The following is a 111,168-nucleotide window of genomic DNA, read 5'->3' as shown; positions in this document are numbered from 1 at the left end:
AAAGTGGTGTTTCAGGTTAAGAACAGTTTCAGGTTAAGAATGGACCTCAGGAACGAATTAAGTACTTAACCCGAGGTACCACTGTAAATGGAACACCCATGCCCAGAGGCCGTCTATCACAGAGTACCAGATACCTGGAGGAATGGTGGAGCAGTTTGGCCAAAGGGTTTTGCTCATGTGTTATTCTCAGAAGCATCTGAATGGACACTGTTTGGAAGTTGAATACCAGACTAGACAGACCTGCTCCAGCATAGCTCTGGATCAAACATTATTCACAAATGACCGCTGGATGGGAGCACCAGAAAATGCTCAACTGTTCATGTGTCCATTTGCACATGACAAAAACATGAATCTGTGACCACACATGTTCAGTAGGCAAGCAAGTGGAAGGGGCAATGAGAGAGATAACTCAAGCTGGTTCTCAGTCACAGTCTCACTTGCTGAGCACACAGACAGATTATTGTCTTGAGGATGAGGGACTCTAGTTCTAAACAATGGTTTCCTGTTTCAGATAGTATCTTGCGGCTTTCAGCTAAATGCCTTCCACATGTTGTCAGGCTCCATCTCCCAATGGCCAGTTGTCAGAGGTGATGTGAGCTGTGATCCAACAATATCTGGAGGTCATGCCAGTTCCACAGCGCTGGGGATGAGGGTTGGGGAATCTGTTGAACTCAGATTCCAAAGTGGGCTCATTTGATGCAATCTGGTCAGATCAAGCCCCTGGATTGGATCCTGAGTTTACTTCAGAATCCACAGTCTGGTGGATTCCTTGACAGAGTGGCCCAAGGACTGCATCGCTGCAGGAAGTTGCATTCTTGCCCTTGCAAACCCAGTAACGGACGTTGCAGCTTTGGTGTCTGTGAAGGAAACAAAAGAGGAGACTGCAATGTCAAGGAAACCAAGAGAGACAGAAGCCCAAGTCCTGCTTTGAGGGCTTGAAGAGGAGAACAGAGGGCAGAGTTCCTGATTGTATGCACATTTCTAAGCACACACACACACCTATGGAAATTGCTGAATGCACAAAGAAGTATACATTTCTTACAAAACTTTTGATTCCTGAGGATGCTAAAGGTATCCAATATCTAGGGGTTGGTGAAACCAGCCTCGCCAGGGGTGCAAACTCAGGTGTGTATGCAAAAATCACCCAGAAAGCTGTCTCCAGTTATTTGTGTAAGGCCATGAGTTTACACGTTGGGAGCTGAGCAGTAGAAGAAATGTCAAGGTGGTATGAAGGCAGACCGCTGGAGCCTATGGAGCCTATGACATATATATGTGTGTGGATCTGCACCACGAAGAAATCAAACGTCCAGTCCTTCTTGCACCATGGCACAAAGGCATGCAGGTTTTCTTTCATCCTTCCTCCTCGCCTTGCCCTCACTCTGGAGGCTTTGAAGCAGTTGGGTCTCACAAAATGTAGTAATTTCTAATGTGGCTATTGCGGTAAAGTGATTTTTTTCAGGGTGATGTCTATACAGCTCCTTGCCAAGGGCACAAGGGACTCTAAGGTGCGTTCAGCTGAACATAGCCAGAGTCCACCTGAAATATACTCGGAGTCGAGTGTGGATTTCATGCTCTTTATTCAGCTCATAGTAGTGAGGAATGGAAGTTACCCCGAAATGTCTGCTTTATATACGGTACATTATTTACACAATGGGCCCCACGTGATTGGCTAATTCTGGGATTCTCCTGTAGGCCAATCAGGTTGCGGATTCACTTCTACCTGGAGTTGGATTGGGTGGCTCCTGCAGACCAATCAGACTGCTGCATTCTTTGAAGGTGACCCGGAAACTACAACTAATCCAGAATGCGGCAGCTAGACTGGTGACTGGGAGTGGCCGCCGAGACCACATCACACCGGTCTTAAAAGACCTACATTGGCTCCCAGTACGTTTCCGAGCACAATTCAAAGTGTTGGTGCTGACCTTTAAAGCCCTAAATGGCCTCGGCCCAGTATACCTAAAGGAGCGTCTCCACCCCCATCGTTCTACCCGGACACTGAGATCCAGCGCCGAGGGCCTTCTGGCGGTTCCCTCACTGCGAGAAGTCAAGTTACAGGGAACCAGGCAGAGGGCCTTCTCGGTAGTGGCGCCCTCCCTGTGGAACGCCCTCCCACCAGATGTCAAAGAGAACAACAACTATCAGACTTTTAGAAGACATCTGAAGGCAGCCCTATTTAGGGAAGCTTTTAATGTTTGATGTATTAGAGGATTTTAATATTTTTTTGGAAGCCGCCCAGAGTGGCTGGGGAAGCCCAGCCAGATGGGCGGGGTACAAATAATAAATTATGATGATGATGATGATGATGATGATGATGATGATGATGTTCTGTAATGGGGAAGCCTGTTTCTCTGAATGACACGCTGTGTGGAGTGCTGAGTTAAACACAACAGACCCTCCAAGTGTCCTTCTTTTCCAGGAACAGCCCCGGATTTACAGAAGAACCTGTCCCAGGTTCTTATTTGATCCTGGAATGTCCCACTTTTCCTTAGGATGTGCCTATTTTCATGGGAGAAATGTTGGAGGGTACGGAGTTATGCAACCCCCGACCTTTAGGTGACATCTGAAGGCAGCCCTGTATAGGAATATTTTTTAATGTTTAATGGATGGTATATAAATAATAAAATTATTATTATTACTACTGCTGCTGCTGCTACTACTACTATGGAATAGGACATCCCTATTTTCATTGGAGAAGTGTTGGAAGGAGTGTACCGTAATTTACTCTGACCATAGAGCGTCCCCATCCCTCAGTATTATTGCACGACAAAACTACATGCAAATGCCGCTTGTGGGTTTTCATTTCTGTTGATGCTTTAAGAGCTTCTTGCCTGATGGATGAATGCCAGGCTTAGCAAAGCACTACTCCCACGCAGGAGCAGATATTAAAGAAAAACAAATTGCGGAAGCCATAGTTTCAGATCCACGTCTGTGTTCAGTCTAGAAGGGGTACCATAAACACTTTTATTGTGCTAGCACAAATTGCGCTTCCAGGAACTCATCAGGACAGGGGGCCTCAGCCCAGGGGATTCTGGCCTCTGGATGCTTCACAAAGAAAAATATTATGCTATGAATCTGGCAGCTCAACACCCCTCCAGATCCAATTCAGCTCCCCCTAGCGCTGCAGATGAAAACCACATGGCAACCACGGTCCCCGTTGCTTAGCTCAGCTCTTCTCCACCAAGGAGGAGCCACCACTTCTGTCCACCCAAGTTGCAAAGATGGGCAAAGCGAGGACACCATCTCCTGACAACAGCCAAGCAGGGCTTCCCCTGTGCGACACGTCCTCGTTGCAGCTCAGCTCCTGGATCCGTCTTCAGTGTCAGCCTTGAGCACTGTGGCACAGAGGTCAAGGAAGAAGAGAGCACCTCTGTGGATGTGCAGAGTGCCTTTCACTCCCTGCCAGGGGCATTGCAGGGCATTTAAATGGCACACCTTTCCCTGTGCTAATTTTTTAAGTGTAGATACTGTTATGTACTGAAGTTCTCACCCTGGGCTACTGTAGGGGGATACTGTAGATAGTTTTCACTCAGGTCCACATATGCAAATAAGGAATTGAAAGTGACGTTCAGTGATTGAATAGTTACAGAAAGTTGTTACTGTTGCTTTGTAGTTGAGCTCTATATAAGCAGGCTGGCTGAACCCTTCAGCTCAGTTCTGTTCTGGCCTGTGAATAAACAAGAGCTGTTTGAAGAATCGCTGTGTCCTCTGATATGTTCACCCACAACTTAACAGATACAGGTTTAGGCCTCTGAGTGAGTGAAGGTCAGTGGGTAGGAGTCCCAATGACAGACACAAAGTTTTGCAGCAAGCCCAGCTATTGGTAAGCCAAGTTTGGCTTAAAAAACAAAACAAAAAAAACTTTTTCAAGTTTGGGGCCCGGTGCAAAAGATGGTGTGTGGACACCATGGGTACTTATGAACATTGATTTCATTGATTTGACCACTTTAGGTCAGGGAACCCTGGGGCCCTCTAAACCCTGGATCACCAACCCAGCACCCATGAGTGCCATGGCATCTGTAAAGGCTTTCAGTGGTACCCCAGGAAAGGTGACCCAGCTTCTGAGCTTTCTTTTCTTGGAAGGATGTTATGGGGCTAAATGTGCAGGTACCTTCTAGGCAATTTCTGTGAAATGAGTTCGATGTAGCCAGCATGTATATTTTTCCTGGTACTGTTATTGATGAACAGCAATGACATCAATGTGTGGGTGGGGAGGGAGAGAGAGGGAGATAATTGTTGTGTGATCTCCACAAATGGGATCCTCATAACAGAGGGTCCTGGTTGCGCTTGGGACCCAAGAGCTCACCTGACAGAGTTAAAATGGTGGTGCGGGGGGGGGGGGAGAGAAGCAGGAAGTCCTGGCCACTCCCCTGGGATCATGCCAGGCTGTTTTAGCCAATTGCCAGTAGGTGGTGTGATCCCAGGGGCTTTAAAAGCAGCAGTGTGATGCAAGTGGGGCACTTGCATTTGCACGGCTGAACACCCTCCCACCCTCCCTAGTTTAGGTAGAGTCGCTTGGCCTTGCTTTGGTTTGGGTCCACTGTTTTGGAACAGGGGCTGGGTAGGAATTTTTTCCATTTGGCAGATTGGCTTTTAGCCATTTGGTTTTCGCCTACCCCTTAGCAAATAGTCACAACTTGTAAGGTGGCAGTTAGGCATTGGTTCAGTTGGATTGTGGGGAGGGGAGGTGCGGCCATCACCTGCCTCTCCAGGAACTGGGTATTGCATTAAAGGAATCTGGGGGTCCTGGATCTCGTCCAAAGTCCGCTTGAGGGGCTAGGGCCTTGCCAGGACCACAGGAACCCCGGGGTGAGCTTAGGTTGGTCCTCATCGACCTTGCTCCCTCGTTTGGTTTACCCCATTGGACGATCACCCTGAGAGGTGGAGTCAGTTATAGTGGGGAGTCAATGCCTAAGCCAATACCGCTCACGTGATTGTATTTCAATAAAGTTGTGGCCAAAATTTGCCCCAAAACTTAAACTAATATAAGTGTCTGTGTGTATTTATTTTGGGGGTGGGTCTTGGGGCCTTGAGACGCAATCAGGACTGGCACAACATAGCTAACTTCCCACAGTAAGCATAAAGTTGTCGGCTCTAAATTTTTTGCTGTGCCACACCCCCACATGGTAGCCATTTTGTGACTAGTACCCCCAGCACTCCCTAAGAATGTGATATATACCCATTGGTTCCAAAATTTTGGCTACCGCTGCTCTAGATGGTGCTGGACTACAACTCCCACAAGCCCTGACCTTTGGTCATGCTGGTTGATGGGCCTGATGGGAACTGTAGTCCAACAAAATCTGAATGGGGAGCCACAGGTTCTCCATCCCTGCTTTGGCTTGTAAGCCATTGGCTTCTAATTCCTGTGCTGGGCCGGGTGACTTTCTTTTCCTTTTTTTAACATACAATTTTTTATTATTATTTTCAAACATTTTTACAATAACCTTGAAATCAAATAATTACATTATTTCATAAGCTGACGTCCGTCTCTCAGCTCCTCAGTGTTTTTACTCAAACCTTTTCTACTGCGTTATATCTTTACCTATTACAAAAGGTTTCTCTATTACAATTATTTGTCATTTTTATTCCGCTGATTTTATCTTGCATCCTGCCCACGATTTCATTTGACTGTAATATTTTTTTTTCTCTAAATAGTCCATGAAAGGCTTCCATTCTTCTATAAAAAGTTCATCATTTTGATCTCTCAATTTCCCTTTCGGCATTGCCATTTCTGCTAGGGTTGCCATATTTCCCCCCAAAAATGGCCATTTCTGAGCTATTTATAAGGGGGAAAGGGCACTGCCAAGATGGGCAGCCATATGTCCAGATTTTCCCAGACATTTCTCCAATTTCTGCCCAGGCACTATTTCTGACTGTAGTATTCCAGATATGTCTGGGAAATTCTGGATGTATGGCAACTCTAATTTCTGCATAGTCCATTAATTTTAAAAGTCACTCCTCCTTCAGTAGAACCTTCTCTTCTTTCCATTTCTGTGCATGTAATATTCTAGATGCTGTTATCACATACATAGACTTTCTACAGAAATAACTAATCTCCAGAACAAAATATACCCCCCCCAAAAAAAAACCACACACTCCTGCTTCACCATGTTATTCCTTCAGTGGTCTTCCCTTCAGCTCTGGCATTTTTGAGCCACCACAATGCCGAATGCCTTTGCATCTGTCTCAGATAGTGGCAAATCGATCTTGGTCTCCTTGAGCCACTTGACAGCAAAGCCTGCCTCCTTGAGGGCTTCCTCCGCAGATGCCCATTCCAAGTAGAGGCCGGAGAAGGGCCGCTGGCCCACCTTGTAGTAGGTTTCTTCTAGGACGGAGCCTAAGATGAGGTGCCCCCCTGGTTTGACAAGGGAGCTGATGTTCTTCAAAGCGGAGCGGTAGGAGGGCAGGTCTTTGCAGGCCCCTTCCAGGCACAGGGAGGACATCAAGCAGTCCGCTGGAGGCAGAGCCACAGGGCCCAATGGGTTGGCCTGGGTCACGTCGCATTTCAGTACCTGCTTAATGGCTCTTCGGACCTTTTCTTCCTTTTCTTCCCACTTTTCCCTGGGAAAGAATGAAAGATGAACATGACAAGATCCTTGCACCCCACAATGCCCAACCCCTGTCCTCAGTCGTTCCTAATTCCAGCCAGGCACATCTCAGGATCGCTCCACATCCTCAGCTGAATGTGTGAATAATTCCAGGTTGCTGTGGATCTCAAAGGGTGAGCCAGTGTCCTACAAGTTACAAGCGAGGTGCAATTTACTGCTTTTCTGCTTTGCAGATGTTATTTTCCTATTAGACGTTGGATCAGTAAAGGTGCTGTGCTGCTGTGCTCACGTAAACCAACTGGGGAAACTAAACTACAGTACCTGATTTCTGTTTGTTTCATTTGCGGTCTACAAGAACCTGTGATGGCTGTACCAACCTTCCTTCCAGAGGGCATCTGAGTGCACAGGAGTCTTAAAATTCCACCTTCAATGTCCCATGCCAGAAAATTCTCCATACCTGTTACCCTCCAGCTCACACACATATTTCACCACCGGGCTCCAGTCGAAAGCTCCTGGCTCCTTCCTTAGCCATCGTTGCATCTCCTCCCAGTTCTGTTCACAATAATCTGTGGCGACGATTTCTCGAAAGGACTCACAAGCCGAGAGGAACTGGTAGATGGTCGGTCCACTTCCAATATCAATCAGGGTGTCCCCTTTTATGGCATCTGTATGGCATCAACCCAATAACACATATGTTCCAATGTCAGCCATGATGCTTAGACAACAACAGCCTCACTTGGTCATTTCACATTTAGTCAACAACTTTATATGTGAATATTAGCAGGGAAAGTTTTTCACAGTGTTTCAAAATTGCTGCTGAATCACTCATAGATCAAGGGTGGTTAACCTGTGCTAATGGGGGAAGAGAGAAAATCAATTCTATTTGCATTTGTAATAAACAAAATCTTCCCTTATTCCCTTATGGGGGACACAAGAGTCCTTACAGAGTCCTTTGTAGGTTCTCCATTGGTAGGAGAAAATGACAGAGGCCAGCCAGAGAATATTGAGAAGCAAAGCAGCTAGTAAGCCTGATCTTTATTGAACTGTTGCAACAGGGTGCTCCCCTCACACACAGAAAAAGAGGAGAACCCAGAACCAAGTGTAATAGGAATTTTATGCTCTTAAATATATGATAATGTTCATAAGTGTACCAACCAAGCACATACATAGATCAGCACAGGAAGGCCAACCTGGAACCATTTTGATTCCTACACTGAGCAAATGTTTTCTCTGCAAGGTCAAACTGGAAAAGCCTAACCATTGTATTTTCCTTCACAAATCCTGTCTTAAGGCTATGTCTGTGTATGAATAGGGTGAGCCTGTGACTTGGCTCAGGAACTAAGTATTTATCATTACAAAACACTGGCCAGGCTCCCCAGGGTATCAGTCCAGTAAGCATTAACAGGTAACTTGCCAGACAGAAGGTCAACAACCCACTCCTGTCATTCCCCTGAGCATTGACGCATGCTGGCTGGGGCTAACGGGAGCTGGAAAGCTACCACTGCTATAGATCCAACTGGTATTAAAGGTCTCTCCCACCACGGGCCACCTTAGAGGCTGGCAACTGTGGACATAATCAAATTGATCATTCTTATCCCTTTCAGGGATCTCTTTCCAGGCAACCCAGTTTTGTGACAGCCCTGAAAGCCCATGAAATACACCAGCACTTACCTAAAGTGAATGCCTGGTGGAGATTTTTCAGAAAGAAAAACAAAAAGGCATTCTTGTTTTCTTTTCCAGAGCTGAAGTTGTAAAAGGTGTCCAAATATTCTTTTGGATTGAAATGTGCAGCATAGAAGTCTTTGTCGGTGAAAGCCATTTGCACGATCCTTGGAAACCTGCTGAATGCTCGGTTTTTGGAGTGTTTATACGGAGTTTTGTTTACTGGCTCCACCTTTGCATTCCTATTATGCTATCTAGGGTTGTTAGGGGGTTTTTCTTCTTCTTCTTCTTCTTCTTCTTCTTCTTCTTCTTCTTCTTCTTCTTCTTCTTCTTCTTCTTCTTCTTCTTTAATGAAGTCACCAGAATTCCAGCCTATCAGGTCTTTCCTGTCCCTCTAAAAACCAAGCAAACAAGCAAATACCTTTTAAATATCTTCTAGGTTTACCTCTGGGACATCTTTCGTAAGCTAACCTTTTCTCCCCTTTGTCTGAGAAATTATCTGTTGCAAACAATTATTATCTTGGAAACGGAGAGAGAAAATCCCAATGTCCCTTTGAGTAAAAACCGTTAAACTTTGGGATCACAATACCTGGAAATAATTAACTTATTTGCCTAATGTTATACTGTCCCTGCTTCTTTGAGCTGTGTGGCAATTCCAGGGTCTGTTTTGGTTCAGAAGCAGCTCACAGCAAGCATAGTTCTAGATATAGCTTAACTTGTGGTGGATTTCTTCAATAAACACAACATTGTGATATTTGATGTGACTTTACTTGGTGAAACAGAACAGCTGCTGCTGCTGGGGAACCCACAAAATCAGACCCTCCAACTATCCCTATTTTCCAGAGACGTCCCTGATTTAGAGAATTTGTCCTAGTTTCTGATTTCATCCCAGAATGTCCCACTTTTCCTTAGGATGTCCCTATTTTCACTGGAGAAATGTTGCCATCTGAAGGCAATTCTGTACAGTCGTACCTCCATTTACGTAACCCTCTGGTTACGTAAACTTTGGGGTGCGTGTGCGGCAGTCCTCAGGTTGCAGAAACCTCGGGATCTGACCGGACCTCTGGAATGGATCCCATCCACAACCGGAGGTACCACTGTATAGGGAAGTTTTTAAAAAAATGTTTAATATTTTATTATGTTTCTATATATGTTGGTAGCTACCCAGAGTGGCTGTGTCAGCCCAGTAAGATGTATGGGGTATAAATAGTAAAATTCTCATTATGCAATTGGACGTCCCTATTTTCATTGGAGAAATGTTGGAGGGCATGCAAAACGGAGTCCACAGGCCGATAAATTACACAGGTCTAATCAGAGGCATTTCCTCCCCTTAGTTTTACATATGTGTAGAAATTTGGGGCTTGTCCACATTTCCACTTATTCTCTGCTTTTCTAAGCATGTGCTCTAAGAGGTTTTCCACTTGACTTGCCACTTTCCTTGCTGTTTACTACTGAATCAGAACAAACACCAATCTGCAGGAGAAGCAATGATCTAATTCAGCAGTAAACAGCAAATTTTCCTGGGGGGGGGGGAGACAGGAAAAGTGGAAGTGTAGATTGTTACCGGAAAAATCTGAGGGCTCCCTTGGACAAAAACAAAGACACCAACCAGAGTAAATTGGAGCAAATCAGCAGCCTGTAGGCTTGGCCTTTATTGACTGTTGCAACAGGGTGCTCCCCTCACTTGCAGGTGAGAGGAAAGACCCAGAAAAATGGTGTGCAAGGTCTTATAAAAACTTTTGAAATTCACACGCTGTAGATCAAGCCCACCCCCAGAAACATCATGCATACATTACAGAAAGGAGGGGTTGAGGGAGGAGTTGTGGTGGTAACCTGAGTGTCCTGTCACCTGGCTGGTTCCCTTCTCCCCCTCCCCATGAGTCATTTTCAGAAGGCAAAAGGTAGTCTCAGTTTCCTGCCCCCTGAGGGGGAATCCAATCACTGTTCTTTTGTTATAGTCCGTGTTGAATCCACTCGTGTATGCAGTCCGTTGTGTTGTTGATGGTCTTCTGTCTGAGACCATCAGGGTTGGCATAGCAACTGGGCAGGGCTCCTGAGTACATGCTCTCACGTTTAAGGGATTATGGCTGACCAGAACCAAGCCACCCCCCTTTCATAGTCCTTGTCATATGGAGTAAAATAAAGTGGAACAGTGCAAATCCAGTGTATGGTTGATTTTTCTATAAATTCATAACAGAAGCGTAGTGTATGTAGTGTGTGAGTGTGAGTGTGTGTGAAGTTTGTACAAACTGAATGATTGGGAGGGGGGTTTCCTGCTACAGGATGAACCCTAATTCATGTTCTCGGAGGAAAAAAATGTCTGCATGATCAGAATTAGATGCCTGATTTAGCAGGAAGAACAGGGTGCCTACTGGCTGCCAGGCAAACTCAAAGCTGAGTTCTTCCTGTGCAAACATTCTTGACACTTACAATCTGAGTAAACATATTCTCCCAACAAGGTCTTTTCACACTCTGTTTTACTGTTTTTACAACTCCTGACATGTAGACTCTCTATCAAAGCATATACCATAATATATTTAATCTCAAATCCTGCCCGCAATTTCATTTGAGTGTAATCTTTTTCTAAATAGTCCACAAAAGGCTTCCATTCTTCTATAAAAAGTTCATCACCTTGATCTCTTAATTTTACTGTCAGCATTGCCATTTCTGCATAGTCCATTAAATTTAAAAGCCACTCCTCCTTCGGTGGAACCTTCTCTTCTTTCCATTTCTGTACATATAATATTTTAGCTGCTGTTGTCGCATACATAAAAGTTCTAAAGAAATAACTAATACTTTTTTACAAATTCCACCACAAAATATTTCCTGCTTTGCCCTGCTTTTCTTTCAGTGTTCTATCCTTCAATTCTGGCATTTCTGGGCCACTGCAACGCAGACTGCCTTCGCGTCTGTCACAGAGAGCGGCAAGTTGATCTTGGTCTCCTTGAGCCACTTGATAGCAAAGCCTGCCTCCTTGAGGGCTTCCTCCACAGATGCCCGCTCCAAGTAGAGGCAGGAGAAGGGCCGCTGGCCCACCTTATAGTAGGTTTCTTCTAGGATGGAGCATAAGACGAGGTGCCCCCCTGGTTTGACAAGGGAGCTGATGTTCTTGAGAGCAGAGCGGAAGGTGGGCAGGTCTTTGCAGGCCCCTTCCAGGCACAAGGAGGACAGCAAGCAGTCTGCGGGAGGCAGAGACACAGGGCCCAATGGGCTTGGCTGGGTCACATCACATTTCAGTATCTGCTTGATGGCTCTTTGGACCTTCTCTTCCTTCTCTTCCCACTTTTCCCTAAGGGAGAACGCAAGATGAATGTGAAAAGATTCCCGTGCCCCACAATGCTGGACCCCCCCCCCAAGTGTCCTTAGCTTCCAGGGACAGTCCCAGATTTACAGAAGCCATCCCAGTTTTTGATTTGATCCCAGAATGTCCCGCTTTTCCTGAGGATGTCCCTATTTTCTTTGGAAAAATGTTGGAGGGTATGGAGTTATGCAACCCCTGAGCCAAGGAGATAAGTAACTGTATAACCTTTAGAAGACTTCTGAAGGCAGTCTTGTATTGGGAAGTTTTTGAAATGTTTAATGTTTTATTATGTTTTTATCTATGTTGGAAGCAACCCATCAAATTCTCCATACCTGTTACCCTCCAGCTCGCACACATATTTCACCACCGGGCTCCAGTCGAAAGCTCCTGGCTCCTTCCTTAGCCATCGTTGCATCTCCTCCCAGTTCTGTTCACAATAATCTGTGGCGACGATTTCTCGAAAGGACTCACAAGCCGAGAGGAACTGGTAGATGGTCGGTCCACTTCCAATATCAATCAGGGTGTCCCCTTTTATGGCATCTGTATGGCATCAACCCAATAACACATATGTTCCAATGTCAGCCATGATGCTTAGACAACAACAGCCTGCCCTGGTCATTTCACATTTAGTCAACAATGTTAGATGTGAATTTCAGCAGGGAAAGTTTTTCACGGTGTTTCAAAATTGCTGCTGAACCCTATAGATCAAGGGTGACCAACCTGTGCTAATGGGGGAAGGGAGAAATTCAATTCTATTTGCATTGGTAGGCAAACCTGCCTAATCTGCTCTTTTCAAAACAATATATGAATTGACGCACAGCTAGCTTTCAAAATTCACACATCTCTGAATTTTGCAGTGTAGTTCTAGAAATGGGATCGGAAGTACATATAGCAGGGTAAAATGTGCATACAAGTTTATATCTTAGCTAAAACAATATTTTTTGAAATGCATTGTATTAGCAAAGACTGCTTTGCAAAAAATCTGTGTCTTATGCAAAAATTGCACACAGAATTATGCGGTTAAATCAGTACTAAAATGCTGATGCATTTCTGTGCGGATGTAATTATTCCCCCTACAGAAAATGGAAAATGGAAAATGGAAATGTGGGGAAGAATGAGAAACAACAGATGACAGGCTTGCCCATTCCAACCTGCAGCCCTCTAAATGTTGCTGAACCACAACTCCTATCATTGCCCTGAGCATTGACACATGCTGGCCAGGGCTAACGGGAGCTGGAAAGCTACCACTGCTATAGATCCAACTGGTATTAAAGGTCTCCCCCACCATGGGCCACCTTAGAGGCTGACATAATCAAATGGATCATTCATATCCCTTTTGGGGATCTCTTTCCAGGCAACCCAGTGTGGCGACAGCTCTGGAACCCATGAAATACACCAGCACTTACCTAAAATGAATGCCTGGTGGAGATTTTTCAGATAGAAAATCAAAAAGCCATTCTCATCTTCTTTTCCAGAGCTGAAGGTGTAATAGGTGTCCAAATAGTCTTTTGGACTGAAATGTGCAGCATAGAAGTCTTTCTCGGTGAAAGCCATTTGCACGATCCTTGGAAATGCTCTGCTGAGAGGTTTTTGGAGTTTCTTTTTGGAGTTCTGGCTCCACCTCTGCATTTCTGTTATGTAACCAAGGGTTGTTGTGATGTTTCCATTCTTAAAAAATGAAGCCTTGCTGGTTCCAATATGTTGTGATATCCTTATTAGCTTCTCTTCCCACCTGTCTAAAAAGCAAGCAAACAAGCAAAATAACCACCTTGCAAAGTTCTTCTAGGTTTACCTCTCTGGCACTCTTCCATATATTTTTGAAATTACAACAGATAATTTCGAAAATATATGGAAGAGTGCCAGAGAGGTAAACCTAGAAGAACTTTGCAAGGTGGTTATTTTGCTTGTTTGCTTGCTTTTTAGACAGGTGGGAAGAGAAGCTAATAAGGATATTAGTATTTTATAAAGAGAGAGAGAGAAAATCCCATAATCCCTTTATGTAATAAAGGTTAAGCTTTGGTATCACAATACCAGGAAATAATTAACCTCTTGGCACAATGGAAAGCTACCACTCACAATGCTTCTTTGAGCAGTGTGGACATTCCTGGGTGCAGCATTTATGTAACTTATGGATAGATCAATAGATAGTATTTACAAATATATAGTTCCACTTTTGGTGGATTACTTCAATAAGCACACTATTGTGATGTTTGATGAGACTTTACTTGCTGAAACAGAACAGAAGTGGCTGCTGGGAAACCCACAAAAATATAGTCCACAGGCCTATGAAGTACACAGGACTGTACAGAGGCATTCCTCACCTTGGCTTTACAAATGCGCAGAAATTCAGAACTTGTCCACATTTCTAGTCATGTGTCCAAGGGGCTTTCTGCCTACCTTGCCGGTTTCCTAGCTGTTTACCACTAAATTGGAAGAAATGTCAATCTGCCAATTCCTTAAATTATTTCAATTGATACTCTCCTCCTTCTTGTTTTAATAAATTTCAATAAATTGCCTACCCTTCTATCATATTATTTTTCTTTACCGCTATAGCTTCCAACAGTGAGAGCCTAAGTGGTGTTTTTACCTCTAATAGATTTTGGTATTTATCCCATACTCTATACAATTTTTTCCAATTTATATGATTTTTAAATCTTTATGTACTTTCACCTTTTTATACCATAAATGAGCATGCCAACCAAAAATATTGCCATGACCTTCTAAGTCTAGAATATCTGAATTCTCCATGTCATCCATTCCTTCGGCCAACAAAGACCAGATGCTTCATAGTATAATCTCATATCTGGCAGGGAGAAACCTCCTCTCTCTTTTGCATCTATCAATATTTTATATTTTATTCTCGGTTTTTTCCCTTGCCAAATATTTTTTTGCCATACGTTGAAACAATCTGTCTTGCCAATCACCGGAATTGTTTGAAACAAAAATAACATTCTAGGTAATACATTCATTTTTATAGTTGACACAGCCCAATAGTTAAAGATTCATTATGTTCCATATTTGCAAATTTATTTTAATATCTTCCCAAGTTGAGGAATGTGCCAATTCAGCAGTAAACAGCAAGTTTTCCATGGGGAAAGTAGGCTGGATGCTGAGACCCTCTTAATCCCTGGATCCATCAAGTGCTAGCATCTAAGCAAGGATTCAAATTCCTGGTGAGGTAATAGCCTAAGTATGGGTTGTTAGAAGACAGGAGTGCCTGGCGTGCTCTGGTCCATAGGGTCACGAAGAGTCGGACACGACTAAACAACAACATGGGTTGTTAAGGCAACAAAGGAAGTGACTCTTTGTCAGTACTTAGAAAGACAAAGGCCAGAGTTCAGAGTTGATCTAGAGACTGTGATCTAGAGTATGATCTAGAGACTTGCATTTGGAAGCTAGAAGGAGGCAGAAGCCAGAGAGTCAGAGACATGCCTGATTTCTGCTGGAGTTCAAGGCCATGGCCATGAGAGAAACAAGACCTTCTTGGTGTGTTAATGCTGTGAACCCCTCCGTCATAGGCTTGGGTTGTATATGTGTGTAAATAAACCATATATCCTAAAGGCACCACAGTCTCCACTGTCCCTCATTCTGAGGAAACGGGCCCCTGGGCCCCCTGGAATCTTGCACTGCATGGAGATTGTGGTGGCGTGCAACAATATGTTGTATTTAATCAGAATGTTGTATAGTGCTATGGGGATCTTCTACATTTTAAAATGTTGCTGTCAGATGCCGTTGCGGTTGCTCGAGAGCAACCATGCAGGACTCCGACCTGTCTTTTACAGGCTTTATTTTGGTGCAAACTATTTACAGTGAAGAGCGTCATAAGTTCATGTCTGGCTCAATCGCTAGCAGAATCCGGGAGTGGTCTGTTTTTGTACCTCCCCCAACATAAAAGTGTCGTCACCCCGAGCCTTTTCCAGCCCTCCCTGCACCTCAAGCTACTGTGCATGACCAGGGATGGCAGGGGTGTGCTTCCCTCCTCTCCGGCTTGCTCATGCGCTGTGTTAAGGCTCTCTCTTGCATCCTCTGGTCCTTGCACCTCTTCTCCACTGGAGGTGGGGCTTTCCTCCTCAACGGAAGAGGAACTGCTTCTCAAGATTTTTGGAGGCTCCCTGTAACACAACTCCCCCTCTATCTCTCGCCTCTGAGCCAATGGCAGTTCCCTGACAGTTACAAACATCAGCAATAACAACTGTCATTCAGTAATAGAACCAGATGCAAATTCATAGTTTTGTCGAGTTGTAAGGGACCACGAGGATCATCTAGTCCAACTTCCCGCAGTGCAACAATGAGGGGCTTGAACCCTGAGATTTAAGACTCTCATGCTCTACCAACTGAGCTATTGCCTCTGATGCCTTGCAAATTTTCCATATTAGAACCAACTCGTTCGGGATCTCTAAAACACCATTTCCTTTGCAGCGTACTGTAAGTTTTATCATTTCACAACTTTGACACTCTCTTGGGCAATCCTTGCTCAACTTCTGGGAAGGAATGCTGTGGCTTCTCAGTTTGTTTGGCAACACATTTTTATTGTTGCCCAGATGTAAGTTTTAAGGCTGATGATGGGAAACAAGATTTCAAGTGCACCTCTGTATGTGAAGTGTCATTTCTTCCCAAGCCATGCACTGCCACGTGCCTATAAAGTTCATCTCCTACACTTGATTCGGTCGCGTTGATTGTATTCTTCACCTGCTGGTCAGTATTATGGCACACACACGCGTTGCCATTTTGTGCACATAGCTGGGGAGGTCTAGCTGCAGAGACCAAAATACTGTCATAGGTGTGGTCAGACCAGCATCTTTGTAAGACAATGGATTTTGCTGGCCAGTTAAGTACTTCCATTCATATGTCCAAAGAGTACCCTGTTGCCATGGAGACAAAGGAATGGGTCTTTCCCCCCATCTTTTCTGGCTGGATATGACATCATTCTAGGAGGGAGAACAATAGTCCAAGGGGGGCAATATGTGTGAACGAAAGAGAGTTTTGCTTCAGGCTGGAAGCTGGAAGAACAGAGGTTTGTCTTGCTTTGTGCTGGACCTAGAGTTGTGGCTTGGGGATCTCCCTGGGAATCTAATGGGGGAGGCAAGATCTGCTAGAGCAGTGGCTTTCAACCAGTGTGCTGTGGCACCCTGGGGTGCCTTGAATGATGGTCAGGGGTACCGTGGGCGACACTGGCCTCTGTCCCTCTTTCCTCCCCTCCTTGCTCTGATGCCCTTTTGTTTCTCTGTCTCCCAAAGGCTTGCACAACTGTTTATTGCAGCAGCTCTGGCTATAAGCTCGGCAGATGAATGGTGCCTCTGGAAGGCATCTCTCTTTGCAGTATGTGTGTGGGAGACAGCTCATAGACTAGGGATGGCAGCAGCAGCTGCCTGGAGGACTCCCAAGGAGAATAAGAAGAAGAGTTTGGATTTGATATCCTGCTTTATCAGTTCCTGAAGGAGTCTCAGAGAGGCTAACATTCTCCTTTCCCTTCCTCCCCCACAACAAACACTCTGTGAGGTGAGTGGGGCTGAGAGACTTCAAAGAAGTGTGACTAGTCCAAGGTCACCCAGCAGCTGCATGTGGAGGAGCGGAGACGCAAACCTGGTTCACCAGATTACCAGTCTACCGCTCTTAACCACTACAACACACAGAGGGGAGGGGAGAGGAGACTGAGGGAACACTACACAAGGAAGGGTGTTTAATAATAATAATAATAATAATAATAATAATAATAATAATAATAATAATATTTATACCCCGCCCTTGGGGTCAGGGAGCCTAACACCAAATATATAATACAGTGGTACCTCAGGTTACATACGCTTCAGGTTATAGACTCCGCTAACCCAGGAATAGTACCTCGGGTTAAGAACTTTGCTTCAGGATGAGAACAGAAATCGTGCTCCGGCGGTGCAGCGGCAGCTGGAGGCCCCATTAGCTAAAGCGGTGCTTCAGGTTAAGAACAGTTTCAGGTTAAGAACGGACCTCAGGAACGAATTAAGTACTTAAACCGAGGTACCACTGGACATTAAAAACACAAAATCAAACAACTGATTAAAACATAGCTTGAAATCACAGTAAAATCAAAATAAAATTAAGTGGCCAACCCACAAATCACAGCCATGAAGGTAGGAATATTAAATATTCGCCAGGCCCGGTCACCCGTGCTGGTCCCATATGGGCCGATAGAAAGTGCCAAGGGGGCCACTTACATACAGGGTTTCATGGAAAGAAGGGGGTCAGAATGGGCCTGGACCAAAGGCCTGGTGGAACAGCTCCGTCTTGCAGGCCCTGTGGAAAGATGTCAAATCCCACAAAGGTGAGAGGCTGCCAGCTCTGCAGGCAAGGGGTCACATAACGGGGCTCCTGAGCCCCACAGGGGAATTGCAGAAAGAATGTAGTTGGTTAAAAGAGCTGTGGACTCAAAAAGGTTGAAAACCTCTGTGCTAGAGTGTTAGTGCTGTGAGCCCTTCCATCCTAGGCTCAGGTTGTATATATGTGTGACTAAAACCATACTCTTGAGAGTATGAGACTCTTGAGAGTCCCATGGACTGTAAGAAGATCAAACCTATCCATTCTGAAGGAAATCAGCCCTGAGTGCTCACTGGAAGGACAGATCCTGAAGCTGAGGCGCCAATACTTTGGCCACCTCATGAGAAGAGAAGACCCCCTGGAAAAGACCCTGATGTTGGGAAAGATGGAGGGCGCAAGGAGAAGGGGACAACAGAGGACGAGATGGTTGGACAGTGTTCTCGAAGCTACCAGCATGAGTTTGACCAAACTGCGGGAGGCAGTGGAAGACAGGAGTGCCTGGCGTGCTCTTGTCCATGGGGTCACAAAGAGTCGGACAGGACTAAACGACTAAACAACAACAACAAAACCATACATCCTAAAGACACCACAGTCTGCACTGCCCTTCATTCCAAGGAAACAAAACCCTTTGGCAGCCCTCATTGCTGCCAAATCTCATTGCTTGGAGACTGAGGTGTGCACAACAATACTTTAAATCATCTCCTTTTGGTGTAGACATGGCTGAATAGGGCCCAACACTGGAGGAATTACATGTGACTACTGCTGCAGCTGGTGGGTAGCAGAGAGAGAGTGCAGAGATCTAACACTGGCCTTTGTTTGCTTTGAGAGGGGCACACCGGTCCACTCTGTGCATGCAGTCGTTGCTGCAGTTGGCATAAGTATGCTAACAAAGTTTGAATGGCTCTTTGAGCGCAAGTCACATCAGTTTAGTGGAACCACAAGTGTAGGGCAAAATCCGTATCCTGGCAAAAGCTCTTTGCAGTAATTAATCAAAATGGGTTTCCCCCTTCCGGGATGGGAGAGCAGATGATTTAAAAGGTAGATGATTAAAAAGGAAGGCTGGGATTGTAAATTAATTAGTCTGATCAATATATCTGCTAAACTTTATGCCTGGTTCCATCTGAGAATACAAGAATCTGCTAAGCAGATGAAAACTCTGTTACAGTTGAAAAACAATCTGGTTCTGGAAAAAGTGACTCAACAATTGGCTACGTTTTGATTTCTATAATCTGAACCAGAGAGGGGAAGAAACAAACACATTTCTTGCCAGTTTTACTTACAGGCAGAAGGGATGGTGGTTCAACAGCTCAGTTCAGCATGGATCACAGAGGGCTTTGGTTAGCTCAGGGTTTACCTCTGCAGAACCTTCAGGCCCAAGGGCAGAATGTGAACCCCCCACCATATATTTCTAGCTGGCCCTCAGGAGCCTGCTCAGGGTACACGACACCCTTGCTGGCTGTTCTCCACACAAACCCTTGAATGCTTGAGCCTGGCTTGAATGTGCCCTGAGTTTTGATAATGCTTTTTTGTTTGCCTGGATAGAGATGGGGCATGGGTTTACAGGTGAGGACCTCGGTCTTTCAAATTTCAGCGGCACCCTGTGCAAGGCCAAATTTCAGCACCCCCTTGCCTTCTGTTCTGCTCAGTGCTCTACGGCTACGTCTTAGTTGTGATGCCCTGAGGCGCACCCTAGGCTTGGCGCCCAGCGTGGTGGAACCATTCACCTTGGCCTAAAACTGCCTTTGGTGTGTAGAAACCTCAGACTTGGAACATAGCCCATGGTACAAATGCAGAAGTCACAGCTGTAGTCCAGCCTACTTTTTCGCCACTGGCCATGCCTGTGATAAGTTTCATGGAGATGTTGTGGAGTGTACGAGGCATTGGGTGACAGGGAGGAGTGGGATCAGAGAGCTGGGGAAAGGTCCTGTCATGCTGTGGAGCTGGGAGTCTGTGATCCCAAGAGCAATGTGTCCCAGTGGAGGGCCCCTGGATCTTGGGAGATGGAGATCTGGATCCCCAGTAAGGGCCGAGTGGGTTGTCAGGAGAATGGCCCACACTTGTGCTACCAGATACCCCAAGTGTATTATGGCTCTGTCTCAGGTGCTTCCCTCCCCACACCAGCAAAGAGCTAATCCCTTCCAGGGAGGCATCCGGAGATAAGTCCAATGGTGAGCCAACTCTGTTGACTCCATCTCCATCTCCAAGGACGTGGAAGCAATAGTGCAGGCAAAAACAAACCTTGCGCTCCCAACCTCTGTGGAGATGTTTCTGCTTGCCCATTCCCAAGCTTTTGGACATCAATCTATGTGAAGGGCTGCAACATCTTAGCTAATGCCCAGATCTCTGCCATGCCTTACGAACTTTGTAACCTTCTGTCAAGTATGGGAGTTCCCCTCTCCCTTCTGGTAGCTCACCAATAAGAATTAACAAGCATTTGGTAGATTTATAGTCCTTTTATTACTGTGATGGCCTGGGACTCGGGCTCGGACTTGGAACCAGAGGAGTCTCAGTCCACACCGGACCCTTTGCCTCAGGCGGCATCTGGACCTAGTCTGGGGCCTGATTCTGAAGAGCCCCAGTCTGCACAGGTTCCCCTGCTGGGCCGAGTCAGGGGCCTGAGCCTTCCCTGGCTCCAGATGTGGGGATTACCTCATTGCCCTTTGCTGGGCAATCACGTGCAGCTGCTCCACTACCAGTTGGGTCAGGAGAGGCTGAGTTGGCCTCTGGGTCTAGTAACCCACCGACATCTCCCAAGCTGCAGAGACTAAGGTCTGAGAGAAGGAGAGAGAGAGAAGGAGAGACCTGAGTACTCACCTTCGGGCGAGACAGGGAGGTGAGTCACTGGGGGATCAGGACCAGCCGTTACCCCAACAAAGATAAAAGGCTGTCAGACCCCGCCCCAGGTTGTGGGAGCAACATTGTTGTTTGCTAGAACCTGCCTGAGACCCAGTGCCTGACCTTGCCTGGCTTCCTGCCTCGTGTCCTGCTTTGGCCCTGTTGGACTGACTCTTCGCGGAACCCTTGGATTTGGGACCGGACCTGGACCGCGTTGCTTGGGTTACCCCCGGGCCCAGCACAATTACAGCATTATGTTACAAGCACAAACAGGCAACCCTCCACAAGGATATCAGTTAGTTACTCTGACTCCTCCCCACTTCCTCAGCAAGAAGCATGCCAACGGGAAGTCCCTCCCCCCTGAGTCTCCTTTGTTCTCTGACACCTCAGAGACCTCTGAGTTCAGGGGGAGGGAGGGGGATCCCCCCACTCTCGATTGATGTATCGCCCAGCTGTTCCCTCTCTTGCAGTTGCTTAGCTACTATCTCATAGCTGGGTAGCTCCTCTCTCAACTGTGCAGCTTCTGTGTCTGAAAGCGGAAGCGGGAAGGGGCAAATATTTCCCCTCCTCTTCTGTTAGGAGCTAATCTCTCTGTGATTGCTTTCCCCAATCTTCTGATACTGACCAGCCCCTGACACCTGCAGTCCCATGTTGAATTGTCATGCTGACTTCTTAAAGAAAACTTGAAAAACTCCAGCTGTGACAAAAGTTTGAGTTCCAAGTTGGATCGAGGGGGTGGAGGAGCCAGCTCAAAGCTCATTTCCCCCCTACCTGCTACTGGATTGCAGCCTCTGAAAGATTGTGTATGAGGGGATCAGGAGCTTAGAATGAAAATGTCCCCCTCCAGGGGAACACCTGAAGGGTTTGTTCAACATTAAAAACCAACTGAAGATACATCTCTTCACCCAGGCTACTGACACCAGAGATATTTTTATGACCCACCTCATTTCTGTAAGTTGTTTTTAATATTGTGTTTTAATTGTTGTAACTGCCCTGGGAGCTGAGGGGGGAAAGGTGGGTTTATCCTCACGCTCATCATCTGACTAATCGTGTCCTTGTTGTCAGCAATGCTTGACAACTGAATTCTCATGGTCTTGAAATTATTATTTTTTGTTTTTAAAAATACAGCTTGCCTAAATGGTAAACATAACCATCATCGGAAAATGCTCTCTTGTCTGGTTTTTGATTTTTTTTATTCATATATTTGGTCATATTACATATGATTGACAACGTTCAGAATTACAGAAAACATACTGTATACATTTGACAAAAGAAAAGAAGTGATTATATTATATAGCATTCCTGACATGCCAGAATGAACCAATTCCATGTATTGTTTTTAATATTCTATTGGGAGCTGCCCAGAGTGGCTGAGGAAACTCAGCTAGATGGGCGGGGTAATAATAATAATAATAATAATAATAATAATAATAATAATACTAATAATAATAATAAATATTCCAGATAGTAATTCTGCAAGTACTGCAGTAGCTCATTATTATGCATATTGCTGCAGGATATCAAACTTATGCCTACTGCCAAGAATTTCACATTAGAATTTGCAAAGCTGTGAACATAATGAAGCAGATCCACTCCCAACCAGCGTAGGATACTCAGCTGCTGCTTGAGGGTTTCCCCCAGGGATCAGGGGGGCCACAGTGAGAACTGGATGCTGGACTAGATGGGCCATTGGCCTGATCCTGCAGGGCACTTCTTAAGTTCTTAAGCTGTAGTTTGGATGACTGTGTCATGAGAGGTAGGCCTATGTGGTGATCAGGTAGCGGAATTCCCAAGGTTATTTGTTTGTGTGTGTGTGTGTGTGAGAGAGAGAGAGAGACTCCGTATGCCTATTTTCCAGGGACAGTCCTGGATTTACAGAAGCCGCCCTAGTTTCTGATTTGATACTGGAAAGTACAGCAGTATCTTGGTTTTTGAACACAATCCATTCCGGAAGACCATTAGACTTCTGAAACATTCGAAAACAAAGGTGCAAAGGGAGGTCTGCAAATTCAGGGGAGAAAATTGAAAAAACCCGCAGCAGAAGCCGTTTGACTTCTGAGGCACATTCAAAAATGGAAGCATTTATATCCGGGTTTTCAGCGTTCAAAAACCGAAACGTTTGGCTTCCAAGATGTTCAAAAACCGAGGTACCACTGCACCACTTTTCCTTAGAACATCCTTATTTCCACTGGAAAAATGTTGGGGTGTGTATGTCTGTCTCTCTCTCTCTCTGTGTAGATCTATATCTATATCTATATCTATATCTATATCTATATCTATACCTATACCTATACCTATACCTATACCTATACCTATATCTATATCTATATCTATATCTATATCTATACCTATATCTATACCTATATCTATATCTATATAGCTGCCCTCACTCACACTGACCTGCATGTGTGGCTACGTCTGGACATTGATTAATACATTCCTTTGGCCTCCTGTCATTTCCCACAAGCACCTACACCTTGGTACGTTTCTGGGCAACCAGGAAATAGACAGTCTTACAATCACAATGTATTGATGAATAGCTATTTTTGGCCTCTTCAGACCATAAGATATCAAAGCCTGCCTCTGTCACTGCACTGTCTACAGTTTCCTTCTCAAGGTAAAGGCAGAAAAATGGGTGCTGGCCAACCATGTAGAAGCTTCCTTCGAGAGCTACCAGGAGCACAAGGTGCCCCCCGGGCTTTACAAGGGAGCCAACGTTCTTCAAGGCGGCACGGTAGGCAGTCACGTCTTTGCAGGCACAGTCCAGGCAAAATGCGGAAGTCACACAGCTAGCTTGGGCCACCACCAGCGGAGCCAAAGGGTTGACTTGGGTCACGTCACATTTCAGCACTCGCCGGACGGTGCTTCGTACCTTCTCTCCCTTTTCTACCCATTTCTCCCTGGGGAAGAGCAAAGGTGGGGAAGAGCAGGAAACAGTGAGCATGCAAACCTCCTTTTCTGGCAAGCCAGCAACCTTGTCCCCCTGCAGGAGCATGTGAAATAAAGCAACTTGTTTATTAAAACATTCAGCTACCGCTTCCCCAGTTGCTCATAGTGGATTACGGAGCTGGAAGGGGTGTGAAAAGTGCTTTGCTTCTGGTGGCGGAGGGCACATGCCTTAATTTTGTTGCACTGGTCAAATTGGCTTGGCAGGCTTTTGCAGCAGTAGGAAACCTGCCAGCCTTGTTTAGAGGTGAAATGAGGATGGGTGTGTACAGGCCAGCTGCCACATTCTGGTCCCATCCTAGGTCGTGGCCATATTTCTGTTATAAGGAATATGCGTTCTAAAAACAGCGGCAGAAGGTTCTTGCAGCACCTTTAACACAATCCTAATCAGGCCTACTCTGAAATAAATCCTATTGAATTTAGCAGCGCTTACTGCTAGGTTATTGTTGCATCCTAAGAAACTTAAGAAACTAAGTCCAGTTCATCAGATGCATGGAGATTATGTGTTTGTTAGGACAAGCTATTTAAAGCAATACACAATTACCTCCCTTTCTGTAGTATTCCCAAGTGTAGGTCCCTGAATGGTCACTCTGATCAGAAACCAGAATGTTGTGCTGTGCCCCTCTATAAATGTTGTTACTTAGTATAAATTTGTGGAGAAACTATAGATTAAATGTTCAAATCTACCAAGTATGCTGCAAAAGAGAGTTCCCAGCATTGGCAAGAGGTTGCACTAGATTGAAGTACTAGGGTTCCATGAGTTTATTAATGAATGGAAGTTAAAAGCCCAGTACCTGTCTCCCTCCAGCTCACACACGTATTTCAGAGCCTGGCTCCAATCAAAAGCCTCTGGGTCCTTCTTCAACCACCTCTTAATCTCCTCCCTGTTCTGGTCAGTGTAATCTGTGGCAATGATCTCTCTGAAGGACCCGCAGGAAGAGAGATATTGGTGGATAGTGGGTCCGCTTCCAATATCAATCAGTGTGTCTCCTTTAATGCCATCTGCATTTGAAAATGATAATGAGGTTACTGTTACACCCACGCCCACACAGCCGCACGATTCCTTATCTTGGCCACATTTTGTCTGCCCTCATTGGGATGATGATGGCATCTTTTGCACAAGGTGACAAATTGAAGTGGCTGTAGACTTATTTGCTCATGGGGTCCGAATCATAAGACACATGCTCTTCCCTGATGCAAAGTTCCTGGATAATAATAAAAAAAGCTTGGTATGCCTATATGTCCAACTGCATGCACTAAAATATCCTCTTTCTCCTCATTAACAATACTAATTAATTTATATAGCACTACCTCTGTGCATGGGGCATGATAGAATGCAACAGGGAGCTTACAGGGTCAAGAGGGAAAATGTATACCATTCCATTATTTCTCCTTTCCCATCAAGGCAGCTGACTGATTCAGAGGCACTAGCGGAGGAAGAGGAGCGTGGGGGAACGCGCCGCCCCTGGCAGCGCGATCCCAGTGGGGTGACATCGTGGCTGCCCCCCGCACCTGTCCTGGGTTCCCAGCCCCCGCAGGCGGAGCGCCCCGCCCGTGGGACGCGCACCAGCCCCGCCTGCTCTCTGCCCCCCCAGTGCTGGAGTATGAAACTCTGCCACTGCTCAGAGGCCATTGTCCTTCACAATATGCAGGGTTCAATGGGTACTTATCCCACCTAACAGTTATGCTGCTCTGATTTCAATTTGCTTGCTGTACACTTATTCATACAAAACATCAATTTGGAAGCATTCTCTCCATCATGAACGACAAATTGACAAAGCTCAGCCAGCCCACCAGTGCCAGAAAGCAGTCTATGGGGTACTCACCCACGGTGAAAGTTTTGTGGAATTTTTGCACATAAAAAATTAGGAGAGCATCTTCTTGAGAGCCGTCTTCCTTGCTGAAGGAATAGTACATTTTTAAATAATCTTTTGGAGCAAAATGCTTCCCGTAAACATCTTTCCCAGTGAAGTCCCCTTCCATCCTTCCTCCAAGTCTGCAATGCGCACAAATGTTCCTTTCCATTCTCATTTATCCAACCTCCCACCCCACCCCAAAACATATCCCTGCCTAGTCCTGGAATGAAATCTCTGTCCAGTTGTGGACGTCATCTGGGCAACACTTGGAATTATTAACTAGTGCTGCTACTGATGGGGTAAACCTCTTGCAGGATGGGTAGGTTTGGTTTGTCCAATATTATCTCAATAGATAATGCTTAGGAAATCTCGGAAATTTGCAAAAGTTGTTTACTTCTAAAGGAGAAACCTCACTTTCTTACAACTTAACTCTTATTTATTTATCCCCTATAAAAACAGATCATTTGTATTCAAATAATAAATTAATCAATTCATCAGCCTAGATATTCAATCAGTATATTATTATCAGTTCAGCAATTCATTAATTCATCAATTATTCTGGCCTCCATCAGTTGAATCTATCAGTTCATCCATAAAATAGATAGTATCAAATAGGAAATACTGCAGGGATAAGCCGTTTGCAGGATGGGTAGGTTTGGTTTGTCAAATATTATCTCAATAGCTAATGCTTAAGGAACTGGGTGCCTCTTAAATATCCACATAATATAGTTGCCAACTTTTCAGCTGCCTCTACTCCCCTCTCTTTAACAGCAGCCCAGCCCAAAGCTGTTAATGAAAAAGGAACTGTCTCTAGTGGTATTCCAGCTTGTGGATAAGCTTAGCTATTTCGTTTCTGTTTAGGGAATGCTCTTAAACAGGGGTCAGCAAACTTTTTCAGCAGGGGGCCGGTCCACTGTCCCTCAGACCTTGTGGGGGGCAGGACTGTATTTTGAAGAAGAAGAAAAAAGAACGAATTCCTATGCCCCACAAATAACCCAGAGATGCATTTTAAATAAAAGCACACATTCTACTCCTGTAAAAACACCAGGCAGGCCCCACAAATATCCCAGAGATGCGTTTTAAATAAAAGGGCACATTCTACTCATGTAAAAACACGCTGATTCCCAGACTGTCTGCGGGCCCGATTGAGAAGGCAATTGGGTCAGGTCTGGCCCCTGCGCCTTAGGTTGCCTACGCATGCTCTTAAAGGTACAGAAGCAAGACAAGAGTTGGGGGAGGTGCCTCCTCTGTCAGAATATGGCAGTTCCATTCTTCTTGCCTCCTCTTTTAAAAAAAAAAAAGGATATAGGGGTGGGGAAGTGTTTTGTATAATAGAAAAGTCTTGGGCCTCTGCATCTGCCAAGTTTTCTCAAACAGTTACACAACCAAGAACTGGGGAGGAACAGAGAGAAGCAGGGAGACAGAGTCCATTTCCACCTGGGAATTACCATTTTATCTCTGTTGAACATGGAGGCTGACATTCAGTTTGCTGGTATACACACCTGCTGTTCCATCAGTTGTGAAGGTGGACTCAGGGTACCTCCTGCAAGGGCCAAATTAAATGTGATGCTTGTATTTATTATGCAAGTCTTTACAAAAAACACAAATAGTACCAGCTGGGAGACGTGGTATTTATTGGGATTGTGGCAGGCATGGGTGGGGAGTGACCCATTCCTCCTGTACTATGACCCTCAGGAAAATCCCATCCATTTTGCACAAGAGGGGTATCTCCCATTGGCACCAATGGGGTATATTCCTCGAAAGAAATGCAAGCTCCAGTAAAAAGGGGGGTGCCTCAAAACCACCCCCTTGCATCAGTGTGGTCAAATTCCCAGTTCTGAATGTTTTCTTCCACTCTGTAAGGTAAAGGTAAAGGGACCCCCGACCATTAGGTCCAGTCGTGACCGACTCTGGGGTTGTGGCGCTCATCTCGCTTTATTGGCTGAGGGAGCCGGCGTACAGCTTCCGGGTCATGTGGCCAGCATGACTAAGCCGCTTCTGGCAAACCAGAGCAGCGCACGGAAACACCATTTACCTTCCCACCGAAGCGGTACCTATTTATCTACTTGCACTTTGACGTGCTTTCGAACTGCTAGGTTGGCAGGAGCAGGGACCGAGCAACGGGAGCTCACCCGGTTGCGGGGATTCGAACCACCGACCTTCTGATCGGCAAGTCCTAGGCTCTGTGGTTTAACCCACAGCGCCACGCAATGTGACTCGTCTAAGCATGTAGGCACACGCAAGGAAAATGCACGAATGTTCCGTAGTGCTTTGTGCACAAATTATAATCACATACCACTGGGCAGTTCTGTGTTTTCCCCTTTAAAAGTCCTGGCATGGTTCATGGAAGCTTTGTGAAATCTCTGCCCAGAAGGAGCCTCTAGTAAGGGCTCATAGCCAAAAAAATGAGGGGAAGCTCTTGCACAATCGAACATTTAACTTTAGCCTTTGGACTGAGTCTTGAACTTCTGTTCCGAAATTCCTGTGTGATTTGAACTGTGGATTCAGGCATGCTGATGTGCCAGACAATTTGAAATTGAACAAAGCTGGCATTCAAAAGCACACCAAAGCTCTTGGAAACTAGAGCGGGAAACGAAGATGTCAAAAGGGCATAGATACATGTTTAGGGTTCCCAGATCGCCGACTGGAGACTGGAGATGCACCCTTCCTAACAACAGCTACATATGAAGTGGCTTCTAGGTGGTGTCACGTATCTCTAGGGTTAGAATTTTTATTTCCTTTTATTTCCTGTATTTTAATGCCAGAGAAATCTCCGCATGGTTTACAAAAATATAACATTTTTAAAATATTCCAAACAATAAAACTTGAAAAAAAAACTATGATGCTGTGAATTTCAAAGCATGAACACGGGTGCAGCAAAGAATAGGGTGTTGCCTGAATGCCTTGGGCTAATGTACCAAAGCATTCTCTCAATAAAAGTCAACTGGAGAACGTCAACAAGAGTCTTGGCTCAATTCCAGGTGGGCAGGACACTGGCTGACTTCCCCCTCCCCTCCTGATGGAAGGGCCTGGCTTGGAGAAGCTACACCAGGACTCTTTGAAGGCCCAGAGGAATGGCAGGGCCTTGGAGGAGAAAGGGCACATGGCTTCACAGGCAACCTGTTGCTCTTCCTCTTCTACCTCCCTTAGCCCCCTCCATGGGCTCACCCGCATCAGCATGGAGCCCCAGGGAAGGTGGCTAAGGCAAATGTCTCGGTTTTGTCTCTGCTGACTGACTGGCAGCTGCTCCCCCTGGGATTCGGGGAGTTTGCAGTCCTACCTGGAGTTGCCATTGGGGATCGAACCCACGGCCTTCTGCATGCACAAAAGTCTGCTGTTTCAACACCACATTTAATTTGGCCCTTGCAGGAGGTATCTTGTTAATAATTCCAAATGTTCCTCAGATGAAGTCCACAACTGGACAGAGATTTCATTCCAGGAATAGGCAGGGATATGTTTTGGGGTGGAGTGGGAGGTTGGATCAATGAGAATGGAAAGGAACAAATGTCATTTGTGTGTATTGCAGACTTGGAGGAAGGATGGAGGGGGACTTCACTGGGAAAGATGTTTACGGGAAGCATTTTGCTCCAAAAGATTATTTAAAAATGTACTACTCCTTCAGCAAGGAAGATGGCTCCCAAGAAGATGCTCTCCTAAATTTTTATCTGCAAAAATTCCACAAAACTTTCACCGTGGGTGAGTACCCCATAGATTGCTTTCTGGCACTGGTGGGCTGGCTGAGCTTTGTCAATTTGTCGTTCATGATGGAGAGAATGCTTCCAAATTAATATTCTTTTTTTTACAAGCGTGTCCACCTTTTGCAAAATTTGCAGGGGTCATCCTGTTCCCACAAGAATCGTGGTGGGAGGCAGAAGTGGGATCAACCACCCTTTATCCCTGGAGCATTTGTTGTTGGGGCCAAGGACAATGGGCCAGTGGGTCACTTCTCAGACCAATTAGTTATTTCACTGGGCAAGAGGCCAAGAGGGCTCACTGCCCCTTTGCCAGGTCCCCAAGCCGCTATTCAGCCGGGTCAGGAATTTTGTTTTGATCCAAACAATCACTTCCTTGATCAAATTTTCCACAGCCAGCTGGAATAGTTCAGTTCATGTCCAGCTTTGCAAAGGGCAGCCCTCACATGAAAGCGTGCCAGAGGAACGATCCTCTATCTGGACATCCTCTGTCCCGTTCAGTTTTTCCTTAAAGATGCAAAACCCTAAGAAAAGAGAGCAGGAGGATTGCCTTAAAATTGCCCCTCAGCGCTGAGCTTCTAGACAGCAGACTGAGCTGGTCATCCGGCCACATCAGTTCCACTGCAGTGAAATGGACTGTGATTCTGTTCAAATTATAGTATAATGATTTCAAAAAAGAAGAGATGAGGAAGAAAAGCATGTAGCATTTTTTAAAAACAAACCAGCTTAATCTAAGCATGCATAAAAATCCATGTGTTGGTAAAGATGCATTCTATTTGGGGAAATTGCTTGGAAAACATGCATGAAATGGATGCACCTTGCTCAACCTTCTGCATGAGAAGCTGCCCTAAAAAATCCCAATTGTTCTTTCGTGTCTGATCACTGTTGGCCATTGCTGGGCAACCTGTAGCCTCCATGGTTGTGCACTCCTCTCAGCCAGCATTGTTAATAGGCAGGGGCGATGGAAGTTGCCAGCCGGTAACATCTGGAAGGCAAAGGCTTCTCCTTCCAGGGAAAACTGTATTGGCCACTGACCCTAAAAGGTGTGACATTAGATGTTTTGCATGAATAAATGTATGGCAAGCAAGATCATATCAGAGCAGTCATTCCAGCATGCAGTAGGATATTCCATAGCATTGGAAAAACTACAATTGTCTTCCTGCCCACAGCATAACTGCTGGGTTATGCTGGGAGTACCCTTTTGGAGTATACATTGTCTCCTTTGAGCCTGTAAGCTCCCTGTGGCATTCTATAATGCCCTATGCACAATGGTGGTGCTATATACATTACAGTGGTACCTCAGGTTACATACGCTTCAGGTTACATACTCCGCTAACCCAGAAATAGTGCTTCAGGTTAAGAACTTTGCTTCAGGATGAGAACAGAAATCGTCCTCTGGCGGCACGGCGGCAGCAGGAGGCCCCATTAACTAAAGTGGTGCTTCAGGTTAAGAACAGTTTCAGGTTAAGTACAGACCTCCGGAACGAATTAAGTACTTAACCTGAGGTACCACTGTAATTAATATTGTTAATGAGGAGGAAGAGGATATTTTAGTGCATGCAGTTGGAAATATAGGCATACCAAGCTTTTTTTATTATTATCCAGGAACTTTGCATCATGAAAGAGCATGCGTCTTTTTTTATTATTTTATAATAATATTTTATTAAGTTTAACAGTAAAAAGATACAACCAAACATAGAACAGTAAAAACACAGGAAAAATATAAGACACAACAATACAAGCTTTCACAATACATAAAATACAAACATTTAACCTAACAAGGGGGGGGGGAATCAGTCAACACACAAAAAATAGAATAGGAAAAAACACAAATCACTCTTTTCTAATTGTTCATCTTTTGTTAACTTATTTTCCTGACTTCCTCATGCCTCCCTTTTTTATATCCCTTTTTAACAGTTAGTTCAGCAAATTCGTATCCTACTACTTTGTCCTTATATATTTTACCTCCCAAATTTATAATTTCAAATTTTTATCTCTTGTTACTAGAACCCCTTCATTTTATTTCAATGTCATCAGCATTCATACATTTTACAGTACTTCTGTAAATAAATTTTAAATTTCCTCCAATCTTCTTCCACCAACTCTTCTCCCTGATTTCGGATTCTGCCAGTCATCTCAGCCATTTCCATATAGTCAATTACTTGCATCTGCCATTCTTCCAAGGTGGGTAATTCTTGTGTCTTCCAATGCTTTGCGATGAGTATTCTTGCTGCTGCTGTAGCATACATAAAGAAAGTTCTATCCTTCTTTGGCACCAATTGGCCAACTATGCCCAGGAGAAAGGCCTCTGGTTTCTTCACAAAAGTGTATTTAAGTACCTTTTTTATTTCATTATAAATCGTCTCCCAGAAAGCCTTAATCCTCGGGCACGTCCACCAAAGGTGAAAGAATGTACCTTCAATTTCTTTACATTTCTGTCAGAGGCTCAGGAGCAGAAGAGCAGGGGAGAGAGCAAATAGAGAGCGGAGGAGAGGAATCAGAGGGGAGCGTAGGGGAATATGACAGTGACCCGAGAGATTCCATGAGCTTCTCCAGCGAATCAGAAGATTCCCAGAAGGGGGCGCCTATGGTAAGGACGAGGGGGGTCCCAGGGGGGACGCTCCATAAACAAGGGACCAGAGGGGACTCCCAAGGGAGCAGCGGAGGATCAGGACCAGTTCCCCCACCAGAGCACAGTGGGGGGGAAGAGTCACATGAGTCAGGACCAGCTTCTCCTCCAGCGGGGAGAGAAGATGAGTCAGGGGTAACCACGCCCCCATCGGGAAGTGGGGAAACGGAGGGAAGGCCAGGTCCAGCTAGCCTCCCCGAAAGAGGGAGCAGTGACACAAGTGTAACGGTCAGAAGGAAAGTGGGAGGCTGCGCGCGCGCGCCAAGTTCAAATGTGGAGAAGCTGAACACCCGGATTGGGAGCCAGGTCCGAAAGCCCGAAGGAGGGAGGGGGAAGAGTCAGGGGACTCAGCGTCAGAGGAGTCTAGGAGGGCTGAGACTCCGACTAGCAGGAGGACCCAGAGTAGGAAGGAACAGAGGAAGAGGTGGAGTAAGGCTAGAATCTTAAACTTGTCTCAGGGGGGAGGAGATTCAGATGGAACTTCGACGGTCTAAGGTATAGACGTAGCGTTGCGCGCTGCGCGTCTGGAAATGAAACTGAACTTCAATAAAGACTTTTTTACTTGAGGAAGAAGCAGCGTTGGTCTTGTGTGAGCTGGGACCTTGGGCAGCGCTGACAGTTTCCAACATTTATTATCGGGCAAGTGGTATATTTTTGCAAGCTTGACTGGGGTCATGTACCACCTATACATCATTTTCATAATATTCTCTCTTAGGGCATTACATGCCGTAAATTTAATCCCAGTGGTCCACAACTGCTCCCAGTCAGCAAACATGATATTGTGTCTTATATCTTGTGCCCATTTAATCATAGCAGATTTTACCATTTCTTCCTCAGTACTCCATTTCAACAGCAAATTATACATTCTTGATAATACCTTAGCATTGGGTTCTAACAATTCTGTTTCCAACTTTGATTTTTCCACCTGAAAACCAATTTTTTTATCTTGATTATAAACGTCTCTTATTTGAAAATAATGTAACCAGTCTCGCACCTTCCCTTTGAGCTTCTCATAACTCTGCAATTTCAGCTTGTCACCTTCCTGTTCCAAAATTTCACAATACTTTGGCCATTTTGCCTCCATATTAAGTTTTTTCATAGCTTTTGCTTCCATAGGTGATAACCACCTTGGGGTTTTGTTCTCTAAAAAATCTTTATCTCTTGTCCAGACATTAAATAGTGCTTTCCTGACAATATGGTTTTTGAATGCTTTATGCGCTTTAACCTTGCCATACCACAAATATGCATGCCACCCAAGTACATTGTCATAACCTTCAAGATCTAGGATGTCAGTGTTCTCAAGAAGTAGCCATTCCTTCAACCAGCAAAAAGCTGCTGATTCATAATAAAGTTTAAAGTCCGGCAGGGCAAACCCCCCTCTGTCTTTAGCATCAGTAAGTATCTTAAATTTTATTCTGGGCTTTTTGCCCTGCCAGACAAATCTAGAGATATCTCTTTGCCACCTCTTGAAACAGTCCATCTTGTCAATGATTTGTAATGATTGAAACAAAAACAACATTCTCGGCAGTACATTCATCTTAATGACAGCAATCCGACCCAGCAAGGAAAGCTTCAAATTCGACCAAATCTCTAAATCTTTCTTCACTTCTGACCAACATTTCTCATAATTATCTTTAAATAAATTTGCGTTCTTAGCAGTCATATTCACCCCCAAGTATTTTACCTTCTTTACTAATGTCAGATCTGTCTCTTTCTGAAACCTCTCTCTCTCCATCGGCGTCAAGTTTTTCTCCAAAACTTTAGTTTTTAACTTGTTTAACTTAAAGCCTGCCACATGACCAAACTCCTGGATTAATTCTAAAGCCCTCTTGGTACTAGGTACTGGCTCTTGTAATGTCAATACAAGATCATCTGCAAAGGCTTTAAGTTTATATTGTTTTGCTCCGACCTGAATACCATGAATCAGCTGGTCCCTTCTTATCATATTTAGCAAAACCTCCAGGACCGACATAAAGAGCAGTGGGGAAATTGGGCAGCCTTGTCATGTCCCTTTCTCAATTTTAAATTCTTCTGTCACTATGTTATTAACTATAAGTTTAGCCTTTTGTTCAGAATAAATCGCACCTATACCATTTTCAAAATTTTGTCCAACCCCCATCCCCTGCAGATTTTTCTTCATAAAAATCCAAGAGATGTTGTCAAAGGCTTTCTCTGCATCTACGAATATCAAAACCGCTTTTGTATTAATATTCACTTGTAACTTTTCCAAAATGTTAATTACATTTCTCATATTATCAGATAAATGTCTACCAGGGAGAAAGCCAGCCTGGTCTTTATGTATCATTTCTGCTAAAACTTTTTTAAGTCTTTTAGCCAAAATATCAGCAAAAATTTTGTAATCCACATTAAGCAGGGAGAGCATGCGTCTTATGATTCAGACCCATGAGCAAATAAGTCTACCACCACTTCAATTTGCACTCTGTGCAAAAGATGCCATCATCATCCCAATGAGGGCAGACAAAATGTGGCCAAGATAAGGAATCGTGCGGCTGTGTGGGCGTGGGTGTAACAGTAACCTCATTATCATTTTCAAATGCAGATGGAGTTAAAGGAGACACACTGATTGATATTGGAAGCGGACCCACTATCTACCAATTTCTCTCTTCCTGCGGGTCCTTCCGAGAGATCATTGCCACAGATTACACTGACCAGAACAGGGAGGAGATTAAGAGGTGGTTGAAGAAGGACCCAGAGGCTTTCAATTGGAGCCAGGCTCTGAAATACGTGTGTGAGCTGGAGGGAGACAGGTACTGGGCTTTTAACTTCCATTCATTAATAAAATCATGGAATCCTACAGATTGAAGTAATCTAGTGCAACCTCTTGCCAATGCTGGGAACTCTCTTTTGCAGGATACTTGGTAGATTTGGACATTTAATCTATAGTTTCTCCACAAGTTTATACTAAGTAACGACATTTATAGAGGGACACAGCACAACATTCTGGTTTCTGATCAGAGTGACCATTCAGGGACCTACACTTGGGAATACTACAGAAAGGGAGGTGAATTGCTTTAAATAGCTTGTCCTAACAAACACATAATCTCCATGCATCTGATGAACTGGACTTAGTTTCTTAAGTTTCTTAGGATGCAACAATAACCTAGCGGTAAGCGCTGCTAAATTCAATAGGATTTACTGCAGAGTAGGCCTGATTAGGATTGTGTTAAAGGTGCTGCAAGAACCTTCTGCCACTGTTTTTAGAACGCATATTCCTTATAACAGAAATATGGCCACGACCTAGGATGGGACCAGAATGTGGCAGCTGGCCTGTACACACCCATTTCACCTCTAAACAAGGCTGGTAGGTTTCATACTGCTGCAAAAGCCTGCCAAGCCAATTTGACCGGTGCAACAAAATTAAGGCATGTGCCCTCCGCCACCAGAAGCAAAGCACTTTTCACACCCCTTCCAGCTCCGTAATCCACTATGAGCAACTGGGGAAGCGGTAGCTGAATGTTTTAATAGACAAGTTGCTTTATTTCACATGCTCCTGCAGGGGAGGTTGCTGGCTTGCCAGAAAAGGAGGTTTGCATGCTCACTGTTTCCTGCTCTTTCCCACCTTTGCTCTTCCCCAGGGAGAAATGGGTAGAAAAGGGAGAGAAGGTACGAAGCACCGTCCGGCGAGTGCTGAAATGTGACGTGACCCAAGTCAACCCTTTGGCTCCGCTGGTGGTGGCCCAAGCTAGCTGTGTGACTTCTGCATTTTGCCTGGAGGCTGCGTGCAAAGACCTCACTGCCTATCGTGCCGCCTTGAGGAACATCGGCTCCCTTGTAAAGCCCGGGGGGCACCTTGTGCTCCTGGCCTCTTTCGGAGGAAACTTCTACATGGCTGGCGAGCAAATGTTCTTCTGCCTTTACCTTGAGAAGGAAACTGTAGACAGTGCAGTGACAGAGGCAGGCTTTGATATCTTATGGTCTGAAGAGGCCAAAAATAGCTATTCACCAACATATAGTGATTGTAAGACTGTCTATTTCCTGGTTGCCCAGAAACGTACCAAGGTGTAGGTGCTTCTAGGAAATGACAGGAGGCCAAAGGAAAGTATTAATCAATGTCCAGACGTAGCCACACATGCAGGTCAGTGTGAGTGAGGGCAGCTCTATATCTATATCTATATCTATATCTATATCTATATCTATACACACAAACACGTGTCAAACCCTCCAATATTTGTCCAGTGAAAATAAGGATGTTCTAAAGAAAAGCGGTACAGTGGTACCTTGGTTTTTGAACATCTTGGAAGCCGAATGTTTTGGTTTTCGAATGTCAAAAATCTGGAAGTAAATGCTTCCATTTTTGAATGCACCTCAGAAGTCAAATGGCTTCCATTGAGTTTTTCTTCTTCATTTTTCTCCATTGAATTTGCAGACCTCCCTTTGCACCTCGGTTTTCAAATGTTCAGAAGTCTAATGGTCTTCCGGAATGGATTACGTTCGAAAACCAAGGTACCGCTGTACTTTCCAGTATCAAATCAGAAACTAGGGCGGCTTCTGTAAATCCAGGACTGTCCCTGGAAAATAGGCATACGGAGTCAGTCTCTCTCTCTCTCTCTCTCTCTCTCTCTCTCTCTCTCTCTCTCTCTCTCTCTCACACACACACACACACACACACACACACAAACAAATAACCTTGGGAATTCTACTACCTGATCACCACATAGGCCTGCATCGCATGATACAGTCATCCAAACTACAGCTTAAGAACATAAGAAGAGCCCTGCAGGATCAGGCCAATGGCCCATCTAGTCCAGCATCCTGTTCTCACCGTGGCCCCCCTGATACCTGGGGAAAACCCTCAAGCAGCAGCTGAGTATCCTACGCTTGTTGGGAGCGGATCTTCTTCATTATGTTCACAGCTTTGCAAATTCTAATGTGGAATTCTTGGTAGTAGGCATAAGTTTGATATCCTGCAGCAATACACATAATAATGAGTCAGTGTATTACCTGCAGAATTATAATCAGTGTATTACCTGCAGAATTATATACATGGCATTGGTTCATTCCGGCATGTAACGCTATAATCACTTCTTTCCTTTTGGCTAATGTATACAGTACGTTTTCTGTAATTCTGAACATTGTCAATCATATGCAATGTGACCAAATATATGAATAAAAAAATCTGAAACCAGACAAGAGAGCATTTTCAGATGATGGCAATGTTTACCATTTAGGCAAGCTGTTTGCATTTTTTAAAACAAAAAATAATTTCAAGACCATGAGAATTCAGTTGTCAAGCATTGCTGACAACAAGGACATGATTAGTCAGATGATGAGGGTAAGGATGAACCCACCTTTCCCCCTCAGATCCCAGGACAACAATTAAAACACAATATTAAAAACAACTTACAGAAATGAGGTGGGTCATAAAAAATATCTCAGGTGTTAGAAGCCAGAGTTTTTAGGGAAAATAGAGAGGCATAAGCCAGAAAGCCACTATGTTCCTAGTACTCCAGGAGGGAAATGTGACCAAAATTGCTCAAATCTGCTTTTCACACCATTGGCATATTAGAACACCATCCCTGAAATCAATAGAGGTGAATGAGAATAATGCCAGATGAAAGGATTCTGCTTAAACCTCGTCTGTTCTATTTGTGTTACATGCAACAAGCAAAAGGTAACAGCTGAAAATTGCCTGTTGAGTAAACTGCAACAGAACCTTTGCAGGGAGTCACTGCTGATGTGTATAAAAGCCACCAGGTCTAGTTTACGACAGCTTCTGCCATTGCAGAGAAGCTTTGCCTTATTTTGACATTGCTAGAAATATTATTTCCAGGCCACTCCTGACATCACCTTATTTGACCCAAACAGACACACACACACACACACACAGAGAGAGAGAGAGAGAGAGAGAGAGAGAGAGAGAGAGAGAAGAGAGAGAGAGAGAGAGAGAGAGAGAGAGAGAGAGAGCGCCAGCCAGTGAGAGAGAGCTAAGAGTTCAATCTGGGACAATATAAAACTGCCTCCCATTCAATATCAATTAACACCTCATTTATTCCAGTGGTTTCTGCAAGAAGAAGAAAAATTATCCAATGCACATTTAGAGGGGGAGAAATTGTCTAGCAAGTTCTCATCTAAATTGTAGAAAGGTTGACTGACCACATAGCCAATCATGAATATGGTTGCTTTGGAGAATTTCCTATTCGCTTCAAACAAGGAGTATCTGATTTTAATACTAGGTTTTTACACTGTTGTGACCTGCATTGGGACTTTGTGGTGAAGGATAGGCAGGACAACTAATCATTATTATTTATTCATCATCATTATTAGTAGTAGGCTGTCTCTCCCATTCACAAGCACAGAGGTGAATTTCAGGACTCCTTCACTTGTCTCACTGCTTCCTCCTGGGAAAACTCACTGTTTACCTCTCAGTTGGTTTTCCTGCAGATTGACGTTTGTTCGGGTTTCCCCAGGGAAAGCAGCGGGGCAAATGAAAAATCAGGAAAGCACAGGGCAAGTGGCAAACCTCTTGGACCTGAGCTTTCTGGGCACGAGACAAGCAGAAGTGTGGCTGAGCCTGTAATGTTGCACAAACACTGTGGCAATAGAGGAATTCAGTGCAATAGCTGCACTTATGAAAATTCGTTGTGAAAGAGATTGCACATTTATTCTGCAACGAAGTTACCAGCAAGCTGCTTGTGCATTCTCTTCTGGAACAATATTCTGTTGCATGCTCAGGCTCTGCACTCCCTCTGCCCCCCACCTCTTTGATGGCAAGGTAAATAAAGGACACAGCACGGCTTGAGTGGGGTCAAGTTTACTGACAACAAATGTAAGAGGTTTGGCACAGGCAATTGGGCAACCATTCACTTCTGGCCCGCCTGCCGGAAGTGACACCATGGCTCAACCCAGCAACGGGGGTTCCTATGACTTACATCAAATAGGGAGGACTCCTGCGGGGGTCAATGCCAGTGCCAGATTTACGTATAAGCTAAACAATCTATAGCTTAGGGCCCACTCTCTTGGGGGCCCCCAAAAAATTTAAAGGAAAAGAAACTGGATGTACATTTCCAAAATATAAGATAAAAAACAAATAAAATAAAACCTACATACAGCAACAATTTGTTGTTGACAAAGGACAGTTGGACATATAAAGGGCCACATTATCTTCAGTAGCTTAGGGCCTCATCAAATCTAAATCTGGCCCTGGTCACTGCCTTGAGGAGTGCTGAGGTCCGAGGTCCAAGCTGCTGCCTGGACATACAGACCCAGAAGCAACTCCTCCCAGACCCCTTTAACAAGATACCCTAGATTTTGAGAGGTGCAGGCAGAGATTACAATCGTCTCACTCCCCAAAAAAGACTAAGGCTTACCCAATGCCTAAACCACTGAATTGGTGATGTTTCCTTCTTAGATTTACTTTATTATTTCAAAAAGTGAAAATCCAAACACGGGAGTTGTTGGGCTTTTGGGAGGGGGCAAAGTTGTTGAGTTTTTGGTTTTTTGCTTTTTAGTTGAGCTTTCTTAAAAAAACGTTTTTGAGCTATTTTTTAATAAAATTTGCCAAAATCTACACTTACGATATGGGTTGCCATATGTCGAGATTTTCCTGGACATTTCAGCGATTTCTGGCAGTGCGCTGTTTCCCACTGCTGTATTCTGCCTATGTCCAGGAAATTCTGTATGTATGGCAACCCTAAAATAAAGGACAATTCTCCCTTCAAAGGAGGGTACATGACCACTCCAGCAGAAGTGCATCTTCTTACCACCTCCTGCCCCACCTCCAGGGACAGCGGCAGGGGAAACAAAAATAAAACCTGTGGCAGAGCCAGTGTCTACAGACAAAGGCAGAACCCTTTAGGACCAGTGGACTACGCAGGCTTTCTGTTGGCTCCACACCGTTGCTGGAGCAATGATTTGTGTATTTAATTTGCCACTCTTTTAAACCAAGTTGTCATTAAGGATTTATGGAAGGATGACTGTACTTTCAAGCCACATCCTATGCATGCATTTAGAGTTATAACCTAGCCTGAAAAGCTTGGAATCGGGAAGAAGAAGCAGTGGATTCAAATGCGATTGGACCTGGTCTCTTGTTACTATGAGCCAGGCCCATGCAGAGCTTGTCTGAGGCCCAGGTGGGAGTCCGGCAGGCCCCTAGTAGGACTCCCTGGCCAGCTGAGCCCTCCGAAGCCTGGGGCAACTGCATGCCCTCCAAGTGTCCTGATTTTCCAGGGACAGTCCCAGAATTACGAAAGGCATCCTGGTTTCTGATTTGATTCTGGAATGTCCCCATTTCTTCCACCAGCACTGCCACCACTGAGCTCAGAGAAGAGGAGAAGCCAGCCCTTGTCCCAAGCGATGACAATGGGGTTGGTGGCTGCTGTGAAGGAGCACACTGTTGCCTCTCCGTAGTCGCCGCTCCCAGTCTCCTCCCTTGGGCAGCTCATAGCGGCTGCTCAAGATCGGGCAAGGAGGAAGAGAGGTTGCCACTGCTGAGGCCTAGCCCTGTGTGACATGCTGGCTCTGAGGTGCAGGCAGAGGGCAGGACCACCCTGAACAGAAAGAAAGGGGAAACGGAGCACATGGAGCCTTGATTTTTTTTTTTAATGCATTGTGCATCTGCGTCTAATCTTTCCCCCTTTCTAAAATGTGTCTTTCTTTTTTCTAAATCTACCAAAGAATAAAATTCAGGGAGCCCAATAGAAGACATTGCATTCAACATTGGGAATAAGCAATGAATCACTAACCAGTCAGAGAATGTTGCAATGATAATCCTAGGACCTAAAATCTTTGTTCTCCTTGGTTTGTGATAATGGAACAAATAAAGGATTTGGCTTCAATCACTCCTGAGATTGGCTAACTCAGTGCAGAAAGCAAATTGCCCCACTCTAAGATTTGATTTACATTCTCCACTGTGTAATGTCTGTTAAGCATCAGTGGGTCCTCATGAGGACTTTGGACTTGCGTTTCTTTTCATTTGATTCTGTATGGATTTGCACTCTGCTCATCACCCGACACACTCATTGTTATCTCTACATTGGCTCCCCCATTTGGCCTCGGTCTGTAGGGAAAAATACTCGTTTCATTTCTTAATCAGATGGCATCAGGACCACAAAAAGATGTCACTTGGCTCACCTTCAAGATGCTGCAGAATTATCTGTTGATTTTTTTTTTGCTAGGGCAATACACCAGCTTGGGCTACACCCTCTAGAATGCTAATGAACTCTAATGGCTTGCTCCTTTGGGAGCAAAGGCAGGATACAAATTAAACAAACATAGGAATTAAATAATTATTTTAGGACATCTACCAGAGCTTTCCTCTCAATTCCCAGTGACTTTTGGTTTTACCACATGAAAGGTGGATTGATGGACTTTTCATTCAAAACCTGGACCCAGAGATCACAGCGAGTTGTCTGTACTGTTGGGCAAGGAGACAGTTTCAGTGTGTTGTCTATGGAATATTGACCATGAGTTCTGGCTCTACATGGGTGCTGCTAGATTTAAGAAACGGGGTCAGCTGTTAAACACATTTCAGAAAAAGGAGGAGTAGGGAATCAGGTATACGTGGTTAGTCCATTGTATATGGATATCAAACATATCCTCTTTGCAAATGAGGTAAGGGGCATCATGTGGGTGACATTTCTGCTATCACTGGCATAAGGGCAGATCACAATCTTTGTATATTTTAAAGTACTGTACAGTTGGAACCTTTTCTTTATTTTCTTGTAAACTGCTTTGAGTTCTGGGTTTTTTTTAAAAAATCAAGTGGTGTAGAAATTTTATGAAATAAGTAAATAAGATTTGCAAAATTTCATGAAATAAGTAAATGAGATTTGCATTCTTTGACCTTAAGATGGGCTATTAAACTCCAGGTAATTCCACGTAATGTTAGACTACAGTTCCCATTACCTCCTGGTGCTTGGCTGTGCTGGCAGGGGCTGATGGGAGTTCAGAAATTAAGGACACCTGGAAAGCCACAGGTTAGATATTCCTAGACAAAATATTGTAGCCCTATTGTTTTCTTTTCCTGTCCTTTGGTGTGTCATCTGGATGAAGTAGGACACCCAAATAATTTTTGGAGCTTAGGAGGTGATGATGTATTCACAGAATCCTAGGACTGCAGAGTTGGAAAGGACCATGAGGGTCATCTAGTCCAACCCTCTACAATGCAAGAAACTTTCACACAAATTGTTGCTGTATCATGATAGCGTAGCAACAGCAGTTCATTCTCTGGTGCTCCCCTTGGTACAGAATGCAATGACCAGTTTACTAAGTGCTACAGCATGTTGTGATCATATTACATCAGGGGTTGTTTTGTTTGTTTGTTTGTTTTTAAGTAGGAACTCAGGGGAACAGAGTTTTTCTCTTTTTTTGAATTTCTTTTTGTTGTTGTTGTTGCCGGGGGTGGGGCTGGAATTTTTCATGAGGATTGGATGAAGTTTACAAGCACGTTTAGGTGATACTAGATTGACCCTCAGCAAGGCTCTTCTGGGATTCTTATGGAAACCCAATGGGACAAAATCATGCACATGCAACATTTGACAAAGGGTCTTGTGCATTAAACAAACATACTTGCTGATCCAAAATATGCTGCTCTGTTTAATTAAAGTTTGCACACTAGCTGTGCTTTAGTGTATTAACAAATATGAGTTAGAAACATAACAATTTGATTCCAGACCACGTCTTCTGGCGGGTGACCTTGGTGAGCTTTGAAGGCAATTGCCATGTCCCAGGCATCAATGAAACCAACATTAAGATGCCAAAAAATATCCTTTGTTGCAAGGTATTGGGCATAGCCATGGAAGTTGCTATATAGCTCCTGGTCATCGTCCATCTCCCGGGTGTTCTCTGCTTTGATGATGACCTTTGTATCTGGGCTCCTCAGGAGAAGGCGCTGGATGGCTCCCCGGATGTTAACCATCCTTCGAATGAAGAGCTCAATGGGGAAGGGGCGGAAGTGCTGGCCCAGGGAGATGACAACCACCGTGTCTCTGTCACCTTCCACCATGTCAATCACTCGAGCAATGTAAGTGTGAGATTTCATTGAGTGCATATAGAAAGATAAAAAGGGATGCCCATGTCTTCTCCAATGCATTGTAATGTTTTTGGTCATGTCCACAACGACAGAACTCTGGATTATGCGCTGTCCTTGGGTATCAAAGCACGAAAGCGCTAATATGGGAACAGATGCAAAATAAAGACAAGTTACATATATATATGTGTAAAATTCTCTGAGAAATCACTGGGCTGTTTCAAGTGGGGCAAAACAGAAACAGAAAAGGAACAGGGCAAGCCAGTTAATTACCTTGTACAAAGTTCTGAATAAAACACTAAAAGATAATCAGGAGACCAGGAATTGAAAAACCAAAACTGATATCAGGTGAAAATAATTTGCAAATATATTGGTCAGAAGCTATAAAACACAGACTTCTTTGTAAATGCTCCCTATGTAGCCCTGCAAGGTCTCATATTCCATTTGCATAGACCTATGTCTAAATAAAGGTCGTTTTGACAAACACAGATGCATCTGTTTTTGTTGTTATTGTTTTAAAAAAGTTGCTCCACTTTTACAATGAGAAATATCTTGCACCTAATAAAACCAGCTTTGCAGACTTGGGGGTCCCCCCACTCCTACTTTTTGCGAGGAAAACTTACTGAACAAAGATGTTGCTTGTTTAATAGAGAAACAGCCAAAAATGTCCACCTGCAGCAAGCCTAGCTCTCTTTCTTAGGCACAACTTACTGCTCTCCCATACACAAGTCCCCCAGAAAAGTTCCTTGCTCTTTGCATAACCTAAATGGGTGAATACAGAACAAGCACATCTGTGTCTACTGTATATCTCTATTTCTCTATCTAGCTATCTATCTATCTGGGGATGTGGGTGGCGCTTTGGTCTAAACCACTGAGTCTCTTGGGCTTGCTGACTGGAAGGTTGGTTGTTCGAATCCCCACAATGGGGTGAGCTCCTGTTGCTCTGTCCCAGCTCCTGCCAGCCAAGCAGTTCAAAAGCATACCAGCACGTGCAGATAAATAGGTACCACTGTGAGGGGAAGGTAAATTGAGTTTCCGTGCGCTCCAGTACTCGTCATGGTGTTCTGTTGTGCCAGAAGTGGTTTTTGTCATGCTGGCCACATGAGCTGGAAAAGTTATCTGTGGACAAACGCCACTTCTCTCAGCCTGAAAGCAGAGATGAGCGCTGCACCCCATAGTTGAATTCGACTGGACTTAACAATCCAGGGGTCCTTTACCTTTTACCTTTACTATCGATTGATTGATTGATTGATTGATTGATTGATCTATCAGTCTGTCTGTCTATCTATCTATCTATCATCTATCTATCTATCTATCTATCTATCATCTATCTATCTATATCATCTATCTATCTATCTATCTATCTATCTATCTATCTATCTATCTATCTATCTATCTATCATCTATCTATCCATCTATCATCTATCTATCATCTATCAGTGCTGGATCCTTTCTAACCATACCGCTTCAGCCACCAAATAGAATGATCTCTGACAACATTCCCTTTATTTCACAAAGCTTTCCAACTTTCACTAAACCCTCCTGCCATCCAAGGAAAGTGTTTCTAAACAGGCTTTCACTGCAACCAGATCAGTTCAGGTGGCTCTTTATAGCCAACATCAAGCTGTACAGAAGTCTCCCTACATTATTATTATTATCATTAAATAATAAAAGTTTCTGGGTACATAGAAGTTGATACTGTTAATAGCCCAAATACTACATTGTGGTTTCTCTGGGTGGGAAAACGTACTGCTCACTCTTTTGGAGAGATACTCGATCCATTGCCACACAGTTGAGTCTCCCAGGAGGAAAACCTGCTTTCCCTGTAAGCAAGAGTAAACATTATCCAAGGTGCTGCCATTGAGCACTTTGCAGAAAGCAGGATGCCATTGGTTCTGCCAGACAAAGCCACTGGGAGACGGGGAAGTCATCCCGACTCTGCAGTTCATGTTAGCCATTGTCTTCTTCCCTACCAAAAGGAAAAGAAGAAATGAGCAGATGAAAATAGTACACACAGGATTCTGTTTGAGCTTTAGAAACCTCATCAGTCAACTTGACCCACTCTGTATTTGGGGGTTTAACAACTCATGGGAAAGGGGTCCTTGGGGTGGTTGTTCTCTTTGAATATCAATGCCCACCTCTCCCCATATGAATAAACTTGGACTCTGTGATCATCCTCTGTAGCCCAGAGGATGGCAAGAAGAGAACGGGCCTTTTTTGTGGGGGCTCCCCACTTGTGGAATGCTCTCCCCAGGGAGGCTTGCCTGGAGCCTTTGAAGGAAAAAGAGAGGCCCTCTTGGCCTATGTGTCCATAATGTTGGCTTCTCCCCAATTAGATCATGCTTACAAATGGCATGACCTACTAAGCATAACCCATTTAGCTGTCCACAAGGTGCTTTCAAGAAGCAAAAGTCAAACTGTCCACTTGCAAGGGGTTGCACATTTCCTGAAAATGCTGGTGCAGATCTTGTGTTTAGAAATTTCCTGGTAGTGTGTGTACTTTTAGGGGGAAGGTATAAATTGTTCAGACTTTGTGGATGGAGATTTCCTGGCATTTTCAATAAAGCAATGACCAAGAGGGAAGGAAGAAAATAAAATAAAATAAAACAATTCCTTCCAGTAGCACCTTAGAGACCAACTAGGTTTGTTATTGGTATCTGAAGAAGTGTGCATGCACACGAAAGCTCATACCAATAACAAACTTAGTTGGTCTCTAAGGTGCTACTGGAAGGAATGTTTTTTGTTTTGTTTTGTTTCGACTACGGCAGACCAGCATGGCTACCTACCTGTAACTAGGAGGGAAGGGACAGTGGCCAAAAGATTGAGACCTATGCCTATGCTTAATGTCACATGTATGTAACCCATTGTAATCAGGATCAAACGTTTCTCACATGTAACAATGTACTGGAACAGTATAAGTATTCACCATGTGCTCATCAGAGGTGCCCAGATTCTTTGGGTGCTAACCCACTCTGTGCCTTCTGCTATAACCGAATAAACTGCTTTTTGTTTTCCACTCCCGGTGTAATCATTGGCTAAGTTAACCCTGTTTGAATTGGATACTTGTCCACAACACTTTCATCAATTCAATTTAAATACTGCCCTTTATCAAAAGATCCCAGGGCTGAGTACAACATTAAAAACACATTAGAGAACATCAGTGATAAAAACATAATAAAAAGCATACTGACAGACAGCCTAATAGTAAAAGAATCATCATTGTAACAGTCATCTCCTCCGCTTTCACAGACCATAATTTAATAGCCATAGGCCTGGGTAAAGAGGAATGACTTTGAGTGTAGACAACTGTAAAAAGGGAAGAGTTGTGCTCATTGCTCCATGCTGTTTCAGAGGCGGATTTAGCGGAGCATGACCTGCATTGGTAAAAAGGTAAAGGTAAAGCACCCCTGGACAGTTAAGTCAAGTCAAAGGCGACTATGGGGTTGTGGTGCTCATCTGGCTTTCAGGCCAAGGGAGCCGGCATTTGTCCAAAGTCAACTGTCCTGGTCATGTGGCCAGCATGACTAAACTGCTTCTGGTGCAACGGAACACTATGACTGAAACCAGAGCGCATGGACACGCTGTTTACCTTCCCACCACAGAGGTACCGTATTTTTCGCCCTATAGGACGCACTTTTCCCCCTCCAAAAATGAAGGGGAAATGTGTGTGCATCCTATGGGGCGAATGCAGGCTTTCGCTGAAGCCTGGAGAGCGAGAGGGATCGGTGTGCACCGACCCCTCTTGCTCTCCAGGCTTCAGGAGAGCCCCAGCGCCAGCCCCACAAGGTCGGGGGACAGCGGGGAGGCGGAACGCCACCATCCAGCTGTCTCCCGATGTGGTTTGGAGGCTGACGGCGGAGAGACGTGTGCTTCTCCCCGCCGCCAGCCCCGCAAGCTCCGGGGACAGCGGAGAGGCGCAGCGCGTCTTCCCGCTGTCCCCGGACCTGGTCTGAAGGCGGGCGGCGGGGAGAAGAGCGCTTCTCCTCGCTGCCGGCCCCACAAGCGCCTGGGGGGGAAATAATTTTTTTCTCTTTATTTCTCCCCCCCCCAAAAAAAACTTGGTGCGTCCTATGGGCCGGTGCATCCTATGGGGCGAAAAATACGGTACCTATTTATCTACTTGCATTGGCGTGCTTTTGAACTGCTAGGTTGTCAGGAGCTGGGACAGAGCAACGGGAGCTCACCCCGTTGCGGGGATTCGAACCACCGACCATCTGATCGGCAAGTCCAAGAGGCTCAGTGGTTTAGACCACAGTACCACCCGCGTCCACTGGGCACCAAGCTGAGAGGGCGCTGCAGAGGTCACCGCAAAAATGACTTGGAACAGAGGGCGAGAGGCAGGGGGTGGGATTTTGGTGTCACACAGGACGCCTCTGAAATGTGAAAGCCCAAAGTCTGTCATTGCGTGTTTCTGCTCTGATCACACCCACCACTGGAATACAACCCTGGAAGGTTATCCAAGAGGTAAGGTGACCCTCACATTGAAAGGATTGCCCATTCATATGTAATATATGGCAGCCATTGTGGTGGTGTAAGCCTATTCCTGGCAAGTTGGGAGTATAGGATGGTTCTGCCCATCTCAAGGTATTTGAAGGCTGTGATGTGCTAAAAAATGTACTTTGCCCCCAAATTCCTACATTCATTATATGCGCCAACAAAACATTGTAATGAGAACTGGAAAGTCTGACTCACTTCCACAGGATACAACATGGATGTCCACAAATGGATGCAGGATCTCAGCTCCAACTTTGTGTCAGGACTGGTCGTTGTCCTCTTCAGATCACCACACAAACGCTTCTTGTTCTTTTATAACTTTTTATTGTGTATTAACAAAATAATCTTATAAACAGTTCTTAACTATTATTCCTCAGAGTCACTTCTTTCAGATACCTTCTGAGCTCTGCTTCTCCATGACCAGCCACCCTCAAAATGGCGAAGGCGCCTTTCCCTTCGTTTTCCCGCTCTTTTTTCTAACCTCCTGGCTAGAGCTGGCCTGTATCTCCCCTCCTCCCAATCTGAGCTAGAACTTAACCCTTGCCTTTCCTGTGAACAGCCGGCCCCTCCCTGTTGTTCCTCTTGCTCCCTTCTATTAGATTCACTGCTCTCCTTCCCCCCTTGGGGAATGCTTTCTCCCTCTGATAAACTGAAAACTTCTAACTCCTCCCTGACATCACCCCCTCCCCTAAGCCCCCCTTCCACCTTCTCGCTCTCCTCTGTTTCTGAAGGACCGAACCCTATGAACTCTTGTTCCTCGCTATCTGTCTCTTCAAAAATTTCTTGAAGATGCCAGTTATGGGGTTTTGGCTTGTGGGGATATTTTCTATGAAATTCTCTCTGCAATTCTGGAACGTTAATTTTTTCTGCTGGTTCCCATGAGTTCTCAGACTCATCTAACCCTTTCCATGCAACCAAATACTGTAATTTCCTCCTACTTATTCTCGAGTCTAATATCTCTTCCACTTCGGTCTCCTCTTCCCCCATCATGGTGGGGAAAGGAGGTGGTTCCCTTGAACTTTGATACTTATGCGCTGGTACAAACACTGACAATAAAGATCTATGAAATACAGGGTGTATTCTCATATTTTAAGGCAAATGAAGCTTGAAAGCAACTGGGTTAATTTGAGCCTTTACTTGGAAAGGTCCCAATCTCCTTGGTTCTAGCTTTTTACACCTCCCTCGTATTGGTAGTCCCTTGGTAGACAGCCATACCCAGCTCCCTACTTGGATTTCTTCCCCAACTCACCAGTGCCTGTCTGCAGCTCTCTTGTAAGCCTCTTTAGCTTCTTCCAAATCCTCTTTCAATATCTCATGAATGCACCTCAACTCCTCTATCATTTGTTCTGCTGCTGGTACTGCTAACTGCTCCTCTTGACCTGGGAATGCCCTTGGGTGCAAGCCATAGTTTGCCACAAATGGGGCTCTGCCCGTAGATACATGCATTGCATTATTATACGCAAACTCTGCTAGGCTCAACTTCTCTAACCACCCGCTCTGCTGATAACCAGCATAACACCTCAGATATTGTTGCAGTGTTGCATTCGTTCTTTCAGCTTCCCCATTGGTTTGCGGGTGTCTCGCCGACGTGAGCCTTAGCTCCACATCTAGTAACTGCATTAACCTCCTCCAAAATTGTGATGTAAATTGGGCCCCTCTATCTGAAATGATTTGTGATGGCATACCATGCAACCTAAAAATATTATCTAAAAACATCTTTGCAGTTTCCTGCGCGGTCGGAATTTTGGCACATGGTATGAAATGCGCCATCTTGGTTAGCATGTCAACCACCACAAAGATCACTGTATGCCTATGCGATGATGGTAGATCCGTTATAAAATCCATAGACACCACATCCCAAGGCCTTCCCGGCGTGGGCATAGGTTGTAACAACCCTGCAGGAGCTGCTCTGGGTGCCTTGGCTCATTGACATACTTCACAACCTCTTACATATTGCGTTACCTCCTCCCTCAACTTTGGCCACCAGAACTGCCGTGTGATCTGATACAGGGTCTTTTCTCTACCAAAATGTCCTGCAGTCGGGTTATCATGATGTTGCCTCAACACTTTACCTCTTAATTCACCTGCAGGTACATACAGCACCCCTCTCCTGTACAACAATCCACCTTTTTCCTTGTCTCATTCTCAACAGCTGCCTAGCTGTGGTTGTTTCATGCGCAGGGTCTAAGAAAATCGTGTCTAGATACTGCAGAAACATTTGTAGATTTCCTAGGGTGGAATCCCTTCGAGATATTAGGGCTTTAACACAGTCCTTAGCCCTCCTTTCCAAGAAATTAATCACATAAGCAACCTTCTCTTGCTCAGATTGAAATTCTTTATCCTTTATCTCAATTATGTAAGAAATTTCTGTCTTGAAAGCCATGTATTCAGAGGTTTCTCCCTTGAAGCTACGTGGACGTACAGTAAATGTTTTACTCACTCTGTCTCCCCGCGTTGCTTGCAACATGGTTCTATGTTCTCCCAATGCTGCCGATAGTACGTCGACTTGACTTTTCAACTGTAAGTTCTGTTGCCATAAGTCCTGTAATGTTAGCTGGAGCGCTGGGGTTTCTCCTTGCCCAACTGGCGCCACAGCTCCCTCCATTTTGGCTTCTCCTTCTTTACATATAATGAAGAGGCGCAGAGCAGAAGGTATTCTGTCAGGACTGGTCGTTGTCCTCTTCAGATCACCACACAAACGCTTCTTGTTCTTTTATAACTTTTTATTGTGTATTAACAAAATAATCTTATAAACAGTTCTTAACTATTATTCCTCAGAGTCACTTCTTTCAGATACCTTCTGAGCTCTGCTTCTCCATGACCAGCCACCCTCAAAATGGCGAAGGCGCCTTTCCCTTCGTTTTCCCGCTCTTTTTTCTAACCTCCTGGCTAGAGCTGGCCTGTATCTCCCCTCCTCCCAATCTGAGCTAGAACTTAACCCTTGCCTTTCCTGTGAACAGCCGGTCCCTCCCTGTTGTTCCTCTTGCTCCCTTCTATTAGATTCACTGCTCTCCTTCCCCCCTTGGGGAATGCTTTCTCCCTCTGATAAACTGAAAACTTCTAACTCCTCCCTGACATCTTGTTACTTCAAAGGAAAAAAGGAAGTCAGCAGATTCAGAATCTTTCCATCATCGATGTTTCCCATTAAATTCTCACATCTAACATGTTGCTGCTGTAAATGGAAAGTGAATCTTAATCTGATTTTGCAAAGCCTTTTGTACATTGTCAGGTTTCTATTGGGTCAAGTAGAAAATGACATTAAAATGGACCTGATAAAAAGAAAGAAATTTGGTTCAATTCACTCCTTGTGCAATGAATGCTTAAGGGAAATATTTGTTCTATTACTTGCATTTCCCCTGTAAAGTATTCCGCATTACAGTGGTACCTCGGGTTAAGTATTTAATTCGTTCCGGAGGTCTGTACTTAACCTGAAACTGTTCTTAACCTGAAGCACCACTTTAGCTAATGGGGCCTCCTGCTGCTGCCGCACCTCCGGAGCACGATTTCTGTTCTCATCCTGAAGCAAAGTTCTTAACCTGAAGCACTATTTCTGGGTTAGCAGAGTCTGTAACCTGAAGTGTATGTAACCTGAAGTGTATGTAACCCAAGGTACCACTGTATATTGTACTGGTTTTCTGTCTTTTTATTGGAAGCCTTTCTGAATGCTGCACACCAATATTTTAAATAAATGTAAGTTCTGATTGTGACAAGTATGACTTCTATATTGTTGTAATGTGATTTTTTTTAAAAAAAATTTTGCTCTGGAGCTTCCCCCACAAAAACCCATGCTTTAACGCTGAATTGGAGCAAATGGCAAACCACAAAAACCCAAAATTGCTGTTTTTTTGTGCTTTATTTTTAAGGAGTGAGTTTTGTGGGTGAAACTCTGGGACAAAGAGAAGAGCACTCAGACATGGAGCTATAAAGCACAGATCTGTGCCTAGGAAGTGCAGGAAGAAAGGTAAGTGTGGATAAGCCCTATATTGGTGCTCTGAGGATTGTCTGGGTCTGGATCTTAGAGATTAACTAAGATACAAGTAAACAGAGAACACAGGGTAAAGATGTGCCCACACAACCAACACCACTCCAACCACTGTTCACTTCTATTGCAGAACTTGTCCAATCTTCAACTGTAAATTAAGCAATTGTTTGCTCCACATAACTGCTGAAAGCCAATATTTTGCAACACATATGTGTATTTAACTGGTGATGTAACAAACTGCCTTTGTGATGCATGCTGAAGCCTTGGATTCAACAGATGAAACCTTCTTCCCATCTTCTTCCTCAATACTGCAAACAGATTCCAATAATCTTGAGGAACTTGCCTCATCATTGTATTGAGCAACCAAGCCGGGAAGAGGAGCTATCTTGGGAGAGGAACTGCTTACCCATTTGTAATCATTTCAGCCTGCACAACCCCAGAAGGGGCACGTACACACACATGGGAACAAAAGAAGAAGAAGAGGCGGAGGAGGAGTTTGGATTTGATATCCTGCTTTATCACTACCCGAAGGAGTCTCAAAGTGGCTAACATTCTCCTTTCCCTTCCTCCCCCACAACAAACACTCTGTGAGGTGAGTGGGGCTGAGAGACTTCAAAGAAGTGTGACTAGTTCAAGGTCACCCAGCAGCTGCATGTGGAGGAGCGGAGACGCGAACCCGGTTCCCCAGATTACGAGTCTATCGCTCTTAACCACTACACCACACTGGCTGGATCAGGCCAATGGCCCATCTAGCCCAGCATCTGACCAAAAACCTGCAAGCAGAGCATGAGCATAAGAGGTCCCTCTCCTCCTGTGGTTTCCAGCAACAGATATTCAGCATTGCTGACTCTAGCTGTGGAGGCAGAGCATCGCCACCATGGCTAGTAGCCACCAGTAGCCCTCAACTCCATGAATTTGTCAAATCCCCCTTTAAAGCCATATCCCTAACTCCTGTTTTTAGATACTTCTAAAAGACACCGCATTGCACCCGCTTATTCATCATTGACCCTGGGGATTCTGTATGGCTTTCTGACTGCCAAAGAGCTCCAGAGAGCAAACACACAGACCCAAATGTCTCAAAATGAAACATTCACAGAATGAACAGCAGAATTCTTAAAATACCCGGCTGCGAGTTATGAAATGCATTGACAGTTGGCCTTAAGAAGAGACAGGAGAGTGAAATACCTCTTAAGAAGTCTTTGTTCCAAGTCTGTGAGGTAGGATTTGTGTGTTAGTTCAGACTGAAGTTTCACAAGAGCTTCACACGGCACCCTCTTTGGTTTCACACAGTAGAAGGCTTCCTGGTCTCGTTCATCAAGATACTCACATAGATCCGCAGTTGTGCTTCTGACAAAACCACACTTAGTGTAGACATGTGAGGCCCCATTCAGAAACTTGCCCCTGAAATCCATTTTGTCGTAGCCTCTCTTCCTCGCAGTCCACAGTGCAGAAACTCCTTCACTGGGGTGGATGAGCAAGATGGAAACTTTGACATCACCTTCCCAAAATAAAGTGAAATTGACCAGGTACGTCCCATTCCTATAGTCTGTGATGTGCCCAGAAGCTCCAGCCCCAAGACTTGAAGAGTAGATCCTCACTCGTAAGAAGACTCCTCCGTACTTCTTTCTCTCCCCCAAGTAGTTGTACAAATCTAGCCGAACCATCAAGGGGTCTCCAACGCAATAAGAACCCTTTTGGTTTAATATGGTGGCTTTGCTGTTCCTGGCACTTATGGTGGTCATTATATCTGTGAAAGTGACGCTGGGCATCAACCGGTTCAGCTTTCTCAGAATGTCTTTTACTTCTTTGTCGTTCTTTCCCCACTCTATCCTCATATTCATCAGGATGTCTCCTTTCATGGGCAAAATTCTGTTCCTGCTGTCTTTGATGGAAGATTTTTTGTTTAAAGAATCAAAATACTTTCAAATTAATCAAAAAAGTGATTACAAGTAAACCTGAATGCTAGGAAAATATGGGATTCGTTCATAAAAGTCTAGGAAGCATGGGAAGAAAATCAGTCACATATTTTTAAAAACAATAATATGCTTTGTTTTAACCAAACCCCTACTGGCAAATCTGCCGGGAAAAACTGAAGCATCCCATATTAAATATCTTTTGGATGACAGGCTAATGATATTACACCGGCCGTGGCAAAGTTTATCTCGGAAGTTAAAAGAATCAAGGATCATCATGCTTGAGACAAAACAAAATGACCGCCTCAGTTCCTCTCTCTTTTGTGGTTGGCTGTCTTAATCGTATTTTGTTCTGAAATTGTTTGATGGGTCTTTGATTTTATTTATTTATGCTTTGTTTTAAAATGTATTTTATAATTTTCCCTAATCAATTACTTTAAGTAATGGCTGGTGTGGATATTAATATTGGCATTTTTTACATTACTTTACAGTATAAAAAAGGAAAAAAAGAGGCTCCTATAAAGGCTTACAAATATCAATTTAAAATATTTACGTAGCATCCTTCATGTTCTAGATTCTCTTCCCCCTCTGCCTCCATGCTGTCAATGTACGATTGCTCTCAGAATAGCAAAAGCTCATATTTTTGGAGATCTGTCCATACTTCCTCTAGTCCTGCTCCTTTCCTCAAGCGAAATCTGCTCTTTAGTGCTCAATCAGATCAAACAGCAGTTTGGGTTTCCTCCAGATAAGCGTTTGCTCCGATTGAACACGAAATAGCAAGTTTTCCTGGGAAAGGAGAGCAGTAAGTGGAAAACTGCTCAGACCCATACCTAAAAAGCATGGATCAAGCAGAAAACAACAGCCCCATGCTTTCTAGGCTGTGGTGCTGGTTTTAACCTTTAAAGCCCTATACGGCCTAGGACCCTCGTACCTACGGGACCGCCTCTCCTGGTATGCCCCACAGAGAAACTTACGGTCTTCAAATAAAAATATCTTGAAGGTCCCAGGCCACAGAGAAGTTAGGCTGGCCTCAACTAGAGCCAGGGCTTTTTCGGCTGTGGCTCCGACCTGGTGGAACACTCTGTCACAAGAGACTAGGGCCCTGCGGGACTTGACATCTTTCCGCAGGGCCTGCAAGACAGAGCTGTTCCGCCAGGCCTTTGGCCAGGGCACAGCCTGACTCCCTCCCTCGGCAATCTTCGCGGAGCTCTGGCCCAATGGTGGCCAGTGGCTTGAATTTAATTAATTTTATAATGAATGATTTTAGAGTGTTGTTTGTGTTGTACTTTTGTATTGTTTTATTGTTGTTAGCCGCCCTGAGCCCAGCTTCGGCTGGGGAGGGCGGGATATAAATAAAATTTATTATTATTATTATTATTTATTATGTTCTGATTTAGCGCTAAAGAACTGGTTTTCCAGGAAGAAAGGCAAAACTGCTTGATTTTAGCTGGAAAGAATGGGACAAATGGAAAACTGTCCAGACCCCTGTGCTTTCCAGGCATGAACAAGCGGAAGTGTGGGCGAGCTCTTAGGCCCCTAGTATACTTCTCTGCTATGCTATGCATCTACCTGTACTATTCCCCCAATACCTGTTCCTGTAAGGATTTTGTTTCCCTGACTCAGTACTGGGCTATAACCTAGGAAGATTTACCTGCTGGTTCTGCCTGCATTTTTCAGGTTGAGATAATGCTTTGCTTTTGAAGCACCCTTCTCTACAAGAAAGAAGATTCCATTTAAACATTAGGAAGAACTTCCTGACAGTAAGAGCTGTTCGACAGTGGAATTTGCTGCCAAGGAGTGTGGTGGAGTCTCCTTCTTTGGAGGTCTTTAAGCAGAGGCTTGACAACCATATGTCAGGAGTGCTCTGATGGTGTTTCCTGCTTGGCAGGGGGTTGGACTCGATGGCCCTTGTGGTCTCTTCCAACTCTATGATTCTATGATTCTAAGTATAGATGCTGCTGCTGCTGCTCTCGCATCCTTCACTTCTCCCTCACTTTCATTCTAGTATGTGAGGAAGAAGAGAGCATCCCACCCCACACAGTTGTGAAGCTCTGAGAAGACCAGGCTCAGCTTCGCCTTTGACAAGCGCCAGCAGCGGCCAGCCTCTGGCGACATAATGCAAAAGGGAATGCGAGGAGGAGGGAGCAGGGAAAGAGCTGGTAGGGAATAGATATGAGAACTGAAAAAGGCCTCACCAATGTCACCAGCAAAGTGATTGATCTGATTTGATACATGGCTCATCGTGATACCTCTGAAGATGAGAATCTGGAGCATGCAATGAGAAAGAAAGAATTACAAGCATTCACAAGGAGAAAACAGAGCAGTAGTAAGGCACAATTCCCAAGCAAAACCTCCATGTGGAAGCATATCTGAATAGCAGGTGCCAGGGTCAAAATAATTTGGGAAGGGCAACTGCCTTGGGCCCCTAACCACACATTTGCGGCCTCCACAACCATCCAGTTGGCTGCAGTTGGTTGATAGTGGACACAGGTTTAAAAAACAATGTTCTTCCGCAGGGGGAAAGGCTGCAATAAAAGATTTTCTGAAAAATAGAGAAACATTTACTCAAGGTGAATATTGCATTTAAAATTCCATTCTGCAAAAGTGTCACACTGCAAGAGCCAAACTATTTACTTCTATTTTTAAATGGTCACCAGAGTCCAATCCATGTTGTATTCCAGGGCCATCAGGTGCTAATTAACTAAATGACTTAACAACAACAACAACAACAACAACAACAACTTTTTATTTATACCCCACCCATCTGTCTGGGTTTCCCCAGCCACTCTAGGTGGCTAACAACAGAATATTAAAAATACAATAAAACAACAAACATTAAAAGCTTCCCTAAACAGGGCTGCCTTCAGATGTCTTCTGAATGTCAGGTAGTTGTTTATCTCTTTGACATCTGATGGGAGGGCGTTCCACAGGGCGGGCGCCACTACCGAGAAGGCCCTCTGCCTGGTTCCCTGTAACTTGGCTTCTCACAGTGAGGGAACCACCAGAAGGCCCTTGGCGCTGGACCTCAGCATCCGGGCAGAACAATGGGGGTGGAGACACTCCTTCAGGTTTATGTACATACACCATTTTAAAAAAAAATCTTTATGAATTAGTTTGTGTTATTGAATAAGGTAAGACACTCTACCTGGGTATCAGTTTTGTAGATGTGGACAGTGTAGATGATGAAGAAACTGACTCCAAGCACGAGAGCCAGGAAGGCTGTTGAGGTCATGGTACAAACCAAAGATATTCCTGGCACCTCTGTCAAAAGGCACAGAGAAATTCCTTTTCACCGCCTTTGGTTTCAAACCTGTTGCAACCAAAGGCATGGGGAGAGTAGTAATACTTTCCAACAGACTATTCTAGAATGCATGTTTTTAAAAATTCACTGAAAATTCATTTAACCCTTTAGCTGTTAAGTGCTGACATCAGAAAATCATTAGTAGAGTAGTAGGAGCTCTCTCTCTCTCTCTCTCTCTCTCTCTCTCTCTCTCTCTCTCTCTCTCTCTCTTCTACTCTGCTGCACCCTTACTGATATTATTAGGATATGCATTTCTATAATGTAAATAAACCTTTTAATAACTGAAAATACTGCTGATTTTCAGATATGAAGACCTCCACCTGGTTGTAGTTCCTGAGTCTTGAAAGGATGAATATGCACTCCCTACTTCTCTGAGTTGTAAGAATTCCCAGGTTATATATTGAAAATAAGTAAGTAAAATAATAATCATGTTGATAATAATACTTCCAGGGTAGAGATTACCAGCAGATGGCTTCTTTTGGAGAGGACTTGAGCCTTTGGTCCTTAAAAACAAGCAAGCAAGCAAACAAACAAACCTTGCTTGTTTACAAATATATGAATAACACAGGTGGAGACCACTTTCAAACTCCTAGCTAGCCCTCTTTCTGGGTCTATCATTTCCTTGTTCAAAACTGCTTCTGTTGCTGTCTCTCTTTCTCTCATAGTGGGTGCAGGGTTCCCTCTTTTTCATCAAAACTGCTGCCAACCACCTGACCTACCCTCTAACCTCTGGTGTTTGATCTCAAGGATGGAAGAAGGCATGATGCTCAGGCAGGCCCTTTAAAACACAGACTCTCTGACTATAGGAATCAAAGTACAGTGCTGCACTGGGCTCAAGGACAGGTGAGGGAGCATAATATACAGAAAGAAATAAGGTGGGAGGGACATAGGAGCCAATGCCTAGAGACTGAGGTCCCTCCCCCCCCCCATTTTTTTTATGGGGACAGGCCCTACCAAAGTTGATGGCCATTGCCATTCAAATAGTGTGAATGTACCAATATAATGAAATGATTTTAGAATGTTGTATTATTTTACTGTTGTTAGCCGCTCTGAGCCCAGCTTCGGCTGGGGAGGGCGGGATATAAATAAAATTTTATTATTAGTTTATTTATATCATGTGATTGATTATGCAGGGTAGGGCTTGCCTGCCCCCCTCAATATTTTATTCTTCCATCTGGGGATGGAAGAATCTTAGCAAATTTGAGACATAGTGCGGAAAAATGCTATGTGTATATCTGTACATTCTTTGCCCTTTGTTTTAAAAAAAATGGTTTCTGTGGCCTCTGTTGATGTAGAGCAACACCATCAAAGTCCAAAGCTTTGAACTCTTACTATGTTGCAGGCCTGTTTGGCTGTAGCAGCTTGGCAACAAATTCTGAAAGAGGGAGAGCGCTGCTTCGAGTATTTATAGGGGCCTGGATCAGAGAACTCCATTTTGATTGGTCAAGGGAATGGCAGGCTCTGATTGGCTGGAAGTTCTGCTTGGTGGATAAAGGGTAGTTAATTGTCAGTTGTGGAAAACAAACGTCAGTTCGGAAAGTCGGTTGGGAAAGTCAGTTGATGGGCGAAGTGTGAGGCAAAGATTTGAGAAGACTGAGGGGTTAGGGTCAAAAGTGGAGAGCTGAGGTCTGAATATTAAGATACTCACCCCAAGTGTGTTAGCAATACTTGGCTGGTGAAGAACTGAAGAAGGAAGCCAGTGGTTGGGTTAGGCTAAGATGGTTGCCCTGACTAAAGGTCTCGCCAGAAGACGCAGGCCTTGAAAAATTGCTAAACAGTCAAAGTTAGCCAGAAACACAAATGGGTCAGTTCTGGGGTCAGAGTCTGATTGTCCCTAGTAGCAAAACCAGGTTGTGGGTGAATTTGACTGGTGTGGAGATTTAGTGAAATTGGCCTGAGGCAAAAGCCACCAAAAGGTTGGCATTAGGACAACAGCATCTCTTGAGTCTTTGGAAACTATCAACAAGCACATGAAAGAACCCATTGTCAATATCAATATTCCCTTATGTACATAAGGAAATTTAATGTGGACAGCTTTAGTCCATAGTTCATGCTGTCTCCATGCCCAAGCCTATTAAACCAAGTTACAAGGCGGCTTTATTCACTCTTCTAATTCCTTTTGCTGCTTTCTGCGTATCAACTTTGAACATATGGTGAGTGGGGAACGAAGACCTCCTGGGGATATGCAGGATTACCTCTCTGCACAATAACCACCACATACATACCTTCCACTAGGTGATAATAATTTATTATTTGTACCCCACCCATCTGTTTCCCCAACCACTCTGGCCGGCTTCCAATAAAGATTAAAAATACATTAAAATGTCATACATTAAAAACTTCCCCAAATGCCTTCCTAGCTCAGAAGGCGTTACCTGCAAATGGGTGGAACCCTGGGATCACTTACTTTAGTCGTTAATGGGGCTATCCCATGTCACAGCTAAATTCCTAGGATCCTGGCACTGGTAGATCTGGTACCAGGATCAGGCTGGCATAACCTATCTGCCAAAACATCACATTCTTTTTGTGCTTACTTTGTAGGATCCAGCTACTCAACCCACTTATTCTATAAGCTACAACAGAATGCTTTAAAACAAGAACTTCAAACTTCAGCAGGTAGAGAAGACCTTGTGGGTACCAAGGAAGGAGTATATGGGTGACACACTGGCAACCCCTGCCTTAGTTTGAGTTACCTCTTAGAGACATGTGTAAAAAAAGGAAGGTGATGATTTCTCCTGGAGGAGGTTTAGCAAAGGTTATTCCACACCCCTTCTGTTCCACGGAGATCTTTTTCCAGCACATTCTGCACACACTCATCCAGTTTTGCAGAGAGTCTGTAATACATATTATCAAACAGCTGGTTGGATAATAGAGAGCTTCAAGGTCCAGGCCATTGATTTTATTTTTATTTATTTACTAAAATTTGTAAGTCGCTTCCTTGACAGAAGGCAACTGAGTGACGATCTAAAACTTTCTTTATATATGCAGATAAAAACAAACATGAAAAACAAGTTAGCACAATTTTTAAAAATATAAATAAAACAGTTTCAACACATATATGAAAATTACATGCCTTGATAGGCTTGCGAAACAAAAACAATTGCTGAAACCAATACAGAAAAGAACCCGACTAATATCAATGGGAAGGGAGTTCCAACGAGTAGTGCACATATTAGTAAAAATAACATACAAAACACATTATATTTGGGAAAGTTGCTTGCAAGAATGTGTATATTGGTCAAAACTGCATACGGAAACATGTTTAATAGGAGAAATCTGCACTAATATGCTGGTGGTGATTCGTGAGGATATCTTTTTTAAAAAAATCTAATTGTAGATGAAATGCAGGTAACCAAATTTAAGAAACTTGGAAACTTGGCAGGCCAAAGCTGACAGAGTTCTCTATCCTGAAATCCAAGCCGTATCTCTGACAAGGTAGCTTCTGGACACACAGACAAGGGTCAGGCACCGAGTTTAACGGAATAGCCCAATGGCCCCCCAGAGGTATGATGAAACATTCCTTTTGCAAACGAAAAGCATTCCGCACAAGCACAAAGGCACATTTTGGTAAACAGAATGGTGGCAAGCCCCGCTGCACAACTAGAAATCAATGCAGAGTTCTATTTTAGTGTGTTCTCAGTGCCTTTAGCTCCCTCTTCTGGTTTCCACTCAGCCATGTGCAGTACTTTTGCCTATGAATAAAAAGCTGAACTGCTGCTCGTCTAGTGCAGCCCGAGCAACAGTTGTTGTAACCTGGCTCAGCGGAAGCCACCCTGGGATTGGAAGATTAGGCTATTAGCAAATGCATACCAGGATGTTACACACAAGCTCAAGTTTCCCAAGAGACTTCACGTGATAGATCATGTTTCTCATTGAGATTTAGCCAAGAGGCTTCCTGCTGGTTACTTGCACAGAAGCAGCTGCCCCCAATCTGATTATTCGCTATTTGAGAGTGATTCCACAGCTAATAATTTAAGGTTTCTAGGAACAGCATCTTTTAGCCAGGGTGAAGAGGAATGTTTTAAAGTTTTTCCTGAATGTTAGTGAGGGAGGCAGACACATCTCACCAGGGAGGGCATTCCACAAATGGCAAACTGCCAACAAGAAGACCCCTGGCACGGATCAGTGCCAACTAGGCAGCATTCGGTGGTGGACTCCCTGCCAATCGTAGGGCCCAAGATGGTTGATATTGAGGGAGGCGCTTTTCAGTACTTGGATCCCAAGCTGTTTGCAGGTTTGCATGCTAGTACTTAAATTGGGCCAGCAACCACTGCAGTGCCTTCAAGAGTGGAGACACATGGTCCCATCAGGCTGCTCCAGTCACCAGCCTAGCAGCCACAAATGGAACAGGCAAGACGGTTCTCTCCGTTGATCATAAGGGCCAAGGTCATTCTTAACAGAGGTATGTTAGAAACATCATGATTTGGCTCCAAACCACTTGTTCTGGTGGGTGAACTGTGTTTGAATTATAGGCGATAGTCATGTCCCAGGCATCAATTACTCCAACCCTGAGACCTCGAAAAATGTATTTCATGGCAAGGTATTGGGCATAGCCATGGAAGTCGCCAAATCGCTCTGTGTCTGCATTCATTTCTCGGATATTCTCTGCTTTGACAATGACTTTTGTGTCAGGGCTTCTCAGGAGAAGGCGCTCAATGACGCGGCGAATGTTTACAACCCTTCGCACAAAGAGATCCATGGGGAATGGTCTGAAGTGCTGGCCTATAGCGATGACGATGGCTGTGTCGCTGTCCCCTGCTACTTGGTCGATTTCCCGAGCAATGTAATTCAGATCTTTCACTGAATAGAAGGCCTTTGTCACAAGGGGGTACCCGTGTTTTTTCCACTGGATGAATGTGTTCCTCTCCACGTCCAAAGCCACACGTGTCTTGAAGACTGGAACGCTTTGGTGATCAAAGTACTTCAGCGCTAACAAAGAAGATGTTGGAAAGAGGAAATGAAATACTTTAATAGGAATGTTTTGAAAACTAATAGCAAGGAAGTTGTGATGGTTCCAAGGGATAGCTTTTCTTTTTTGTATAATATTTCTATTAGTTTTCAATTACAATATTCCAATTATAGCCTCATTATAACAATGCCATATTATAATACAATTACTAATACCAACCATTCAGATGCCAAATTATATAATTTAGGTGCCCCCCTGAGTGCTAGAATTGATGGTTTGATGATTTACTTTATTTCTGCATTCCAAAGTCTTATTAATTTCAATTACACTCCAGTCAAAATAACAATCCCTTATACAACAACTGCAATATTAATGCCTTCCATTTTTATTGACACATTAAATGATTTATAAATCAACAGGTGAATTATTCAAACTATATCCTTTTTCTTCCTGTGTGTAGCAATTATTCTGTCCATGGTGTTTCTTCCTGTCCTTGTAAAATGTTATGTCTATCTTTTCCTAGTTGTTGCTGTTTTCCATCATGCCTTGGGCGGATAACTTTTCTGCCCTACATGTCTTGATCTTCCAAGGGTCCAACAACATTCCCTCCCCAAAAATTATTCAGAGCTCTTGAGCTCATTCACAATACTAGGTAGTCAGGTCCAAGAGTCCATAACTTAGTGGTAGAGCACTTGTTAGCAAGCAGATGGTTCCAGATCCTTTAACTGGAAATGTCAAGGATTGTATCACATGTAAGAAGGCAGGGAAACTCCTCTTTACTGAAGACTCTAACACCGCAGAATTACGCAGCTATCTTTGTGTACCTACAGAGGGCTGCATTCCTTAAAGCCAGTGTTCTTCAATTTGGGTCATTGACTAAGTTGGCTGGGCATGATGGAAGTTGTAGTTCGACAACATCTGAGGACCTGAGGCTGAAAACCACTGCCTTAAACTACAGTCCCACATCCCACATTCTGCAAAGCAAGCTGCTTTGGAAACTTAAGAAACTGCCCATTGCAATAACAGGTCTTGGGGATATGCTGTTCAAAGGAGGGTGTAGTCCAAAATTTCTAAACTGGGAAGGAAGGAAGGAAGGAAGGAAGGAAGGAAGGAAGGAAGGAAGGAAGGAAAACAACATTTTGGATCTCAGAAGAGTGAGAAAATCCAAAACCCAGCCAGGACGTACTTGTCACTCTCTTGGTAAGGTAATAAATCCATTGAAATGATGTTGAATCCCCCATGAGATAAATCATTTTGCTCTTCAGACTCGCACGAATCTTATCCAAAGTGCTGAAATCATGGATGGAGCAAAATTCTGGGTGCCAGGTGTTGCGCAAAACGTAGCCGCTGGGGACAGGAGAAGCCATCCCAATCCTGCACTTCTCTCTCGTCACCTTACTCGCTGAAGAAATATAACAAATGAGAGGATGAAGAAGGAAGTAGTCGCTGATACTGCCTCTGACCACACAAGACCTCTCCAGGAAGTGATTGGCTATTCAGATTCTCATCTTTGTAGGAAATCAAGTCATCCTAAGCAATAACTGAATTTTCTCCCTTCCATTATTCTTTCCATGACCTCTCTCTCTTGCCCCTTTCAAACTCTTCCTCCCATCATCTTTTTTCAAATAGTCCTGTTCTTGCCACATTGCACCTCAGTCTTACAATACCAATTAAAAATACAGGCCCTCCCACAATTTCGTCATTTGTTGCATTCAAGTTGTGACCACAACCAGATAGTCTAGCTTACTTTTGCAGGGCACGACACGAATGTTCCCGAAATTCTGAGGTATCTGAATTCCAACACTGGACGTTCAAGAAAGAGAAAATACTCATTAGAGAAAAGCAGACGAGGACAAATTAGGTTTTTACACACCTTAATGGCTACTGCTGGAAACTCAACACTTGAGCCAAGCTTCCATTGGAAGGGGAGTGGGAACACCTGTTTGTAACTGTTTTGATAACCGAACTTTGGAAAAGAGATGGAAGCACAACTTCTCCCTGTTTTCAAAAGCCACTTTCAGATCCTCTAAGTATCCCTTTTTTTTCCAGGGACAGTACTGGATTTACAGAAGCTGTCCAGGTTTCTGATTTGATCCCAGAATGTCCCACTTTTCCTTAGGACATCCCTATTTTCGTGGAAGAAATGTTGGAGGGCATGGGATTGTGCAACCCCTGAGCCAATGTTTTATTATATTTTTTAGTGTTTAATGTTTTATTATATTTTTATATGTGTTGGAAGCCACCCAGCGTGATTGGCACAACCCAGTCAGATGGGCAGGGTATAAATAATAAAATTATTATTATTATTATTATGGAATAGGATGTCCATATTTTCATTGGAGAAATATTGGAGGGTGTGCACTTAATGGTCTGTGAAGAAACCTTCCCTGGTTCTGCAAATGGATGGAACAAGGGAGATTTTCTTCCCAGCATGGCCAGCAGAGATGATAAGATATCATCACTCAGATTTTGTTTTCAAAGAACCTTTTAGAGGATCCCATAGGAGTTTTCAGTACTTCCCTAAGCTAAAGCATTTGAACAGCAAAGAATGTACCTGTTTAAAAGTCTCTTTTCTATGGCTGTTAAGTATGAGATGGGTCTGTTGTTGGACGAAAGCTGGACGAAAGCTTCACATGGCACATATTTTGGTTTCACACAGTAGAAGGCCTCCTGGTCTCGCTCATCTAGATACTCGCACAGTTCTGCATTTGTGGTCTTGTTAAATCCACATTCAGTGAAGACATCTAACGTTTTGTTTAAAAATTTGCCTTTGAAAACTATTTTGTCGTAGCCTTTTTTTCTTGCAGCCCACAGTGCAGAAACTCCTTCGCTGGGGTGGATGAGCAAGATGGACGCTCTGACATCGCCCTCCCAAAATAAAGTGAAATTGACCAGGTACGTCCCATTCCTATAGTCTGTGATGCGCCCAGAAGCTCCAGCCCTAAGACTTGAAGAGGAGATCCTCGCTCGTAAGAAGTCTCCTCCGTATTCCTTCCTCTTGCCCAAGTAGTTGTATAAATCCAGTCGAACCATCAAATGCTCGCCAACACAATAAGAGCTTTTGTAGTTTAAGATGGTGGCCTTGCTGTTCTTAGCACTTGTGGTGGTATTTATATCCATGAAAGTGATGCTGGGCATCTGGTCGTCTAGTTTTCTAAGGACAGCTTTAATTTCTTTGTCCTTTTCTGCCCATTCCATTCTAGCATGTCTCGGGGTTCCATCTTTCATTGCCCAAAGTTCACTCCTTCTGTCTGTGATTGAAGCATTTAGCAGTATTAAAAAGGAAGCCACCTTATATTAGACACTTAGTACACTTAGCCCAGTATTACGGACTGTCTGTACATTGGTGCAGATTCTGCAGGGCTTTTCACATTCGCTGCTACGTTGTCCTTTTAATGAGAAATTTTGGGCATTCATCCTAAGTCAAGGGTCAGCAAACTTTTTCATCAGGGGGCCGGTCCACTGTCCCTCAGACCTTGTGGGGGGCCCCGACTATATTTTTTTGGGGGGGAGGGGAATGAACGAATTCCTATGCCCCACAAATAACCCAGAGATGCATTTTAAATAAAAGCACACATTCTGCTTATGTAAAAACACCAGGCAAGCCCAACAAATAACCCAGAGATGCATTTTAAATAAAAGGACACATTCTACTCATGTAAAAACACGCTGATTCCAGGACCATCTGTGTTATGTACTGAAGTTCTCACCCTGGGCCAGCAGGGGGATAGTGTAGATAGTTATGCAAATAAGGGATCGAAAGTGACGTTCAGTGACTGGATAGTTTTAGAAAATTGTTACAGTTACATTGTACTGGAGCTCTATATAAGCAGGCTGACTGAAGCCTTCAGTTCAGTTCTGTTCTGGCCTGTGAATAAACAAGAGCTGTTTGAATAATCACTGTGTCGTCTGATATGTTCACCCACAACTTAACAGTCTGTGGGACGGATTTAGAAGACAATTGGGCTGCATCCGGCCCCCGGGCCTTGGTTTGCCTACTTGTGTCCTAGGTCTTACTGTTCTACCACCAAGTTGCAATCCCTCCAGCATCTTAAAAATGTTCTAATTTACAAGAATCTGGGAAACAGAGGTAGGGAATAAGCTGCACCAAATATTTTCTTTATTGAAAATTCACAATGCGTTGTGTTGATATAATGCTTGGTGTGGTTACGAACATTAACAAGAAAATGCTTACCAATACCTGCAGGAACTTCATTTTCTTTAAATTGCTTCCCAAGGCCTCCAAAGATGGTAAACTTGAGTGTGGAATTAAAAATAAATAATTTCAAGGGTGAGCACAGAGACACTGCCTCAGCTCCAATGGGTTCATTTGCAGCAAATTGGAAATGATGAAACCAAAATGTGGGTTCTTCCCTAGCTCCCCAAAATAATTTCTCATCCTGAATCACCAAACAGAGGGGTGGGGGGAGTTTATTCTCAGGCCACTGATTTCTGGAGGCAGAATCAAGCCAATACCCTCACAATTCAATGGCAATATATTTGCAGAAACAGGCACTGAATGATAGATTCCCACTTTCCTCTTATAACTTGCTGAATAAATACATATATACATCTTCAGGCTGGATTTGGCTAAACTGTGAAAGCATAGGAGGGGTTGTTTCAAAGAGGTGAACTGGCACAATGTAACAAGAGATGTTTAATATGGTGATGGGCAAAAATGCCAACTTTGTTTTTTAAGAGGAGCTGTCAGCTTCATGCAGTTCTGGTGTAAGTAATGATCTGTGATACTCCATATACAAAAGCAGTATACCCCTAAATATCAGGTGGCAAGGACAAAAAGACTGGGGAAGGGGGTCACTTTCACACACAAACACACACAGTTCCATGCATCCCAGAGCTCTCTGACTGGCCTGAACTGAAAGCTAAATATTGGATTAGATGGCAGTTGGTCTGATTTAACAAGGCAATTTATGAACGGACGGCTTACAGGTGCAGACACTGTGTGGATGAATACAAGAACACTTGGAATGAGTTTATACAAAATGTAGTAGGCTATTAACATTTTCATAAGCACTAGGACAACAACACTATAGCAATTTATACATGAATGTATGGGAATATTGTATACTGTTTCTTCTTTTTTGGTATATTTTCCCATTTATATGTATCCTTGTTGTTTTTCTCCCTCTCACTTTTCCTTCTTTCCCCCACTTTATTTCTTTTAACTGAAATCACCTTAATAAAATATAAATATTAGAAAACAAACAAACAAGGCAACGTAACATTCAGTGCATTTTCCCCAGACATAGGGTGCCGGAACACACTTCCCTCAGAAAACTCACTTCAAGCTTGTTGAGGCTGCTCAGCTGAGGTGAGGGGAGCCTTCTGCACCTTATCTGAGCAGCTGAATGAGTCCCTACCTTGCATCTCTGGCTCATGTGAGCCAGAATGGCGTGGGGGGCTTGCTCGGCTGAAGCAGAGCTTTCACACGCGTCTACTATTAGCCAGGAGGCTGAAGAGCCTCAACTAAGCCTTGCTGCGGCTCCAACTTGCAAGGAGACCCTTTCCAGAGCTCGTAGTGGATATCCCCTTTGGCCTCCTGGGAGGGTCTCCTCATGAATCAGAGGCACAGCAGGGCTTTGCTGAGGCTGGTCAGGTCTCTCCCTCTACTTCCTTGGCCCAACTGAGAGGTCCCGGTACACCGTTCTGGCATGTTCCGGCTGAAAAAAAAGCCCTGGTAAAATTGCTACATTTGTAGCATACATTTAATCTCTTATTATAATGACTGTAGTTTTTGCATCACATTGCCATTCAACAGTGTGTGTGTGTATAATCCTACCTACAAAGATTTCACTTCATGCATCTGATGAAATGGGCTTAGATCCACAGACGTCTATGCCGCAATGCATTTGCTAGATTCTTAAGGTGCTGATTTGTTTTGTTTTTTGCAGCTCCAGATTAATATGGTCATACCTCTGGGAACTCTAAATTAATATTGTGGTCAAAACTCCTCTCTCCCTCTATTTATTTATTTACCGTATTTTTTGCTCTATAAGACTCACTTTTCCCCTCCTAAAAAGTAAGGGGAAATGTGTGTGCGTCTTATGGAGTGAATGCAGGCTGCGCAGCTATCCCAGAAGCCAGAACAGCAAGAGGGATTGCTGCTTTCACTGCACAGCAATCCCTCTTGCTATTCTGGCTTCTGAGATTCAGAATATTTTTTTTCTTGTTTTCCTCCTCCAAAAACTAGGTGCGTCTTGTGGTCTGGTGCATCTTATAGAGTGAAAAATACGGTAAGTTCCAGTTGAGATGCTCACTTTATGTTTAAGGGTCACCAGGAACTAAACACATATTGGATGTAACATCAGGGAGTGACCCTCTTTTTAAAAAGGGAAAAAACCCTCCTTAAGGCACTTTATATTCCACTCTTTCGCTTTGCCAACATTTTATTTTCATAGAAAGAACTGGGTGAGGAATGATTCCTACCTTGGTCTCCGTTCTGTGGAAGGTGTAGCTGAGGACAAGGACTGTTCCCAGGACAAGGGCCAATAAAGTTGGCGGCCTCAGGATCTGCACTAAAAGCATTCTGATCAGCTGTGTGAGAGGAGAGAGTTACTCTTGATTTCAACTCTTATCAGTGTAGCATATCTGAATGTTGCTTTAAGACCGAAGGGGAACTCAAGCAGTGAATAGAAATTCATGGTAAAAACCAATTTCATTTTTACATGCTTGAGTTCCCCCTGGTGAGGACACATTACTACCCTCTGCAGAACCTTTCTCCCAAAGAGGCATAAGAAGAAGAGTAAACACAGAAATAGTGCTTCGTAAATGTGTGAGGAGAAAGATCTCCAGGTAACAGCTTTATAGCTGTCTATGAGAGGAAACCTGTTTTTAAAAGCTGCTGAGGTTGTTGCCCCCTTTAATGAACATGGGATCGCCCCATACCCTCCAACATATCACACAGCAGTAAATTAATCAAGCAGAGTCTACTTCATGAACAGAATAAAGGTTTACTGAAGAAATTAACTTGTTCATAAACAGCGTAGTCAAAGAGCATACACAGAGTGCTCATAGCAGCTATCTTAGTCTTCACAGAGGCACAGATCTTGGTTACTGATTAACTGGAGTCCTGGAGCCACTCTGCAACAACACAACATACTGGCTGACACACACACAGAGGACACTGAGGCCCACAGAGATGGCTGGTTACATTTACAGTCATACCTCGGGTTACAGACGCTTCAGGTTGCATTTTTTCGGGTTACGGACCCACCGAAACCAGGAAGTATCGGAACGGGTTACTTCTGGGTTTCGGCGGTCGCATATGCACAGAAGCATTAAATCGCACATTGCACATGCGCAGAAGCACCGCTGCGGGTTGTGAACACTGCGGGTTGCGAACGTGCATCTCACACAGATCACGTTTGCAACCCCAGCGTCCACTGTATAGGGAGCCCAAGATGAGGCATGAGTCACAGTGACACAGCATTTTACTGCTAACAGCTTTGAACGATTTGTGTAGGCCTCGTAGGCCACACTGCCTAGGCCAGGGGTCTGCAACCTTTAAGACAAAAAGAGCCACTTGGACCCGTTTCCGAAGGAGAAAAAAAAACCTGGGAGCCGCAAAACAAGCCAAATGTAAATAACCACACATTCTTCCCCTTCCCCCATTCTCTCTCTTTTCCATGAGTCTGTTTCAGATAGCAAAGAGGGGTATGGTACCTCTCATATCCATTTTTTGCAAAGCACCATGTGCATAGAGGGCATTATACAAATTAATACATAGAAAAGTGTCTGTCCCTCCCTGCAATTCAACTTCCTCTCTTTTTACTAACAGCACATATCCATTCCTTCTGCTGGTGCAACTTTCTCATCATTTCTACATAGCAGCATTTATAAACCAGTGCCAGAGAAACTGGGTGAAAGGAAGGTGAGAGGGAAGAGATATGAATATTTATGTGTGTATATGTATACATACATACACCTACACAATTACAGGTTTGAAGCCAACTTAAAATAAAAAGAGCTGGTAAGCAAAGGAATCTGTGGTGCTTTCCATGGGATCCGGGGACATGTCAGCTAATACTCTTCCCTTTCTTCTTCATTTGCTTGTCTCTGCAGCAAATCTCGAGGGGGAAGGGAGAAGGGCAGGAATTGCATAGGCACGAGAGAACGGGGGAAATCCCGCATGCAGGATTTTGGTGCCTAACAGCCCCCCCTCCCTCTGCAATTGCTCTCGTGCTCCCCCGCCTCTCCTGCTGGCTACCTCTGGACCCCCTCCTCGTCACTGACATAATTCACCCCTTCCTCCCTGACAGGGAGGGCGGGCCCATTTTGTGGTTCACCTCAGGTGCTCTCCCTCAACTCAGCGGCCACTCAGAAGCAAGGCACGGAAAAGGATCCCAAAGCACCACCGCCACCCCCCCCCCCACCCCGCCATTTCCCTTGAGCGCCGCGCTCTCTCTCTCCCTCGCCTCAGGTGCCTCGCACACGGGGCTGAGGAGAGCGTGGCCTGGGAGAGCGTTCCCCCTCGCCGCCGCCCGTCCTACCCCGGGGGAAGCTATGAGCCATGAAGCCGCCTGGCAGAACTTCCCTCCGGCGGCAGAAGCAGCAGCAGCAGCAGCCCTTCTCCGGCCGCCGCCGCCTCCTCCTCCATCCCAGCAGCCGCCTCTCGAGCTCCGCTGCCGCCGCCGCCTTGCTTTGCCTGGCTCGGCTGCCCAGCTCCATCCCCCTCCTCTTTCTGGCGCTTCTGCTTTTCTGCTCAGGGTCCCCGAGGATCTGCGGAGCCGCGGCAAAGGTGTAAAAGAGCCGCATGCGGCTCCGGAGCCGCGGGTTGCCGACCCCTGGCCTAGGCCTTGCCTGCTTCTGCTCTTAAGAACCTTTGTCTCATGACACAACACTCCTCAGATGAAAACAGGAACATTTCTCACTCGCCCCATCTGACCCTCCTAACCCCCCCCCCAATATTTTGTACCCCCATTTCCTATCAGAAGGTGAGTGCCACCACCACTTGACGGATGGGATACAGCACACCCTCACCAGTCCTGAGAAAACCCCTTAATCCAGATTCTATTTTATTTTATTCTTTGGCAGATGTACAAAAAGAAAAGCACACACCAATGAATATATTTTAGAAAGGGGCAAGATTGGATGAGGAAGCACAAGGCATATATATATATATATATATATATATATATATATATATGTATATGTATATATTCGAGATTCCTTGTGCTCTGCTCGCCCTTTCTCCAACCCCCGGGGGCAGTTCTGCCCTCTGCCTGCCCTTCAGAGCTGGTGCGTCACATGGACTTGGGACTCAGAGGTTGCAGCCTCTCCTTTTGCTTGCCCTCTCTGCAAGGGAGGAGAGTCAGCAGGATGCTCTCTCACAGCCACAATCCTTCCTGAGCATTATCATCATCATAATTTATTACGGTCAAAGACCAGCTCGAAAAGTGTAGCAATGTGCTTAGGGAAGCCATTTTGAGAGTTAAAATGTTAAGCAAGGAAGCCATTTTGTTGATCTAGGCCACACCCCCACATCCAGTAAATACACTCAGACACCCACTACTCAGAGACACACAGAGATAGGCTGATAAGGATTACCAAATAAGGACATGGAAGGGTAATGTCCAACTCCTCATGCCTTAGCTCTAGGCAGAACCTAAGGTTCTAGAACACAATCTCCCAGCAAAGCAGTTCTTGTCTCTAGGCCGAATCTAGTGTATCTATCTGAGTATGTGCAATGCTGTAACTTTTGATTGAATAAAGACCTGATTCAAGAATGTATAAAGGGAAGCCTCCCCTGTTGGGAGGGGCCAAACTTTGGAACTTATTCCTCCGTGCCATTGCTTGCTGCCGGCAAGCAATTAAAACTTTATTGCTTTATTTCTCTGATTGCTGCGTGGTCATTTGACTGGCCTAACCAATTGCTACAAAAGCACAACTGGGACAGCTTTCACAAGAATAAAAGGTACATGTAAAACGGTGTAAAACAACAGCTTAAAAATTAAAATCTAAGATAAGCACATATACACATAACGACCTAAAAAATTTGGGCTACCATACAAATTGGTCCTGACACCCTGGAGGCTGACTTCGCCTGTTTTCCTAGCGAACTAATTTGTTTCAGGCGGTGGTCTGCGCCTGCAAATCTGCACACAGAAACTGGTGACCATCCAGGTCGTCTTGTGGTCTTTGCCTATGAGGAAAAAAATGAGTTTAGACTTATCCGGAAGGTCAGCAAGCTTCACCAGCTGGGGGTCAATGGTATCTCTGCGTACCTTGACCTTGCTGAGTACACATTCCCGTAACTTACATTTGTGTAAGGTTTTGTTATAAGAATTTTAAGGTCATATATGTAATAGATATTCATAAATGTACCAAACAAACACATACAAATATGTAAACCACATGTCTGAAACCTACAGAAAAGTCCTGAAACCATTTTCTCTTTCCCAAAATGACCTCAAATATTTCTCTGCAAGGTCTAAGGAAATGGGAAAAAACCTCCTCATTGTCTTTGAGCTCACAAATCCTGCCTTAAGGGCACATTTAAGGTGTGAATATGGTGAACCTGTGACCTGGATTTGGGAATTTGTTGTTGTTTAGTCATGTCTTCATGACCCCATGGACCAGAGCATGCCAGGCACTCCTGTCTTCCACTGCCTCCCACAGTTTGGTCAAACTCATGCTGGTAGCTTTGAGAACACTGTCCAACCATCTTGTTCTCTGTCGTCCCCTTCTCCTTGTGCCCTCAATCTTTCCCAACATCAGGGTCTTTTCTAGGGAGTCTTCTCTTCTCACGAGGTGGCCAAAGTATTGGAGCCTCAGCTTCAGGATCTGTCCTTCCAGTGAGCACTCAGGGCTCACTGGAGGGCATTTCCTTCAGAATGGATAGGTTTGATCTTCTGGCAGTCCATGGGACTCTCAAGAGTCTCCTCCAGCACCATAATTCAAAAGCATCAATTCTTCGGCGATCAGCCTTCTTTATGGACCAGCTCTCACTTCCATACATCACTACTGGGAAAACCATAGCTTTAACTATACGGAGGACCTTTGTCGGCAAGGTGATGTCTCTGCTTTTTAAGATGCTGTCTAGGTTTGTCATTGCAAGAAGCAGGCGTCTTTTAATTTCGTGACTGCTGTCACCATCTGCAGTGATCATGGAGCCCAAGAAAGTCAAATCTCTCACTGCCTCCATTACTTCCATTCGGGAATTAAGTAGTTATAAAAACAAAAGAGTGGCCAAAACCCAGATAATGCAATCAGGTAACCTGCCAGACAGGAGAGAACACACTCAGCATTCTGTTTTAGACCACCCCCTGTGATATATGTATGATGTATTGGGGGAGGTGGTCCTGGGCTACACCCCTTCTGTGATGTATGTATGATATTTCTGGGGGTGGTCTGGAGTTTAAGGATGTGCAATTTCAAAAGTCTATATGAGGGCAGGCACATCTTTGTATTGGGTTCCTCCTCTTTCCTGCTGGTGGCGAGTGAGGACTCTGTTGCAACAGCTTAATAAAGAACAGGCTTACTCGCTGCTTTGCTTCTCAATATTCTCTGGTTGGTCTCTGTTATTTTCTCCTACTTATAGAGAACCTACAAAAGGACTCTATATGGGCTCTTGGGTACCCCGTAAGGGAAAAGGAGCAGGGTTTTTTTTTCTCATAACAGTTTGCAAATACAGAGTTGATGGACACAGATCATCTTCAGTAGCAGCTATGATTAAGATGAGCCCCATTCGGTACCAATGCACTTTGGCCAGAGATTTTCGCAGGATGTAGAACACAATGTTTGCAGCTCCAAACAGGAGTTCATATGCACCGTGTTGCCGGCGGGGAGGTGTGTGTGTGAGAGATTGTGTAATCTGTTCTGGTCAGGCACAGCGAGGCGAGAAACTGGGTGAGAGTTTATCATTTGGGGAGAAGACCAAAATCCAGGAAACCAATCAGAAAGTGGTAGGAGGATGAAAGGCAATGAGCTGGAAGAGCAGAGAGGAGGAAGGAACTACCGGTAAGTCAGTGCAAGAGGTTAGGGGTGAAGGGAACAGTGGAGCTAGAGGAACCAAGTAAGAGAAGGAGGGACAAGGACCAGAAGAGAAACTGGACCCAGGGTCGGACCTGACACTTGTGCCTGCAAGCTAGGATGCTGTTCCATGTAAGAACCAATTGGTTAGCATTTGTTGCTCTTTCCTTTGTGGATACTTGTTGGGGCTTTTCATATATTAAAAACCCCCACAAAACTCAACTCCTTTGAACTTGTCTGATATAGCAGTGCTTGGTTGAGATGATGGGATCACTGCAATGACATCCAGGACAGCAGTAGAGTAGGATCCCAGTTGAAGAGTGATTGAGGCCTCCTTATAAAATATCTCATAAAAATCCCGACAGCTACATCATTTTGGAGCTATTTGGAAGCTAGATCTTAATGCTAGTCCTCTTAGAATTTCTGGTGCTCACTGCAGAAGGATCTCAGGGAAGCAGGAATGAAAGAAGAAGTGTGGACTTTTGGCTTGAAAAGGTTCCCTGCCACCACCTTTAACAAATTCCCTCTGTCACAAGAAGGAAGTTGGCTAAAGGGATTTGGATGTTTGGTTTTTCTTTTATTTATGCAGCAGTTTCTACCATGCCCCTCTAACGCAGAAGACAGCGATAGCCATCACAGTGCCCTCCAAATGGTGTTGGACTGGAACTCCCATCACCAGCCTGTATTCAATTATGTGGGGCAGGGCTTACCTGCCCACCTCCCAATATTTTATTCAAGTTGGCACCCCTGCCAGCGGGCATGCTGGCTGGGGCCAGTGGGAACTGGAGTCTCCAAATCTGGAGGCTACCATGTTGGCTACCCCTGGCATAAACAATACCGCAACAGTTACTGTATAAAAACAGGTAACAGAACAATATAAATTACAACTGAGGTAGGCAGAAGCAGATAAAATAGCACGTTTTAACACCACCAGCTACCTACCTGACCAGGCAGAAGCCTAGGATGCAATAAGAATGTCTTCACTCACCGGAAGAAGAGCATCAGAGAAGGGAAGTCACCCAAGCCTTGTGGGACAGCCACTGCATAGGTTCTGTTTCTGAACAGCCCTACAGTCTGTGATTCTGTGCTTGAGGTAAGACACAGATAAGGGCTTCCGCCCCATACCCACCCAGACCTTAAGCATTGGGCTGGCTGGTAAATAAAGAGGCCCCTGAGTCACCCTGAACCCAAGCCATTTAGGGCTTTAGCAGAAATTAATCACCAATATTTGGAATTGTGCCCAAAAGCAAATTGGAAAGCAGTGCAGGCATTGCTGAATCCATGTAACTTAGGCTGTGTTGACATGGCAGTTTATTCCCTTTTCATGACTTTTCCCTGTTAATTTCCATATGACTGTATATTTAACAACAACAACAACAACAATTTTATTAATTATAACTCCCCAATAAAATATTAGAGGGGGCTGGATGCCGGAAAAGGTGAGGGCCATTGCCATTCAAATGCATACGTTTCAACATTTCTCTGATGAATCCAGGGACATCCTATTCCGTAATAGTAGTGGTAATAGTAATAATCAAATTTATTATTTATACCCCACCCATCTGACTGGGTTGTCCCAGCTACTCTGGGTGGCTTCCAACACATATCAAAGCATAATAAAATATCAAACATTAAAAACATTTTTGATACAAGGCTGCCTTCAGATGTCTTCAGTTGTATAGTTAACATCTGATTGACATCTGATGGGAGGGCGTTTCACAGGGAAGGTGCCATTGCTGGGAAAGCCCTCTGCCTGGTTCCGTGTAACTTCATTTCTCGCGTTTGACTTTTCACATGATGCAAAAACCAGTTTCAGAAGTATGGGGGCATTATAGTGCAAGTTGAGCCCAGAAAGCATAGGGCTAAATGGGTTTCCCACTTCTCATGTGCTTCCTAGACATGGGTCTGAGCAGTTTTCTGCTTGTCCCACTGCTTTCTCCAGGAAAAAATGGCTCTTTAGCGCTAAATCAGAACAAATGTGGACAACCCAATTGATGTTTGCTCCGATTCAGCACTGAAGAGTGGGTTTTCCCAGGGGAAAGTGGTGGGAGAAGCAGAAGTCTGGATGAGCCCATGGTCTCATTGGTATGCACCCAGTAAACCCCAATTGAGTCTAAGCCATGGTAGTCCCAGAGGCAATTTGGAAAACCCATTGCCACCCTTCCAGTTGCTAGCATTGCTTTTTATAAATTGTAACCCTTGCTTACAGAGATCTAGCAAAAATGGGTTAGCGATTCTTACCTAGCTGTTCCACAAGAGATGGGGAAGGGCTTTGGACCCAGATCCTGTCCTGAGCCACTTAATCCCTTACTCACCAATCTCATTCCCATCTGGATTCCTCCACGTCCTCGTCTCTAGCTCTGTTCCTTCTTTCTCTCATTCTTGCTTGCATTCTCCCCTCACTGATGTCGGCAACAAAAGGTGAGAAAAACTGTGCTAGTCAGACGGTATATTTCTCTTCTCCTTGCTTGGCAGTGAAGTGCCTCTCTCCTTGCTTGGCAGTGAAGTGCCTGGGGTGCGGGTGGAGGGGAGAGAGTGTGTCGCAAATAAAGTCAACTTAAATGTGAACATTGGAATTAAGCCCACGATAGCAGAGTCAAACTGGATTGCCACCCACTAGGCAACCACTATTCATTTTTCATCCACTTTTTTTTATTAGCATATGTGTTTGTGTATCTCAAAACAAGAGGAAGAGAAATGAATACTGGTCTGTCTAGCACAATTTTCGCCCTGCTACTCTCATCTATAGGGACGCGGGTGGCACTGTGGGTTAAAGCACAGAGCCTAGGGCTTGCCGATCAGAAGGTCGGCGGTTCGAATCACCGCGACGGGGTGAGCTCCTGTTGCTCGGTCCCTGCTCCTGCCAACCTAGCAGTTCGAAAGCACGTTGGAGTGCAAGTAGTTAAATAGGTACCGCTCCGGCGGGAAGGTAAACGGCGTTTCCGTGCACTGCTCTGGTTCACCAGAAGCGGCTTAGTCATGCTGGCCACATAACCTGGAAGCTGTATGCCGGCTCCCTCGGCCAATAAAGCGGGATGAGCGCCGCAACCCCAGAGTCGGCCACGACTGGACCTAATGGTCAGGGGTCCCTTTACCTTTACCTTTACTCTCATCTATACAGTCGTATCTTGGTTGTCGAATGTTACCCATTCTGGGACTCCTGAAACGGTTTGAAAACCAAGGTGCGGCTTCCAATTGACTGCAGGAGCTCCCTTCACTCAATCAGAAGCCATGGAAGGAGCGTTGGACCTTTGGTTTCTGAAAAACATTCGCAAACCAGAACACTCACTTCCGGGTTTGCAGCATTCGGGAGCCAAAATGTCCAAGTACCAAGGCATGACTGTATATATTTGCATTCATACCCCACCTTTCCTCCCAGTAGCTGAAGGTAGTGTAAATAGTTCTTCTCCCCATTTTACCCTCACAATAACCCTGTGAGGTAGGTTAGTCTGAGAGCAAGTGACTGGCCCAAAGCCTCCCAGAGAGCTTATTGGGTGAGTGGGGTTTAAACCTAGTCTGACACTCTGCCCACTATGCCACACTTGCATTGAGGAATTTGCCTCACGGATAGATAGGTTGGGCCATGGAAAAGAAAGAGGAGGGCCAGAGGAGACAAACAGAGAACGCAGTTCATAAGCATTCATTGCAAGCCTCTGAGCATGTGCTGAACACTTTTCATTCACTAAGAAAAGCAAGATAGCAGTCTCAAGATTCCCCCAAATTTGGAATCAGGGCAGAATAAATGAAGTAGTTGCAATGGACAGGCAGGCTTAGACTCCCACACCTCTCGCTGCAGAGAGAGGTCTTGCACTTTGCAGGGCTAAAAGACCGGGGCAGGGGTGTGGAGCGCTTTTGGGAGGAGGTATCTTCAACATTTTTGAACCAAAGTTAGGCCGCATTTTCAATGCCAAGGCTGGATGCAGGTGAGTATTCCTGCCTTTACCTCTGCGCCAATCTACTTGATGTTAGAGAAGGAGCTGAAGGATCATAGATTCCTCATACCTGGTTTATATTTTGTCTTGAAATCCCAGAAAGCTACTACCTGTCTTTCTCAGTCCTACCTGGAGATAATGGCCAGGATTGAACCTGGAACCTTCTGCATACATGCCATGTCCCCTCTCCACATTAACTTTTTCACCCCCTCCCCAATTTTGTCTCTGTAATTTTGTGTATTATCACCTGCATTTTTATTACATAAAGAACCCAAAGGTTTCTGGGTACTCCACAAAAGTTTAAGAACCACGAAGTCACTGCTCAAAATCTTAAAAGCCAAATACAATTGGATCCAGAAGAAAAGGGAGACTGAGAGGGAACAGGAAATCAGGCTTAAGGAGGCTGTAATAAATCCATAGCAGCAGCAGTGGTAACAGTAAAGGTAAAGGGAGCCCTGACCATTAGGCCCAGTCATGGCCGACTCTGGGGTTGCGGCGCTCATCTCGCTTTATTGGCTGAGGGAGCCGGCGTACAGCTTCCGGGTCGTGGCCAGCATGACTAAGCCGCTTCTGGAGAACCAGAGCAACGCACGGAAACACCGTTTACCTTCCTGCCAGAGCGGTACCTATCTACTTGCACTTTGAAATGCTTTCGAACTGCTAGGTTGGCAGGAGCAGGGACCAAGCGACGGGAGCTCACCCCATCGTGGGGATTCGAACCGCCGACCTTCTGATCGGCAAGTCCTAGGCTCTGTGGTTTAACCCACAGCGCCACCCGCGTAGCTAATAATATTGAAATATTATTAATAATAAATAGCAGTAATGATTCCTCTGATTTAAGGTTGGGGCAGGGTGAAGATGTGAGTTTTGGAGCATCTTGCTTCTGGCAGCTTGTGTAAAGAGTTGCTGTTCAGTTCCTTGCAGGGAAGAGACACTGTTGTCAGTTTGTGGCAAGAAAAGCAATACAGGGTCTTGTGGCACTCTAAAGGCTAAACAGATGTATTTCACCACAAGCTTTCATGGATGTCAGGGAACTGCCATCGGAGCCTAGAGTGGAGGTAAGGCTCCCCAACGATGCAGGAGAAGGGACCAGCAGGGAGAGAGAGAACACTTCCTTTGAGGAAGGAAATAGGAGTGACACCAGGAAGCAAGGGGGAACTGCGGAGAGAGGGCTCCAAGACTCTTCCACAGAGACCAGTGGGGAGAGCCCAGGACCTCCGTTGGGCACGCCCACTCTGCGCAGGAGGCTTCCACGCAGGGAGGCTAGGCGGAGACTTGGCGTCAAAGAGCTTCTAGGTTGGAAGAAGTTCAGGAAATGCCCACTGATGGATTCTGCCAGCGACTGACACAGCCATGGAGTAAGGGCTGTCCAGCCAGGGAAAGGTTCAGCCAGGAAACGTTGCCTAGAGCGGCAGCACCCTTTACGCACAAGCAACCCCCAATTCCCTTTACAATGAACTTCTACTTAATCGGATGCCTGGTATGCTATCCTCTGCAGGCAGGGCGTAGAGAGAGAAACAAAATTATTAGGCAGCAAAGAACAATGGGCTCCTTCCAAGTTCTTTAGTAAAGAAATAAAGCTAATCTACTGAGTCATCATTTTCTGCCTTCTAATTGATGAGTTTCCTTGCACTTGGTTGCCCTCTGACTACACTGCTTTCATTTATTTCTCTCTCTATGCCCTGCCTGCAGCGGATAGCATACCAGGCATCCGATGAAGTAGAAGTTCATGAACAGATGGTTCCCCACTTTTCAATAACTGCAGTACATATGATCTCCATATTTATCTAGGGAAAATAATGCTAAGAATTGACTCTAAAATAACCGGAATGGAGTTAGCACACTCACTGCTTTATTTTAACCTGAACATTCGCAGAAATGGAGTGAAATGTACATATTTAAATTGAAGTCTCACCAGGGCTCTTTTTATGCAAACCGTATGCTTTTAAATAACACTATGTGCTTGCATAAAACTAGAATGTCATGGATTTTAGAAGGTAGCGGTTGAATTGTATTCTCTTCAGTGGCTGCATATGCAAAACAACTGAAAACATATTTTTTTTTGCCAGTGTAGCGGAGCTAAATATCTATTAGGCATAATTCTTTGGATCAATGTCCTAGTTTTTAGCTTGATGTGAGCACTGCCTCTTACTTTCTGTCTGATGTTTTGTGCTGCTCTCCCGTTCCGTCTACAAAAATGACCCAGGTCTACCCTTGGGCAGGGTGGGCAGGACACAAAGGTGTTCTGCTCTCTGTACTGGGGCTTTTCAACCCCTGCTTCCTGTGCTGGCCACCATATGTGTCCAGGGCCAGATTTAGGTTTGATGAGGCCCTAGGCTACTGAAGGTAATGGAGCCCTTTATATGTCCAGCTTTCCTTTGTTAACAACAAATTGTCACTGCATCTTGTATTGAATATATGCTATATGGTATCTGAAGCTAATGCTAATAGGTATCTAAAGCCATTTGCACATAACAAAATATGTATTTTATTAAAGTAATTGCTGAACTGAAATACAATTAGGAAGAAGTATATTAATAATGAAATACAATTAAGAAGTATATTAATAGTGAAATACAGTTAAGAAGAAGTATATTAACAGTGAAATAATTATTAAGCCCCCCCCCCATCCAAACAATAACTATCGTCAGTGCGGGTAAGCAAAACAATTTAATTTAAATTTTTATCATCTACAATACTGTTTTATTTATTTTATAGTGCTGTACATTGATTATTGCTTTCATTTTATGGATCAATGGTCTCATTGGATAGTACAGTTCATGTTAAATTGCTGTTTTAGAGGTTGTTTTTAAAAGTCTGGAACGGATTAATCCGTTTTGCATTACTTTCTATGGGAAAGCGCGCCTTGGCTTTGGAACGCTTTGGTTTTGGAACAGACTTCCAGAATGGATTAAGTTTGAGAACCAAGATACCACTGTACCACCTCCTTGCAAGGAGGGGAAGGAACTCTGTTGCAACAGGAAAATAACAGAAATGCCTTGCTTTCCCCTGGATCCTGCCTCCATCCATTCTTCTCTGACCGATCATGGGCTTAAGGGACTCAGAGTGCCATGGGGAGTTGGCCCCAAGCCCACCTCAAAATAATGTCCCAGAGACATAGTAATTAAATCTCATCATTTCCAAACGAAACATAGCATTATGAGAATGACTCACAATGCACCTAATTGAACCTGGGGAGGAGTAGAAATCTGGATCTTTCAGGATCTCAGCAGTGAAATGCTGTGAAAAAGCCAGGAGCTTTAAAAAATTAGAGAGGCTAGAGCAACAAATCTAGAGGGGAGTTGCGCTTTAAATTAATAGCATTGCAGCATGGCACTCCCTTAACTGCTATCAATAACAGAGATCAAACGAGTTTGCTGCCATAAAATTGAACAATAAGACAGTTGGGAGAAGAGGAAGATAACATTCAAAGTGTCCATGGCAGCAGAAGACAAGGAAGAACAAGGAAAAACATAGATGGTAATGCCTGAATACATTCCTTTTTTGCCTTTTTCAATTACTGGAAACTGCTCTTATATTTTACCTTCTCTATTAATATGTCTGAAAATCAAAGTTGAACTTCCTTAACTGTTCGGTGCCTTCAAGAGGAAAACAAAGAGGGCAGCTATGACAAGCACATTTAAGGAAATTTTTAAGGGAGCCAGCAAACATCTTAATTCTGGGCGGTGTCATACAGGAAAGAATATGAAGTCTAATGTTGTAAAATGACGAAGACACTGACATCCCAAGCCTTCACCTTCTCAAACTTCAGGGGGTGCTTTATTAAGAATCCTGCTCATCCTCTCACGATGTTAGGGTTGCTTCTGTAATCTAAACTTGTTCAAGCTCATTCATTTCCCCCTGTAATGGGAACATGATGCTGTGCAGCAAGTTGCGTAGGTAAGAAGAAAGGGAAAAGGATGTTGTGATGTATCCCGGGCTTCTTCAGAGTGTCTTTACCCCTCTCTTTACCCCAGCCCCCTGCTGGGTGGGCAAGGGGGTGTCACAAAGAAAGTCAGCTTAAAGGTGATCATTGGAATTAAGGCCGCAATAGAATAGCTGAATTGCATTTCCAAGCCCTACTGAAAGTGTGCAGGTTTCTCTTCCTACATGACCCACAAGGGATGGAGAAGGGTTTTGGACTCAGATCCTGCCCTGAGCCCAGTTAACCTCTTACTCACCAACCTCCTCCTCCAGCCTCGTCCATGCCCTCCACTCTGTCTCTCACCTCCTCCCTTCTTGCTTGCGCGCTGTCCTCCCTGGTATCAGCTGCAACAGGTGAGATCAGCAGGATAGGCAAGCTGGTATTTGTTTCTCTTCCCCTTGCTTTGCAGAGAGGAATTTGCCTTGGGTAGGTTGGGCCATGGGAGAAGGGGAGGGCCAGAGGAGAGAAATGGAGATCCTCTGAGCATGTGGCACTAAGCTCACTAAGAAAAGCAAGCTAGCAATCTCAAAGTTTCCCCAAACATAGGATTAGGGCAGAACAAAGGAGAGTGCTGTAATGGACAGGCAGGCTTAAACCTCTCACTTGGGAGAGCGAGAGCAAGAGAGATTTCACTTTACAGATAGGCTTATCCCCCAGCTCTGGCAAAAGGCATCTAAACATATTTGAACCAAGGACAGACATTTTTCCCAGCACAAAAGTTAGCCATCTTTAAGAGTGTGATGCTGGGCCTGCCTCTGGGCACAATGAACACACCTGCCTCTGGTTTTAGTTGTGAGCGTGACTTGCATACAGTGTTTTTAAGGCCACAGAAATCTCCCTTATACCGGGTCAGGCCATTGGTCCATCACTGACCGGCAGTGCCCACAACCCAACAAGTGTTTCAGACAAGGAAATTTCTTTCCCAGCCCTACCTGTCTATAAAGGCATGTGGCAAGAGGTAGAATGGTTAGGGCCTCAGACATGGAGAGTAACTCACTGATACAGAGGGAAGGCATGGATATGGGGTGCTGGTAATCAAAGAAAAGGGTTAACCAACAACGATCCATCTGGGGTGTATGGCAGGAGGGCACCAGTAGGGGGAGTCAAAGCCAATGACAGGCACCTTCTGTTTCAACTTTTAAACACCCGAAAACTTTTCTATTCTGTCAGGCTTATGTGGGCAATACCAGTTTCCACCACTGTTACCTGATTCCTGTTTTATTTTAGATAGATGCTAGCTAGCTAGCTAGCTAGAATGGTTTTATAGGTAATTGTTGTAAACCATTCTGATATATATATGCAGCCCTTGTCGCAGCCACCAAGTGTGTCCCATATCCTTAACTTCTACATTTTCCGATCCAAAATTCTCTGCTTCATCTGTTATTTGTTTTGGTGCTTTGGCGTCTAAACGCAACTGATAAAATTGTTCCACATGTTTAGCTGACTGTCTTGCCCCATTCAAAATCCTTTCCTTTGCATAATTAAAGCTTTCACTCTGGGTTTATTCTACTGCCTTAACATATGTAAGACAAAAACATATCAATCTGACTTCTGACCACATCATCTGGTGGGTGAACCAGGTTTGTGCCATAGGCAACTGTCATGTCCCAGGCATCAATGAAGCCCACCTTCAGATCTTGAAAAATGTCCTTTAGCGCAAGGTATTGGGCATAACCATGGACGTCCCCAAATCGCTCCTGGTCTATTGACATCTCCCGGGTGTTCTCTGCTTTGATGATGACTTTTGTGTCTGGGCTCCTCAGGAGAAGACGTTGGATGGCTGCCCGTATGTTAATCATTCTTCGAATGAAGAGCTCGATGGGGAAGGGACGGAAGTGTTGGCCCAGAGAGATGACAACTGCTGTGTCTCTGTCACCTGCCACAAGGTCAATGTCCCAAGCGACATAGCTATGGTCTTTCACTGTGTACTCAGAAGAGCCTACAAAGGGGTGAGCATGTTTTTTCCAATTGATTTGAATGTTTCTAGCCATGTCCACTGCGACCAGTCGGTCGGGTTTCCCGATTGCATAGCGCTTGAGATATTTCAGTGCTAATGTGGGAATAGAGGGGGAAAAAATCAGTACAAGTTTTTTGGTCATTGCCCTTAGAAAAATTAGGGGACTACTTCTTGTGGGGAAAACTCTGCATGGCTAGTGTACTCTCTTGGATCTGATGGTGCTATTTTGTTTCAGGACAACTACAGAGACATTTATATCAGCCTGATTTCTCCACTACTTCATAAGTACCCAGGCCTCACAGAGCAATTCTATACCTCCCTGCTGCTCTCAGATACCAATCCTGCTCCAACATATAATGTTGCTAGATTCTGCACAGCAGTGCTCAAAATTTGTCGCAGGATGACCTGTGCCACAAAGCAGATTTAATGAACATATCAGAGTGCTCTGTAAATTGGTAAAGTCTTTTATATATCAATCTTTTATGCTCTTCCACACCCGCCCAATGCTCCTATCCCTTCTTTTATATTCTTTTAGCTCCTTTTAAATTCTCATAGACTTTTATATTCACCTTCTGTTTTAATACCCTTTAGTTTTCCAAAATGCTTTTCAGATTTTAAATGACTGTATCCCGTCCTTTTATGCTGGTCTATGACTGTAATAAATATTTGTATTGTATTGTTTCAGGGCAAAGAATTTATCTCTGTCCTATTTGACAGGCTGGGCCCACACTGCAAAGAACTCCCACAGAGCAGAGGACAAACATCTTCTAGATGTCCTTTCTCCAAACAGGAACTGAGCAGAAAGAGCAAACTGTCTCTCACATACAGTTCTACCTTGGTTTGCAACTGTTTTGGATTAGAACCAAGTCAAACCAGGAAGTGTGTGTCCCTTTTTTCAGATTACAACCAATTTTTTATTTTTTATTTTTTGAGGCCCTATTGGTGAAAGCGCACCTTGGGTTGCAACCTGTTTTGGTTTACAACCGGGCCTCCGGAACTGATTATGGTTGTAAACCAAGGTACCACTGTATATGTGGATTTATGGGGGGGGGAGACACCTTTTGTAGGCACTGTAGGGGGTGCTGGTTGTTACACTGCCATCCCAAGGTGCCATGCTGGTGGTTGTGGGTCGTCCATGCCAGCAGCAGAGCATGCTGTGCTGGTGCCCGGTGCGTGAAGAGGGATGTGGGCTTGGAGTGTGAACGGAGCCTGCCGTGTGCCAGCCCAGCCCTCACTGCTGAAGTGACACTTGAGCTGCTTTGGGGCTGGCTTGGGGAGGGCGGCATGAGCATCGCCCCCCCCCCACGCACCCAGGCCAATTGCCCCGGCAGCCCCCCACTGCTGCTACTCCCTTGCATAGGCAAAGACTAGAAAAGGATCAATCAGGGATCAGAGTGGCCTCTGTATTGTCATAACTAGGTGAGGATCAAGAGCCAAGGCAGCAGTGAATGACTGGAAATAAGCCCTATAGTTGAGCAGACAGAGGAAACTCGGAGCCTTAGCTGGGTGGTGCTCTCCAAGCACAGAACAGATGTTGCGTGTGTCGGGCAGGGCGTGGGGAGTGTACAGGAGACAAAGGAGGTAAAGCTCTGGGGTGTGACTGCTGGGGACCTGTTTGGGACACTCTTTCCTTTCCATCTTATACCTTGCTACTCAGTCTTTTATATAATGAATGTCGTAGCCAAGAAAAAAACAACAATATGGTTCTTACAGCCCTAGACTTAAACTAGGAGATGGCTCTTTTGCGGGTAGAAAGGAGTGCGAGTTATCAGAAGCAGGCACTGTGTGTTACTGGAAGCTTTGCTACGTTGAGATTATATCTAGGTGGGAGAACGTACTATCGACTCTCTTTGTGAGATACTCCATCCATTGCCGCACAGTTGAGTCTCCCAGGAGGTAAATGATCTTTTGTTGCAAGCAAGCGTTAATCCTATCCAAGGTATGGAAAGCTGACATGCTGCAGAACACAGGATGCCACTGGTTCTGCCAGACGAAGCCCCTGGGAGATGGGGACCTCATGCCAACCTTGCACTTCTCGCTCGCAGTGGTCATCGCCATGCCTATCAAAAGGAAATGAGAGACAAGCAGGTGCCAGTGAGCTCTGTGACTACAGCACTGTAAGGGGGGGAAAACAGGGTTGAAAGTGTGACTGGTCCCACAGCCTCCTGGGCAGTCATTGGGGATCCCAAAGCTATAGGAAGAAGGACAGTAGCCAGCAGGGAAAACCCTTTATTGCAGCCCCTCAATTCCGCACCTGGCAAACTGTGTGCAAGCCCTGAAGATGGCGTCATTTTCAAGGATGGGGAAGAACCAGAATAGCAATGGAGTTATTTGTTGTAGTTATTTGGCCTCCTGCTTCTACGCCAAGAGGTTTTGGAGGGTCTGAGGATAAGAGCAGCAATAAAGGATAAAATTAAAAACTGTGGAAGGCGGGAGAGCAGCCCAAAAGTCTTAGCTTAAAATAGAGGAGAAGACGCCAAGATCCAAAAGGTCTGGCTGAATGAAAAGAGTCTTTCTTGGGAATCTCCTAAAGCACACAAGAGGTTGGGGTGCAGGAGGAGGTTGGGGGCCAGAGTCACTAGGTTGGGTTGAGGCCAGAAAAAATAGGCTTGGGGATGGCGAACCTAGACTTTCTTGCACCCTTGGCAAAGAGCTGTATCTGCACCGCCTGTCCCTTGTGGCCCACCTGTCCAGAGCAGTGGAGGAGAAGCCCAGGGAGTGTGTGGACAGGCGGGCTAGGCTACTAGCCACTTCAAAATGGACAGGCATGGTTTTTGTGTCATCCCACCCCCCTTGGCAGGGGCCAGCCTCACCAACCCCTAGGCATGCCCCTGGATGGACCACACAAAAGTTGTGACAATAATCAGAATGTCCAGCTCACTTTCACAGGCAGCGACACGAATGTCCCCAAATGTCTGAGGGATCTCAGCTCCAGTGTTGGACCTTTATGAGAAAAAAAATGGCCATTAAAAATCAAGTCGGAATATAAGTCCATTACCCAGAGTGCTGTGGGGCTTTATCCCACCCCGTTCTCACACCTCAGTGGCCTCTATCGGAAATGGAAGCCTTGGCTAGATGGTTCTTGGTGTGTTCCGGCAAGATGATTATTGTATTGTCGTGTTCTCATTAGGTGCAAATGGAAAGTTATATTGGAGTTTCTTTAAGACAGACCCCAGAGTGTTCCAGCTGTGGAGGATGTGTGTGAAATCAAGGAAGCTGCCTGTCAAAGCATTGCTCCATCAAGTTCAATAGTGTCTACACCGACAGGCAGCAGCTCCCCTATAGGGAAATGCTGGATATCAAATTTAAAACATTCAGCTTGCAAAACAGATGCTCTACCATGGAGCCACAACCACATCCCCATATTACATTGAAATGTCTCAGAGTGCTCTTGATTTGAAGGAACCAAAATTAATAATGTTAATAGTCCTACCCTCCAGAGCAGGAGAAAACAAGCTTGCTCCATCTTCCATATGACAGCCCTTGAGATATTTGAAGATAGACGTGGGTGGTGCTGTGGGTTAAACCACGGAGCCTAGGACTTGCCGATCAGAAGGTTGGCAGCTCAAATCCCCACGATGGGGTGAGCTCCCGTTGCTCGGTCCCTGCTCCTGCCAACCTAGCAGTTCAAAAGCATTTCAAAGTGCAAGTAGATAAATAGGGACTGCTCCGGTGGGAAGGTAAACGGCGTTTCCGTGCGCTGCTCTGGTTCGCCAGAAGCGGCTTAGTTATGCTGGTCACATGACCCGGAAGCTGTACGCCGGCTCCCTCCGCCAATAAAGCGAGATGAGCGCCGCAACCCCAGAGTCGGCCACGACTGGACCTAACGGTTAGGGGTCCCTTTACTTTACCTTTTTAAGCACTGTATTACATTGAAATGTCTCAAGACTGACCCCAGAGTGCTCTTGATTTGGAGGAAGCAAAATTAATAGTGTTAATAGTCCTACCCTCCAGAGCAGGAGAAAACAAGCTTGCTCCATCTTCCATATGACAGCCCTTGAGATATTTAAAGATGGCTATCATATCTGGAGCACATAACTTCCTCCAAAGCATTCTAGGAAGTGTAATTTTCTAGAGCTACAATCCCCAGCACCCTTAACAAACTACAGTTCCCAGGATTCTTTTTGGGAAGCCGTGTACTTTAAATACATGGTACTCATGTAGACTGTGTAATATTTTCCCCCCCCCCCGGGTCAGAAAACAATGGTAACAATTGGCTGGTGGGACCCCAGGTGTTTTGCAGCCTGAAGCGAAGAACAATACCTGCTAAAAAGGCTGTGTTCCAAGGCAGTGAGGTAGGAGATGGGCTTGTTGTTGGACTTCAGGCTAACAAAAGCATCGCAAGGTACATTATTTGGTTTCTCACAATAGAAGGCCTCTCTGTCTCGTACATCTAGATACTCACACAGTTCTGTGTCTGTGGTCTTGTTAAAACCACATTCAGTGTGGACGCTTGATGTCCCATTTAAAAATTTGCCCGTGAAAACTATTTTGTCGTAGCCTTTTTTCCTTGCAGCCCACAGTGCTGAAACTCCTTCGCTGGGGTGGATGAGCAAGATGGACACTCTGACATCACCCTCCCAAAATAAAGTGAAATTGGCCAGGTACGTCCCATTCCTATAGTCTGTGATGTGCCCAGAAGCTCCGGCCCTAAGACTTGAAGAGAAGATCCTCGCTCGTAAGAAGTCTCCTCCGTATTCCTTCCTCTTGCCCAAGTAGTTGTATAAATCCAGTCGAACCATCAAATGCTCGCCAACACAATAAGAGCTTTTGTAGTTTAATATGGTGGCCTTGCTGTTCTTAGCACTTGTGGTGGTATTTATATCCATGAAAGTGATGCTGGGCATCAGGTCATCTAGTTTTCTAAGGACAGCTTTAATTTCTTTGTCCTTTTCTGCCCATTCCATTCTAGTATGTCTCGGGGTTCCATCTTTCATTGGCCAAATTTTGCTCCTGCTGTCTGCGATTTCAATGCTAGAAATGTCTGAAAACATGGGATTCATTTATCATTTGTGGGGGAGGTGATATTCGAATTGTTTTTTCTTTATTACATCAACAGAAGTGTGCTCCCCCCACTGGTATATTGCTTTTCACTTTCCACACAAACTAAGACTTTTAGCATAATTGCCTAATATTTTGGACACCCCCTTTGCATTGACATTAGAGAAACACCCACAATTTTACCATCTGCTGGAAACATTTCTGCTTTGCTAAGCATTTTTGTAGAATTAATTTGATTTGACGTCGGCCGTTTCTTCTATATTTTATGATTTTATAATTTAATGATAGTTTAGTGATTTTATTGCACATCAGTTTTTTTTAATGAGTTGGTTGTTTAGGAATACTCTTATGAATAAAATAAATAAATGTTTTATGGATGTTTGAAAGCAAAAGCCCTTACCAATATCCATAGCCATTTCGTTTGCTGCTGACTGCTTCTTCAGCTCTCCACAAATGAAATTCTTGAAAATTGCAACAAGAAATAACGGTGAGAGTTTGCACACTACCTTCGCAGTCTCCACTCTTCATTTCCACCAGATGAATGTTCACAGTGCATTTACACACACAAAACTTCAGAATTATTGATTTCACCCTACAGACATGAGCTTTAATGGAGGGGGAAAGTCTGAGGATTCCTACCTTTGTGTCAGTTCTGTGGAAGATGTAGCTGAGGATGATGATTGCTCCCAGCACCAGGGCCAAGAAAGCTGTCGGTCTCCAGGTATGTGCCAAATACATTCTGGTCTCCTCTGTGAAAGAAGGGGGGGGGGTTCCTCATGAGTCGCCACCTTTGATTTCAAGCCTACCATATACAACATGAACAGGGCAAGTTGAGACATAACTGCACAAGATGGTAGTTCAGGCCATCTGCTCACACCACCAAATTATATCATTTTGCAACACTGATTAGCCTTCATCATGCTATTTCAAATTTTGAACGAGAAAGGAGATTCTCCAGAGCTTTAGCAGGGCAAAGAAAAAGTACTAACAACTTTCTTCTCAAGGTGAACAGCTAATCGAGAGCTTTCCAAACTGTGTGTTGTGACACGTTAGTGTGTCGGCTGCAGTGTGTAGGTGTGTGTCACACAAATGCTCCCCACTGTCCTCCTGGGGCTGAAAAGGGTTAGTTTAACCTCTGGTTTGCTAGTAAAACTGAATGATTGTGTCGCAAAATGATGCATGTCCAAAAAGTGTGTCACCAACCTGAAAAATTTGGAAAGCTCTGAACTAATCTAAAGATTTCAGACCTAGTAGTGGATGAAGAAGAGAGGCTTTTAATGCCACAAAAATCAAACCAGACCTCTAAGGAGGATCTAGATCTTGTTGTGGAGCTCTCCCAGAAGGACCTCAAATATTTCTCTGCAGTAGGAGGGTGGGGAAAACTTTCCCATTGTCTTTTCACTTGCAAATCCCATTCATAAAACTGCCTGAGAGGTAAGGGCTTACCCCTCCCTGCAAAACCAGTCTGGCAAGTTTTTGTTAAGCTGTTAAATTGCTGGAAACTGCTCTTATATTTTACCTTCTCTATTAATCTGTTTGAAAATCAAAGTTGAACTCGCTTAACTGTTTGGTGCCTTGAAATGAGATCAAGAGGAAAACAAAGAGGACAGCTATGAAAAGGACATTTAAGGAAATTTCTAAGGGAGCCAGCAAACATCTTAATGCTGGGCAGTGTCATACAGGAAAGAATATGAAGTCTAATATTGTAAAATGACGAAGACACTGACATCCCAAGCCTTCGCCTTCTCAAACTTCAGGGGGCACTTTTTTAAGAATCCTGCTCATCCTCTCATGATATTCAGAAATTCACCAGAAATTCAATGATTTTCACCCCACAATCAACCTAACAATGAATCAATCTATGCAAGAAATACATTTTTTGGACACTACTATAAAAATACAGGATGGACGTATAGACACCACCTTATACCGTAAACCAACTGACCGACAAACATATCTACATGCCTCTAGCTACCATCCCAAACATACCAAACAGTCCATTGTATATAGCCAGGCACTACGTTACAGCCGTATCTGTTCCAGTTCTACAGACAGAGACTCTCACCTAAGAGATCTACAGCAAACCTTTTTAGAACTAAAATACCCAGCAGATGAAGTTAGACAGCAGATCAACAGAGCCAGACAGATACCCAGAGAGAACTTGCTGCAAGACAGACCCAAAAAAGAAAATAACAGAACACCTCTAGTCATCACATACAGCTCCCAAGTTAAAACAGTACAACGCATCATCAGAGATCTACAACCTCTCCTGGACAATGATAGTTCTCTTTCTCAAGCTCTGGGAGGAAGACCTTTCATTGCCTACAGACAGCCACCCAATCTTAAACAACTCCTAACCCACAATAATACTACAACCAGACGTAACACGGACACTGGTACCAGAGCCTGCAATAAACCCAGATGCCAACTTTGCTGCCACAAACACCCGGACAACACCATTACTGGCCCCAACAACATCACACATACCATCTCGGGACTATTTAATTGCTCATCGTCTAACATTGTATATGCCATCAAATGCCAACAGTGTCCTTCAGCTCTCTATATTGGACAAACAGGCCAAACCTTACGCCAAAGAATAAACGGACATAAATCGGACATCAAGAATCACAAGACAGAGAAACCAGTAGGAGAACACTTCAATCTCCCAGGACATTCTATACAAGATCTCAAAGTAGCTGTTTTACTACAAAGGAATTTCAGAAATAGACTGGAAAGAGAAGCTGCTGAATTGCAACTCATTACCAAACTTAGAACCATGGAGAGACCTGGTCTGAACAAAGACATTGGATTCTTATCTCATTATACATGACAAAGCCATTTTTCACCTTCTCACCCCTTGCTTTTTCCTGTAAGACCTATTGCAGTTGTTAAGAGTCGTCAACAGGCTCATCACAGCTATCTGCCAATCACCCATTCCCACCACCCTTCTGAGTAATACCCCTCCCCACCTTCTCACTATATAGAAGGATCTGGCAACTTCTGTTTCAGTGTATCTGAAGAAGTGTGCATGCACACGAAAGCTCATACCAAGAACTAACTTCGTTGGTCTTTAAGGTGCTACTGGAAGGAAAAAAAATTTTTTGTCATGATATTAGGGTTACTTATGTAATCTAAACTTGTTCAAGCTCATTCTGATTCGTGGTCAAGTCGCTTGAATGCTATCACTGGCAAAATTCTATTAGGGTTGTTATGCCACCCTAAATGTAGGGATGGTGTCGCAGAGTGAGGGCGCACCCACCCCCGCAGCATAAGACATGCCACACCTGTCTAGCCGCCATGCTCACTCCTTGACCTTTCGTCTCCTCAGCAGCATTCTGTTTCCTGACCTTTACCTCCTTTGCAAAGGTATTGCTCATTTCCCCCTGTAATGGGAACATGATGCGGTGGAGCAAGTTGCGTAGATAAGTAGGCAACACCCAGGGGGTTGCATACAGGGGTGGGGTTGAGGCTGGTCAAGAGTGGCTTACAACAGTCGTGCAATGCAGTCCACTATTCTGTTGAATGAGAGGGGAGAGACCTAGCCTTCCCCCCAAAAAAATATTGGACAAGACGATCCATCTAAGAAAAAAAAATCTTACATAATTGTAGTTTCTCTTTAAATCACAATGATTATTTCTCTCTCTTTGTCCCAGTTTCCCAGTTATTATTTCTCAGTTTGCATCTATACATATAAATTAACGCAAGTACATGTTATGCAAATCTGTCTGCTCTGCTCTTTGGTCCTCTTTTGGGTGACCTTTCAGTGGCCACTCCCACTCAACAACTCTGTATTGCGATTTGTCACTTCTGCCGTCCTCTAATACTGAACTTATGTGACCCTGTCAGTTTTGAAGTGAAATGTTCCCACCCAGAAGAAAGAAAGCTGGTTCCCACACAATAATGTTAGCTTAGAAATTAAAACCAGTCCTTCTCTGCCAGCCGGATGTGGACATTTGGATTTTTCCAAGGGGTTAGGGTCAGGCAGGTGAATACTGTACCATGAATTTAAGAAATCATGAACATTTCCTTCCCTATACTATATGGAGAGATTCCAGGTAAGAAGAAAGGGAAAAGGACGTTGTGATGTATCCCGGGCTTCTTCAGAGTGTCTTTACCCCTCTCTTTACCCCAGCCCCCTGCTGGGTGGGCAAGGGGGTGTCATAAAGAAAGTCAGCTTAAAGGTGATCATTGGAATTAAGGCCGCAATAGAATTGCTGAATTGCATTTCCAAGCCCTACTGAAAGTGTGCAGGTTTCTCTTCCTACATGACCCACAAGGGATGGAGAAGGGTTTTGGACTCAGATCCTGCCCTGAGCCCAGTTAACCTCTTACTCACCAACCTCCTCCTCCAGCCTCCTCCATGCCCTCCACTCTGTCTCTCACCTCCTCCCTTCTTGCTTGCGTGCTGTCCTCCCTGGTATCAGCTGCAACAGGTGAGATCAGCAGGATAGGCAAGCTGGTATTTGTTTCTCTTCCCCTTGCTTTGCAGAGAGGAATTTGCCCTGGGTAGGTTGGGCCATGGGAGAAGGGGAGGGCCAGAGGAGAGAAATGGAGATCCTCTGAGCATATGGCACTAAGCTCACTAAGAAAAGCAAGATAGCAATCTCAAAGTTTCCCCGAACATGGGATTAGGGAAGAATAAAGGAGGGTGCTGTAATGGACAGGCTGGTTTAAACCTCTCACTAGAATCATAGAATCATAGAGTTGGAAGAGACCACAAGGGCCATCGAGTCCAACCCCCTGCCAAGCAGGAAACACCATCAGAGCACTCCTGACATATGGTTGTCAAGCCTCTGCTTAAAGACCTCCAAAGAAGGAGACTCCACCACACTCCTTGGCAGCAAATTCCACTGTCAAACAGCTCTTACTGTCAGGAAGTTCTTCCTAATGTTTAGGTGGAATCTTCTTTCTTGTAGTTTGGATCCATTGCTCCGTGTCCGCTTCTCTGGAGCAGCAGAAAACAACCTTTCTCCCTCCTCTATGTGACATCCTTTTCTATATTTGAACATGGCTATCATATCACCCCTTAACCTCCTCTTCTCCAGGCTAAACATGCCCAGCTCCCTTAGCCGTTCCTCATAAGGCATCGTTTCCAGGCCTTTGACCATTTTGGTTGCTCTCCTCTGGACACGTTCCAGTTTGTCAGTGTCCTTCTTGAACTGTGGTGCCCAGAACTGGACACAGTACTCCAGGTGAGGTCTGACCAGAGCAGAATACAGTGGCACTATTACTTCCCTTGATCTAGATGCTAGACTCGCATTGGCTTTTTTAGCTGCCGCGTCACACTGTTGGCTCATGTCAAGTTTGTGGTCAACCAAGACTCCTAGATCCTTTTCACATGTACTGCTCTCAAGCCAGGTGTCACCCATCTTGTATTTGTGCCTCTCATTTTTTTTGCCCAAGTGCAATACTTTACATTTCTCCCTGTTAAAATTCATCTTGTTTGTTTTGGCCCAGTTCTCTAATCTGTCAAGGTCGTTTTGAAGTGTGATCCTGTCCTCTGGGGTGTTAGCCACCCCTCCCAGTTTGGTGTCAGTTTGGTGACTTATTTTTCAGAAATCCATGCTGACTATTGGTGATCACAGCATTCCTTTCTAGGTGCTCACAGACTGTTTGCTTAATGATCTGCTCCAGAATCTTCCCTGGTATTGATGTCAGACTGACTGGGCAGTAATTATTTGGGTCCTCTCTTTTCCCCTTTTTGAAAATAGGGACAACATTTGCCCTCCTCCAGTCTGCCGGGACTTTGCCTGTTCTCCAGGAATTCTCAAAGATGACTGCCAGTGGTTCTGAGATCACATCTGCCAGTTCTTTTAATACTCTTGGATGCAGTTCATCTGGCCCTGGAGACTTGAATGCATCTAAACTAGCCAAGTATTATTGTACTATCTCCTTAGTTATTCTGGGCTGTGTTTCCTCTGCTGAATCATTTGCTCCAAATTCTTCAGGTCGGGCATTGTTTTCTTTATCGGAGAAGACTGAGGCAAAGAAGGCATTGAGGAGTTCAGCCCTTTCTGTGTCCCCTGTTTGCATTTCACCATCTTCTCCTCTGAGTGACCCCACTGTTTCTTTGTTCTTCCTTTTGCTACGAACATACCCATAAAAGCCTTTTTTGTTGCTTTTAACCTCTCTAGAAAGCCTGAGTTCATTCTGTGCTTTAGCTTTTCTGACTTTGTGTCTACACGTGCTGGCTATTTGTTTGAATTCCTCTTTGGTGGTTTCCCCCCTTTTCCATTTTTTGTACACATCCTTTTTTAATCTTAACTCAGTTAAAAGTTCTTTAGATAGCCACCCTGGCTTCTTTAGGCACCTTCCATGTTTCCGTCTCATTGGTATTGCCTGAAGTTGTGCTTTTACTATCTCCCTCTTAACAAACTCCCAGCCATCATGAACTCCCTTTCCTTTTAGTATTATTGTCCATGGGATCTCACCCAGCACTTCCCTAAGTTTTATGAAGTCGGCTTTCTTAAAGTCAAGAAATTGAGTCCTAGTATGCTTGGCTGCTCCTTTCCGCTGTATAGTAAACTTCAGAAGAGCATGATCACTCGCGCCTAATGATCCTTCCACTTCTACCCCACTAACCAGGTCATCAACTATGGTTAGGACCAGATCTAATATGGCTGTTCCTCTTGTTGCTTCTCCCACTTTCTGGACAATGAAGTTGTCTGCAAGGCCAGTGAGGAATCTGTTTGACCTTATGCTCTTGGCTGAGTTTGACATCCAACAAATATCCAGGTAATTGAAGTCCCCCATTACTACTATCTCCCTTCCTTTTGCATGCTTGGCTATCTGTTCCAGGAAGGCATCATCTATGTCCTCCGTTTGGCTTGGGGATCTATAGTAAACTCCCACAATGAGGTCACTGTTATTCTTCTCTCCCTTAATTTTGACCCAAATGCTCTCACTTTGGCTTTGAGGTTCTAAATCTTGGATCTCTTCACAGGTATACACATCCCTGACATATAATGCCAATCCTCCTCCTTTCTTGTCTGGTCTGTTTCTCTGAAATAGATTGTATCCCTCCATTATTACATTCCAATCGTGGGACTTATCCCACCAGGTTTCAGTGATGCCTATTATGTCATATTTAGTTTGCTGTACCAAGAGCTCAAGCTCATCTTGTTTATTTCCCATGCTTTGCGCATTAGTGTACAGACATTGAAGTCCATTAATCATTCCTCCGTGTCTCTTATTTAAGGATTTTTTTCCTCCCACCACTAGGTCTGCGTGCTGTTTGCTTCATTTGGTCTATGACATTTGGATGATCATCTTCATCAATTGATAGACTCCTACCTTCAGGAGCACTGTCTCCCTCCCCCACATTAGTCAGTTTAAAGCCCTCCTGATGAGGTTTCTGAGATTTTTGGCAAAAACATTCCTCCCAACCGTTGTGAGGTGCAGCCCATCGCTTGCCAGAAGTCCATCTTCAAGAAACTGCAGTCCGTGATCTAAGAATCCAAACCATTCCTGTTTACACCATTTGCGAAGCCAGCTGTTCACTTCCACTATTTTTCCCTCTCTCCCTGGGCCACGTCGTTCAACTGGGAGGACAGATGAGATGACAATTTGTGCATTTAATTGCTTCAATTTCCTGCCCAGAGCCTCATAGTCTCTTTTGATCTTCTGGAGGCTATTGCTTGCAGTGTCATTGGTTCCCACATGAACCAAGAGGAAGGGGTATTTGTCAGTGGGTTTTATGATTCCTTGCAGTTGTTCAGTTACATCTTGGATCTTAGCCCCGGGGAGACAGCACACTTCCCGAGACATCTTGTCAGGCCCACAGATCACTGCTTCTGTTCCCCTCAGTAGGGAATCCCCTATCACCACTACACGCCTCCTCTTAGGTCTGGTCGGGGTTCTTCCGTGAGCTGTCCATTCCAAGGTCACCTGCACATTCCCTGCACATTCACTAGGGAGAGCGAGAGCAAGAGAGATTTTACTTTACAGAGCTAAAAGACTAAGTGGGTGGTAGTCCATCTTCCCAGCTAGGATATGGTTCAGATAGTCTTATCCCCCAGCTCTGGGAAAAGGCATCTAAACATATTTGAACCAAGGACAGACATTTTTCCCAGCACAAAAGCTAGCCATGTTTAAGAGTGTAATGCTGGGCCTACCTCTGGGGACAATGAACACAGCTGCCTCTGGTTTTAGTAGTGAGCATGACTTGCATACAGTGTTTTTAAGGTCACAAAAATGGCCAGGCCATTGGTCTATCACTGACCGGCAGTGCCCACAGCCCAAAAAGTGTTTCAGGTGAGGAAGTTTCTTTCCTTGCTCTACCTGTCTATAAGTGCATGTGGCAAGAGGTAGGAGGGTTAGGGCCTCAGACATGGAGAGTAACTCGCTGATACAGAGGGAAGGCATGGATATGGGGTGCTGGTAATCAAAGAAAAGGCTTTACGAACAACAGATCCATCTGGGGTGTATGGCAGGAGTGCACCAGTAGGGGGAGTCAAAGCCAATGACAGGCATCTTCTGTTTCAACTTTTAAACGCCTGAAAACATTTCTATTCTGTCAGGCTTATGCGGGCAATACCATTTTCCACCATGTTAGCTGATTCCTGTTTTATTTTAGATAGATGCTAGCTAGCTAGCTAGAATGGTTTTATAGGTAATTGTTGTAAACCATTCTGATATATATATGCAGCCCTTGCCGCAGCCACCAATCACCCGTCCAATCGCCACAGAAAATCTCCTGCTTGAGGCAGCAATCAGCCCCCCCCCACCTCTTCACTATCCGTGTATAAGAAGACACCCCATTTTTGACATTAATTCATAAGAAAACAAACCTCGTCTTATACAAGGAAAAGTATGGTATATTTTTTAATAACATGTTTTTGAATATATAGTCATGGAGTTTATGAAGGCATTGTTTGAATTGTGTTTTCTCCTCACCCCCTACCAAAACACTTCTTCAAAGCCCTCTGCAGAAGAGGTTGCTGGGATGTGAGGTCTTCTGCTCCACTCTCCATAACAACTTACTTGCACCTCCAAATCACCCTACCCCACCTTAGTCTGAAGTGGCACCCCATGAGATATTAGTGGCACAGGGAAAAGCTTCTCAGAAGGATCTGCACAGGCACTGCTGGAAAATGATTCCAGGTGGACCCTTGGGAAGGATCTGGCAGTTCCGTATATATAACTGACAGTTTTGCCAATCCAAAATCCTTTGCTTTGGGTAATTGAACTTTTCACATTTGATATCCCTTAGCGCTTTAACATATGTAAGTTAAAAACATATCAATCTGATTTCCAACCACGTGATCTGGTGGATGAAGTATGTTCACACCGTTAGCAACTGTCATGTCCCAGGCATCAACAAAACCCACCAAAAAATATCCTTTTCTGCAAGGTATTGGGTATAGCCATGGAAGTCCACACATTGCTCTTGGTCTACTGACATCTCCCTGGTGTTCTCTGCTTTGATGATGACTTTTGTATCTGGGCTCCTCAGGAGAAGGCGCTGGATGGCTCCCCAGATGTTGATCATCCTTCGAATGAAGAGCTCGATGGGGAAGGGGCGGAAGTGCTGGCCCAGGGAGATGACAACCACCGTGTCCCTGTCGCCTGCCATGTCGTCAATCTCCTGAGCGATGAAAGGAGACTGGTTAACTTACAGAGACCTATTGATAGAAGAAAATAATATTATTAAAATTAGGCTTTATGTGGATCTCAAAACAAAATTAACAGGATGGTTGGAATACCACCAGTTCAATAATATATTTTTAAAGGACAAACAACAACAACAACGGCTTCGAACATGTTAGATCAAGGATAGAAATGGATGTAATACAAGGAGGTACAAAAACATTGTCTAGAATTTATGAGTTTCTGCTGGAGTGGCATACAAAGGATGAAGAAATTAAAGAGGTCATGACAAAGTGGACAATTGACATAGGTTATAATATTGAATATGATAAATGGTTAAAGCTATGGAACATAGGATTAAAATTTACTGCTTGTGTGACCCAGAAGGAAAATATATTAAAAATGATGTATAGGTGGTATCTTACCGCAGCCAGGTGAGCAAAGATGTATAGAATGAGAAATAAGAACTGTTGGAAATGTGAATTGAAGGAAGGAAACTTTTTCCACATGTGGTGGTTATATGCAAAAGTTAAAACCTTCTGGGAAAATATTTATAATGAGTTTTAAAAGTTTTTTAGATACACTTTTCAAAAAAACCACACAGAGGCATTTTTGCTAGGTATGGTTGGAGATGATATAATAAAGAGTGACCAGAAACTGTTCCTTTATGCTACTACCGTGGCAAGAATACTACTTGTACAGAAATGGAAGCAACATGAAATACCCACAGTTGAAGAATGGCAGCGGAAACTCATGGAGTACACAGAAATAGCAAAATTGACTGGAAAAATCAGAGAACAGGGTGACAAAGCATTCCAAAGAGACTGGATGAAATATACAACATACATAGAAAAGAACTATACACAAATTTGCGGAACTGAAATAGACCTCATAATGTTTATTAAAAATCATTCATTTTGGATTTAAGAACACTGAAGAAATATATTACAACAACTGAAGGATATATATTTAATGAAATTTTGAATAGTATTATTCCATAGTATTAAGTACACATAGAATGTAAACATGACAAATGCGTAAATATAAAGAAAATATAGAGAAATCAGAAGAAGGAGGGAGGGAAGTACAAACTTGTTTAGAGTTAAAGTATTAAGGTTAAAAGGAAAACATATGTATTATGATGGTGAAATTTGTAAAATCTGTAAAACCAATAAAGGTCATTAAAAAATACTATTTTATTTATTTGTACATTGATTATTGCTTTCATTTTATGGATCAATGGTCTCATAAATTCGGCACTGTAATGTGTCCAAAAGCCTGCTCTGGGCCAAGACTGGAATAGCATACCATAAAATATAAGCAGCTGCTACTACCCAAAGCAAATATTTGCAGAGAGGGAAGGCACACCAATTATTCTTTCTCTTTCCCAGACAGCTTCCCAGAAGCATCTCAACAGGAATTGTTGGGAAATGATCCTAGCCCATAAGGATCTTTGGGAAGACCTAGCAAGGCTCTCCTGACATTCTAAGGGAAACCCAGTGGGATAAAGTTTATCCATCCAATATCTGATAAAGTGTCCCATATCGTTAATTGCTACATTTTCCGACCCAAAGTCCTCTGCTTCATCTGTTATTTGCTTTGGTGCTTTATTACACCCTTAAGTGTCTAAATGCAACTGATAAAAATGTTCCACATGCTTAGCTGACTGTCTTGCCCCATTCAAAATCCTTTCCTTTGCATAATTAAAGCTTTCACTCTGGGTTTATTTTACTGCCTTAACATATGTAAGACAAAAACATATCAATCTGACTTCCGACCACGTGATCTGGTGGGTGAACCAGGTTTGTGCCATAGGCAATTGCCATGTCCCAGGCATCAATGAAGCAGACCTTTAAATCTCGAAAAATGTCCTTTAGCGCAAGGTATTGGGCATAACCATGGAAGTCCCCAAATCGCTCCTGGTCGATGTCTATCTCCCTGGTGTTCTCTGCTTTGATGATGACTTTTGTATCTGGACTCCTCACGAGAAGGCGCTGGATGGCTCCCCGGATGTTGATCATCCTTCGAATGAAGAGCTCGATGGGGAAGGGGCGGAAGTGGTGGCCTAGGGAGACGGCAACCACCGTGTCTCCGTCGCCTGCCACGTTGTCAATCTCCCGAGCGATGTAGCTGTGATCTGCTGTCATGTATTCAAGGACGGTGACGAAAGGGTGGCTGTGCTTCTTCCACTGGATCTGGCTGTTTCTTTTCATGTCCAGAGCCATCATATTCTTCTGCTTACCCGTTCCATGAAGGTCAAAATACTGAAATGCTAGTGCAGGAATAGAGGGGGTGGGGAATCAATACAAATCTTTGAAAACTATCCTCTGAGAAATCAATGGACTACTTCTTGTGGGGAAAACTGCAGAATGACTAGCCTACTCTTGTTGATCTAATAGTACTGTTCATTTCAAAGAGAAATATGCAAAGATTCCTGTGTCTGCTATGAGTTTTCTTCGTCCTCCCTAGTACGCATGATGTTTCCCTTACGGTGATTGCACCAGTTTCTCTTTGGAAGTAGCAGTTTATGGCTGCACCTTCACTACCAGGCAAATGATGTTCAGCAGAGGGCAAGCTTTCCCCTAAGACATCTTCATTGCTGTCATCTGCCAATTGGCTATGGAGTGGTAAGGAAGGGGAGCATCTGTGCACTCATCAGCCAAAGGAGATCAAAGCTCCTGGCAGGTAGGACTTTTCCTCTTCCAGAGAGAACTGAATGAGGAATGAGGTTACAGCTAAAAGTGCTGGGCGTTGACTCTTGCAAGCTGAATTCATTCAGAACTGGCTCCTGCTTCCTGCATAGTCTCAATGAGTGAAAAAACAAATACATTCTACAAACTGTTTAAAACATTCACTCAACCAGTGATTTCAGTGAAGCCAGGAACAGTATCTGAGTCTGGATAAACAGGATTCTTTTTAAACTCCTCCGGAAAATCAATAATATTTTTTGCAAGCAAACAACTTTCCTAAAATAAAGTGCCCTAATAAATGCATTTTTGTTTACATTTCTTGGTTGGAGAACCGCACCATAAGATTCAAATAATGAATTCCAAAGGATAGCTGTGTTTGGATTTATGAATTGGTTTGGAAAGCACAACTTAGGGCTTATTACACTTTCCTTTGCTCTTTCCAGGCAAGGTCCTTCCTTTAAAGCTCTGTATCTGAGTGACCTTTTTTGTTTTTGCTTTTTGGTCCAGAGCTTTCCCCATGAAAACATGCTCTTTAAAGCTCAATTGGAACAAATGGCAACTGAGTGCTGAAGAGTGGGGAAAGCTCATTGGTAAAAACAGAAACAAACAAACAAAAAACCCACTCAGATACACAGCTTTTAAGTGTTGACCTGGGAAGGGCAAGCCAAAAACGTAAATGTGGATAAGCCCTTAGACAAATGTCTCCCTGATCTCCATGTAGAACAGATTTCTGAAACATAAGAAAGACTGGATGTTCAAAAGTTAGGGTACAGAAGCCTGAAACAAAGATACTTGTTACAGGCAACAATATTACATTGTGGTTGTCTCTAGGTAGGAAAACGTACATTGGATTTTATCTGTGATATACCACATCCATTGTCTCAAAGTTGAATCTCCCAGGAGGTAAATAATCTTTCGTTTCAAACAACTTTTAATTCTCTTGAGGTTTCTGAAGCTGAGCACACGGCAGAACACAGGATACCACTCGTTCTTCCAGACGAAGCCACTGGGAGATGGATAGCTCATTCCAGCCCCACATTTCCCCTCTGCCACAGTTGCCTTCTTGCCTGTCAAAAGGAAATGAGAAACAAGCAGATGCCAATGACTTATTGCATTCCTATGCTACTCTTCATTCTGGAAAGCGCTTTACAAACAATAAATAGCAACAGAACATCACAAATACAGCATAAATAATATGAAATAATTAACAATTGCAATCTATGAAATACTCTTAAGGAAACAGCACTTTAAAAATAAACTCAACGTCACAATTACAGCAAAGGTCATATTACATGATTAACAAAACACTGCAGCATTTTCTAATCTATAAAACATCATTAACGAAATATCAACAAATGAAATACACACTGCCCCCGCAACTCATAATCTTTCGCTCTATTCAGTTCATTAAGATACACATAAGATACAGTGGACGCCCGGGTTGTGAACGTGATCCGTGTGGGATCACAGCCCCCCAGATCCCAGTGCGACTCCTGGTAGTTCGGGCTGGCTTCATCCTCCCCAGGCTGGATACCTGGAGATCTCCGCCTACCTCAGCCAATTGCCCAATCCTGCCTGGGGAGGCGTTGCCAGAGGATTGGCCAGGTAAGGGCCAATCTGTCCCGCCCACACAACAGAAGGTGAATCTTACCTGCGAAGCAGCAGTCAGCTCCAGAGATGCTGCACCTACGGGAGTCCTTGGGCAGCAATGATTGTAGCAGTGTGAGGAAACCAGCATTGAAAGTGGTGAATGGATCTATAGTCTCTGGGCAATCAGTGGGGACCCCAAAGCTCCAGGAAGGAGGGAGGAGGAAAATAGTTGGCAGAGGCAGCGGCGTAGCTAGCCGCTCGGGTGCCTGTGAGGGGGTGTGTCCTGCAGCCAGGGGCGGGGCAATCTGCCCATGGGGGCGGAGCAAGTATCTCTTATTCTCCACCGCCTCCCCCTCTGCTGTAGGGCAGCTGAGGGAGAGGCAGTAGGCAGACGCAAGTCCCACGCTGCCGTTTCAGGCACCATGTCACCCCTAAAAAGTTTTGTGAGTCCAATTTTATTTTATTTTTTCAAACTCTTTTTGTCACACCCCCTCAGTGATGACACCTGGGGCAACCTGTACCCCCTGCACCCCCCTTCCTCCGCCACTGGGCAGAGACAACGTTTTATAGCAGCCCATCAATTTGGCACCTGACAAACCATGTGCTAGTTCTGAAGCCACAGTCATTGAGCCAGTGGTTCTAGTCCCTACTCGAAACTGAACTCGCTGGGTAGCCTTGGGCCAGTTATTTCCTCTCAGCCTAATCTACCTCACAGGGTTGTCATGTGGAGAAGAACGATCTACACCACTTTCAGCATATTGGAGGAAAGATGAGTTATAAATGTAGTGATAAGTACATTTTCCAGGATGGAGCAAAACCAAAATTATTATAATTATTTGGCCTCCTGCTTCCACTCCCAGATGTGTTGGACTACAACTCCCAGTCCCCCTCAGCCAGCATGGCCAGTGGTCAGGGGTGATGGTAGTTGTAGGCCAACGATACCTGGGGACCCAAGGTTGAGAAAGGCTGGTCTAGAGTATATTGGGGGTGGAAGGCAGCACTGTGCTTGAATAATCCATAAATGCCTTTCCATCTTTTCTCAGACGGGTCCTTTATCCTTTGTCCCCTGGCAACCTACAGTTTTTGTTTTCATCTCTCCAAAAGAGCGCATTGTCATACGTTTGGGTAACACTGGTCAATACTTATATTCTGAAGTGTCTTCCAATTCTGAGCTATAACTGCTCATGAAGTCAAAAGGGAATGACCCAACTTTGTGATTGAGAGTGGTTGGGGAAACCCATATTGAGAGTGTCTGGGGGGTATACATAATGAAATCATCACCGTCATCTAAATTTCCATCCAGAAACATATTTAACAGCACCAACCAGATGGTGCCAGAGAGCAAACAAAGTTTCTATGCAATTTTTACATAGGTTCCCCCCCTTTTGTTATAACAATTCAATTTCTGACTTATTTATAGCTTTCCCCCCCTTGTGTGTAGATCCACCCCGTATTATACCCTCTCCAACATATAGAAGAGAGGCTTTGTTTTCAATAAGATTTAAGTCTGTTAGGGAGGCAAAGCCCCAGTATTTCTTTATTCCCTTCCCCAAACCCTTCTCTCTACTGCTGTTGTATATACTGTATAAGCAGAAGTGATAAGACTTGCTACAGGAGCTTCCCCATTTTCCCAAGCAGAGATCACCAAAGCTGTGAAGAGAGAAAGTCCAACAGACCTTTACAGGCTATGACCCGAAAGGTTCCAAAAGACTGAGGGATGTTGCATCCGATGTTTGACCTTTAGGAGAGAAAAATGGTAATTAGAAAAGCACATTGGAACATATTAATTTTTAGGAGTGCTCCTGGTTTTTACCGCACTTAATTCTTTCATGCAACTAGACGTGCTCGGAAATGGAAATCTTAGCTGAATGAACTTTAATCTGATCCAGAAAGACAATTCATATGAAGTTACATCCTCATTGGATATAAATAGAAAATTATATTGAAATGCCCAAGAATGAGTGTTTCAGATGTGGATGAAGTGAAGGTAATAGGGTGAACCTGGTAAAATAAAAACTGAAATGAAATCAGAGCATAGCTTGTCCTATTATTAGCTATTTTTAGGTGCTCCTGATATTTTTAATGTTCAAAGTATTTTAAAATACTTGAAATGTTATTTTATTTTAGTAACATTATTTTACTGCTCTGGTGTTTGCGGCCTTTGGCTCCTTTGGGAGGAAGGGCAGGGCTGAAATTTAAGAAATAACCACCATCATAATTTACCTACTTATTCAGATGCATTACCCTTCCTATACATTAGGCTCAAGGCATGTTACCTCAGCCATACGTACCTGAGATGGGTTACTCTCCCTTCCCCCATGGACTACTGGTAGGTGGGGTGAAGAGATAAAAATTACAATCATCCATAAATGCAGCAGAAATCAATCCTCACATTCCTACAAAACAACAGTACCTCTAGCATTTTGCCCACCTCTGATCACTCCTGAAAAATCGCTCTCGGGACACCACTCCCTGCCCCCATCTCCAGCTAGAAGTCAGGAGATTCTTTGCCTCATACAAAATAGTGGAGACATTTCCCACTTCTACATTTTATTTGTAACTGGAAATGTGTCTGGCTTAGTAGTCACCCGAAGTGTCTTTGTGGTGGCTTTTGGTATAAAGATTTGGAATAGTTATGTTTTTCAAAAAACAGATAGTTTTATTATAAGCCAGGGGGAGGTGTGTGCTGTTGCAGCCTTGGATTCAGAAGAACAAGCTTCTTGCCTCCTTCCCCACCCGAATTTAGGACTCTGCCACATTAATAATAATAATAATAATAATAATAATAATAATAATAAATTTGTTTCGTTATGAGTCAGGGATTTTGAAATATGACTTCTGCCATTTGAACAGATTTAATATAGAATCATATATAATTGTAGAGTTGCAATGAACCACGAGGGCCACCTGGTCCAACAACCTGCAGTGCAGAAATCTCTTCGCCCAACATGGGTCTTGAACCCACGAACCTGAGATTAAGAGTCTCATGCTCTACCGAATGAGCTATCCCAGGTCTGGTTCATTCGTAATAGGGGCTGTTCATCTGTTTACACCTTTTTACCCTGGCCCCCCACACCTGCCCTATTCTTGTTTTAGCTGATTTTACTCTTATATTTTTATACTCCTGTAGCACTCCGTATGGTGAAGAGCAGGTAGGAAAGCCTATAAATATATAAACAAAACAAATAATTCAGTCCTCGAAAAACTCAGGAATGGAGATGGAGAAATAACTCAATTGCCCCTATTTTCAGATTGCCTCAACCAAACACATCATGCTGGACCAATGTCATGTTTGAGGTTTAGAAAACATGATGGTTATATTCGCCCTCCACTATTGGAGGCAGTATGTCTCTGAATACCAGTTTCTGGAAACGGCAGGAGGGGAAGTTGTTGTTGCACTTAGGACCTGCTTGTGGGCTTCCCATAGAAGAAGAAGAGTTTGGATTTGATATCCCGCTTTATCACTACCCTAAGGAGTCTCAAAGTGGCTAACAATCTCCTTTCCCTTCCTCCCCCACAACAAACACTCTGTGAGGTGAGTGAGGCTGAGAGACTTCAGAGAAGTGTGACTAGCGCAAGGTCACCCAGCAGCTGCATGTGGAGCAGAGACGCGAACCCAGTTCACCAGATTACAAGTCTACCCCTCTTAACCATTACACCGCACGTAGGCATCTATGAAATCAGGATGTTAGATGAGATGTTAGCCTAGTCCACAAGACTCTTATAGTCTTCTCATGAGACCACAATGTACCTTCTTACTCATAGAGAGCAGATACACAGATCAGCACAGTCCCACAGGGGATCATTCACAAATAAGTAGCCAAATAAATACCTATTTAAAAGGCTGTGTTCCAAGTCTGTGAGATACGTGACCTTTTCATTGTAGGTTTTCAGGCGGATCAAAGCATCACATGACACATTGTTTGGCTTCACACAGTAGAAGGCCTCTTGGTCTCGCTCATCAAGATAATCACACCGCTCTTTTACTGTTATATTATAACCACAGTCACTGGAGACAGTTGATGTTCCATTTAAAAATGTGCCTACGAAAGCTATTTTGCCGTAGCCCTTCTTCCTCGCAGCCCACAGTGCTGAAACTCCTTCGCTGGGGTGGATGAGCATAAGGGATACTTTAACATTGCCAGGCCAGAATAAAGTGAAATTGACCAGATATGTCCCATTCCTGTAGTCTGTGATGCTCCCAGAAGCTCCAGCATTAAGACTGGAAGAGATGATCCTCGCTTGTAAGAAGTCTCCTCCGTATTCTTTTCTCTTTCCCAAGTGGTTGTACAAATCCAGTTGAACCAGCAAGGGGTCTCCAACACAATAAAAATACTTGTTGTTTAATAAGGTGGCCTCACTCTTCTGGGCACTTGTGGTGGTCATTATATCTGTGAAATGGACATTGGGAACCATTTGGTCCAGTTTTGCGACGATGCCTTTTACTTCTTCGTCCTTTTTGGTCCACTCCATCCTATTACAGCTCGGGGTGTCACCTTTCACTGGTCCAGTTGTGCTCCCGCCGTCTTTGGTTGTTGAATGGTTCATAACAGATCCTGAATATTTCCAAATTCACCCAAATAACAATTAAAATATGAATACAGTCATACCTCGGGTTAGATGTACTTCAGGTTGAGCGTTTTCAAGTTATACTCTGTGACGACCCGGAAGTAACGGAGCGCATTACTTCCAGGTTTCGCCGCTCATGCATGTGCAGACGCTCAAAATGACATCATGTGCGTGCGCAGAAGAGGCAAAATGTGACCCGCGCACATGCAGACGCGTAGTCGCATCTTACATTTTACTCAGGATGCGAACAGGGCTCCGGAACGGATCCCGTTCACATCCATAGGTACCACTGTACTAGAAATACCTGGGAAAGGTGGGGATAGATTTGAAAACGTCTGGGAGACACAGCAAGAAAATATGTAAGAAATTACCGTATTTTTCGCTCTGTAAGATGCACCAGACCATAAGACGCACCTAGTTTTTGGAGGAGGAAATCAAGAAAATAAATATTCTGAATCCCAGAAGCCAGAACAGCAAGAGGGATCGCTGCACAGCGATCCCTCTTGCTGTTCTGGCTTCAGCGAAAGCAACGCGAAGCCTCTTCAGGGCAGCGGGAGGAAGGCTCCCCCTGTCCTGAAGAGGCTTCGCCTGGCTAAGCCAGATCCCTCTTGCTGTTCTGGCTTTTGGGATAGCTGCACAGCCTGCATTCGCTCCGTAAGACGCACACACATTTCCCCTTACCTTTTAGGAGGGAAAATGTGCGTCTTATAGAGCAAAAAATAGAGTACACTTGTTTTTCACAGGGGTGGGGAGCTTGTGACCCTCAAGGTGAGGCTAGACTACAATGCCCATCACAGGTGGACACTGGCTGTGCCAGTTACTGTGGCTGCTGGGAGTTGAGTCTCACTGTGGGATACAATCCATTGGTACAGTCAAATGCAACATTCCTTATTTCCCTAGAGAGGGCACAGGCAGGGGGACATCCAGTCAGTGTAACTTCCTGTTCCACTGGTCTGGAGCGTCCTCCCCCTGCATGTGGCCTGGGAGATGGGCATGGCTCTGGCTGACTCCATAAAAGAGCCGAGTCATGCAGCTATTTTCTCAGTCATGTTCAGTCCAGTCATCTCGTGCTGTCTTCTCTCTCACTTGCTGCCATGCTGCTCTCCCGCAGCCATTTTGTTATCTTAATGTAATTTTTGCTGTCCGCTGGCTCTCGGCCAGGAGCACATGAGGTCAGTCTCCCTGTGAGATGAACTCACAGTTTCTTTGTGCAACTACAGTGGTACCTCAGGTTACATACGCTTCAGGTTACATACGCTTCAGGTTACAGACTCCGCTAACTCAGAAATATTGCTTCAGGTTAAGAACTTTGCTTCAGGATGAGAACAGAAATCGTGCTCCAGCGGCATGGTGGCATCAGGAGGCCCCATTAGCTAAAGTGGTGCTTTAAGAACAGTTTCAGGTTAAGTATGGACCTCCGGAACGAATTAAAAGTATTTAACCCAAGGTACCACTGTACTAGGTGAAGCCTGCCTTTCAGGGATCAAATCGTGAACAGAAATGTGAGTAAACCTTTTGTTACTTTACTCAGAAAGACTCCTGTGTCTTTATTCTTTTAAGAGGGATTAAAGGGAAAACCAGGAAATAATCTTAACTAAGAGATTCAAACAAAACTACAAACTAACTTCCTGTTATATTGAGGGGAATCTGCTCTGTTACATCACTTCAGTAGCGTGAGTGAAGGAAGGATAATACTTATTCAATACATCCTTTCCTACTATCCTTAACATCCCCACACCCACAACATCTGGTAGGCCACAAATGTCCCCCATCTCTGCTTTATTCCATTAGCCAATACTTTTTGCAATATGTTTTATATTTATGACTATATTTCTTGAATTAACAGCCGATGAGGTTATGAAAATTATAGAGTCCTTACCAAGAGTTGTAGCAACTATAATGTTTTCTACTTGTCTCTTGAGACCTCTGGAGTTGGTTATCTGAAGCATGCAATGAGAAAGAAACAACTGCAAGTGTTCACAAGGAAAGAGGATGGCTCATTGGTGGAGAATACTCTTCACCCCATGAAAGTCACATGCTTAGCACAGTCACATGCAGAGTGAAGCTTTAGGAGTCTAGGTGGTTAGCTGCTTTAGCTGCACTTAAAATGACAGCAAGGCTGAGCACTTAGTTAGCAAAACTTGTGGGTTTACCAGAGACACTTCAGTTGGTTAGAGTGTGATGCTGATAGCACCAAGGTTGCAGATTTGATCCCCATATGGGACAGCTGCATATTCTTGTGTGCAGGGGGTTAGACTAGTTGATCCTCAGGGTCCCTTCCAACTCTACAATTCTATGATTCTATGAATGCTGGATTAATTAATTAATGGGTCCAGCAAGGCAACCAATACATTCATTTTTTCTTCAACAGAGAGAAAAGCAGCAGGAAATCTTTACACACACACACAAATACTGGAACAAATTTACGGTACTCTAAATTAATATTGCCCTTAAACACCATTCTGTCAAGACGTTAATGTTTTCAAAAGCTTTGCCATTTATTTATTTATTTTCAAATGGAAGGTCAGCAGAAAGCTTGTCAAGGTCTGTATTAGGATACCTATCAGTTAAATTGTTTAAATCTACCTGGATCTCAGATCTGTGGAACTGGTAGCCGAGGATGATGAAGGTTACAATCACAAGGGCACAGAAATGTGTCTTCCTCATGGGGGAGGTGTAGCTATTCTAACCTCTGAAAATAACAGAGAAACTCGTTTTCACCTCATTTGGTTCCAAGCCTGTCACACACAAAAAGGGCAGCAGGTGAGTAGCAATGCTTTGCACTAAAATCCCCAGGTATGGTTGAACTTCTACTCACATCATCCTCAACCAGCTTAGCCAGTGCTCATGGATGATGGGAACTGTAGTCCAACAAAAACATTGAACTCTGTGCAGTTTGAGCCTGTAACACCAACCCTGGCACAACTGCACTGGCTTCTGATCGGTTTCTGGGCCCCATTCAAAGTGCTGTTGTCGACCTATAAAGCCTTACATGGCTCAGGACCTCAATACCTTAAGGATTGCCTCTCACCGTATAAAACAACCCATATTCTTGTCATCTAAGGCCCCTTCTCTGTGTCCTCCATTCCAGAGATGTTTGGAGGGTGGCAATAAGAGAATGGGCCTTTTCTGTGGTGGCTCCCCAATTGTGGAATGCTCTCCCCATTGTGACATGCCTTTAGGTGCCAGGCAAAAACATTCCTCTTTACCCAGGCCTATGGCTGTTAAATAATCTATGGCCCATGAAAGTTTTTTTTTTGGGTGGAGGAGTGGACTGTTATTATGATTGTTTTACTGCTAGGCTGTCTGCCATTAGGGTTTTTATTATGTTTTTATCACTGATGTTCTGTAATGTGTTTTTAATTTTGTACACCGTCCTGGGTGGTATATAAATTATTATTATTATTATTATTATTATTATTATTATTAAGCCATTGAAGTTACCAGTTATACATTCCAAGTACCTAACTGGCAATCAGTACCATCCACACATAATGATAGGGCTGAAAGGGGCCCTGAGGGTAATAGTAATAATAATAATAATAATAATAATAATAATAATAATAATAATAATTTTATTATTTATACCCCACCCATCTGGCGGGGTTTCCCCAGCCTCTCTGTGCGGCTCCCAACAGAATTAAAAACACAATAAAACATCAAACATTGAAAACCTCCCTAAACAGGGCTGCCTTCATCCAATCCAGCCCCCAATTAAGCACAATTAAGCATTTGTCCTTACTCCCCCTGTACATGTCCCCCTTCCCAGGGTTTGGGTTGGTTTTGTAATCCTGTGACAATCCCTAACCACCACCACCCTCCTCCTCTCAATGCCTCTCAACCTGTTTTTTACTCATATCCTGCGATGTCTTCTCCCTTTCTCTTTCCGCACCAAAGTTCAAACTTCCTGTCCTACCTCAACTGTATGTCGTCTGTTGGACTGTGGCCTGAGAAGACCGCCTAGCAACAGAAAGATTCTAAATGACCAGAGGCTGTGATTGGTCAGCAAACCTTTGCCGAGCAAAAGCAGTGTGAGGTTGCTTCCTCAGGTGGAATGGCTTCTGCACCTCTTCATTTAAGGTGGCCCCAATCCATTCCTCCATGAGCCAGGGCTTCCCAGGTAGGAGCAGAACAGGTACCATCAAGGCCTAAGGAAGGGCTCTTGGAACTCATGCACTTATTATATAGGAATCAGTAAAGGCTAATGAGGCAGAAAGGATTGGGACATAGAGGATGAGCAATGTCCTTTGGGACCACCAGCTCTTGGCTTAAAAAGGGGGCTTAAACTGCCCACCCAACTCTATTTGAAGAGGATTTAGGGAAGCCTGGCAACTAGGAGTTTCCCCAGAGCATCCCATACTCTCCCGTCAACATTTCCCTGATGAAAATAGGGACAACCCTATTCCATAATAATACTAATACTAATACCCTGCTGATCTAACTGGGTTGCCCCAGCCCCTCTGGGCAGCTTCCACCATATAAAAGCGTAATAAAACTATACACGTCTGCCTTCAAATGTCTTATAAACATTGTACGGTTACTTAACTTTGTGGTTTAGGGGGTTGCATAACTCCAT

General features: G+C 44.3%; 8 protein-coding genes and 1 long non-coding RNA gene across 11 annotated transcripts; 2 read left to right on the top strand and 7 right to left on the bottom strand.

Moving 5' to 3' along the window:
* Positions 1 to 5,800: 5,800 nt before the first annotated feature.
* Positions 5,801 to 9,215, bottom strand: LOC128402793 (nicotinamide N-methyltransferase-like). The gene is made up of 3 exons (XM_053367176.1): positions 8,217 to 9,215; positions 7,003 to 7,210; positions 5,801 to 6,558 (listed from the first exon to the last, which is right to left on the bottom strand). The coding sequence occupies exons 1-3, from the start codon at positions 8,362 to 8,364 to the stop codon at positions 6,132 to 6,134; spliced, it is 783 nt and encodes a 260-aa protein (XP_053223151.1). The 5' UTR covers positions 8,365 to 9,215; the 3' UTR covers positions 5,801 to 6,131.
* A 1,451-nt stretch (positions 9,216 to 10,666) lies between these two features.
* LOC128402792 (nicotinamide N-methyltransferase-like) lies at positions 10,667 to 13,106 on the bottom strand. The gene is made up of 3 exons (XM_053367175.1): positions 12,915 to 13,106; positions 11,841 to 12,048; positions 10,667 to 11,496 (listed from the first exon to the last, which is right to left on the bottom strand). Exons 1-3 carry the CDS (start codon positions 13,060 to 13,062, stop codon positions 11,070 to 11,072), a joined length of 783 nt encoding a protein of 260 aa, XP_053223150.1. The 5' UTR covers positions 13,063 to 13,106; the 3' UTR covers positions 10,667 to 11,069.
* An 8,971-nt stretch (positions 13,107 to 22,077) lies between these two features.
* On the bottom strand, positions 22,078 to 25,577 carry LOC128402994 (indolethylamine N-methyltransferase-like). Its single transcript, XM_053367534.1, has 3 exons — positions 25,410 to 25,577; positions 24,378 to 24,585; positions 22,078 to 23,537 (listed from the first exon to the last, which is right to left on the bottom strand). Exons 1-3 carry the CDS (start codon positions 25,564 to 25,566, stop codon positions 23,108 to 23,110), a joined length of 795 nt encoding a protein of 264 aa, XP_053223509.1. The 5' UTR covers positions 25,567 to 25,577; the 3' UTR covers positions 22,078 to 23,107.
* A 3,278-nt stretch (positions 25,578 to 28,855) lies between these two features.
* On the top strand, positions 28,856 to 35,895 carry LOC128402995 (nicotinamide N-methyltransferase-like). The gene is made up of 3 exons (XM_053367535.1): positions 28,856 to 29,135; positions 34,321 to 34,528; positions 35,357 to 35,895. The coding sequence occupies exons 1-3, from the start codon at positions 28,979 to 28,981 to the stop codon at positions 35,784 to 35,786; spliced, it is 795 nt and encodes a 264-aa protein (XP_053223510.1). The 5' UTR covers positions 28,856 to 28,978; the 3' UTR covers positions 35,787 to 35,895.
* A 6,401-nt stretch (positions 35,896 to 42,296) lies between these two features.
* Positions 42,297 to 57,803, bottom strand: LOC128402630 (NXPE family member 2-like). The gene is made up of 8 exons (XM_053366903.1): positions 57,770 to 57,803; positions 56,282 to 56,446; positions 55,332 to 55,401; positions 52,409 to 53,105; positions 50,007 to 50,014; positions 47,440 to 47,493; positions 44,498 to 44,716; positions 42,297 to 42,887 (listed from the first exon to the last, which is right to left on the bottom strand). Exons 2-8 carry the CDS (start codon positions 56,366 to 56,368, stop codon positions 42,352 to 42,354), a joined length of 1,671 nt encoding a protein of 556 aa, XP_053222878.1. The 5' UTR covers positions 56,369 to 56,446; positions 57,770 to 57,803; the 3' UTR covers positions 42,297 to 42,351.
* A 151-nt stretch (positions 57,804 to 57,954) lies between these two features.
* LOC128402631 (uncharacterized) lies at positions 57,955 to 59,389 on the top strand. The gene is made up of 2 exons (XR_008327756.1): positions 57,955 to 58,241; positions 58,979 to 59,389. It is a non-coding gene; the product is annotated as an uncharacterized LOC128402631 (long non-coding RNA).
* A 420-nt stretch (positions 59,390 to 59,809) lies between these two features.
* On the bottom strand, positions 59,810 to 68,849 carry LOC128402628 (NXPE family member 2-like). Its single transcript, XM_053366902.1, has 6 exons — positions 67,794 to 68,849; positions 65,542 to 65,602; positions 63,901 to 64,597; positions 63,094 to 63,149; positions 62,533 to 62,748; positions 59,810 to 61,366 (listed from the first exon to the last, which is right to left on the bottom strand). Exons 1-6 carry the CDS (start codon positions 67,890 to 67,892, stop codon positions 60,831 to 60,833), a joined length of 1,665 nt encoding a protein of 554 aa, XP_053222877.1. The 5' UTR covers positions 67,893 to 68,849; the 3' UTR covers positions 59,810 to 60,830.
* Positions 68,850 to 82,629: 13,780 nt separating this feature from the next.
* On the bottom strand, positions 82,630 to 88,952 carry LOC128402956 (NXPE family member 4-like). Its single transcript, XM_053367435.1, has 6 exons — positions 88,792 to 88,952; positions 88,553 to 88,613; positions 87,415 to 88,135; positions 86,039 to 86,094; positions 84,990 to 85,211; positions 82,630 to 83,244 (listed from the first exon to the last, which is right to left on the bottom strand). Exons 1-6 carry the CDS (start codon positions 88,888 to 88,890, stop codon positions 82,709 to 82,711), a joined length of 1,695 nt encoding a protein of 564 aa, XP_053223410.1. The 5' UTR covers positions 88,891 to 88,952; the 3' UTR covers positions 82,630 to 82,708.
* A 9,733-nt stretch (positions 88,953 to 98,685) lies between these two features.
* Positions 98,686 to 110,518, bottom strand: LOC128402859 (NXPE family member 1-like). Of its 3 annotated transcripts, none has more exons than XM_053367264.1 (6): positions 110,446 to 110,518; positions 108,472 to 108,532; positions 105,856 to 106,579; positions 103,700 to 103,761; positions 101,279 to 101,500; positions 98,686 to 100,015 (listed from the first exon to the last, which is right to left on the bottom strand). In XM_053367264.1, the coding sequence occupies exons 3-6, from the start codon at positions 106,569 to 106,571 to the stop codon at positions 99,480 to 99,482; spliced, it is 1,536 nt and encodes a 511-aa protein (XP_053223239.1). In that variant the 5' UTR covers positions 106,572 to 106,579; positions 108,472 to 108,532; positions 110,446 to 110,518; the 3' UTR covers positions 98,686 to 99,479. The 3 variants fall into 3 exon arrangements, with proteins under 3 accessions (XP_053223239.1, XP_053223238.1, XP_053223237.1); XM_053367263.1 differs by having other exon boundaries at positions 108,472 to 108,535; positions 110,439 to 110,495; XM_053367262.1 differs by lacking the exon at positions 110,446 to 110,518 and adding an exon at positions 109,179 to 109,331.
* Positions 110,519 to 111,168: the final 650 nt, after the last annotated feature.

Source organism: Podarcis raffonei, chromosome 15, assembly GCF_027172205.1.
Source record: "Podarcis raffonei isolate rPodRaf1 chromosome 15, rPodRaf1.pri, whole genome shotgun sequence".
Taxonomy (NCBI): Eukaryota; Metazoa; Chordata; class Lepidosauria; order Squamata; family Lacertidae; genus Podarcis; species Podarcis raffonei.
The sequence above is the reverse complement of the archived record's forward strand: the minus strand, read 5'-3'. Positions and strand labels throughout refer to the sequence as shown.

Coding starts and splice junctions, on each gene's coding strand:
- LOC128402793 (XM_053367176.1), bottom strand. CDS start 8,364: ATGGCTTTCACCGACAAAGACTTCTATGCTGCACATTTCAATCCAAAA. Junction 7,211..8,216: donor CCACCAGGCATTCACTTTAG/GTAAGTGCTGGT, acceptor GATGCCATACAG/ATGCCATAAAAGGGGACACC. Junction 6,559..7,002: donor TGTGAGCTGGAGGGTAACAG/GTATGGAGAATT, acceptor ATTCTTTCCCAG/GGAAAAGTGGGAAGAAAAGG.
- LOC128402792 (XM_053367175.1), bottom strand. CDS start 13,062: ATGGCTTTCACCGAGAAAGACTTCTATGCTGCACATTTCAGTCCAAAA. Junction 12,049..12,914: donor CCACCAGGCATTCATTTTAG/GTAAGTGCTGGT, acceptor GATGCCATACAG/ATGCCATAAAAGGGGACACC. Junction 11,497..11,840: donor TGCGAGCTGGAGGGTAACAG/GTATGGAGAATT, acceptor GTTCTCCCTTAG/GGAAAAGTGGGAAGAGAAGG.
- LOC128402994 (XM_053367534.1), bottom strand. CDS start 25,566: ATGGAAGGGGACTTCACTGGGAAAGATGTTTACGGGAAGCATTTTGCT. Junction 24,586..25,409: donor CCACAAAACTTTCACCGTGG/GTGAGTACCCCA, acceptor TTTCAAATGCAG/ATGGCATTAAAGGAGACACA. Junction 23,538..24,377: donor TGTGAGCTGGAGGGAGACAG/GTACTGGGCTTT, acceptor GCTCTTCCCCAG/GGAGAAATGGGTAGAAAAGG.
- LOC128402995 (XM_053367535.1), top strand. CDS start 28,979: ATGGAGGGGGACTTCACTGGGAAAGATGTTTACGGGAAGCATTTTGCT. Junction 29,136..34,320: donor CCACAAAACTTTCACCGTGG/GTGAGTACCCCA, acceptor TTTCAAATGCAG/ATGGAGTTAAAGGAGACACA. Junction 34,529..35,356: donor TGTGAGCTGGAGGGAGACAG/GTACTGGGCTTT, acceptor GCTCTTCCCCAG/GGAGAAATGGGTAGAAAAGG.
- LOC128402630 (XM_053366903.1), bottom strand. CDS start 56,368: ATGACCTCAACAGCCTTCCTGGCTCTCGTGCTTGGAGTCAGTTTCTTC. Junction 55,402..56,281: donor TCTACAAAACTGATACCCAG/GTAGAGTGTCTT, acceptor TGCATGCTCCAG/ATTCTCATCTTCAGAGGTAT. Junction 53,106..55,331: donor TCACTTTGCTGGTGACATTG/GTGAGGCCTTTT, acceptor CTTCCATCAAAG/ACAGCAGGAACAGAATTTTG.
- LOC128402628 (XM_053366902.1), bottom strand. CDS start 67,892: ATGCTTTTAGTGCAGATCCTGAGGCCGCCAACTTTATTGGCCCTTGTC. Junction 63,150..63,900: donor GAAAAGAGACTTTTAAACAG/GTACATTCTTTG, acceptor TTGAACGTCCAG/TGTTGGAATTCAGATACCTC. Junction 62,749..63,093: donor TCGTGTCGTGCCCTGCAAAA/GTAAGCTAGACT, acceptor ATATTTCTTCAG/CGAGTAAGGTGACGAGAGAG.
- LOC128402956 (XM_053367435.1), bottom strand. CDS start 88,890: ATGTATTTGGCACATACCTGGAGACCGACAGCTTTCTTGGCCCTGGTG. Junction 86,095..87,414: donor GAACACAGCCTTTTTAGCAG/GTATTGTTCTTC, acceptor TTTCTCATAAAG/GTCCAACACTGGAGCTGAGA. Junction 83,245..84,989: donor TCTCACAAAGAGAGTCGATA/GTACGTTCTCCC, acceptor TTCCCACATTAG/CACTGAAATATCTCAAGCGC.
- LOC128402859 (XM_053367262.1), bottom strand. CDS start 109,259: ATGAGGAAGACACATTTCTGTGCCCTTGTGATTGTAACCTTCATCATC. Junction 106,580..108,471: donor TATAGTTGCTACAACTCTTG/GTAAGGACTCTA, acceptor GGAAATATTCAG/GATCTGTTATGAACCATTCA. Junction 101,501..103,699: donor TCGGGTCATAGCCTGTAAAG/GTCTGTTGGACT, acceptor TCCTTTTGACAG/GCAAGAAGGCAACTGTGGCA.